The 144179-nt window shown below is 43.9% G+C and overlaps 4 protein-coding genes and 3 pseudogenes across 9 annotated transcripts; 3 read left to right on the top strand and 4 right to left on the bottom strand.

The window, feature by feature from the left end:
* Window positions 1-50195: 50195 nt before the first annotated feature.
* On the bottom strand, window positions 50196-54987 carry LOC100275351 (Basic leucine zipper 25). The gene is made up of 6 exons (NM_001149446.1): window positions 54778-54987; window positions 53208-53295; window positions 52333-52492; window positions 51837-51912; window positions 51621-51746; window positions 50196-50760 (listed from the first exon to the last, which is right to left on the bottom strand). Exons 1-6 carry the CDS (start codon window positions 54913-54915, stop codon window positions 50416-50418), a joined length of 933 nt encoding a protein of 310 aa, NP_001142918.1. The 5' UTR covers window positions 54916-54987; the 3' UTR covers window positions 50196-50415.
* A 3501-nt stretch (window positions 54988-58488) lies between these two features.
* Window positions 58489-83757, top strand: LOC103645053 (uncharacterized; annotated as a pseudogene).
* Window positions 83758-91910: 8153 nt separating this feature from the next.
* On the bottom strand, window positions 91911-93727 carry LOC100384587 (uncharacterized). 4 transcript variants are annotated; one of them, XM_008648296.4, is made up of 4 exons: window positions 93259-93727; window positions 92745-93104; window positions 92531-92593; window positions 91911-92452 (listed from the first exon to the last, which is right to left on the bottom strand). In XM_008648296.4, exons 1-3 carry the CDS (start codon window positions 93492-93494, stop codon window positions 92542-92544), a joined length of 648 nt encoding a protein of 215 aa, XP_008646518.1. In that variant the 5' UTR covers window positions 93495-93727; the 3' UTR covers window positions 91911-92452; window positions 92531-92541. The 4 variants fall into 4 exon arrangements, with proteins under 4 accessions (XP_008646518.1, XP_008646513.1, XP_008646508.1 ...); XM_008648291.4 differs by having other exon boundaries at window positions 92556-92593; window positions 93259-93725; XM_008648286.4 differs by lacking the exon at window positions 92531-92593 and having other exon boundaries at window positions 93259-93714.
* An 8094-nt stretch (window positions 93728-101821) lies between these two features.
* On the top strand, window positions 101822-103540 carry LOC103645052 (D-aminoacyl-tRNA deacylase 1-like; annotated as a pseudogene).
* An 883-nt stretch (window positions 103541-104423) lies between these two features.
* On the bottom strand, window positions 104424-106334 carry LOC103652801 (uncharacterized). Of its 2 annotated transcripts, XM_020547198.1 has the most exons (3): window positions 106279-106334; window positions 105359-105423; window positions 104424-105020 (listed from the first exon to the last, which is right to left on the bottom strand). In XM_020547198.1, exons 2-3 carry the CDS (start codon window positions 105398-105400, stop codon window positions 104424-104426), a joined length of 639 nt encoding a protein of 212 aa, XP_020402787.1. In that variant the 5' UTR covers window positions 105401-105423; window positions 106279-106334. The 2 variants fall into 2 exon arrangements, with proteins under 2 accessions (XP_020402787.1, XP_020402786.1); XM_020547197.2 differs by lacking the exon at window positions 106279-106334 and having other exon boundaries at window positions 105359-105631.
* A 2111-nt stretch (window positions 106335-108445) lies between these two features.
* Window positions 108446-110351, top strand: LOC103640573 (uncharacterized). 2 transcript variants are annotated; one of them, XM_020547196.1, is made up of 3 exons: window positions 108446-108496; window positions 109352-109416; window positions 109755-110351. In XM_020547196.1, exons 2-3 carry the CDS (start codon window positions 109375-109377, stop codon window positions 110349-110351), a joined length of 639 nt encoding a protein of 212 aa, XP_020402785.1. In that variant the 5' UTR covers window positions 108446-108496; window positions 109352-109374. The 2 variants fall into 2 exon arrangements, with proteins under 2 accessions (XP_020402785.1, XP_020402784.1); XM_020547195.2 differs by lacking the exon at window positions 108446-108496 and having other exon boundaries at window positions 109144-109416.
* A 25366-nt stretch (window positions 110352-135717) lies between these two features.
* LOC103645050 (probable serine/threonine-protein kinase PIX13) lies at window positions 135718-136417 on the bottom strand (annotated as a pseudogene).
* Between the last annotated feature and the right edge of the window lie 7762 nt (window positions 136418-144179).

Raw genomic sequence — 144179 nt, 5'->3', positions numbered from 1 at the left:
TTATAGCCACAAAAACCTGTTAAGTGTTAGCACAATAATCGCCAAGTGGCTAGAGATGAGTCTCAACAAAACACAATACCACAAAAGATCAACACAGAGAAGACACAGTGGTTTATCCCGTGGTTCGGCCAAGTACAAAACTTGCCTACTCCACGTTGTGGCGTCCCAACGGACGAGGGTTGCAATCAACCCCTCTCAAGCGGTCCAAAGACCCACTTGAATACCACGGTGTTTTGCTTGCTTTTTCTCAATCCCGTTTGCGAGGAATCTCCACAACTTGGAGCCTCTCGCCCTTACAATTGAAGTTCACAAAGAACACAGAGCAAAGGGGGAATGAGCAACGCACACAAGACTTCAAAAGATCAGAGCAACAACACGCACACAAGTCGCAACAAGAGCTCGCAACATAACTCAAAGAGTTCGCAACTCAACAAGAGCTCTAAATGCTATCACAAATGAAACGAATGCGTGAGATCGATGTCTTGGTGCTTAGGAATGTTGTAGGAATGCTTGGTGTACTCCTCCATGCGCCTAGGGGTCCCTTTTATAGCCCCAAGGCAGCTAGGAGCCGTTGAGAGCAATTCTGGAAGGCTGATCTTGCCTTCTGTCTTCGGGCGCACCGGACAGTCCGGTGCACACCGGACACTGTCCGGTGCCCGATTTCTTTCCTTAAACGGCGCAGCCGACCGTTGCAGATCTGGGAGCCGTTGGCGCACCGGACAGTCCGGTGCCCCCTTCCGACCGTTGACTCGGCCACGTGTCCTGCGCAGATCGCGCGGCCGACCGTTGGCCCGGCCGACCGTTGGCTCACCGGACAGTCCGGTGCACACCGGACAGTCCGGTGAATTTTAGCCGTACGCCGTCGACAAATTCCCGAGAGCGGCCACTTCGCCCGAGGCAACCTGGCGCACCGGACACTGTCTGGTGCACCACCGGATAGTCCGGTGCTCCAGACCGAACAGCCTTTTGGCTGTACACAGCCAACTTTCCTCTGACTCGATTTCTCCTATTTCAAGCACTTAGACACAATACATTAGTCTTCAAAACAATGTACTAAGGCTTAGAAACATACCTTTACTCTTGATTTGCACTATGTCCACCCATGGGTATAGATTCACATTTAAGCACTTGTGTTGGCACTCAATCACCAAAATACTTAGAAATGGCCCAAGGGCACATTTCCCTTTCAATCTCCCCCTTTTTGGTGATTTATGCCAACACAACATAAAGCAACTAGAACAAGTGCAATATCACTTCAAATAAAACTCAAATTTATTTTGATTCAATTTGGCATATATGGATCATTCCTTTGCCACCACTTGGTTTGTTTTTGCAAATCAACCTCAAAAACCTATCTCTAAGTCAAATCCACTTGTAGAGACATCAAGAGAGGTTTTCCAAAGAAAATTGATTCAAGATTCCAAAAACTCCCCCTATTTCTCATAATCAATACTTCTCCCTACAAGAAGTCAACTTTTGACAAGAGAGACAACAAAAGAGTTTTGAAAAAGCTCTATTCTACTATTTTCAAAGACTCTATTTTCAATATTTCTCAAGTGGTAGCTAATCCATTTATCGCTTTGGCCTTTATTTTCTCCCCCTTTGGCATCAAGCACCAAAACGGGATCAATCTTGGCCCCTTAACCCCATTGCCTCACCAAAATCTTCAACTAAGAGCAAATAGGCAATAAGAGTATAAAGATGAACGTGGAATAAGTTACCCTCTCATCGGAGTGCAGTGGAAGTCTTTCACGGTCCAAGTCCACCTTTTTCCCTTTTAATTCTCCTTGGAGACTAAAACAACCAAACTCAAGTACAGGGTTAGTCTCAAAGGGTCAAGTTGTAACACATCTCCCCCTAAACATGTGCATCACTTTGCAACGGACTTGTGAGGTCCAGGGAGTGTTTGTACAACTTGAGCACCATTACTAAGCAACAAAATGCATAAGGAATATGATCAAAGGCATAAACACATGTATGCTACAAATCAATCCAAGTTCCGCGAATCTAAGACATTTAGCTCACTACGCAACCTGCAAAAGGTCTTCTCATCTAGAGGCTTGGTAAAGATATCGACTAGCTGGTTCTCGGTGCTAACATGAAACACTTCGATATCTCCCTTTTGCTGGTGGTCTCTCAAAAAGTGATGCCGGATGTCTATGTGCTTTGTGCGGCTGTGCTCAACAGGATTTTCCGCCATGCGGATAGCACTCTCATTGTCACATAGGAGTGGGACTTTGCTCAGATTGTAGCCAAAGTCCCGGAGGGTTTGCCTCATCCAAAGTAGTTGCGCGCAACACTGTCCTGCGGCAACATACTCGGCCTCAGCGGTGGATAGGGCAACGGAGGTTTGTTTCTTAGAGTTCCACGACACCAGGGACCTTCCTAAGAATTGGCACGTCCCTGATGTACTCTTCCTATCGACCTTACATCCAGCATAGTCGGAATCTGAGTATCCAACCAAGTCAAAGGTAGACCCTTTTGGATACCAGAGCCCGAAGCAAGGCGTAGCAACCAAATATCTTAGAATTCGCTTCACCGCCACTAAGTGACACTCCTTAGGATCAGATTGAAATCTAGCACACATGCATACGCTAAGCATAATATCCGGTCTACTAGCACATAAATAAAGTAACGACCCTATCATTGACCGGTATGCTTTTTGATCAACGGACTTACCTCCTTTGTTGAGGTCGGTGTGTCCGTCGGTCCCCATCGGAGTCTTTGCGGGCTTGGCGTCCTTCATCCCAAACCGCTTTAGCAGATCTTGCGTGTACTTCGTTTGGGAGATGAAGGTGCCATCCCTGAGTTGCTTCACTTGGAACCCAAGGAAGTAGTTCAACTCGCCCATCATCGACATCTCGAATTTCTGCGTCATTACCCTGCTAAACTCTTCACAAGACTTTTGGTTAGTAGAACCAAATATTATGTCATCGACATAAATTTGGCACACAAACAAATCACCATCACATGTCTTAGTGAACAGAGTTGGATCGGCTTTCCCAACCTTGAAAGCATTAGCAAGTAAAAAGTTTCTAAGGCATTCATACCATGCTCTTGGGGCTTGCTTAAGTCCATAGAGCGCCTTAGAGAGCTTACACACGTGGTCGGGGTACCGTTCATCCTCGAAGCCAGGGGGTTGCTCCACGTACACCTCCTCCTTGATTGGCCCGTTGAGGAAAGCGCTCTTCACATCCATTTGGAACAACCTAAAAGAATGGTGAGCGGCATATGCTAGCAAGATACGAATTGATTCTAGCCTAGCCACAGGAGAAAATGTCTCCTCAAAGTCCAAACCTGCGACTTGGGCATAACCTTTTGCCACAAGTCGAGCCTTGTTCCTCGTCACCACCCCGTGCTCGTCCTGTTTGTTGCGGAACACCCACTTGGTTCCCACTACATTTTGCTTGGGACGAGGCACCAGTGTCCAAACTTCATTGCGCTTGAAGTTGTTGAGCTCCTCCTGCATGGCCAACACCCAGTCCGGATCTAGCAAGGCCTCTTCTACCCTGAAAGGCTCAATAGAAGAGACAAAGGAGTAATGCTCACAAAAATTAACTAATCGAGATCGAGTAGTTACTCCCTTGCTAATATTACCCAAAATTTGGTCGACGGGATGATCCCTTTGAATCACCGCTCGAACTTGGGTTGGAGGTGCCGGTTGCGCTTCTTCCTCCATCACATGTTCATCTTGTGCTCCCCCTTGATCACACGCCTCCTGTTGATGAACCTGTTCATCGTCTTGAGTTGGGGGATGCACCGTTGTTGAGAAAGAAGGTTGATCTCGTCCATCTTGTTCCTGTGGCCGCACTTCTCCAATCGCCATGGTTCGTATAGCGGCCGTTGGAACATCTTCTTCATCTACATCATCACAATCAACAACTTGCTCTCTTGGAGAGCCATTAGTCTCATCAAATACAACGTCGCTAGAGACTTCAACCAAACCCGATGATTTGTTGAAGACTCTATACGCCTTTGTATTTGAGTCATAACCTAACAAAACCCTTCTACAGCTTTGGGAGCAAACTTAGAATTTCTACCCTTCTTCACTAGAATGTAGCACTTGCTCCCAAATACACGAAAGTAAGATACATTGGGTTTGTTACCGGTTAGAAGCTCATACGACGTCTTCTTGAGGAGGCGATGAAGGTAGACCCTGTTGATGGCGTGGCAAGCCGTGTTCACGGCTTCCGTCCAAAAGCACTCGGGGGTCTTGAACTCTCCTAGCATCGTCCTCGCCATATCGATGAGCGTCCTGTTCTTCCTCTCTACCACACCATTTTGCTGTGGCGTGTAGGGAGCGGAGAACTCGTGCTTGATCCCTTCCTCCTCAAGGAATTCCTCTACTTGAAGGTTCTTGAACTCGGACCCGTTGTCGCTCCTAATCTTCTTCACCTTGAGCTCAAACTCATTTTGAGCTCTCCTGAGGAAGCGCTTGAGGGTCCCTTGGGTTTCAGAATTATCCTGCAAAAAGAACACCCAAGTGAAGCGGGAAAAGTCATCAACAATAACTAGACCATACTTACTCCCTCCTATGCTCAGATAGGCGACAGGTCCGAAGAGGTCCATATGCAGCAGCTCCAGAGGTCTTGAAGTGGTCATCACATTCTTGCTGTGATGCGTTCCTCCCACTTGTTTACCTGCTTGACAAGCTGCACAAGGTCTATCTTTTTCGAATTGCACGTTAGTCAAACCTATCACGTGTTCTCCCTTTAGAAGCTTGTGAAGGTTCTTCATCCCCACATGTGCTAAGCGGCGATGCCACAGCCAGCCCATGCTAGTCTTAGCTATTAAGCATGCATCTAGACCGGCCTCTTCTTTTGCAAAATAAACTGAATAAAGTTTGCCGTCTAATACACCCTTAAAAGCTAGTGAACCATCACTTCTTCTAAAGACAGACACATCTACATTTGTAAACAGACAGTTATACCCCATGTTGCATAATTGACTAACCGATAGCAAATTATATCCAAGAGACTCTACTAAAAACACATTAGAGATAGAGTGCTCATTAGAAATTGCAATTTTACCTAACCCTTTTACCTTGCCTTGATTCCCATCACCGAATATAATTGAATCTTGGGAATCCTTATTCTTGACGTAGGAGGTGAACATCTTCTTCTCCCCCGTCATATGGTTTGTGCATCCGCTGTCGATAATCCAGCTTGAACCCCCGGATGCATAAACCTGCAAGGCAAATTTAGGCTTGGGACTTAGGTACCCAACTCTTGTTGGGTCCTACTAGGTTAGTCACAATTTCCTTAGGGACCCAAATGCAAGTTTTATCACCCTTGCATTTTGCCCCTAACTTCCTAGCAATTACCTTTCTATTCTTTCTACAAATTGCAAAGGAAGCATTCAAAACATGATATATTGTAGAAGGTTCATTTAATTTCCTAGGAACATTAACAACATTTCTTCTAGGCATATTATGAACAGCATTTCTCCTACCAACATTTCTATCATGCACATAAGAAGAGCTAGAAGCAAACATGGCATGAGAATCAAAGGCATTATATGCATTACAACTCCTATAAGCATTTCTAGGTTGTCTTCTATCATAGTACATAAAGGCATGGTTCTTTTGCACACTACTAGCCATAGGGGCCTTCCCTTTCTCCTTGGCAGAGATGGGAGCCTTATGGCTTGTCAAGTTCTTGGCTTCCCTTTTGTAGCCAAGTCCATCCTTAATTGAGGGATGTCTACCAATCGTATAGGCATCCCTTGCAAATTTTAATTTATCAAATTCGCTTTTGCTAGTCTTAAGTTGGGCATTAAGACTAGCCACTTCATCATTCAATTTAGAAATTGAAACTAGGTGTTCACTACAAGCATCAACATTAAAATCTTTACACCTAGTGCAAACCATAACATGTTCTACACAAGAGTTAGATTTACTAGCCACTTCTAGTTTAGCATTTAAATCATTATTAACACCTTTTAAAGTAGCAATGGTTTCATGACAAGAAGATAATTCACTAGAAAGTACTTCATTTCTTTTAATTTCTAGAGCAAGAGAATTCTGTGCACTAACAAATTTATCATGCTCCTCATATAAAAGATCCTCTTGTTTTTCTAGTAATCTATTCTTATCATTCAAAGCATCAATCAACTCATTAATTTTATCTATCTTAGATCTATCTAAGCCCTTGAACAAGCATGAATAATCTATGTCATCATCATCACTAGACTCATTATCACTAGAAGAAGCATAAGTGGAGTCTTGAGTACTCACCTTCTTCTCCCTTGCCATAAGGCATGTGTGATGCTCGTTGGGGAAGAGGGATGACTTGTTGAAGGCAGTGGCGGCGAGTCCTTCATTGTCGGAGTCGGAGGAGGAGCAATCCGAATCCCACTCCTTGCCTAGATGTGCCTCGCCCTTTGCCTTCTTGTATGCCTTCTTCTTCTCCCTCTTGCTCCCTTGTTCCTGGTCACTTTCATTATCGGGACAGTTAGCAATAAAATGACCAAGCTTACCACATTTGAAGCATGAGCGCTTCTCCTTTGTCTTGGTCTTGCTTGGCTGTCCCTTGCGACCTTTAAGCGCTGTCTTGAAGCGCTTAATGATGAGGGCCATCTCCTCATTATTTAGCCCGGCCACCTCAACTTGCGCCACCTTGCTTGGTAGCGCCTCCTTGCTCCTTGTTGCCTTGAGAGCAATGGGTTGAGGCTCATGGATTGGACCATTCAATGCGTCGTCCACGTACCTTGCCTCCTTGATCATCATTCGCCCGCTTACAAATTTTCCAAGAACTTCTTCGGGCGACATCTTGGTGTACCTAGGATTTTCACGAATATTGTTCACCAAATGAGGATCAAGAACGGTAAAGGACCTTAGCATTAGGCGGACGACGTCGTGGTCCGTCCATCGCGTGCTTCCGTAGCTCCTTATTTTGTTGATAAGGGTCTTCAGCCTGTTGTAAGTTTGGGTTGGCTCTTCTCCCCTTATCATTGCAAATCGTCCAAGCTCGCCCTCCACCAACTCCATTTTAGTGAGCATGGTGATGTCGTTCCCCTCGTGAGAGATTTTGAGGGTGTCCCATATCTGCTTGGCGTTGTCCAAGCCGCTCACCTTATTGTACTCTTCCCTGCACAAAGATGCTAATAGAACAGTAGTAGCTTGTGCATTTCTATGGATTTGTTCATTTATAAGCATAGGGCTATCCGAGCTATCAAATTTCATTCCATTCTCTACAATCTCCCATATGCTTGGATGGAGAGAGAATAAGTGACTACGCATTTTGTGACTCCAAAATCCGTAGTCTTCCCCATCGAAGTGTGGAGGTTTGCCAAGAGGAATGGAAAGCAAATGCGAATTCGAACTATGTGGAATACGAGAATAATCAAATGAAAAGTTCGAATTGACCGTCTTCCTGTAGTCGTTGTCATCGTCCTTTTGGGAAGAAGTCGACTCATCGCTATCGTCGTAGTAGACGATCTCCTTGATGCGCCTTGTCTTCTTTTTCTTCCCATCTTTACGCTTGTGGCCCGAGCCCGAGTCAGTAGGCTTGTCATCCTTCGGCTCGTTGACGAAGGACTCCTTCTCCTTGTCGTTGATCACGATTCCCTTCCCCTTAGGATCCATCTCTTCGGGCGATTAGTCCCTTCTTGAAGAGAACGGCTTTGATACCAATTGAGAGCACCTAGAGGGGGGGTGAATAGGTGATCCTGTGAAACTTAAACTTATAGCCACAAAAACCTGTTAAGTGTTAGCACAATAATCGCCAAGTGGCTAGAGATGAGTCTCAACAAAACACAATACCACAAAAGATCAACACAGAGAAGACACAGTGGTTTATCCCGTGGTTCGGCCAAGTACAAAACTTGCCTACTCCACGTTGTGGCGTCCCAACGGACGAGGGTTGCAATCAACCCCTCTCAAGCGGTCCAAAGACCCACTTGAATACCACGGTGTTTTGCTTGCTTTTTCTCAATCCCATTTGCGAGGAATCTCCACAACTTGGAGCCTCTCGCCCTTACAATTGAAGTTCACAAAGAACATAGAGCAAAGGGGGAATGAGCAACGCACACAAGACTTCAAAAGATCAGAGCAACAACACGCACACAAGTCGCAACAAGAGCTCGCAACATAACTCAAAGAGTTCGCAACTCAACAAGAGCTCTAAATGCTATCACAAATGAAACGAATGCGTGAGATCGATGTCTTGGTGCTTAGGAATGTTGTAGGAATGCTTGGTGTACTCCTCCATGAGCCTAGGGGTCCCTTTTATAGCCCCAAGGCAGCTAGGAGCCGTTGAGAGCAATTCTGGAAGGCTGATCTTGCCTTCTGTCTTCGGGCGCACCGGACAGTCCGGTGCACACCGGACACTGTCCGGTGCCCGATTTCTTTCCTTAAACGGCGCAGCCGACCGTTGCAGATCTGGGAGCCGTTGGCGCACCGGACAGTCCGGTGCACACCGGACAGTCCGGTGCCCCCTTCCGACCGTTGACTCGGCCACGTGTCCTGCGCAGATCGCGCGGCCGACCGTTGGCCCGGCCGACCGTTGGCTCACCGGACAGTCCGGTGCACACCGGACAGTCCAGTGAATTTTAGTCGTACGCCGTCGGCAAATTCCCGAGAGCGGACACTTCGCCCGAGGCAACCTGGCGCACCGGACACTGTCCGGTGCACCACCGGACAGTCCGGTGCTCCAGACCGAACAGCCTTTTGGCTGTACACAGCCAACTTTTCTCTGACTCGATTTCTCTTGTTTCAAGCACTTAGACACAATACATTAGTCTTCAAAACAATGTACTAAGGCTTAGAAACATACCTTTACTCTTGATTTGCACTATGTCCACCCATGGGTATAGATTCACATTTAAGCACTTGTGTTGGCACTCAATCACCAAAATACTTAGAAATGGCCCAAGGGCACATTTCCCTTTCACCATGCCCTTTACATTTGCTAATAACTTTATAGTACTCTATCGGGGTCTAAATAGCCTTTTCCCCTTTAAGTCGGTTTCCTTTTCTGTTATCACGCCGAAGCTCCTCTGCGTGTAGCTTCGGCTCTGCGCCATCCTTCGTATTCTTTGTGCTTCTTCATATTGTGGTTATGACCTAAGTCCGAAGGTACCTGTTCATGTATCATACTCCAGAAACATTGTTAAATCATGTTTTTAGGACCTTCGGAAGCCGAAGGCCCCCAACAGGTAACATCCTCTCGCTCAAATCGGAATCTCATCCAGTGGTGATCAAGGTCGATCCATACAGTAGCATAGAAAACTCAAACCCATTCCTCAACATATCTACCGCTGGTAGTCAAAAGAGTGAGAAGTCCAGGCAGACAGGAGAGGTGAACCTCAGAGTCGGCACCAGCGGCTAGCAGGAAGGCAGGGAGATCCAAAAGCCGGTGCGCTCGCAGAGCAATCTGAGCTGACAACTGTGCTCTATAGAAAGACTCCTGAATCCTGGTGCTGAATGGATCTGCCGCTACATGGTCTCTCTGTGCAGGTAACCAAGACTCCACAGGTACGTATCTGAACCGACGTACCCGTGCCGCTGTAGCACGCTGAAGATCAAACAACCTGGGATCCGCAGCAAGTGGTTGCACCTTAGTCTCATCACGCTCCCGGAAGCGAGCAGGTGGGATAGGTGGAGCGGAAAGGGGAGCGGAAGGAGCAGTGGAAGCTGGAGTAGTAGAGGTGGTGGGTATGGCTGAGGTGGTGGATGGCGCAGGAGTGACGGGGGCAGGCAAAGTGGGTGGAGGAGTGGTAGCAGTGGTGGGAGTGATAGGAGCAGAGGAGCAGGGACGAGAGGCGAGGCGACGAACTCGATAGGCAATCTGATCGGAAGGAATCTGCAACTGAGCTCCTTGCTCTGCCTGCTCAGCGGCTGCTGCTGCTTCTGCTGCTCGAGCCGCTCTGTCCAGACGCCGCTTCTTGCGGCCTTTCTGCTGCTCCAAATACACGGTCTTTCCCTTGACCTGCCTGAAGAGGCGAGGAGGATCCTCGTCATCTCCTCCCCCTGGTGTCGACACATTCTTCGTGCGTGGCATCCTGACCTGACGACTGCAAATGAGAGAGAGAAGCTAAGCACAAGTCGATAACTGCCGATAGAATATCAGAAGAGTGGATGTCTACCTGGAAAGCTCACACGAGAGGTAAAAATCCAGGCAGGACAGGAGACGACTCACGGGCAGGCAAGGTCGCTGAAATGATAGAAGAGGTGAGCACGTATTAGTCACATAGTCATAAGTATATGAAATGTGAATAAATACATACACAGAGAGTTATGTCACAGAAAACGAGAGATATGGCGATCGAGAGGTCAAACGACACAAAAACGGCGTTTGAACGAGAAATATTGCCATAGGAGGTTTGAAATTCAAATTGATGTATGAAATGACGTGGAATTGAGCCGATACTTCACGAATAGGTTTATATGGGTAAATATGAGTGAAGTGTGTGCTTGGTTTAAATTTAGGCAGAGAAAATGAAATTTAGGCACTCGGCTCGGAATTGATCGCTCGAAACAGGGAATTGTGTGAAATTGAAGTCTAGAATATCAGATTGGCGTGAAATTTGGCGAATATGTTACTGGAGGTGTTGTGAAGGTGTCTGAAAAATTTGGGTTCAATCGGAGCATTTTTGGCTGGTTTGGACATTTCACCGAACACGTGGTATGCTGTGAGTTAGGGTTTTGGTGAAAAGGCTATTTGAGGATTGAAACCCTCCCAAAGGGAGCTAGAAACCTGCAGGGATACTCAAGGGACACATAGGAACACCTCCAACCACATGGATTCACAGAATTTGATAGGAATTTGAATTTGGCACTCAAGGGGTGGAATAGAAGCTCACTACACTGACAAACAGAGAGAGAAGAGAGAGGAGAGGGGTGCTAGGGCTGCTCACCAGAGGAAGAGCAGAGGCTGGAGATCGCCGCCGGCGAGAGGAAGTCGCCGGAGAGGAGACTGAATCGCTAGAGGGGGCAGAGAGCCAGAGAGCAGAGAAGCAGTGTGGCCTCTAGCTCGGGCGCGGGCTGGAGGCCTTTTTTTAAAACGCAATATGGGCGCACTGGACAGTCTACAGTGCCTGTCCGGTGCACACCGGACAATGCACATTAGCTGTCCGGTGAACCACCGGACATCGCACAGGAAAATGGGATCTGCGCGCGCGGTTGCCGGTGCACCGGACATTGCACAGTGCAGTGTCCGGTGCACACCGAACTGTCCGGTGAGCCCAGACAGAGGAAAAATTTGAAATTTTTGAATTTTTCTATCTAATTTTCAACCAAACCAAATCCCAACTTATAATCACACAAAATAACACTTGTTGGGACAGGTATTGGCACCCTCATTTATTTTCTCATAATTTTCAAAATATTTTGCCATAGGCTAGATAATTTTTAGAGAAAATAGGCAAATGACGAAATTTGCATTTTGGCCTTGCACTAGGGGTTTTCATGAGTGTTTTGAGTTTTGAATACTCCCCCTAAGTGCAGTACTTCATGCATATTTCAAGAACCAACAATTGCATAGTAAGTAAGAATTTAAGTGCTAAAAGCTTAAAAACTAAGACTTGCCAAGTTTGATCCGAGTTAAGCTTTTTCACTCGCTTTGTTGGCGGTTATCTCAACTAGGTTAGACAAGCCCTAGATGCAATAAAAGAAATTTAAATATGCAATGCAAGCTTGACAACACCATTTGACATCTTAAATAAAATTTCTGAGATCAAGTATATTTAATTCATTTCTCAACATGCAAAAGCGGGTCTTATCAAGTGGCTTAGTGAAAATATCCGCTAATTGATCTTCCGACCTCACTCCTTCTAAAAGGATGTCTCCTTGAGCAACATGATCTCTAAGGAAGTGATGACGGATATCAATGTGCTTGGTGTGAGAGTGTTGTACAGGATTATTAGCAATTTTAACAGCACTCTCATTGTCACACAACAAAGGTACCTTTTCTAGAACTACGCCATAGTCTAGAAGAGTTTGTTTCATATATAAAATTTGTGTGCAACAAGCACCCGCGGCAATGTATTCCGCTTCGGCGGTTGACAAGGCAACACTATTTTGCTTTTTGGATGTCCATGAAACTAGTGATCTCCCAAGCAAATGGCACCCCCAGAAGTACTTTTTCTATCAATTTTGCAACTGGCATAATCCGAATCGGAATAGCCAATTAAGTCAAAAGTAGCTCCTTTGGGATACCACAGACCAACATTTGGGGTGTGCTTGAGATACCTAAGAATTCTTTTAACAGCATGAAGATGAGCTTTCTTAGGATTAGATTGAAATCTAGCACACATGCAGACACTAAACATGATATCGGGCCTAGATGCGGTAAGGTACAGTAAACTACCAATCATAGAACGGTAGAGAGTTTGATTAACCGGGTTACCTCCCTCATCTAGGTCGAGATGTCCATTTGTTGGCATAGGTGTCTTGATTGGTTTGCACTTCTCTATGTTGAACCTTTTCAACAAGTCTTTGGTATACTTCTCTTGTGAGAGAAAGTAACCATCTTTCATTTCCTTGACTTGAAAGCCGAGGAAGTACGTTAGCTCACCAATCATTGACATCTCGAACTCCTTCGACATCAACTCACCAAATTCCTTGCAATGATAGTCATTTGTCGAGCCAAAGATTATGTCATCAACATATACTTGACAAATGAAAATATCACTGCTATGTTTCTTTGTGAATAGAGTTGTGTCGATGGTCCCGATTTGGAAGCCCTTTTCGATGAGGAAGTCGCGAAGACGCTCATACCAAGCCCTTGGAGCTTGCTTTAGCCCATATAGCGCCTTGGATAACCTATAAGCATGGTTAGGATATCTAGGGTCTTCAAATCCAGGTGGTTGCTCAACATATACAAGTTCATTTATGAAGCCATTTAAAAATGCACTTTTTACATCCATTTGATAAAGTTTTATATCATAGCATGATGCATATGCAAGTAGGATACGGATGGCTTCCAGTCGAGCAACTGGTGCAAAGGTCTCTCCAAAATCTAAGCCTTCAACTTGAGAGAATCCCTTTGCAACAAGTCTTGCCTTGTTCCTTACAATCACACCTTGATCATCTTGTTTGTTTCTGAACACCCACTTTGTTCCAATGATTCTTGCATCTTTTGGGGGCTTCTCTAGGGTCCAAACTTGGTTACAGGTGAAGTTGTTAAGTTCTTCATGCATGGAGTTCACCCAGTCTGGATCCTGTAGCGCCTCATCTATACACGTAGGCTCAACACAAGAAACAAAGGAGTGATGTTCAATAAAAGAAGCATGTCTATGTGATCGAGTAATAACCCCTTGTGAAGGACTCCCAATGATTTGGTTTTGAGGATGAGCTTGAAGTAGTGATGAGTTTCTCCTGTCAACCACTTGGGAAGAAGATCCTGGAGCATCAACATCTTCGGCTTGTACCCTTGCTTGTTCATGAGAGACAAATGTATCTTCATTTGCATGCCTCTCATCTTTTTCATCATCTTGTGGTACTGAAAGTCGCCTAGAGGGGGGTGAATAGGGCGAATTTGAATTTTATAAACTTAAGCACAACTACGAGCCGGGTTAGTGTTAGAAATAGAAACGAGTCCGAGAGAGAGGGCGCAAAACAAATCATGAGCGAATAAAGAGCGAGACACGATGATTTGTTTTACCGAGGTTGGGTTCTTGCAAACCTACTCCCCGTTGAGGTGGTCACGAAGACCGGGTCTCTTTCAACCCTTTCCCTCTCTCAAACGCTCACCTAAACCGAGTGAGCTTCTCTTCTTAATCAAATGGGACACAAAGTCCCCGCAAGAACCACCACACAATTGGTGTCTCTTGCCTTGGTTACAATTGAGTTTGTCACAAGAAGAATGAGAAAGAAAAGAAGCAATCCAAGCGCAAGAGCTCAAATGAACACAACAAATCTCTCTCTCTTATCACTAAAGCTTTGTGTGGAGTTGGGAGAGGATTTGATCTCTTTGGTGTGTCTTGTATTGAATGCTATAGCTCTTGTAAGGTGTAGAAGTGTAGAAACTTGGATGCCATTGAATGTAGGGTGGGTGGGGTATTTATAGCCCCAACCACCAAAAATGGCCGTTGGAAGTGTGCTGTCGCATGGCGCACCGGACAGTCCTATGCGCCACCGGACACTGTCCGGTGCGCCAGCCACGTCAGCAGACCGTTGGGGTTCGACCGTTGGAGCTCTGACTTGTGGGGCCTCTGGGCTGTCCGGTGGTGCACCGGACAGGTCCTGTAGACTGTCCGGTGCGCCAACTGCGCGTGCTCTGACTCTGGCGCGCACTATAGCGCATTGAATGCGGTTGCAGACGACCGTTGCGCGCGAAGTAGCTGTTGCTCCGCTGGCACACCGGACAGTCTGGTGTGCACCAGACACTGTCCGGTGACACACCGGACAGTCCGGTGAATTATAGCGGAGCGCCCTCTGAAATTCCCGAAGGTAGCGAGTTCAGGTTCAAGTGCCCTGGTGCACCGGACACTGTCCGGTGGCACACCGGACAGTCCGGTGCGCCAGACCAGGGTGCCTTTTGGGATGTCTTGTGCTCATTTTGTTTGAACCCTTTCTTGGTCTTTTTATTGGCTTATTGTGAACCTTTAGCACCTGTAACACTTATAGACTAGAGCAAACTAGTTAGTCCAATTATTTGTGTTGGGCAATTCAACCACCAAAATCAATTAGGAAAAAGGTGTAAGCCTAATTCCCTTTCAATCTCCCCCTTTTTGGTGATTGATGCCAACACAAACCAAAGCAAATATAGAAGTGCATAATTGAACTAGTTTGCATAATTGTAAGTGCAAAGGTTACTTGGAATTGAGTTAATATAAATTCTCATAAGATATGCATGGATTGTTTCTTTATTTTTAACATTTTGGACCACGCTTGCACCACATGTTTTGTTTTTGCAAATTCTTTTGTAAATTCTTTTCAAAGTTCTTTTGCAAATAGTCAAAGGTAAATGAATAAGATTTTGAGAAGCATTTACAAGATTTGAAATTTTCTCCCCCTGTTTCAAATGTGTTTCCTTTGACTAAACAAAACTCCCTTTCAATAAAATCCTCCTCTTAGTGTTCAAGAGGGTTTTAATATACCAATTTTGAAAATACTACTACTTTCTCCCCCTTTTGAACATAATAAGATACCAATTTGAAAAACATCATTTTTTTTGTAAAATTAGATGGTGGTGCGGTCCTTTTGCTTTGGGCTAATACTTTCTCCCCCTTTGGCATGAATCGCCAAAAACGAATACTTGAGTGAAATATAAGCCCTCGTAACTAGTCTCTCCCCCTTTGGTTAACAAAATATGAGTGAAGATTATACCAAAGTTGGAGAGTTGCTCGAAGCGACGACGAAGGATGAGTTATGGAGTGGAGTGGAAGCCTTTGTCTTCGCCGAAGACTCTAGTTCCCTTCAATACACATATGACTTGGTTTGAAATTTACTTGAAAACACATTAGTCATAGTATATAAAAGAGATATGATCAAAGGTATATTCATGAGCTATGTGTGCAAAATATCAAAAGAAATTCCTAGAATCAAGAATGTTTAGCTCATGTCTAAGTTTGTTAAAAGTTTGTTCATCTAGTGGCTTGGTAAAGATATCAGCTAATTGTTCCTTAGTGTTAATGTGTGCAATCTCGATATCTCCCTTTTGTTGGTGATCCCTAAAGAAATGATACTGAATTGCTATGTGTTTAGTGCGGCTATGGTCAACGGGATTATCCGTCATGCGGATTGCACTCTCATTATCACATAGAAGAGGAACTTTGGTTAATTTGTAACCATAGTCCCTAAGGGTTTGCCTCATCCAAAGCAATTGCGCGCAACAATGTCCTGCGGCAATATATTCGGCTTCGGTGGTAGAAAGAGCTACGGAATTTTGCTTCTTTGAAGCCCAAGACACCAAGGATCTTCCCAAGAACTGGCAAGTCCCCGATGTGCTCTTTCTATTAATTTTACACCCCGCCCAATCGGCATCCGAATAACCAGTTAAATCAAATGTGGATCCCCGAGGGTACCAAAGCCCAAACTTAGGAGTATGAACTAAATATCTCAAGATTCGTTTTACGGTCGTAAGGTGAGCTTCCTTAGGGTCGGCTTGGAATCTTGCACACATGCATACGGAAAGCATTATGCCCGGTCGATATGCACATAAATAGAGTAAAGAACCTATCATCGACCGGTATACCTTTTGATCGACGGATTTACCTCCCGTGTCGAGGTCGAGATGCCCATTGGTTCTCATGGGTGTCTTGATGGGCTTGGCATCCTTCATCCCAAACTTGTTTAGAATATCTTGAATATACTTCGTTTGGCTAATGAAGGTGCCCTCTTGGAGTTGCTTCACTTGAAATCCCAAGAAGTACTTCAACTCCCCCATCATCGACATCTCGAATTTTTGTGTCATGATCCTACTAAATTCCTCACATGTAGATTCGTTAGTAGACCCAAATATAATATCATCAACATAAATTTGGCATACAAACAAATCATTGTCAAGGGTTTTAGTGAATAGAGTAGGATCGGCCTTTCCGACTTTGAAGCCATTAGTGATAAGAAAATCTCTTAGGCATTCATACCATGCTCTTGGGGCTTGCTTGAGCCCATAAAGCGCCTTAGAGAGTTTATATACATGGTTAGGGTACTCACTATCTTCAAAGCCGGGAGGTTGCTCAACATAGACCTCCTCCTTGATTGGTCCATTGAGGAAGGCACTTTTCACGTCCATTTGGTAAAGCTTAAAGCCATGGTAAGTAGCATAGGCAAGTAATATGCGAATTGACTCAAGCCTAGCTACGGGTGCATAGGTTTCACCGAAATCCAAACCTTCGACTTGTGAGTATCCCTTGGCCACAAGTCGGGCTTTGTTCCTTGTCACCACACCATGCTCATCTTGCTTGTTGTGGAAGACCCACTTGGTTCCTACAACATTTTGATTAGGACGTGGAACTAAATGCCATACCTCGTTCCTAGTGAAGTTGTTGAGCTCCTCTTGCATCGCCACTACCCAATCCGAATATTGAAGTGCTTCCTCTACCCTGTGTGGTTCAATAGAGGAAACAAAAGAGTAATGCTCACAAAAATGTGCAACACGAGATCTAGTGGTTACCCCCTTATGAATGTCGCCGAGGATGGTGTCGACAGGGTGATCTCGTTGGATTGCTTGGTGGACTCTTGGGTGTGGCGGTCTTGTAGCTTGTTCATCTTCCTTATCTAGATAACGGGCATCTCCCCCTTGATTATTGCTCTCCTCTTGAGGTGGCTCAACTCCTTGATCGTTTCCTTCATCATTTTGAGCCTCATCCTCATCTTGAGTTGGTGGAGATGCTTGCATTGAGGAAGATGGTTGATCTTCTGCATTTGGAGGCTCTTCGGATTCCTTAGGACACACATCCCCAATGGACATGTTCCTTAGCGCGACGCATGGAGCCTCTTCATCACCTATCTCATCAAGATCAACTTGCTCTACTTGACAGCCGTTAGTCTCATCAAACACAATGTCACAAGAGACTTCAACTAATCCAGAGGACTTGTTAAAGACTCTATATGCCCTTGTGTTTGAATCATAACCTAGTAAAAAGCCTTCTACAGCCTTAGGAGCAAATTTTGATTTTCTACCTCTTTTAACAAGAATAAAGCATTTGCTACCAAAGACTCTAAAATATGAAACATTGGGCTTTTTACCGGATAGGAGTTCGTATGATGTCTTCTTGAGGATTCGGTGTAGATATAACCAGTTGATGGCGTAGCAAGCGGTGTTGACCGCCTCGGCCCAAAACCGATCTGAAGTCTTGTATTCATCAAGCATGGTTCTTGCCATGTCCAATAGAGTTTGATTCTTCCTCTCCACTACACCATTTTGCTGTGGGGTGTAGGGAGAAGAGAACTCATGCTTGATGCCCTCCTCCTCAAGGAAGCCTTCAATTTGAGAATTCTTGAACTCCGTTCCGTTGTCGCTTCTTATTTTCTTGATCCTTAAGCCAAACTCGTTTTGAGCCCTTCTCAAGAATCCCTTTAAGGTCTCTTGGGTATGAGATTTTCCTGTAAAAAAACACCCAAGTGAAGCGAGAATAGTCATCCACAATAACTAGACAGTACTTACTCCCGCTGATGCTTATGTAAGCTATCGGGCCGAATAGGTCCATGTGTAGGAGCTCGAGTGGCCTGTCAGTCGTCATGATGTTCTTGTGTGGATGATGAACACCAACTTGCTTCCCTGCCTGACATGCGCTACAAACCCTGTCTTTCTTAAAATGAACATTTGTTAGTCCCAAAATGTGTTCTCCCTTTAGAAGCTTGTGAAGATTCTTCATTCCAACATGTGCTAGTCGGCGATGCCAGAGCCAACCCATGTTAGTCTTAGCAATTAAACAAGTGTCGAGTTCAGCTCTATCAAAATCTACTAAGTATAGCTGACCCTCTAACACTCCCTTAAATGCTACTGAATCATCACTTCTTCTAAAGACAGTAACACCTATATCCGTAAAAAGACAGTTGTAGCCCATTTTACATAATTACGAAACTGAAAGCAAGTTGTAATCTAAAGAATCTACAAGAAAAACATTGGAAATGGAATGGTCAGGTGATATAGCAATTTTATCCAATCCTTTGACCAAACCTTGATTTCCATCCCCGAATGTGATAGCTCGTTGGGGATCTTGGTTTTTCTCATAGGAGGAGAACATCTTCTTCTCCCCGGTCATGTGGTTTGTGCACCCGCTATCAATGATCTAACTTGAGGCCCCGGATGCATAAACCTACAAAACAAGTTTAGTTCTTGATTTTAGGTACCCAAATGGTTTTGGGTCCTTTGACATTAGATACAAGAACTTTGGGTACCCAAACACAAGTCTTTGACCCCTTGTGCTTGCCCCCAACATACTTGGCAACTACCTTGCCGGATTTGTTAGTTAAAACATAAGATGCATCAAAAGTTTTAAATGAAATGTTATGATCATTTGATGCAGTAGGAGTTTTCTTCTTAGGCAATTTTGCATGGGTTGATTGCCTAGAACTAGATGTCTCACCCTTATACATAAAAGCATGAATAGGGCCAGAGCGAGACTTCCTAGAATGAATTCTCCTAATTTTGCTCTCGGGATAATCGGCAGGGTACAAAATGTAACCCTCGTTATCCTGAGGCATGGGAGCCTTGCCCTTAACAAAATTAGACAATCTTTTAGGAGGGGCATTAATTTTGACATTGTCCCCCTTTTGGAATCCAATGCCATCCTTGATGCCAGGGCGTCTCCCACTATAGAGCATGCTTCTAGCAAATTTAAATTTTTCATTTTCTAAGTCATGCTCACTAATCTTAGCATTAAGTTGAGCTATGTGATCATTTTGTTTCTTAATTAACGCTAGGTGATCATGGATAGCATCAACATTAATGTCTCTACATCTAGTACAAATGGAAGTATGCTCAACGGTAGATGTAGAGGGTTTGCAAGATTTTAATTCAACAACCTTAGCATGTAATATATCATTTTCACTTCTAAGATTAGAAATAGTAACATTGCAAACATCAAAGTCTTGAGCCTTAGCAATCAAATTTTCATTTTCATTTCTAAGGCTATCAAGAGAATCATTCAATTTTTCAATCTTAGCAAGCAAATTAGCATTATCATTTCTAAGATTGGAAATCGAATCATCACAAACATTAGAATCAACCTTAGCAATAAGTTTAGCATTTTCATTTCTAAGGTTGACAATAGTATCATGGCAAGTGCTTAGCTCACTAGATAATTTTTCACATTTTTCTACTTCTAGAGCATAAGTATTCTTAACCTTAACATGCTTCTTGTTTTCTTTAATAAGGAAGTCCTCTTGGGAGTCCAAGAGATCATACTTTTCATGAATAGCACTAATTAATTCATTTAATTTTTCTTTTTGTTGCATGTTTAGGTTGGCAAAAGGGAGCGCAAGTTATCCTCCTCATCACTACAATTATCCTCATCACTAGAGGTTTCATATTTAGTGGAGGATCTTGATTTTACCTTCTTCCTTTTGCCGTCCTTTGCCATGAGGCACTTGTGGCCGACGTTGGGGAAGAGGAGGCCCTTGGTGACGGCGATGTTGGCGGCGTCCTCGTCGGAGGAGGAGTCAGAGGAGCTCTCCTCGGAGTCCCACTCGCGGCACACATGGGCATCGCCGCCCCTCTTCTTGTGGTACCTCTTCTTTTCTCTCCTCTTGCCCTTCTTGTCGTCTCCCCTGTCACTATCACTAGATAACGGACATTCAGCAATGAAATGACCGGACTTACCACATTTGTAGCACACCTTCTTGGAACAGGGCTTGTAATCTTTCCCCTTCCTTTGCTTGAGGATTTGGCGGAAGCTCTTGATGATGAGCGCCATTTCCTCGTTGTCGAGCTTAGAGGCATCGATGGGTTGTCTACTTGATGTAGACTCCTCTTTTCTCTCCTCCGTCGCCTTGAATGCGACTGGTTGTGCTTCGGACGTGGAGGGGCCATCTAGCTCGACGATTTTCTTTGAGCCTTTGATCATCAACTCAAAGCTCACAAAATTCCCTATTACTTCCTCGGGAGTCATTAGTGTATATCTAGGATTACCACAAATTAATTGAACTTGAGTGGGGTTAAGGAAAACAAGTGATCTAAGAATAACCTTAACCATTTCATGGTCATCCCATTTTTTGCTCCCGAGGTTGCGCACTTGGTTCACCAAGGTTTTGAGCCGGTTGTACATGTCTTGTGGCTCCTCCCCTTGGCGAAGCCGGAAGCGACCGAGCTCCCCCTCGATCGTCTCCCGCTTGGTGATTTTGGTCACCTCGTCTCCTTCGTGCGTGGTTTTTAGCACGTCCCAAATCTCCTTTGCGCTTTTCAACCCTTGCACCTTATTATACTCCTCTCGACTTAGAGAGGCGAGGAGTATAGTTGTGGCTTGGGAGTTGAAGTGTTGGATTTGTTCGACCTCCTCGAAGTCGTAATCCTTGTCTCCCTTCTTTGGTACCTGCACTCCATACTCAACAATATCCCATATGCTTTTGCGGAGTGAGGTTAGGTGATGCCTCATTTTATCACTCCACATAGAATAATCCTCACCTTCAAACATAGGTGGTTTGTCTAATGGAACGGAGAGTAATGGAGTACGTCTAGAAATGCGAGGATAGCGAAGGGGCATCTTACTATACTTCTTGCGCTCATGGCGCTTTGAAGTAGTGGAGGCCGATTCCGAGCCGGAGGTGGAGGGTGACGAAGAGTCGGTCTCGTAGTAGACCACTTTCCTCATCTTCTTCTTCTTGTCACCCATCCGATGGGACTTGATGGAGGAAGAGGATTCCTCCTTGTGCTTGTGGGCGGACTCCCTTGAGCGTGTTCTTCCCGAGCTTGTGGACTTGTCGCCGGTCCCGAGATCCCTCTTGGCGGATGTTCCCGACATCACTTCGAGCGGTTAGGCTCTAATGAAGCACCGGGCTCCGATACCAATTGAAAGTCACCTAGAGGGGGGTGAATAGGGAGAATTTGAATTTTATAAACTTAAGCACAACTACAAGCCGGGTTAGTGTTAGAAATAGAAACGAGTCCAAGAGAGAGGGCGCAAAACAAATCGTGAGCGAATAAAGAGCGAGACACGATGATTTGTTTTACCGAGGTTCGGTTCATGCAAACCTACTCCCCGTTGAGGTGGTCACAAAGACCGGGTCTCTTTCAACCCTTTCCCTCTCTCAAACGGTCACCTAGACCGAGTGAGCTTCTCTTCTCAATCAAATGGGACACAAAGTCCCCGCAAGGACCACCACACAATTGGTGTCTCTTGTCTTGGTTACAATTGAGTTTGTCACAAGAAGAATGAGAAATAAAAGAAGCAATCCAAGCGCAAGAGCTCAAATGAACACAACAAATCTCTCTCTTATCACTAAAGCTTTGTCTGGAGTTGGGAGAGGATTTGATCTCTTTGGTGTGTCTTGTATTGAATGCTATAGCTCTTGTAAGGTGTAGAAGTGTAGAAACTTGGATGCCATTGAATGTGGGGTGGGTGGGGTATTTAAAGCCCCAACCACCAAAAATGGCCGTTGGAAGTGTGCTGTCGCATGGCGCACCGGACAGTCCTGTGCGCCACCGGACACTGTCCGGTGCACCAGCCACTGTCCAGTGCGCCAGCCACGTCAGCAGACCGTTGTGGTTCGACTGTTGGAGCTCTAACTTGTGGGGCCTCTGGGCTGTCCGATGGTGCACCGGACAGGTCCTGTAGACTGTCCGGTGCGCCAACTGCGCGTGCTCTGACTCTGGCGTGCACTGTAGCGCATTGAATGCAGTTGCAGACGACCGTTGCGCGTGAAGTAGCCGTTGCTCCGCTGGCACACCGGACAGTCCGGTGTGCACCGGACACTGTCCGGTGACTCACCGGACAGTCCGATGAATTATAGCGGAGCGCCCTCTGAAATTCCCGAAGGTAGCGAGTTCAGCTTCAAGTGCCCTGGTGCACCGGACACTGTCCGGTGGCACACCGGACAGTCCGGTGCGCCAGACCAGGGTGCCTTTTGGGATGTCTTGTGCTCATTTTGTTTGAACCCTTTCTTGGTCTTTTTATTGGCTTATTGTGAACCTTTGGCACCTGTAACACTTATAGACTAGAGCAAACTAGTTAGTCCAATTATTTGTGTTGGGCAATTCAACCACCAAAATCAATTAGGAAAAAGGTGTAAGCCTAATTCCTTTTTAGGTACATTTGATGAAGAGGGCCTGTCAATGTTTTGCACCTCTTCTTCATCTTCTTTTGGTTTGATAGCTCCAATTGGCATGTTCTTCATTGCTTCCCTAAGTGGCTCATCACCTACATCATCAAGATTTTCAAGTGCTCCTTGGGAGCCATTAGTCTCATCAAATTCCACATCATATGTTTCTTCTACCACGCCAGTGGCATGATTGAATACTCGATATGCTTTGGACTTTAATGAATAACCCAATAAAAAACCAATACCACAACGTCTTTGAAACTTCGCTAGGTGATGGAGTTTCTTGTAAATGTAGCATTTGCATCCAAACACACGGAAGAAGGAGACGTCTGGCTTTTTCCCATTTAGCAGTTCATAGGGAGTCTTCGCAAGCAACCGGTGAGGAAATAGCCTGTTTGATGCATAACATGCAGTGTTGACAGCTTCGGCCCAAAACCTCCCCGGTGTGTTATACTCATCAATCATTGTTCTTGCAAGTGTGATCAAGGTCATGTTTTTCCTTTCAACAACTCCATTTTGTTGAGGTGTATATGTTGCAGAAACTTCATGCTTGATCCCAATTTCATCACAGTACTCATGAATGTTGGTGTTGTCAAATTCTTTACCATTATCACTTCTAATCTTCTTGATCTTGCAATCAAATTCATTTTGAGCTTTCTTGGCAAACTTCTTGAATATAGATGCAACTTCAGATTTGTCATGGGGAAAGAACACCCAAGTGTATCTTGAGAAATCATCAACAATCACCAGACAGTAGAGGTTGCCACCAGCACTTACATAATTTGTAGGTCCAAATAAATCCATATGAAGTAGTTCTAGTGGCCTTGATGTTGACATGAAAGCTTTTGTAGGATGTGTATTAGCAACTTGCTTCCCAGCTTGACATGCACTACAAGGCTTGTCCTTTTCAAATACAACATCCTTCAATCCTCTAACCATGTCCTTCTTTAATACCTTCTTGAGTGTGCTCATCCCAACATGTGCAAGCCTCCTATGCCAGAGCCATCCAAGTGATGCTTTGGTGAAGAGGCAAGTTCTTAAGTCTGCATCTTCTGAGGTGAAATCCACTAAGTAGAGATTGTTATATCTAAATCCTTTGAACACCATTGATTCATCATCCATTTTTGATACAATAACCTCTTTTGGAGTGAATAAGCATTGAAGTCCAAGATCACAGAGTTGACCCACTGATAATAAATTGAAGCTCAAAGGTGCAACCAAGAGAACATTTGAAATTGATAAATCATTTGAAATTGCCACCTTGCCAAGTCCTTGCACTTTCCCTTTTGAATTGTCTCCAAATGTGATTTTGTATTGTCCATCAACATTCTCATCAAGTGAGGTGAACATCCGTGGGTTGCCTGTCATATGTTGTGTACATCCACTGTCAATAACCCAATGGCTCCCACCGGTCTTGTAGTTCACCTACATCCAAAGACAAATCAAGCTTGAGTTTTGAGGGCCCTATATTGCATAGGACCAGTGACTCTCTCAATCAAGGACTTTGCAACCCAGATTTGTCTAGGTCTACTCTTGCTTGGTGGACCTAGGAATGTAACTTTGACCTTTCCATTTGCTACTTTTCTTAGAACATAATGAGCATTGAAAGAAAATGGTCTTGAGTGCTTAGGCAAGGGAGTTGGTGGTTTGGCTTTGCAGTTGTGGGCAAAGTGACCTTCTTTTCGACGCTCAAAGCATTTGATAGGCTTATGAGTCTGCTTTGGCTTGTATTGAGTAGTTGCTTTCTTTTGCACAAAAGCATTGTATCCAATACCACTCTTGTTGTTTTTCATGACAGTGTTCATGAGCAATTTATTTTGGAGGTATTGGCCCTTGTTGAACTTTTGCACACTTGTTGCAAGATGTTCATTTTCACTCTTAAGTTTCTTGACCTCATTTTTAAGCCTTTCATTATCCACTGCCAACTCATTGTTGAAATCATTGTTATCAATATCAACCTTTCCTCTAGTAGTTGCATCAGTCAAGTATCTCTTCAATTTTTGGTTGTCTAAAGTCAAGACTTCAACTTTTTTGGTCAATTCATCATGTAGACTAGTTTGCTCTCCTTGACTCAAATCATCACATGAGGTTGCTACATCAATCTTAACAACAGGGTTAATAGCCTCATGTGTATTGCAAGATAAAAGTTCATTTTCAACAAGAAGATTATCATGATCAAATTTAATCTTAGTATAGTCTTCCTTGATTTTCACTAGTCTATCTTTCAACTCCCTATTAGCTTCATTTGACTTGTCACATTTATCCTTAGCATCTTTTAGGGAGGTTGTGAGCTCATTTACAGTGGATGACATAGTTTTGTTCTCTTCTTTCATTTCATCACTAGCTTTCATAACTATGTCATATTTGGCATTTAAAGATTCATTTTCATTTTTCAACTTATCGCATTTAGCTTTTGACTTCCTAATGATTTGAGTATATTCTTTAAGCAAGTCAGCTAGTTCATCATATGAAGGTGAAGCAAATTCCTCATCACTATCACTATCACTATCATCAGTAATATCAATATCATTTTGTACCTTCCGTTCACCTCTAGCCATGAGGCATAGGTGAGAAGTCGATGATGGTGATGGTGGTGGTGACGAGAAGTCCCCGGCGATGGCGGCAACTTTTTCATCATTCTCTTCTTCACTTGAAGAAGATCCACTTGATGACTCAATGTCAGTGAGCCAGTCACCAACAATATATGCCTTTCCATTTTTCTTTTTGTGGAACCTCTTTTGCTTCCCATCCTTCCTCTTGAAGAATCTCTTTTCCTTTTTCTCATCATCGCTGTCATCTTCTTTCTTGCCCTTGAACTTGTTCTTCTTGGGCTTGTTACATTGATGAGCAAGATGACCCAGCTCTCCACAGTTGTAGCAATCCATCTCAGAAATGGGCTTTCTTTTGCTGGAAAAGAATTTCTTCTTTCTTGAATCAAATTTGATGCCTTCTCTGTTGAGCTTATTTAACATCTTGGTGGTCTTCCTCACCATCAAGGCAATGTTAGCATCAAGGTCATCATCACTTAAGGATTCTTCCTCAATTTGTACTTTAGCTTTTCCTTTTCTTTCTTGATTTGCTTTGGGAGCCAAGTCCTTTCTCTTGGAAGATGACTCATCTTTGTCATTGATGTGCATGTACATCTCATGAGCATTGACCTTTCCCAATATCTGTGTAGGTGTGGTAACTGAAAGATTCATTTGATGTAGCACAGTGACAATGTGTCCATATTTGTCTATTGGGAGGACACTGAGAATCTTCCTCACAACATTCGGTTGTGAGATTTGAGTAAGCCCCAATCCATTTACTTCCTCTACAAGAATATTAAGACGTGAGTACATAGCATTGGCATTTTCATTAGCAAGCATTTCAAAAGAATTTAACTTTCTCATAGCAATGTGATATCTCTCCTCACGCTCACTTCTAGTTCCTTCATGTAGAGCACAAATGTCCATCCACAAATCATGAGCATTTTTATGATTTCTAACTCTATTGAACACATCTTTGCAAAGGCCTCTAAAAAGGGTGTTTTTGGCCTTAGCTTTCCATTTCTCATAATTAAACTCATCACCTACAAGATTTGTGTGATCTCTAGGTTCAGGGAATCCTTGTGTGGCGGCTTTATAGACACCAATGTCTATAGCCTCTAAATATGCTTCCATACGAATTTTCCAATATGGAAAATCGTCACCAGCAAAAACGGGAGGAGGTCCATCCCCACCGGACATCGTTACTCTAGCGGTTAAGCTAATCTAAGAGCAACAAGGCTCTGATACCAATTGAAAGGATCACGATGCCTAAGAGGGGGGTGAATTGGGCTTTTCTAAAAATCAACACTAATTAAAACCTAAGCAAGAGCTAAGTAAGAGCCCAACTTCACCCCAACAACTAGCACTAAGATAATAATACTAGAAATACAACAATGCTAAGACAATACTTCAAATACTTGCTAAACAAATACACAATGTAAAATGCTTGAATTAAGTGCGGAATGTAAAGCAAGGTTTAGAAGACTCCTCCAATTTTTCCCGAGGTATCAAAGAGTCGGCACTCTCCACTAGTCCTCGTTGGAGCACCCGTGCAAGGGTATCACTCCCCCTTGGTCCTCGCAAGAACCAAGTGCTCACTACGAGATGATCTTTTGCCACTCCGACGCGGTGGATCCCTCAAGACCGCTTACAAACTTGAGTCGGGTCACCAACAAGATCTTCACGGTGATCACCAAGCTCCCAATGCCACCAAGCCATCTAGGTGATGCCGATCACCAAGAGTAACAAGCCGTAGACTTTCGCTTGACCAAGAGAAGCCTAATGCAAGTGGTGTGTGCTCTAGGTGGCTCTCGATAGTGCTAATGAGGAACAAATGCGGGATTAAGATTCTCTAATCTCCTCACTAGGCTTTTGGTGCTTGCAATGCTCTACCAATGTGCTGGAATTAATGTGGGCAGCAAGACATTGAATATGGTGGGTGGAGGGGGTATAAATAGCCCTCACCCACCAACTAGCCGTTACCAGCATTGTTCTGCGCATGGGCGCATCGGACAGTCCGGTGCGCCAACGGTGCGCCACCGGTGCGCCTAGGGATGGCAATTGGACCCGTGGGTATGGATACCCGCGGGTTTCGTATCCGGTGGACATGGATACGGGTTAGAAAACTCACCCGTGGATCCTATCGGGTCGGGTACCCGAAATACGTCGGGTAGGGTACGGATAGTATATTTTATCCATGGATATCCACTGGATACCCGAAAGTTTAATTCACAATTTTACATGTTGTGTTTTTGGCCCATGAAGCAAAGAAAAACGCCCAAAGCAGTGAACCGGCTAAGTGGCTAACCCTAAGTTCCCAGCCGCCCACCCGCCAGCACCTTGCGCCCAGCCGGCACTCGGCAGCCGCCACCCGCCACCCTAATTCCCAAATCCCAGTTCCCAGCCGCCAGGCCGCCAGCGCCCCACCCAGCCGCCAGCCGCGCAGGCGCCTAGCTCGCTGCCCCGCTCGGCCGCTCCCACGGTCCCGCCCTGCGGCCTGCCCCGAGCTGCGCGGCTAAGCCCCCAAGCTGCGCGCCTGCGGCATCCCACGTCCCCGTCCCCGAGCCGCGGCCTACGCGCCTGCACTGTCCGCCGTCCCCGAGGCCCGAGCTGCGCCGTCCGTCGTCCCCGTCCCCGAGGCCCGAGTTGTGCCTGCGCCATCCCCGAGGCCCGAGCTGCGCGCCTGCGCCGTCCACGAACTGCGTCGTCCCCCGAACTGTGTTGCTCATCAATTTACATGCAGATTTATATTTTACAGTAGCATATCCACTGGATACCCGATACGCGACGGATACCCGGTGGGTACGGGTATGGGTCCATTTTTTTACCCGATTGACTTGGTGGGTATGGATATTTGTATAATGGTCGGGTATGATATAGGGTCGGGTATTATCATACCCGAACACAACCCGACCCGCTGCCATCCCTAGGTGCGCCAACGGTCGACTCCAACGGCTAGTTCTGACAGCTAGCCGTTGGGCAGATGGCACATCGGACAGTCCGATGCACTGTCCGGTGCACCACTAAAATTCCACTCAGGAACCTTGCGCTCTCGGGTTTCTGCGTGAGGAAACCCTTCCCCTGGGCCAGCTTGGCCCCACCTAGCAAAGGGTGTACCGGACAGTCCGGTGCACACCGGACAATCCGGTGCCCCAAGGCCAGAAACCCTATTTTCTGTTTTCAGCTAATTTTCAAATCAGTTTTCATTCTAACTTGAGTGTATGTTCTAGAGTGTCACCTAGCACTATATGTGAGTGTGAATATGCAACAACACTACACTAGAACTCTATTGGTCAAACTACTCATCGACAACCCCTCTTTATAGTACGACTAAAAACAAAATAAAAGACCTGACTAAATCACGAGTGTCCTCAACTCCTTGACACTCGGACTACGTAGACCTTCACTTTTCGATTCGTCGATTTAGCCGTCGCTTCGAGTTCTTATCTCCGGGATTGTTTTCACCGTTGTAGTACTTCTACCTGTAATGCGACCTAACTTACCATTTGTCTCTGCAAAACACACGTTAGTCACATATAACATTACGTTGTCATTAATCACTAAACCAACCAGGGGCCTAGATGCTTTCAGTCACTACATCTATCAACTACACAAAAAGATGATTTACTGCCTATAGGATTGTATCGGAATTTACTACTCATAGTAGAGGAGAATTTATTTATAGCATTAAAATAATGCTTGGGTTTGCATAAAAACCCAGTTGCTACTAGCCATGCTTTCTCACCACCTCATTGTTTCCAAGTTCATGAAAACAAATTTGTATCCATAGTAAGATGCCTTGAAGTGAAAATAATTCAACACTTCTTACCGGTGAGCAATGTATCACTCAACAAGATCCAGTCTGAGCATACTCGTGCTATGCTATGGCCATAGTCTTTTGGATCACTTGGAGCGCATATATATATTTGTTGAGATGTATGTGTCGACACTTGTAGCTTTCAAATAACACAATTCTCTAGTCGACATGAAGTCATTTTCTTATGCACCCTTATGATTTCTCGTGAAATCCCAAAACAAGAATAAAGGACTTCTGATAACCTAGCTTCATCAGTGCTGAAAGTCGCCTAGAGGGGGGTAAATAGGCGAAACCTAAAATTTACAAACTTTAAACACGCACTAAGGCCGGGGTTAGCGTTAGAATTAAATCAGAGTACGGAAGATAGTTCTCCTTGCTTAGAGTTTCTCAATCAACACGGATAACTTTTGGGAGCAAACTCAAATCAATATGAGCAAGGGAACTTTTAGAGAGAGGAAAGAGGGGAAAAATCAAGTGAAGATCAACAAGAGAACATGGTGATTTGTTTACCGAGGTTCGGTTCCAAAGAACCTAGTCCCCGTTGAGGAGGCCACAAAGATCGAGTCTATTCCAACCCTTTCGCTCTCTCAATTGGTCACACAGACCGTTCGAGGCTTCTCCTTAATCACTTTGGGTCACTAAGACCCCGCAAGGATCACCACACACTTAGGTTTCTCTTGCTAGCTTTACAAAGCACTTAGAGAATAAGAATGAGAAGGAGAAGGCAATCCAAGCAACAAGAGCAACAAAAGAACACAAAACACCTTCACTCAAGTCACTAAGCAATTGAGTTGATTTGGAGGTTTGGAGAGGATTTGATCTATTGATTGTGTCTTGGAGTGTAGTCTTTTGCTCTTGCAATGAATGTGAAGTTCAGAAAACTTGGATGACTTGAATGGAGATGGTTGGGGGTATTTATAGCCCCAACCACTATTCTAGCCATTGGCTATCGATGGCACACTGGATAGTCCAGTGGTGCACCGGACATGGCACTATTTAGTGTTCGGTGCGTGCCACGTCAGCTGCCCGTTGGGGTTTGGAGCAGTTGACTGTTGAAGTCCTTTGTTTTCTAGCTGCACTGGACAATCCGGTGTGAAGCGCCCCAGATCCTCTAGGACTCAAATGTGATACAATTACTAGTCCCAAGAGGCTAGTAAACACATTTATACATCAGATGATTACAGATCTGCTTAAACGAGACAAACCTATAAAGGTGTCGATCAACTTTAAGAGTTGGTTCACAACTCGGGACATATCATCAGAGTGGGGCTGAAGCAGCCCGATATACGCAGCGAAGCAAATCAGCGGTCCAACAGCCACAGGCAAGGTTGGGAACAGTCGTAACTCTTACCCGATCTCCTTTTTCTGAAAAAACAACAAATAAGCAAGGGTGAGTACAAACGTACTCAGCAGCCTACCTTCACCCCCGGAATGGGTAAATCAGATATAATGCATGGAATATGTGGAGCTCAGGATATTTTGCAGAAACAACAATATTTTATGCAGGGTTGTTTTGTAAAACATTTTGTATTTTTCAAAGCGCATCCTCTCCCAAAGGAGCAGGAAGTTTTTTTTTCAATATAGAACAAAATCCCCTGGACTAAACCATCCAGGTATCTCAGCAGTTTCCCACTGGTTTTCATTTTCAAAAACAGCTACTGGACTTCCCGTCCACCATAGCTCACGACTCAACCGCCGGACCTTTTAAAAACCACTTTTCTCGAACGCATCCCTTTTTTGAAAACAAAACACTAATTGCCATACCACACCAGACTCGTCCATTCCTGTGGACACAGACTATTCGAATAGGTTTGAACTCTGCACAGAGGGGTACACTTTACCCACTAGTCCGGTTTCTGCGATCTCACTGTCGTGAGACCCGAATGCCGAATCACTTTCTTTCCTCGCACGTCCTTACCTTAACGGTTATACCGGAAGGAGTCAGGCCACCGCCATGTCCAAACCGGACAAAACATTCCCCCTCCTTATCCTCTCGGTACTCCCCAGCCTTCATAACCCTGGGGTTTGGACCATACGAGTTCAGATTGAGTGACTGCCCATACAGTCTTGAGTGGTTGTACTTATCATGAGTACAGGTAGTGAAGGATGACAAACCGGTCCTTATGTGAGGGGATAATCCTTCTGCTCACACCTAAACCAGCTGAGCCATCACCTTAGGCCCTCCCCTAAACCAAGGAGTCCCTGATCATCCCCTACTCAAAGGTGATAAGGGTGAAAACCCTTCATCATACACATTTTGAAAAGCATTTTCTTTTGAAAACTCACACCTTTTCTCAAATCATTTGTAACAAATATATCAAGGATTGATTGCGGCAAGCGGCTGGGTGGCCATAATAACTTGTCTCAAAATCATATCATGCATAAAATAACAGGCTGAGGGTTGTGGTTGAAAAATCATAGGTAATTTATGCATCAAAGGGATCTAGTGAGCTTGCCGTGCTTATCCGGCAAAGGGGAAGGGGAGCTCGCAGAAGTGGCTTCTAGCTCCACTGCCTGGCGTAGACTTGCAGATTTGGCCTGCACGAGACGGCACGAACGCTCCGATAACTATGCATCATGAACAAGCAAACATACACACCAGCAAGTATATCAACAAATATTTAGTATAGTGGTCAGAATAGCGATATATGGATGGGTAGAGTCTTGAGTAGAATCTGTGTCATGTGGTGTTGAGATACTACTAGTGGTGGAGCGAAGGTGCTTACCAGTAGGGTGGACTGGAGGCGAAGCGACACTATGCGTGTAGCTGGCAGAGCGGAGTAACTAAGTGGTTGAGGGTGTTGAGTGTGTGTGGAGAGGGAGAGAGTAGCTGGGTGTATTTATAGCTGGGTGTATGTGGTGTAGCACAGTGAAGTTCACTGTTGGTGAGAATGGTGACGAATGAATCGTTTGACTTAGTATGAACAAGAGAGTTATAGATAGAATATGGGACAGGAGTATTTTGGGAGTTTTCTGGAACATGAACCATGCTTAAGGGATGACATGGTTGGATAGGGAATAATTCGATAAGAATTTAGAAACAAGAATTATTGGAATCGGAGTTTGGAAGCCTGGTTCGAAGGAATCTCAAAGTTAAGCGTGCTCAACTTGGAGAAACCAGGGATGGGTGACCAGATGGGAAGTTCCCACTGGAAGGAAAATCACAGTCACTGGAGTTCGTATGACTAGAATATTGGTCTGGCTGGTCTTAGGTGGACTGGACAACATGATGGATGAGTAGTTGAAATTTGGGGTGATCGGATAATCGATGAATAGTAATGATGAAACGATGAATAGTGACGACGAAAAAGTTACTGAAAGTCGCCTAGAGGGGGGTGAATAGGCAAATCTGAAATTTATAAAGTTTAAGCACAACTACAAGCCGGGGTTAGCGTTAGAAATATAATCGAGTCCGAAAGAGAGGGCGAAAACAAATCACAAGCAAATAGCGAGAGTGACACGATTTGTTTTACCGAGGTTCGGTTCTTGCAAACCTACTCCCCGTTGAGGTGGTCACAAAGACCAGGTCTCTTTCAACCCTTTCCCTCTCTCAAACGGTCACTTAGACCAAGTGAGCTTCTCTTCTCAATCAAATGGGACACTTAGTCCCCACAAGGACCACCACACAATTGATGTCTCTTGCTTTGATTACAACGATCTTGGGAACAAGAAATGGGGAAGAAGAAAAGCGATCCAAGCGCGAGAGCTCAAAAGAACACGGCAAAACTTTCTCTTCTAGTCACTATTGCTTTGAGTGGAATTGGGACTTAGAGAGATTTTGATTTACTTTAATTGTGTCTTGTATTGAATGCACTAGCTCTTGTATTGAATGTGTTGGCTAAAAACTTGGATGCCTTGAAGTGTGGTGGTTGGGGGGTATTTATAGCCCCAACCACCAAAGTGGCCGTTGGGGAAGGCTGCTATCGAAGGGCGCACCAGACAGTCCGGTGCACCACCGGACACAGTCCGGTGTGCCAGCCATGTCACCCAACCGTTAGGGTTCGACCGTTGGAGCTCTGACATGTGGGGCCATCGGACAGTCCGGTGGTGCACCGGACAGGTCCTGTTCAGTGCCTGGTGCGCCTTCTGGCGCCTGCTCTGACTCTACGCGCCATTAATTTTTCATTCTGGTGCACCGGACAAGATTGGAAATAACATCATTGCAAACATTTAAATCTTTAGCCTTAGCAATTAATTTTTCATTCTCAATTTTAAGGCTAGAGAGAGATGCATTCAATTTATCAATCTTAGTAATCAAACTATCATTATCATTTCTAAGACTAACAATTGAATCATCACAAACATCTAACTTCTCAACCTTATCAATTAATTTTGCATTTTCATTTTTAAGGTTTGAGATAATATCATGGCAAGTGCTTAGCTCACTAGTTAATTTTTCGCACTTCTCTACTTCCTGAGCATAAGCATTTTTAACCTTAACATGCTTCTTGTTCTCTTTAATAAGGAGGTCCTCTTGGCTATCCAAGAGTTCATCCTTCTCATGAATAGCTCCTATCAATTCATTTAACTTTTCCTTTTGTTGCATGTTTAGGTTGGGCAAGCAAATTGTCTTCATCATCACTAGAGTTTTCCTCATCACTAGATGTTGCATATTTAGTGGAGGCTCTAGATTTTACCTTATTTTTGCCATCCCTTGCCATGAGGCACTTGTGGCCGACGTTGGGGAAGAGAAGACCCTTGTTGACGGCGATGTTGGCAGCGTCCTCGTTGGAGGAGGAGTCGGTGGAGCTCTCATCAGAGTCCCACTCCCGACAAACATGGGCATCACCGCCCTTCTTCTTGTAATACTTCTTCTTCTCCTTCCTTCTTCCCTTCTTGTCGTCACCCCTGTCACTATCACTTGATAATGGACATTTAGCAATGAAATGACCGGGCTTACCACACCTGTGGCAAACCTTCTTGGAATGGGGTTTGTAGTCTCATCCCTTCCATTGCTTGAGGATTTGACGAAAGCTCTTGATGATGAGCGCCATCTCCTTATTATCGAGCTTGGAGGCGTCGATGGGAAGCCTACTCGACGTAGACTCTTCCTTCTTCTCCTTCGTCGCTTTGAAGGCGATGGGTTGCACCTCGGGTGTGGAGGTGGCGTCTCGCTCAATGATTTGTTTGGAGCCTTTGATCATCAACTCAAAGCTCACAAACTTTCCTATCAGTTCCTTGGGAGACATTAGTTTATATCTAGGATCATCACGAATTAATTGAACTTGAGTAGGGTTAAGAAAAACAAGTGATCAAAGAATAACCTTGACATTTCATGGTCATCCTATTTGGTGCTCCCGAGGTTGCGCACTTGGTTTACCAAGATCTTGAGCTGGTTGTACATGGCTTGTCGCTCCTCTCCTTGGTTGAGCATAAATCGACCGAGATCCCCCTCGATCATTTCCCGCTTGGTGATCTTGGTCACCTCATCTCCTTCGTGTGCGGTCTTGAGCACGTCCCAAATCTCTTTGGCACTCTTCAATCCTTGCACCTTATTATACTCCTCTCGACTTAGAGAGGCGAGGAGTATAGTAGTGGCTTGGGAGTTGAAGTGCCGGATTTGGGCTACCTCGTCCGAGTCATAGCCTTCATCCCCCACGGATGGTTCCTGCGCTCCAAATTCAACAATGTCCCAAATGCTAGCGTGGAGTGAGGTTAGATGGTGCCTCATTTTATCACTCCACATACAATAATCTTCACCATTAAAAACCGGTGGTTTTCCTAGTGGGACGGAAAGTAAAGGAGCGTGTTTGGAAATGCGAGGATAGCGTAAGGGGATCTTACTAAACTTCTTGCGCTCATGGCGCTTAGAAGTGACGGACGGCGTGTCGGAGCCGGAGGTGGAAGGCGACGAAGAATCGGTCTCATAGTAGACTACTTTCTTCATTTTCTTCTTCTTGTCGCCACTCCGGTGCGACTTGACGCGGGGAGGTGATTCCTCCCTCTTCTTGTTGCCGGACTCCCCCGATGGAGCTTTCCCGTGGCTTGTGGCGGGCTTCTCGCCGGTCACCATCTCCTTCTTGGCGTGAGCTCCCGACATCACTTCGAGCGGTTAGGCTCTAATGAAGTACCGGGCTCTGATACCAATTGAAAGTCGCCTAAAAGGGGGGGTGAATAGGCAAATCTGAAATTTATAAAGTTCAAGCACAACTACAAGCCAGGGTTAGCGTTAGAAATATAATCGAGTCTAAAAGAGAGGGCAAAAAACAAATCACAAGCAAATAGCGAGAGTGACATGATGATTTATTTTACCGAGGTTCGGTTCTTACAAACCTACTCCCCGTTGAGGTGGTCACAAAGACCGGGTCTCTTTCAACCCTTTCCCTCTCTCAAATGGTCACTTAGACCGAGTGAGCTTCTCTTCTCAATCAAATGGGACACTTAGTCCCCACAAGGACCACCACACAATTGGTGTCTCTTGCTTTGATTACAACGATCTTGGGAACAAGAAATGGGGAAGAAGAAAAGCGATCCAAGCGCAAGAGCTCAAAAGAACATGGCAAAACTCTCTCTTCTAGTCACTATTGCTTTGAGTGGAATTGAGACTTGGAGAGATTTTGATTTACTCTAATTGTGTCTTGTATTGAATGCACTAGCTCTTGTATTGAATGTGTTGGCTGAAAACTTAGATGCCTTGAAGTGTGGTGGTTGGGGGGTATTTACAGCCCCAACCACCAAAGTGGCCGTTAGGGAAGGCTGCTGTCGAAGGGCGCATCGGACAGTCCGGTGCGCCACCGGACACTGTCCGGTGCACCAGCCACGTCACCCAACCGTTAGGGTTCGACCGTTGGAGCTCTGACATGTGGGGCCACCGGACAGGTCCTGTTCAGTGTCCGGTGCGCCTTCTGACGCCTGCTCTGACTCTGCATGCGCAGTCGCGCACTTTTCACTGTTCCTGTAGCTTTTGCAGACGACCGTTGGCGCAGGTAGCCGTTGCTCCGCATGGCACACCGGACAGTCCAGTGCTACACCGGACAGTCCGGTGAATTATAGCGGAGGGCATTTCCAGAAACCCGAAGGTGGCAAGTTCGGAGTTGATCTCTCTGGTGCACCGGACACTGTCCGGTGGTGCTCCGGATACTGTCCGGGGGCACACCGGACAGTCCGGTGCGCCAGACCAGGGCTGCCTTCGGTTTCTTTTGCTCCTTTGATTTGAACCCTTTCTTTTATCTTTGTATTGGTTTGTTGTGAACCTTTGGCACCTGTGGAACTTATAATCTAGAGCAAACTAGTTAGTCCAATTATTTGTGTTGGGCAATTCAACCACCAAAATCATTTAGAAAAAGGTTTTAGCCTGTTTCCCTTTCAATCTCCCCCTTTTTGGTGATTGATGCCAACACAAACCAAAGCAAATATATAAGTGCAGAATTGAACTAGTTTGCATAAGGTAAGTGCAAAGGTTACTTGGAATTAAACCAATTTACATTTCATAAGATATGCATGGATGCTTTCTTCTATTTTAACATTTTGGACCATGCTTGCACCACTTGTTTTGTTTTTGCAAATATTTTTGGAAATTATTTTCAAAGTCTTTTTGCAAATAGTCAAAGGTATACAAATAAGATTTTGAGAAGCATTTTCAAGATTTGAAATTTTCTCCCCCTGTTTCAAATGCTTTTCCTTTGACTAAACAAAAACTCCCCCTATATGGAATTCTCCTCTTAGTGTTCAAGAGGGTTTTAGATATTAATTTTGAAAGGGGTCATACCAATTTGAAATTATATAAAAAATAAGATATCAATTGAAAAAAATCTTTAATACAGATTGAAAGACTACATTTTTGAAATTGGTGGTGGTGCGGTCCTTTTGCTTTGGGCTAATACTTTCTCCCCCTTTGGCATGAATCGCCAAAAACGGATACTTGTGAGTGAAATATGAGCCCTTATTAAGTTCTTTCCCTCTTTGGCAAACAATATATGAGTGAAGGATTATACCAAAGTGAAGAGCGATGCGGAGTGACGGCGAAGGGTAAACAACTTGATGGAGTGGAGTGGAAGCCTTGTTTTCGCCAAAGACTCCATTTCCCTTTCAATCTATGACTTAGCATGAAATATACTTGACAAACATATTAGTCATAGCAAGTGAAAGAGATATGATCAAAGGTATATAAATGAGCTATGTGTGCAAAATATCAATCAAAATTCCTAGAATCAAGAATGTTTAGCTCATGCCTAAGTTTGGTAAAAGTTTTCTCATCTAATGGATTGGCAAAGATATCGGCTAATTGTTCTTTGGTGCTAACATAAGCAATCTCGATATCCCCCCCTTTGTTGGTGATCCCTCAAAAAGTGATACCGAATGGCTATGTGCTTAGTGCGGCTGTGCTCAACGGGATTATCCACCATGCGGATTGCACTCTCATTATCACATAGGAGAGGAACTTTGGTTAATTTGTAACCATAGTCCCTAAGGGTTTGTCTCATCCAAAGCAATTGCGCGCAACAATGGCCTGCGGCAATGTACTCGGCTTCGGTGGTAGAAAGAGCTACAGAATTTTGTTTCTTTGAAGCCCAAGACACCAGGGATCTTCCCAAGAACTGACAAGTCCCTGATGTGCTCTTTCTATCAATTTTACACCCTGCCCAATCAGCATCTGAGTAACCTATTAAATCAAAAGTAGATCCCTTGGGGTACCAAAGGCCAAACTTAGGTGTATGAACTAAATATCTCAAGATTCTTTTCACGGCCCTAAGGTGAACTTCCTAGGATCGGCTTGGAATCTTGCACATATGCATACGGAAAGCATAATATCCGGTCGAGATGCACATAAATAAAGTAGAGATCCTATCATCGACCGGTATACCTTTTGATCTACGGATTTACCTCCCGTGTCGAGGTCAAGATGCCCATTAGTTCCCATGGGTGTCTTGATGGGCTTGGCATCCTTCATCCCAAATTTGGTGAGTATGTCTTGAGTGTACTTCGTTTGGCTAATGAAGGTGCCCTCTTGGAGTTGCTTCACTTGAAATCCTAGAAAATACTTCAACTCCCCCATCATAGACATCTCGAATTTTTGAACCATTATCCTACTAAACTCTTCACAAGTAGATTTGTTAGTAGACCCAAATATGATATCATCAACATAAATTTGGCATACAAACAAATCATTTGCAATAGTTTTAGTAAAGAGAGTAGGATCGGCTTTTCCGACTTTGAAGCCATTAGCGATAAGAAAATCTCTTAGGCATTCATACCATGCTCTTGGGGCTTGCTTGAGCCCATAAAGCGCCTTAGAGAGTTTATACACATGGTTAGGATACTCACTATCTTCAAAGCCGGGAGGTTGCTCAACATAAACCTCCTCCTTGATTGGTCCATTGAGGAAGGCACTTTTCACGTCCATTTGATAAAGCTTAAAGCCATGGTAAGTAGCATAGGCAAGTAAAATGTAAATTGACTCAAGCCTAGCTACGGGTGCATAGGTTTCACCGAAATCCAAACCTTCGGCTTGTGAATAACCCTTGGCCACAAGTCGGGCTTTGTTCCTTGTCACCACACCATGCTCATCTTGCTTGTTGCGGAAGACCCACTTGGTTCCTACAACATTTTGATTAGGACGTGGAACAAGATGTCATACCTCATTCCTCGTGAAATTGTTGAGTTCCTCTTGCATTGCCAACACCCAATCTGAATCCTTTAATGTGTCTTCCACCCTGTATGGCTCAATAGAAGACACAAAAGAGTAATGTTCACAAAAATGAGCGACACGAGATCAAGTGGTTACCCCCTTATGAATATCGCCGAGGATGGAGTTCACGGGGTGATCTCTTTGTATCGCTTGGTGGACTCTTAGGTGAGGCGGTCTTGGACCCTCATCATCTTCCTTGTCTTGATCATTGGCATCTCCCCCTTGATCATTGTCCTCCTTTTGAGGTGGCTCTTCTTGATCTTCATTTTCATCATCTTGAGCTTGATCCTCATCTTGGGTTGGTGGAGATGCTTGATTTGAAGATGATGGTTGATCTTGTGCTTGTGGAGGCTCTTCGGATTCCTTAGGACACACATCCCCAATGGACATGTTCCTTAGCGCGACGCACGGAGCCTCTTCATCATCTAGCTCATCAAGATCAACTTACTCTACTTGAGAGCCGTTAGTCTCATCAAACACAATGTCACAAGAAACTTCAACTAGTCCAGTGGACTTGTTAAAGACTCTATATGCCCTTGTGTTTGAATCATAACCAAGTAAAAAGCCTTCTACAGCCTTAGGAGCAAATTTAGATTTTCTACCTCTTTTAACAAGAATAAAGCATTTGCTACCAAAGACTCTAAAATATGAAACATTGGGCTTTTTACCGTTGAGGAGTTCATACGATCTCTTCTTGAGGATTCGGTGAAGGTAGAGACGGTTGATGGCGTAGCAGGCGGTGTTGACTGCTTCCGCCCAAAACCGGTCCAAAGTCTTGTACTCATCAAGCATGGTCCTCGCCATGTCAAGTACAGTTCTATTCTTCCTCTCCACTACACCATTTTGTTGTGGTGTGTAGGGAGAAGAGAACTCATGCTTGACGCCCTCAACCTCAAGTAAGCCTTCTATTTGTGAGTTCTTGAACTCTGTCCCATTATCGCTTCTAATCTTTTTGATCCTTAAGCCGAACTCATTTTGAGCCCATCTCAAGAATCCCTTTAAGGTCTCTTGGGTTTGAGATTTATCCTGCAAAAAGAACACCCAAGTGAAGCGAGAATAATCATCCACAATAACTAGACAATACTTACTCCTGCTGATGCTTATGTAAGCGATCGAGTCGAATAGATCCATGTGGAGTAGCTCAAGCGGCCTGTCAGTCGTCATGATGTTCTTGTGTGGATGATGAACACCAACTTGCTTTCCTACTTGACATGCGCTACAAATCTTGTCTTTCTCAAAATAAACATTTGTTAGTCCCAAAATGTGCTCTCCCTTTAGAAGCTTATGAAGATTCTTCATCCCAACGTGGGCTAGTCGGTGATGCCAGAGCCAACCCATGTTAGTCTTAGCAATTAAGCAAGTGTCGAGTTCAGCTTTATTAAAATCAACTAAGTATAGCTGACCCTCTAACACTCTCTTAAATGCTACTGAATCATCACTTCTTCTAAAGACAGTAACACCTATATCCGTAAAGAGACAATTGTAGCCCATTTTACATAATTGAGAAACTAAAAGCAAGTTATAGTCTAAAGAATCTACAAGAAAAACATTGGAAATAGAATGGTCAGGAGATATAGCAATTTTACCAAGTCCTTTGACCAAACCTTGATTTCCATCCCCGAATGTGATAGCTCTTTGGGGATCATGGTTTTCCTCGTAGGAGGAGAACATCCTTTTCTCCCCAGTTATATGGTTTGTGCACCCGCTATCAATTATCCAACTTGAGCCCCTAGATGCATAAACCTACAAAACAAATTTAGGCCTTGTTCTTAGGTACCCAAACGGTCTTGGGTCCTTTGACATTAGAAACAAGCACCTTGGGTACCCAAACACAAGTCTTTGACCCCTTGTGTTTGCCCGCAACATATTTGGCAACTACTTTGCCTGATTTGTTAGTTAAAACATATGATGCATCAAAAGTCTTAAATGAAATGTTATGATCATTTGATGCAATAGGAGATTTCTTTTTAGGCATTTTAACATGTGTAGAACGCCTAGAGCTAGAAGCCTCATTCTTATAAATAAAAGCATGGTGAGAAACCGAATGTGTCTTCTTAGCATGAATTCTCCTAATTTTATCCTCAGAATAACTAGTAGGATATAAAATATAGCCCTCGTTATCCTGAGGCATGAGAGCCTTGCCCTTAACAAAACTTGACAATCTTTTAGGGGCATTAAGCTTGACATTGTCTCCCTGTTGGAAGCCAATGCCATCCTTGATGTCAGGGCGTCTCCCATTATAAAGCATACTACGAGCAAATTTAAATTTTTCATTCTCTAATTCATGCTCGGCAATTTTAGCATCTAATTTTGCTACATGATCATTTTGTTGTTTAATCATAGCAATGTGATCATGGATAGCATCAACATTAACATCTCTACATCTAGTGCAAATAGAGACATGACTAACGGTAGATGTAGAGGGTTTGCAAACATTTAATTCATCAATCTTAGCATATAACATGGCATTTTCATTTCTAAGATTGGAAATAACATCATTGCAAACATTTAAATCTCTAGCCTTAGCAATTAATTTTTCATTCTCAATTTTAAGGCTAGAGAGAGATGCATTCAATTTGTCAATCTTAGTAATAAAACTATCATTATTATTTCTAAGACTAACAATTGAATCATCACAAATATCTAACTTCTCAACCTTAGCAATTAATTTTGCATTTTCATTTTTAAGGTTTGAGATAATATCATGGCAAGTGCTTAGCTCACTAGTTAATTTTTCACACTTCTCTACTTCCTGAGCATAAGCATTTTTAACCTTAACATGCTTCTTGTTCTCTTTAATAAGGAAGTCCTCTTGGCTATCCAAGAGTTCATCCTTCTCATGAATAGCTCCTATCAATTCATTTAACTTTTCCTTTTGTTGCATGTTTAGGTTGGCAAAAAGGGCAAGCAAATTGTCTTCCTCATCACTAGATGTTGCATATTTAGTGGAGGCTCTAGATTTTACCTTCTTTTTGTCGTCCCTTGCCATGAGGCACTTGTGGCCGACGTTGGGGAAGAGAAGACCCTTGTTGACGGCGATGTTGGTGGCGTCCTCGTCGGAGGAGTCGGTGGAGCTCTCATTGGAGTCCCACTCCCGACAAACATGGGCATTGCCGCCCTTCTTCTTGTAATACTTCTTCTTCTCCTTCCTTCTTCCCTTCTTGTCGTCACCCCTATCACTATCACTTGATAATGGACATTTAGCAATGAAATGACCGGGCTTACCACACTTGTAGCAAACCTTCTTGGAACGGGGTTTGTAGTCTCTCCCCTTCCGTTGCTTGAGGATTTGACGGAAGCTCTTGATGATGAGCGCCATCTCCTCATTATCGAGCTTGGAGGCGTCGATGGGAAGCCTACTCGATGTAGACTCTTCCTTCTTCTCCTCCGTTGCTTTGAAGGCGATGGGTTGCACCTCGGGTGTGGAGGTGGCGCCTCGCTCGATGATTTGTTTGGAGCCTTTGATCATCAACTCAAAGCTCACAAACTTTCCTATCACTTCCTCGGGAGACATTAGTTTATATATATGATCACCACGAATTAATTGAACTTGAGTAGGGTTAAGAAAAACGAGTGATCTAAGAATAACCTTGACCATTTCATGGTCATCCCATTTGGTGCTCCCGAGGTTGCGCACTTGGTTTACCAAGGTCTTGAACCAGTTGTACATGGCTTGTGGCTCCTCTCCTTGGTTGAGCATAAATCGACCGAGCTCCCCCTCGATCGTTTCCCGCTTGGTGATCTTGGTCACCTCATCTCCTTCGTACGCGGTCTTGAGAATGTCCCAAATCTCTTTGGCACTCTTCAACCCTTGCACCTTATTATACTCCTCTCGACTTAGAGAGGCGAGGAGTATAGTAGTGGCTTGGGAGTTGAAGTGCCGGATTTGGGCTACCTCGTCCGAGTCATAGCCTTCATCCCCCACGGATGGTTCATGCGCTCCAAATTCAACAATGTCCCAAATGCTAGCGTGGAGTGAGGTTAGATGGTGCCTCATCTTATCACTCCACATACAATAATCTTCACCGTTAAAAACCAGTGGTTTGCCTAGTGGGACGGAAAGTAAAGGAGCGTGTTTGGAAATGCGAGGATAGCGTAAGGGGATCTTACTAAACTTCTTGCGCTCATGGCGCTTAGAAGTGACAGACGGCGTGTCGGAGCCGGAGGTGGAAGGCGACGAAGAATCGGTGTCGTAGTAGACCACTTTCTTCATTTTCTTCTTCTTGTCGCCACTCCGGTGCGACTTGACGAGGGGAGGTGATTCCTCTCTCTTCTTGTTGCCGGACTCCCCCGATGGAGCTTTCCCGTGGCTTGTGGCGGGCTTCTCGCCGGTCACCATCTCCTTCTTGGCGTGAGCTCCCGACATCACTTCGAGCGGTTAGGCTCTAATGAAGTACCGGGCTCTGATACCAATTGAAAGTCACCTAGAGGGGGGGTGAATAGGCAAATCTGAAATTTATAAAGTTTAAGCACAACTACAAGCCGGGGTTAGCGTTAGAAATATAATTGAGTCCGAAAGAGAGGGCGAAAAACAAATCACAAGCAAATAGCGAGAGAGACACGATGATTTGTTTTACCGAGGTTTGGTTCTTGCAAACCTAGTCCCCGTTGAGGTGGTCACAAAGACCGGGTCTCTTTCAACCCTTTCCCTCTCTCAAACGGACACTTAGACCGAGTGAGCTTCTCTTCTCAATCAAATGGGACACTTAGTCCCCACAAGGACCACCACACAATTGGTGTCTCTTGCTTTGATTTCAACGATCTTGAGAACAAGAAATGGGGAAGAAGAAAAGCGATCCAAGTGCAAGAGCTCAAAAGAACACGACAAAACTCTCTCTTCTAGTCACTATTGCTTTGAGTGGAATTGGGACTTGGAGAGATTTTGATTTACTCTAATTGTGTCTTGTATTGAATGCACTAGCTCTTGTATTGAATGTGTTGGCTGAAAACTTGGATGCCTTGAAGTGTGGTGGTTGGGGGTATTTATAGCCCCAACCACCAAAGTGGCCGTTGGGGAAGGCTGCTGTCGAAGGGCGCACCGGACAGTCCGGTGCGCCAGCCACGTCACCCAACCGTTAGGGTTCGACCGTTGGAGCTCTGACATGTGGGTCCACCGGATAGTCCGGTGGTGCACCGGACAAGTCCTGTTCAGTGTTCGGTGCGCCTTCTGGTGCCTGCTCTGACTCTGCGCGCGCAGTCATGCACTGTTCACTGTTCCTGTAGCTTTTGCAGACGACCATTGGTGCAGGTAGCCGTTGCTCCGCATGGCACACCAGACAGTCCGGTGCTACACCGGACAGTTCGGTGAATTATAGCGGAGGGCATTTCCAGAAACCCAAAGGTGGCAAGTTCGGATGATCTCCCTGGTGCATCGGACACTGTCCGGTGGTGCACCAGACACTGTCCAGTGGCACACCGGACAGTCCGGTGCGCCAGACCAGCGCTGCCTTCGATTTTTTTGCTCCTTTGATTTGAACCCTTTCTTTTATCTTTGTATTGGTTTGTTGTGAACCTTTGGCACCTGTGGAACTTATAATCTAGAGCAAACTAATTAGTCCAATTATTTGTGTTGTTCAATTCAACCACCAAAATCATTTAGGAAAAGGTTTTAGCCTATTTCCCTTTCAGTTACCATAGATACCGTCGATGAATAGTAACGATGATGAATAGTGTTGGTGAATAGTAACGATGGTGAAATAGTGACGATGAATAGTAATGCCGGTAACTAGTAATGGTGAATAGTAACGATAAATAGTAATGTTGGATAGTCGTATGAACAAACGATGAATAGTGACGATGAACGAACGATGAATGATGAATAGGAACTATGAACGAACGGATGAACGATCGAATTATCGGACGAACGAACGATCAGAATTTCGGCAGCATAACGGCAGGACAAGGATTTTCTGGATGAACGATGAATAGGGACTATGAACGAACGATGAACGATGAATAGGAACTATGAACGAATGATGAACGATGAATAGGAACTATGAACAAACGATGAACGATCGAATGATTGAACGAACGAACGATCGGAATTTCGGCAGCATAACGGCAGGAAAAAGATTATCTGGATGAACGATGAATAGGGACTATGAACGAACGATGAATAGGAACTATGAATGAACGATGAATGATCGAATGATCGAACGAACAAACGATCGGAATTTCGGCAGCATAACGGCAGGAAAAAGATTATTTGGACGAACGAACGGACGAACGATCGGACGAACGGATGAACGAACCATGAACGATCGGACGAACGATCGGACGAATGAACGAACAAACTAAGAACAGGGGACGAACGATCGAAGAACGACCGAACGATCCTTGTGCTAGTGTGTGCTTGTGTGGGAGATGGAGTGGGCGTGTGTGTGCGGGGGAAGAGTTGCCATGAAATGGCTTGGGGTGGGATGAGAGGAGGCCCTTGCCCCTCTATTTATAGCCATGGTGGGGGATTAGGGGGGGGATGAGAGGATTAGTGGAAGGATGAGAGGATTAGTGGGAGATTAGCATAGATTTGTCTTATATGAGTGTAATTAGCTTGTAGAGCTCAACGTATGACACCGGAGGCATAAGTATACATATACGTATGAGCATGAGGAAAGTTATGAAGAAAATATTTGTAGGGACTTGAAAAATGATTCTGAAGGTATTTCTAGGAAGAAAATACTTGTAGATATATCGGTGGAATATTTGGACAATATTTCTGGAAAGAACTTGAAGGGGATTACTGGGGAAATATCTGGGTGGTATTTCTGGAAAGAATTTGAGGGGATCACTGGAGAAATATTTGTAGGATATTTGAGTAGGATTTTGGAGAGAATATAGACCACTATATTTTATTTGTTGATATCAACTCACAAACAAACATTTTGAAATGAAATTTGAAATTCATTTTGAATTTAGAGCGAGTTTGAGAAAATTTCAAGATTTGAATTTTTGGGATGCTACACGGTGGCACACCAGACATATCCGGTGCGTCCTGACATCGCTGCTCTGGCTTCTGACTGCGCACTGTTCACTTTTGCAGTCGACCGTTGCGCGCAGGTGACCGTTGCTTCGTTGGCTCACTGGACACTATCATGTGCACATCGGATAGTCCAGTGAATTATAGCGGAGCGCGTCTCAGAAAACCCGAGAGTGGCCAGTTCGTTGGTGCCTTGACATGGGCACTGGACAGTGTCCGGTGCGCCACTAGCAGCACCAATGCTAGTCTTTGCTCCAATCTTGGTTGAGTCCCCAACTTAATTTCTTTCTTGGTTTATGTTGAACCTTATGCACATAAGATACATGACATCTAGGCAAACTAGTTAGTCCACGTGGTTTGTAATGGACGTCAAACACCAAAATCGATTATAGGAAATGTTTTAAGGCCATTTCCCTTTCAAGTGCGCACTGAACTAGGTTGTGAATGTCTTCCATTCACAGGATAATTCATATCCTCTAGGTGTCCACCAACACTAAGTTGGTTACCAATGAATAGATGGTTTGCATTTACTATCTCAGAAGGTCTAGCCTTCAGTAGCTTGCAAGCTTCTTAATCCCAATTGTAACCATACTTCTCCCCCTCTTATTCACAATATCGTTGCAATAGGGAGTTTAGTGGTGTTCCATTTAACCACTCTTTCTGGCACTTCCACATATGATTAATTTGAGTGACACCTCATAGTAAATGCACATGGTAGTCAATTTTCAACTTCTTGCAAATCATTTGAACCTAATGGTTCAGTTTTAGTACGTGATCCTGAGCCTGAATGCTTAGTGTATTCATTATAATTTACTGGCGTTCTTTTTGGTACTTGAAATCTCCCCCTAATGCCTGGAAAAGCTCATGATTCAAGCTAGCGTACGGGCCGTAAATAGATTCTCGTGAAAAGATTCTAAAACTTAATGATCGACGGAGAATGAATTCTCACATAGATCTCCAACTTTCTATGTGCCCATGCATGTACGCTGTGGTGGTGAGATTGGGAACATACCCAATGTACGCATGGGAAATCTTTCATGGATCCCACATACTAAAACCATGGGGGAACTTGTACATATAGTACATGTAGTTAATCACAAGTCAAGAGCGTGCAAAAACTTCTTAACACCAACCATAACTAGTTGGAAGTGACAATTCATTATTAATGGTCATTAACGATCTAAATTTTCCGAATCTACACAGACTCATGATATCCATTATGGATATCATTTTAAATACCAAGACAAACAATCATCATTGTAAGCACATTTGGTAAATTCAGTAGTGTGGAGACTAATGTGCTCAAGCTTGAGACATTATTACTTAATGGTCATGTGTTGTCCGAAGGACGCACTTCAGGTCATCGTATAGATGTACCAAAAAACCATATAAAGTCTTCAATATCCATACCATCTCTATAATGGACCACACTCGTTCTTTTGAAACAATTCAAAGAACTTAACCAATTCAGATCAGATTTTAAGATAAAAGGGACTTAAAATCCCATTCCCGATGATACTCATTAAGTATCCATCTTATGGGGAAAATATGGCCAATAAAATTGTCCATAACTTTTCATTTCATCCCAATAATGGAATTATCAATTTCTTACCCAGCATGGTAAGCACCATCACATGAAAAGTTATAACAAATGCAACACGTTGTATGGGAGGATGTATGTAGCATACTATCCATAAGAAATGTTTCCGAGAAACACATGCAATATCCATCACTATCACCTTGTGTTTGCCCATGGTAAAAATTATATGGATATCTCTATAATTTGGTAAAATAAAATTAGGATATATCAACACATCCTTGATACTTCCATTACCAAAGGGGACTTGATATTAACATATCATGATATCGCACGGAGCAATTGTTACAATATTATTTCCTCTTTCTAAAGGAATATGAGAATATTTTGTTTCCCCATATATAGAGTTTGTGGTTCAATTCTCCACATTGCATGTTCTTCCTCAATTGGGAATCCCCGTACAAGTTTGCACAACTCAAATCAATGAGTCTTCAACTCCCTTGATGAGTTTGTTCAACTCTAATTGATGAGCTTGTTCAACTCAAATCACATGAGTGATCAACTCCAATCGACGAGTTTGTTTAACTCAAATTCATATGAGTTTGTTCAACACAAATCACATGAGTTTGAAAATATTACAATATCAATAAATATGATATCAATAATAATGAGATTATATCAAATATCATGCATCATTTGAATAGTACTCAAAAGCAAATCATCTAACAGAGTGGTCTTCTCACAAAAGGAGAAGTGGTGTTACGTAATTCAGTATGAATCACAATTTAAACAACCAACCACTGGTATCATGTTAGAATGAAGATTGAAGTACACTTCATATCTTAGCTTTCATGAGTAGTTTGCATCTATTAGGGATTTAATATAAAAGATTATATGCTTGGACATACCAAACTACATCATGTATAGTGTAATGACAAACGAGTTTGTCATACTCATTGCCCTTCTCTTTCAAATATGCTTGTATATTTTCTTATTGTATTTGCATTGATAAGCCGGGTTCATAGATTGATAATAGTGTCAATCCAGCGAACATCATGTTTTTCTCAACATTATTCTAAACACTATGAACCTCACAAGAGAGGTGCCATAAAAACATTGGCATTAATGATGAGCCTTCAAAAGAAGTTCATCATATTATTCATTATATGTTTGGAATAAATGGAGAATAACACTGATAGTACGCAAAAATTCAACTTCAAGCAAAATATATGAATACAAAGTTTTAGTCTACAACATAATGTAGACACTTACTCATAAGTCCACATCTCTTATGTGCACATAAGTTCTTTTCATAAGAACCGCAAGATAAAGAGAGCATCACACTTACTCCAAAGTGAAGAAGTGAATCCCCATATTATGCAAAAATGATCTTGATATCCAATGAACATTGAGGATAATTAAGCCCATTAGGCGAGTTCATCAAACTTTATTAAATAATTATCCTTGAAATAACATAACCATTTTCGTGTGCTGTTGCAACATCGCCGCAAAATATATCATATCTTATTCCATATATCACATAAAGTGTATCAAAAGATTTTTGAAAATTGGTGTACACAACGTAGATAATCTCCATGTAATGAAACAATAGAGTAGATCTCCAATAGTGGGCAAAACTTTTGCTGCCTAAAAGCACGGTCTTAGGGCTGATATATTCATAGAATATATCACAACCAATGCTTAGGACTCCATTACCCTGTGTATAACCAAAATTTCAAAAATAAAATGGTAATCACCATAAAGGTGAATAACCAACATCATATCTCCTACATATCTACTTGAAGGACACATAGGTAATCATCATGATCATATGATGTAGACCTCTTACTGATGGACAAATAACATGTTGTTGTCTAAAAGCTTGGTTAGGGCAAATAAATTTCAAGAGCTTATTGCAGCCAAAGCCTAGATCTCCATCATGTGTTAAATAATCCTAAGTTGAATATATGCATCATATTTTGCAAGAATTCATCATTTAATTAAGTAGAACTTAATTAAAAGAATTCTTTGAGTTGCTAGCGTGACCGCGGCGTCCTATGTGGCTCACATAGCCAGCGACGCTTGCGTGGTCCGTGGCGAAGTCGGACGGCTTGCAAGGACCGCGACCGATAGCGATTTGAGACACACGATGCAGCCGGGCTACCTGCGAAGCCCACGACTGGCATGCGACTTGACGACCCGTGGTGCAGCCGGTAGCCTGTGAGGCTCGCTACCGGCATTCCAAAGGGGATGAGGCGCAATCAGCCGCTCACACTCAGTGGCGCAACCCATACAGATCATGAAGAAAATGTATGTTTAAATTATGCATGAACACAAATAGAAAAACATACATATGAGTCTGCTGAAATATAGGAGTAAATTACTCTACTATATTAAAAACTTTAAGATCAGACTCATGACAAATTCCAGCGAGGAATTATGATGAACCACGAGGGTTCAATCCCCAAAATGCTGAAATTAAATTTCTAAAAAGAAATTTAAAGATAACAATCCCAAAAATTTAGAGTAGATTAAGTATCACAACCATTATTTTTAGATGGACACATGTAGATAATCACTATGTAGTTGGTACATAGTGTAGATCTCTTAGTGATAGGCGAAATTAATCGCTGCATTAGGCACGGTCTCTAGGCAGGATTATCCAGAAGAACAAAACGCAGTCAATGCCTATGACTATCACCTCGTGTTCGATCCCAAATAATATCAAGATATGCAATAGATATTTTGTATGGAATCTATCATCAATTAAGTAATACTACCTCTATTTTTTTTACTTGACGCTAGCTAGTGCAATTTTACACTAAATAACGTCAACTATAAAAAAAATGGAGGGAGTACTTAGTTACGATAATTCTTTTAATTTGCCAAATGGACTACGAGTACCGTCTTGGCAGCCAGGCGAATCTGATCGTCATCCTTGTTCCATATCAACTGCATATGCATCTTTTTGGGGACCGCGGCCGTTTTGAGCGTTGATGTCTGGCCGGTTGATCACCGTGTGCCGGTTGTGGTGAGACGTGAGACAGAGCGAGACACACATGAAGAGTGAAAACTCTATTCTCTTTATTAATGGAATACTTTACTTATATAGGTACAAAGGGATGAGATCATTTCTCAACAATTATTATTAACCTTCAAAATAGTGTACAAATCACTGTGTAGACCCCACCCAGGCGCATGGGTGCTACAACTTCCATTACCAGAAGCACTTAGGCCGCTAGAGCATCACACGGCTGTTCATCACAGGACAGGAGCAACCTTTACCTATCGGCAAGAGCTTCAGGATCTGAGAATGTCGTTGACGCGGTCTCGGAATACATTGCATCCCCGACGATCCTCTTCTGCAGGTTCTCCAGGCTAGCAACACGGTGCAGAGAAGCTGGCTTGGTCTGAAAAACTGCTGCGTTTGGGATGATCCCACTGTTTTCAAGTGGCGCCTGGAGGAAATGCTTCACGCTGTCTTCAATGGCGGCAGAAGCAGAAGCAGAAGCTGCATCAGATGGACATGATGACAGGGGCGCGCTGCTCGTGGGCTTCTCAAAAGCGGTCGGTAGCATGAGGGTGATCCCAGTTAGCCTCCTGACAGCTTCCTCGGCTATGTTCACCTGGAATTAAAACAGTACTGTGTTCCTGAAGACATGTCCCTTTTCATAAAGTCAAGGTGTGCAGGTCTGTTAAATGCCAAGATTCTTGTGAATACCTTCTTTAGGTAAAAAACTGATTGGAACAGTCATAGTTTAAGCAAATTTTTTTCATAAAAACTTAACATGATTATGTTAGAACCCTTCAGCATGGATATTTAAAAAAACACAGTTTTACTAATGATACAAGAGTACAGAGTTGTGCATATACTCACACACAAGCATTAAGAAATGTTTGTATGGTAGTATTCTGTTTGGACTCCTCTCGGTATCATTTGAGATAGAGCAGCCCATCCACAAGGCAAGGCAAGGGCAACACCCCACAGGCTTAATGGGACACACACTTGGCGCATTGCGGCATGGTATGTGCGCTTTTAATGTTTTGTTTCGTTTTACAACTCCTCACACCTGTAAGAGAACACTGTTATTCTTTAAATATATATATATATATAATACAAGGAAATAAAATTTCTGAAATGATACTGCAAGAAAACAAAACCAAGGAACTAAATTATTCCTATCACACTTGTAGAAGGTATGCAGAATTTCAGAAAATCAAATGAAAATGCTGCCATACCTTTTGTGTGCAGTTAAAAACCATTAGAAACTAAAACTGAACTTGCAGGTTCTAAAATAAGAACTATGAACAATCATATTACTTTCACTGCCCTTTGCAGCCATCTAGAGAGATGTAAACGTTGATTACGGTGAGTATACACAGAGCCCAGTAAAAATGTTATGATCGATAAATGGATGCAGTTAAGAGTTCTCGTACAACAAAAAAAAGAAGAAAAAGGTCTGTGATGCATTCAAGACGAACGAACCTTTCTCCTCATAGTCTCAACATCAACTGTTAGATTTTTATTGTCAACGGAAGCGTCCTTGTATTTCTGAGTCATATCAGCCAGTCGCTTCAGCAAAGATGCATTCTCAGACGTTAACCTGGAAACCTGGAGAGTTGTGCGGTAATTAGCACGAGTATATTCATTTTAGTTGGATATTAACTTGAGCACTCATCTATATTCTAACACAATTGAAACCTGTGATTCAAGATCGGTCAAGTGTGCTTGCTTCCTCTTTCTTGATCGCCTAGCCGATTCCCGGTTTGACACCATTCTGATCACAACACCGAAATTTAACTGAGCAGTTCATCACAGAAATGGACGGTTAAGCTTCTGACGTCACATACCATGTTTCATGTAAATTCAAGGTAAAGGTGACAGATCTATAGAAAAAGGAAACTAATGGCAAAAGGTATATGTGGTTTCTATTCCCGCAACTTCAGACGGAATTACCAATTTTTCTAGGAATGTAACAGTTTTTGAAAGTTTTTAAGGGCATGGATAATTGGATAAAGCTTTATGTGATTGGATTCTTTCTGCCTTTAAAGGCAGTGAATGGTAGGAGTGAACGGTAAAACTGAATATGATGCCTTCTAACAAGATAAATCTATCTTTCACTCGCAACAAAATCAAGTAATGGTTTCTATTTAGCAGTCATATTTCTCGTCAAGAAAATGTTGTGATGCTATGTTACCTCCTCATCTTCTTGGCGTTAGCGGGGTCAGTATTCTCTTCAAGGTCACCATCATCGTCTGACAGTTCCTTTGATGTGCCACTGTTGGTTGGCTTGCCTTGAAAATCATCATCTTCTATGACATTAGAGTTTGTAACTAGGCTTGCCCCATCTATGTCACCTGTGTGTAGAATGGAAGAAACCAAAACAGTACAGTAAAATAAGTCCAACGGTTCAAATGTCACAAAAAAGGCCTATATATTTTCTGAACCACACATGCATCATATCTTCACACTGCCAGAGTGCAAAACTGGTGCCAGAGTTGCATGCCCAGTGCAGCTCACCAACAGAGTTGACATGACTGTTCAGTATAACTGAAGCAGTATCAGACTTCATTTTTCATCCTTATATCTGATCTCACCAACATTGCTCATAGTTTAGATCATTCCTCCAGAATTATCAATGAGCCGGCACATCAACCTCAACCACACCACAAAGGTAATCCGGAATTGATATTTCTACTCACCTGGATTCCTTGAGCATCAGCTAACCTATCCTACTGAAACTGCTGGTGAGATCGGATCTTGTGCACGTAATTATCATGGAAGACTAACCTGTAGACTCTAGTGAATGGTTCACACTTCACACTCACAGTACTCAAACCAAGGCTGGTAATCAAGTGTACTAGGATAAGTGAGGTTTGCATCTAATGCCCTATTGGAATGATCAGCGGGGAGATGGTGAACTGAATAGGATTTGGCATCTAACATGCTTTTAAACCAGACCACATCCTGCCATCCTAAGGCACTACTTCCTTCGAAATCTTCCTGCCTGCATGTTTACCCCAAGTTGGTTGATAGACTGACATGCACTCAGTTATGAGAGGTCATAAATACCATCAAAGGAAGCTTGAGAAATCAATTGCGAAGCATCTGAAGCTTGTGAGTTGGGGTAGCCCAACGAATGTTCTTGTGATTTAGCTTCCTGAAATGGACTTACGTAAACATCACTGCAACAAAGGGGCAAAGGGCTGGGTGCAGCCAGTACGCGAGGTTTATGTCACTGTTAAGCTCTGGAAAGCCACTAGTACTGCACATCCTTACCCTCATAATTTATATAAATAATACACACATAGCTCGAAGTTTTGTGGAATCATTGGATGCAATGGTCAATATCATGGTTGTGCCAAGGCCAGCCTCTAAATATTTAAGAAAATTGGAAGTAAGTGTGTTATTTATAGGGTGACTGAGAGCCACCATGCATAATGTTTTTACAGCATCTACTTATGGAAAAAGTAACTGCTAAACTAACTTGTGGTGCTAATTAACTTAGAAAATCAACGTGCAAATTCATTTTCACATAACAATCTTTGGACATGCCACCTGTGAAAACCTAGATATTCTTAACCTTGCTAGTTCAAACAACTGCGGAAGAGTATTGAAAAATAGCCACAGTAAAACTGCTAGCATTCAGTGAAGTATGGTATTTTTACTTCTGAGAAAGGGAAATGTGCAAATCGCAAACTGTGAACATGTTCATCAATTCAATAGAACATCTGATACTATCGGATAAATAGCTAAATACAGTGAATTTGCAGTTCTATTTATTCAAATCCACATCTTGTTTTGTTTCCTGTCGCTTTCAGCCAGGAAAAAAACAAAGAAACAAAAAGGAGAAAATCCTATTGGCTCGACCACCGACACATCATACTCATTCAAATCATTTGTGGTCCATAACATTCCATCAGAATATCCCACCGGCCACCACAGTGTATGTAGTGTGTGGAAGTGAGCCTGCCTCCTAGCAACATGGCACATATACCAAATCTATTATCCCACATGTCAGTTTCACCACTCCAGGACTCCACTACACTTGCATCAGATCAGAAAGCAATATCTGCTACGGTACCCATGTAAAGTTGGAACATTTGGATTTCGCCGCTGCACAGTACTACGATGACAATGGCACAGCTCTGATCTTGATCATACTGTTCATCACAAGCCATAAGAGAAATGGGTGCCGGTGTGTGCACAGTGCTGTGTTTTCTAATGTTTGTCAAAGGCTGGGAAACTTTTTTTTCTTTCTTTCTATCTGTTGGTGCTTGGTGGGTGCTAAAATCTACTGTGAGTTTTTATGTAGCCCTGGCTTAAGAATGGCAGCGTAGGATTACACGACAAGCATACCGACCAATCAATTCAACATTTTCCAGAGTCCTCAAATAAAGCAACCGACTTTTTCTTCTGCTGCTTGTGATTTCCAAAAACTAGAAATTGCAGTAAAACTCCCCTCCCCAAAATGAAGGGGGGAAATAACTGAAAAACATGCAATTCCTACCATTGTGACTCGAAATTAAGCTAGAGATGAAACTGAAACATCGAAGCACACAAGGCACAATCACACAACCAATACTCAAATAGGCCTAGAAAAGTCTAATCTTTGGAGGGGTAGGAGGAGGAGGAACCACACCATGGATTTGGCGACGGCGGCGCAGTACAGGTCGAGCTTCCTCTTGAGCACCGCGGCGTATGCGCCGGGGTCGCCGCCGCCTCTGCCGCCGCAGCTCACCACCACCACGTCGTCGTCGCCGGCGCCGCCACCCGCCATTCTTAGAGGAAAGCCGCTCTCTTTCTAGTACTTCGTACTCCGGGAGGGGGAGGATGGGAGTTGGGAGCAGCCTGAGCAATGTTGGCCTTGGTGGAGGCCGGAGGGGGGCTGCGTTTATACCGGCGGTCGTGTTGATGGAGCGCTCTGTGGCGAGTGGCGACACTGTTGGTCTTTTCCGGGAAACACCCTTGCTTTTGTTTCTCATTTCATTATCCTGTATTATAGTGTGTTTGGTTTCTATGGGGCTAAATTTATTTTATTCTATTTTAGTCATAAATTCATAAATATAAAAACTAAAATAGAATTACAGTTTCTATATTTAGTAATTTAGGTACTAAAATAAAATAAAATGATGGAACTAAAAATTAGTCCCTATAAATCAAACACCCCTTAATGTTAAAAGTATAGATATGTATGCTTATATAATAGAGATAATCCTAAGGTTCTCTACTTTAACTAAATTTAGATTCTAAATATATTAAACTTTTCTAGTTATTTTGTACGAGTAGAATTATAAGTTTCATAGGTGGACAAATGATACAGAAGAGACGGGTGCTATGTAATTTTCCTATGTCATGACTTTAGTAAAATACACACCCTATAATTATGGATTGCATCGATATGGAAGCCATAAGAAAAGGTATATCTAACAATTTTCATTTCATTCTCCCTATTTATAAAAAATCAGGACCTTAACTTGAAGGCCAAGTGGAAATCCATAAGTTCACCCTAACACATCTATCAACTTTTGTAAGTTCATATTGAATGCAACTTGTACATAGAATATATGATTGTGAGTGCCATAGTACTAACATATGGTCTCAAAAAATAGAAATAAAATTGTTGTGATCCACACTCGGAGGAAGTTAACATCGTGCGCTTGTTGATTCTTTTTGCGGCGACTCGATGTTAAGAATCTAGAGCTATATAGATATATATAAGACTAATTGTTAGCTAGCTATTTTTACTAGCTCAACCAAGCACGGTATAATAGGTGGATTTAATTTTTAGTCATTTATTTAACTAATTGTTAGCCAACTCTAACTAAATTTTAGGTCTAACTAATGCAGACAAAACTCATGTTCATTTTGTCCTATAATTTATCTAGGACACCGATAATAACTAGAACTACCATGTCCCTTTAAATCTTGTGTACATAGTTTAGCTTAGTATGATTTAAAATGGAGGAAAAGTAAGTGTGTCTTCAACGAAAGACTATGCTCATGTATCCCAAATATAGAGAAGTTTCTCTTCTATATAGCCTTTAACGAGAGAATATTCATTCATCCTCTATACCGTGTATGTATAGATACTTCCCCTTTTCTTCTCTACTAAACAAAACTAGAATATGCATAAGATATTTGAGGGCATGATAAATAGAGGAGAACTTTTTATAGAAGTTTATAAAAACAGATATCGAAAAGAAATATAGAGACGGTCTAAGAACTAAGTGCCTATTTGGGATGCCTCTCAAACCGGCTATGGCTCCGGTTTCTAGAGGAGCCCTCTCAAACGGTTTAAAAAAGAGCTCGCGACAAATAGTACTGATGAGTCGGAGCCATTTATATAGAGATAACCGGAGCAAAAAAGGCTCTTATCGCCTCCTCTCCTCACTCCCCTATCTTGTCGTTCTCTCATCGCCAAAAAAATCGTTTTGTCAAACGATTTGTTAAAAAAGCACTAGCTCCTATAGAGGAACTACTCTTGAAAAGAATCCAAAGCTAAAGTTATTTTTAAAGAAGCTTGAGCCATGACACAGAGACGCTAAGAAGATCTCATAGTTCAGCTTGACAAGTCAAGCACAAGGTGTCGCTGTCAGTTTGTCCATTCCATTTTCTCCCTGTTCACATCGCGAAAATATCAGGGCGGACCCCCAAGTTGCAGGTCAAGTGGGCGGGCTAATCGCACCTACTGGGCCGCCGCTGGGCCCGGTGGGGGCGTTTAGGTCCACGAAATGTGGATTTTTTCGGCAGGGGCCCACCGTACCTTTGCCCTGGCTGGGAGGCCTACCAGGTCAGCAGACAGCAGCAGGCGCCAGATATTTTGTGATGGACGGGAACGGGACGGACACGGACACGTCGTCCGCCGTAATCCGCTATCTATCACACACGCTGGGCCGGGCCGGTGCATGCATCTGGCCTCCTGGCTGCTGCCGAGCCACCACATGTCTCTGTCCTTTACTTGGAATTCCAGTGACGGTGGTGTGCGTTGCGTGCATTTGGTGCTCAGGCTTATCAGGAATCTTAGATTCTCAAGCATCATAGTGGCTTTGCCACCAAATGGCTTATTCGATAGATGCATCAAGAGCACTGAAATGTTTCAAGATTTCCTGCTGTCGGTTGCTTGCTTGCTTATAGGCCAATGAGTTTCCGATTTTTGTGTGTGTGGCCAGAATTGATAGCCAAGCTTCTATAGTGAAAATCTCTACTACTATTAAGAGTCTAACGTAGACTGTCCCCGCCGAACCGCCCTCCCGCCCACCGAACCGCTCGCACGCCGTAATCCCACAAATCTCGCTGCGGCCGCCGCGAACCGCCCTCCCGCCCGCCTGACGCATGCCGCACGCAGTCGCTCCCGAACCAGCCCGACCGCACGCCCGCAGCCGCCCGTGAACCAGCCCGAAGCGAGACCGGAGGGGCACGAGCGCCACCGCCTTGATCCCGCCTGCTCCTCCTCGGATCTCCTCGCCATTGCCGCCGCCATGCACAGATCCGATCGACGGGTGCGGCGCGCTGTCCACACTCTCCCACCCGCCGTGCGTGCGTTCAACTCCCCCGGTCCCAGGTGGATCACACGCCCGTCCCTGGGAGCTGTAAGTCCCTCGTCAACTCCAGATTACACCTCAGTAGCTAAGCACTCAGACAGCAGGATTTGGGGGATAGCGAGCACCGCTCCCGGTGCTCTCCTCCTCTCACGAAGATCCAAAATTAACATTTTGGATCTTCGTGAGAGGAGGAGAGCACCGGGAGCGGTGCTCGCTATCCCCCAAATCCTGCTGTCTGAGTGCTTAGCTACTGAGGTGTAATCTGGAGTTGACGAGGGACTTACAAATTGGTATCGGAGCCCACATTGCCGCTGCTGCCTGGGAGAGCTTTGGGCCTCTTAGGGGGGTGGGATGTGAGAGACCGGTATGCACGCCCTGGGTTAGTACCACCTCGTCTAGCCAAGGGGGCCGTGTTGCACTTATAAGGGCGGGCCTCCCTCCTCTCTCGGCCTAGGTTTTGAGAGCGAGGTGCCCGCCTAAATAGGCTGCGCACGAGCGCATGAACGTCCGACGCTGACGATGGTGGGCTTTCGGCGGACTAACCCAGTGGGTGCGTTACAGGAGCGCCGCGGTGTTCGGCCACGTGGGCACGGCGGCGCGAGGCGCGCAGCTACTGGAGCACCTCGTCGGCCCCACGGAATTCGATGCGGCCGTAGGGCTCACCGCGCTGGCCACGAGGGAGAAGGCGGAGGCTGCCCTCGAGAAGGGAAACGCGGACGAAGCGGTCCGCGGAAGCCCTTCTCACCGATGTTATTGGGTTCAATGCTTGTGGTGGTCTGCGGGTTGACCTTCGTAAAATCCATCACCCGAACAATGGATCGTAAATTCCCCGGCAGGGGAATCGCCTGCATCCGCCCTTCCCAAACCCTAGCATCTCGAATCCGCCGGTCGCCATGGCACCGTTACGGCGCTGGGCAGACCTGCCGGCAGATCTCCTCTGCCGCATCGGAGACCGGCTCGACCTCAAGTGGTACGCCAGCGCGCGGGGCGTCTGCACGGCGTGGCGATACGCTCCCGCCGCCGTCGCCCGCGCTCCTCGTGGTCGCTGACGACGCTCGCTGTTGCCCCTACGCTGCCTCCCTCCCCACGCGGAGGTCATTCGAGCTCACCGCCATCGTCTTGGGAAGCCGCTGCATTGGCTCCAGCAACGGCTGGATCGCGCTCTCCGTCGTCCTCTTCAACGGCAAGACCGTCTTCGTGCTCCTCAACCCCATCGCCGCTGTGGAGATCCTCCTCCCGCCGCTGATCTATGAGAGCCGCTGGGTTTCCAAGGTCGTCTTCACCCCGAGCCCCGCCAAGGATGACTTCGCCGCCGCGGCAATCTGCGATATCGACAGGATCGCGTACGTCACCGCCGGTGCCAGGAGGTGGGCCGTCATGGACCCCGTCCGCCTCACCTGCGGGGACCAGCTCATCGACGTCGTATACACCGACAAAGGTAAGGTCTATTGCCTCACCAAGTGCGGGGACGTGCATGTGCTCCGTCTTCCTGAGCGCCGGCGCCGGAAGCCTGCCAACGCTGATGAAGCAGGATCCTCGGAGCCAGAGTTCTCTGTTCTCTAGTTACCACAACCTAATGAGCGCACAATTACATTCCGCCCACTGCGTTGGCAACATCAGCGCAATTTTCGGATGATGCGCAATGAACAGGCCCGGCCAAGAGACCAGGATCTAACTATTCCACTGAGGGTGACCTTCTGTGCAGAGACACTCATCCCATATAAGAAAGTTCCACCTGAATCGCAAGGACCACACCTAAATGCGCCGGCCACTGTTGAGCCCCTGTTGTCTGAGGCCAACCTCCCGTTCAACCCTGCCACTGTCTTTGCTCCACCTTATGACTCTGGTGGTGCAACAGATTTCCCAGAGACATACAATTCTACAGCTAATTTTGCCAGAGAGCGAAAGCTAACATGGCTTCTTGATTTTTTTAATGTGCTAGCTCCGTCCATATATTATTCTCCAATTTTTCATGAGGAAGTTCTCTTGTGTGTGTGTGTGTTTTTTTGTTACTTGAGGTCGGAGCGCCGCCAGAGATTGTCAGCCGGCTTTCCACCCTCGCTGTTGACGTCGAAATGAATTCAGACGACAGACAAGAACATCGACGAGCAGCAGACCCAGAGCTCGACCGGTTCATGGTATTACAACATATATATCTATATATATCAGTACGTGATGAGTAACTGATTCATTTCTGGGTTTTCAGATCGTGTATATATCTGGCTGAGACAATAGATCTACATGTCGTGTGTGACTGTGCGCGCGCAGGAGATCTACTGTCACATGTTGGTGAGGTACAGACAGGAGCTCACAAGGCCAATCCAGGAAGCCGACGAATTCTTCAGGAGCATGGAGGCCCAGATCGACGCATTCTTGTTATTAGGTGATTTTGACTCACTTTGGATTTCATTTTCCTTGATTGCAGGTTTGACTCTTGGCTCAGGTGTCACTCTGCCAGCGCGATCAATATTAGTAGTTCCTCTGCATCTCGTGCAAATGGATGCTTCTGTTTGGGGTGATGATGCTGACCAGTTTAATCCTCATCGGTTCCTTAAAAGGGACATTGATCTTGGAGGTCTGCTCACTGCTCTCACTCCCAATATTGAGGTGCCGGTCTATGTCAAAGGTAAAGGTTGGTGTTTTCGGCTTGTTGACCCAGCTTCCACAGTTATACTCAAATTTCACATGGGGACAGTTTTAAGGACCAGTCAATGTGTAATAAATTTGTTTCAGGAAATATATTAACACTCAGTTTTAATTGTGTATTGCTGCATTGTGAGAAGTAGATAACATGGTTTTCAAGATATCACATGTTTTATTCTGTTCTCTGTACGCGTGTAGCATATTCATGTCCAATAACAAGTAAATGCTATAACTAATGTCCAATTAAAGAGACAAATGCTAATATGACCATATCTATTACTTCATCCTGTACTGCTGGTACATAGTTGGAAATTGCTTCATATTCTACTAGAAAATGAACATAGCATGAAGCAGATATTCCAGTTTTATTTCCTTTTTGGAGTGGAATTACCAATTCACCTTGAAATTATCGTTATTTATATATTCCATTTTTGTTTTCAGCTTGGAGTGGAATAACCAGTTTGCCTTAAAGTTGCTGTTATTTATGTGGTGTTATCATCTGTGCTTTCACTTTCTTTATGCCCTCTATCCCAGTGTGCTCCATTTTCTATCAAACCAAAATGACTGTATTATTTTATATCCCTTGCAACGATCCAATAACTATGTGATGATCTTGCTCATTTTTTTGTCTGCGTTTTGTAATTGTCCATTCCAGCTTTATCGAAAACAGCAACATCAATAATTGAATGTGTCCTAAGGAGGGATCCCCATGAAGCTGAATATATACAGTCGATCCAGGAGGTGGTTCATTCCTTAGAACCTGTTTTGGTGAAGAATACTCAGTAATTCTTCAAATTTCCCTTCATGCCTTATCAAGAATATGCTAATTAATTTGTGTTTATGTTCTTGGTGCAGATCCCTATTTCTTATATATCTTATCTCTACTATTCCATTCACCTCTCTCTCCTCTCCCACGTTTAAACGGTAAAAAATCTAAAATTATGCAAAAATAAAGATTAATAATTTGTGAGTCGTGGCAACGCACGAGCACCTGACTGTTTGGTTAATGCATGTCTGATTTCTGTTGACGAGTGTTTCAAACAACAGCTGTAGGTTTGGGGCAGTCAACTTGTGTAGGCATTGGTGGTGACCCGTTCAACATCACAGATACACATTTTGAGATTAAGGCCTCATATTTTAAGCAAGAGCCTTCCTTATTTAAATCTATTATGAAATATCTCGTCATGGATTTTGTACTTTGCTCTGTGACATTAATCCCTTGTCTGGCATTATCTGGTACTTGAATACTTAAAGTGCATTTTTTTATTCCAAATGCTACATACATATGTTTTTCAGTCAACACAACTCCATCTCATTTTGTATTTTTCTTAGTGTTCAATACTATTTGGATTATATTAAGTTAGAAATAGCAAAAATAACATAGAAAGGTGGACTTCCAAATGCAGAAGTAGTTGGAAAAATTGTACATCTTATGCAACTTGATCGAACTGTTATATTTTAGATCTTTTGTTTAGCATTTTTAATCCACATGTATTTCTCTATCATATAAAACTCTATATTGACTCTTTTGTTTATGCTTCCTTATTATCTATATCGGGTCTATAGATGAACTAGAGTTTTTAAGTGTTCGATAAATGGGTGACATCACATTACTATTTCTAGGTACAATGTTTCACCATTTTAGTCCTTAGATAAGCTCAACATTGTTTCTTTGTAAAACTTTCAGGTTAATACGTACTTAACAATTATGGACATTTGTCGTTTTCTCTCTTGTTGCTGTCCAATTTGTTTTGTCGGCTATTGCTATTGTAGCAACAACAGTCACAACAAGAAGCCAAGAGAGATAGAGATTGTTTTGCGATGCTACAACTGCAAGAGAAAGATGTTTACTCCGTAGCAACGCACGGGCATTCATCTAGTAGTTTATTTAAGTTTCAAGATACTTTTTTTGTTATTGTTGTTGATGTTGCGAGATACCTAATTTTAATTAGGGATGAAAACGGAACGGATACAGCCGGATACATGGTCATCTCGTATCCTACCCTAATGTATTTCTCTCGGATACGAGATCGGATACGGATAGTTAAGATTTGGGACGGATACAGGACGTGACCGGGTAATAATCCGGACGGGTAAGAAACGGATAACGGATACTACTCGGGTAAGTACCGGATAGTTGTCGGGTAGATCGTCCCGATGATATTAATTATCCAACCATCCAACAAACACATAAATTAAGCAATACATAATCATGTATAAGATAGACCAAATGTAGGAAAAGAAACCGATAAAATTGACATCATGCAGTTCAAAGTTACTAATCACAAGGACATTGTAGAACTAACACAACAATATTAAAAAAATCATAAAATATTCTAGTTTCAATAAAAATTGCAAATAAGTTACAAAAACTAATAAAATTTTATACGAAGATAACTCAAGTCCTCATATGAAAATGATAAAGTAAAGTATTAATTATGTTGAAACTTTGATACTTACAGTGATTTCACATGTAACTCATACAAATAAGTGAGAGTGAAATGAAAGAAACGTGGGCATCTTATAGATCTTATGATCTAGATATTTTTTATGGTCATATATGGACATATGTTGTGCCTCCATAAAATTTCATGATTTTTAGTCTATTTATGTATTATTAATTTCTTGTCGTAGAAAATCATCAAAATACAGTTAAATCCATAAAATATTGTACGACCGACAAAAAAATGCAAATAAGTTATCAATACTAATAAATAGTCTATAAAAAATAATCTTAAGTTCCCACAGGGAGATAACCTTAAGCCCCCCATATAAAAATGATAAAGTCTATTAATTTGATATAAATTTGGACATTATTTCAATAATTTTGGACTAAAGATATGTTTAAACAAAAATTGATGTACTATAAAGTTATAGATCTCTTCGAGCTCTACAAGTTTCATATAAATTTTATCTTCATCCGATTTTATATGTAAAAGTTATGATTTTGTAACTATATTATGCATAAAAAGGAAAAACGGGTATCCGATTTCCGGGTACCCGTATCCGACCCGAATATAGTGAGAGTGCCTAGAGGGGGGTGAATAGGTGATCCTATAAAAACTGAAACTTAATGCCACAAAACTTGATTAGGAGTTAGCACAATAAAGCCAAGTGGCTAGAGAGGAGTTCTTGCAAGACACGATAACCACAAGAAGATCAACACAAATAGGCACAGTGGTTTATCCCGTGGTTCGGCCAAGTCTAACACTTGCCTACTCCATGTTGTGGCGTCCCAACGGACGAGGGTTGCAATCAACCCCTCTCAAGCGGTCCAAAGACCCTCTTGAATACCACGGTGTTTTGCTTTGTTTACTATATCCCGCTTGCGAGGAATCTCCACAACTTGGAGCCTCTCGCCCTTACAATTTGATGTTCACAAAGAAGCACGGAAGTAAGGATGGGATGAGCAACGCACACAAGACACAAAATCAGAGCATAGTACGCACACAAGTCACAACTCGAGCTCACAACACAACCCAAAGAGTTTTCTACTCAAATGGAGCTCTAGTTGCTATCTCAAAGGATCGAATGCGCGGAATTGGAGTCTTGGTGCTTAAAAATGCTTAGAGAATGCTTGGTGTCCTCCTCCATGCGCCTAGGGGACCCTTTTATAGCCCCAAGGCAGCTAGGAGCCGTTGAGAGCATTCCAGGAAGGCAATTCTTGCCTTCTGTCGCCTGGCGCACCGGACAGTCCGGTGCGGATTTCTTTCCTTCTTTGACGAAGCCGACCGTTGGAAATTCAGAGCCGTTGGCGCACCGGACACTGTCCGGAGCACACCGGACAGTCCGGTGCCCCCTTCTGACCGTTGGCTCTGCCACGCGTCGCGCGCGGATTACACGGCCGACCGTTGGCCCGGCCTACTGTTGGCTCACCGGACAGTCCGGTGCACCACCGGACAGTCCGGTGATTTATAGCCGTACGCCGCCGATGAAACCCGAGAGCAGCTAGTTCGCTAGAGCCAGTCTGGCGCACCGTACACTGTCTGGTGCACCACCGGACAGTCCGGTGCACCCAGACTGCGCAGAGTCTTGGCTGCTCAGCCAAGTCTTTTCCAAATTGGTCTTTTCCTGTTTCTAGCACTTAGACACAATACATTAGTCTCCAAAACAATGTACTAAGTCTTAGAAACATACCTTTACTCTTGATTTGCACTTTGAAAGGGAATTAGGCTTACACCTAGTTCCTAATTAATTTTGGTGGTTGAATTGCCCAACACAAATAATTGGACTAACTAGTTTGCTCTAGTGTATAAGTTATACAGGTGCCAAAGGTTCACACTTAGCCAATAAAAAGACCAAGAATTGGGTTCAACAAAGAGAGCAAGGGATAACCGAAGTGTGCCCTGGTCTGGCGCACCGGACTGTCCGGTGTGCCACCGGACAGTGTCTGGTGCACCAGGGGACTTCACGCTGAACTCCTCACCTTCGGGAAAATCTAGAGGCGCTCTGCTATAATTCACCGGACTGTCCGGTGTACACCGGACAGTGTCCGGTGCCCCAGAGGAGAGCGACTCTGGAACTCGCCAGCTTCGGGAATCCGCTCCGCTATAATTCACCGGACATGTCCAGTGTACACCGGACTGTCCGGTGAGCCAACGGAGCAACGACTACTTCGCGCCAACGGTCACCTGCAACAGCAATTAATGTGCGCCAGAGCGCGCAGAAGGCAGGCACGCGCGGAGTGGCGCACCGGACACTCTACAGTACATGTCCGGTGTGCCACCGGACATCCAGGCGGGCCCAGCAGTCAGAGCTCCAACGGTCGGAACCCAACGGCCTGGTGACGTGGCTGGCGCACCGGACACTGTCCGGTGTGCACCGGACTGTCCGGTGCACCATGCGACAAACAACCTCCACCAAACGGCTAGTTTGGTGGTTAGGGTTATAAATACCCCCAACCACCCCACATTCAAGTCATCCAAGTTTTCCACCTGTAAGGAAAATGGACCCCGGGCCATTTGGCTAATTGAGTTTTGGTGTTTGATGATTAACACAATTTGTGGACTAATATGTTTGCTAGTGTTTATAATTATAGTTCATAGGATGCGAAGAGAATTGGACCAAGGCAATGAGGATGCAACACCTCAAAAGAAGACATAAAAAGATGCATAGGAGTCCAATACTCAAGAACAAAAGAAGCCCGAAGAAATTAGCGAAGACCTAGAAGATGGGCTGTCAGCTGGCGCACCGGTGGCACACAGTTGGCTCACCGGTGGCACACAGTTGGCGCACCGGTGGCACACAGTTGGCTCACCGGCGGCGCACAGTTGGCGCACCGGTGGCACACAGTTGGCTCACCGGTGGCACACAGTTGGCGCACAGGACAGCCAACAGAGTTTTCTGAGAGGAGGCACCGGACTGTCCGGTGTGCACCGGACATGCACTATTCACTGTCCGGTGCACGTAACGGCTAGCTCAGAACTAGCCGTTGGCTGCACACCGGTGGCACACAGTTGGCTCACCGGTGGCACACAGTTGGCTCACCGGTGGCACACAGTTGGCTCACTGTTGGCACACAGTTGGTGCACCGGACTGTCCGGTGTGTCAGAACTAGCCGTTGGCTGCACAACGTTGGCGCACTGTTGGCGCACCGTTGGCTCACCGTTGGCGCACTGTTGGCACACAGTTGGCGCACCGTTGGCTGACAGGACTGTCCGGTGTGTCAGAACTAGCCGTTGGGTGCACAGCGTTGGCACACTGTTGGCGCACCGTTGGCGCACCGTTGGCTCACCGTTGGCGCACTGTTGGCACACAGTTGGCGCACCGTTGGCTGACAGGACTGTCCGGTGTGCCACCTTGCAGCAGCCTGCTTTTCAACGGCTAGTTGTGTTGGGGCCTATATATACTTCATCCAATCAACCATTTGAAGGTGTGGGAGCCCAAGCAACATACCAAGACACATAGTGCATATTTCCAAGAGCTCAAACACCCAAGTGCTTAATAGAATCACTCGGTGATTAGCGTAGGTGCTTTGCGAAGTGCTTAGGTTAGTTAGACCGCTTTAGCGCTTGCTCTAGGTGAACCCTAGTTAGTTGAGTGAGTTTTGTAAAACCACACAACCCCTCGGCTCTTGTGTGAGTCGTTGTAATTGTACCGAGTGGGGCGAGAGTCTTGCGAGACCGTGACAACCGCGTTTGTGTCACGGCCGCCACCGTGTACCGGAGGGAACGAGGCCCGCGGCGTTTCGGCCGGAAGCTCGATAGTGGAGACGGCGGGGAGCGTCCGAGAGGAGCCGGAAGCGGAGCACCACTTGCGCGTGGAGAAGGCCCGTGGCTCTCTACGGAGTTACTCGACCGTGGTGCTTGGCCCTCGCATGGGCTTCCCTTTGCGTAGGGGCACCAACGAGGATTAGTCGGAACCTTGCGTAGTTCCGGATACCTCGGTAAAAATACCAGCGTCATCCACGAGAGTTTGCTTCTCTACTTAGCTCTTTACATTCCGCATTTATATTAAGCATTTAAGTTTCAATCTTATTGTCATACTTATTTAGTGTAGATTGAAACTTAGCCTTTGCGGTAGAGATAGCAACACTTAGACAAAACTGAGTTTGCACATTCTAGTTTTGATTATTTGCATAGGTTTTGCTCTAGGGATTTAATTGTGGCCTAGTTTAGTAAAAGTTTTAGAAGTCCTAATTCACCCCCCCCTCTTAGGCGTCACCCGTTTCCTACAAGTGGTATCAGAGCCCGGTTTGGCTCATTTGAAACGCTTTAGCTTCACCGCTAAAAGAGCCGACGCTTTTTGGAGGAAGGGATGGATACCCATAGGCCACCACACTTCGACGGCACTAACTTCCCATATTATAGTGCTAGAATGGCTTGTTACCTAGAGGCTGTTGATCTAGGTGTTTGGAGAGTCACTCGTGATGGGATGAAACCCCTCAAGAATCCCGAGAAACCCACCACGAGTGAGGAAAAAGAAATTCATTTAAATGCTAGAGCCAAAAATTGCTTGTATGAATCTCTTAGCATGGATATTTTTAATCAAGTATTTACCTTAAAAACTGCTAATGAGATTTGGCTAAAATTGCATGAGCTCCATGACGGCACATCCAATGTCCGTGAGCAAAAACATTGCCTTGTCTTAAATGATTATAATTCTTTTGCTATGAAAGATGATGAACTTGTTAGAGACATGTATTCTCGTTTGAATCTAATTATCAATGAGCTCAATTCGATTGGCATTAATAAGCTAGGTGATGCGGACATTGTGAGGAAGATTATTTCCCTGCTACCACAACAAAGATATGGGAGCATCATCACCATCCTTCACAACATGGAGGACTTGAGCAACATGACCCCGACCATTGTGATTGGGAAAATTGCGGCTTTTGAGATGTCACGAAAAATGAGTCGGGGAGAGGAGCCAACATCCTCAAGACCATATGCTTTTGCATGTGATGAAAGGAAGGGCAAAAAGAAGGCTCCCACTCCAAGTTCCTCAAGCGAAGAAGAGGAAGAAGAAGAAAGTGACGATGATGAAGATAATCAGCCATGCACATCATCCTCCGAGGACGAAGAAACAATCCAACGCGTCGGAAAGGTAATGAGGATGATCCGCAAGATTAATCTAATGGGTGTGCCCCTGCAGGTCGAGGATCTTCTCTTTAACATTGACAGGAAAAAGCAAAGGAAGAGAGGATGCTTCGCATGTGGGGAGAAGGGCCACTTCAGGGACAACTGTCCAAATATGGCCAAACCCAAAAAGGAGAGGAGCAAAGGCAAGGCGCTAACAAGTGTTAGAACTTGGAATGATTCTTCAAGTGAAGATGAACCTCCAAGGACGCGTAGCCACCGGTCCTCATCACGCTCATCACGGTCATCACACAAATGCCTTATGGCAAGAGGTAACAAAAGCATTCCATCCTCTAGTGATGAAAGTAGTAGTGATGATGAAGGTGAGGGAAAGCCCTCTGTAGATGAGCTTGCGGAAGCCGTAGAATTTTTCCAGGATGTTTGCACTAAGCAAAGAGCTCAACTTAAAACTTTGAAAAATAAGTTGATTAGCTCCCAAAATGATTATAAAGGTTTGCTAGAAAAATTTGAAACTTTTGCAAACTTAAATAGTGAGCTGTCAACTAAAATTGAGCTATTAGAATCTAGTGCTCCATCCACTGCTACCGATGATAGCCTTATTAAAAAGAATGAAAAACTTAAGGTTAAGTTAGCTAGCTCCCAAGAAGCTATTGAAAATTTGCTAGAGAAAATGGAAATTCTTAGCATACACAATAATGAGCTAACTACTAAGCTAGAAAACATTGGTAGCACCCCAGCAGCATCTTTAGTTGAAATACCTGAAATAATTAAGAAAGATGCTTCTACTTCCTGCTTTGATTTAATTGATGATTCTAACTCCTGCAACCAAGTCGTTGTTGAGAATATTGTTGTAGAGAAATGTTCGGATGAGGTTGCAAAGGAAAATGAACAATTAAAGCAAGAAGTGGCTCGCCTTGGCAAGGCTTTGTATGACAAGAAAGGCAAAGCCAAACAAATCCAACCTCCACAGGATAACACCACTGCGGGAGTGAACAAGCCTATGGAGGGAGAAACTGTGATTTGTAGGCTATGCCACAAGGAAGGCCACAAGTCTTTCCAATGCAAGGCGATGACCGGGGATAAACAAAGACAAAAGCTCAAGCAAAAGCCATCAAGCAAAATCTCAAACACCTACATCAAAAAGGTGAACAAAAAGGACGCTACACCATATTTGATCAAGAAGAAAAATAACGAAAAGGTGATAGCAATCAAGGCCAACAAGCAAGCCAACAAAGGAAAGGGGGCCAAACGCATCTGGGTGCCAAAGGAGATAATTTCAACCATGAAAAGCATCAAGAAGGTTTGGATCCCGAAAGGGAAGTGAGTGGACCGAAGGTCCTCGGGAAATTTGGAGACTTGGCTAAATTGGGATGTATATCATGGGATACATCATATTGGATCAAGTTTATTGCCAAGTGGGTTAGTGAAAATTTTGGACCCAAATTTCCCACCCATGACTAAGGTAACTAGTTTTATTGTATTTCTCGTTTTTAGATATGCGTATCTATTTATCTTTTATCTAGTTTACCTTTCTTGCCTAGTATTACATTTTTATGTACTTTTGTTCAAAATCATGCATACTAGGTAAATCATATGGCAGGATTGCTAGTTTTTAAATTCATATACTTAAGCAAACCTACATGGCTTAAAATGTTTAGTTAAAGCACAGCACATAGCTTTTATATCACTCCATAGTAAATGATGCATCAATTGAAAATTTTGATTTCTACAAAGTGTATCATTTAACTTATATGTGCCAAAGTTTGGATTATGGATAATTTGCCCCTCTTGATATCAAATCAAAGTGCATGTCTCCTACAAGTATTCAAAACTTATATGCACACCTTTAGGGGGAGGTTACTCTATAATCTAACACTTTGAGACTAACACCTTTTCAAGTCTATTTCATGTGATAGTCTCATTGTAAGGAAAATGAAGTCCCCGGAGAAAGACAACAATCTTCCACTGCGAAATCTCCAAGAACTCTCATGTCTCTCAAGCTCGCCATTGATCTTCAATTGGTATATTTTGAGACTACATTCAGTATCATTTACATGTCTTCTCCAATATTTGATTAGACTATATTTCATATCATATGCTTCCATGTTGCTAAAAATGCATAAGTAGTTAACTCATATTCTGTTACCTATGCATAAGGGAAGTTAGTCTTTTCAAACCAGGTCTTGCACCTCTAATTTTTCACATGCTTTTTCCTAAGTAGAGGATCTCTGTCAGGGGGAGTATTTCTTCATCTCTAAAAAAGGGGGAGAAACTTCTTTCTAAAGAGAACACTCATTTAGGTGGAGTTCCTTTCAACTGGTATCATTCATATGGTTTATTTTAATATCCTTCTAGTGATATCATTTGATACAATTCTTGTTGAGGGCAAGCTTTTATTTACTTCCTACATGCTTTTAATGTCTTCCTTTTCGGTGGTTGATGCCAAAGGGGGAGAAGTTTAGGGACCAAAGCAATGAAAACTTTATCAAACACCAAACACCACCAATTTAAAATTTTATATCTACAAATGGCTTTTCAAGTGGTTTTGGTTATTTGGTCCAAAAATAGGAAGTAAGTGAATTATGGAGTTAGGGGGAGGCTTAAGTCCATAATATCACATTGTGGGGACAATCATGCATCTTAGCAAGTAGATTGCACATTTTAATTCAAATACTTGTATTATTTGCTTGCTTTGGTTGTGTTGTCATCAATCACCAAAAAGGGGGAGATTGTAAGGAAAATGGACCCCGGGCCATTTGGCTAATTGAGTTTTGGTGTTTGATGATTAACACAATTTGTGGACTAATATGTTTGCTAGTGTTTATAATTATAGTTCATAGGATGCGAAGAGAATTGGACCAAGGCAATGAGGATGCAACACCTCAAAAGAAGACATAAAAAGATGCATAGGAGTCCAATACTCAAGAACAAAAGAAGCCCGAAGAAATTAGCGAAGACCTAGAAGATGGGCTGTCAGCTGGCGCACCGGTGGCACACAGTTGGCTCACCGGTGGCACACAGTTGGCGCACCGGTGGCACACAGTTGGCTCACCGGCGGCGCACAGTTGGCGCACCGGTGGCACACAGTTGGCTCACCGGTGGCACACAGTTGGCGCACAGGACAGCCAACAGAGTTTTCTGAGAGGAGGCACCGGACTGTCCGGTGTGCACCGGACATGCACTATTCACTGTCCGGTGCACGTAACGGCTAGCTCAGAACTAGCCGTTGGCTGCACACCGGTGGCACACAGTTGGCTCACCGGTGGCACACAGTTGGCTCACCGGTGGCACACAGTTGGCTCACCGTTGGCACACAGTTGGTGCACCGGACTGTCCGGTGTGTCAGAACTAGCCGTTGGCTGCACAACGTTGGCGCACTGTTGGCGCACCGTTGGCTCACCGTTGGCGCACTGTTGGCACACAGTTGGCGCACCGTTGGCTGACAGGACTGTCCGGTGTGTCAGAACTAGCCGTTGGGTGCACAGCGTTGGCACACTGTTGGCGCACCGTTGGCGCACCGTTGGCTCACCGTTGGCGCACTGTTGGCACACAGTTGGCGCACCGTTGGCTGACAGGACTGTCCGGTGTGCCACCTTGCAGCAGCCTGCTTTTCAACGGCTAGTTGTGTTGGGGCCTATATATACTTCATCCAATCAACCATTTGAAGGTGTGGGAGCCCAAGCAACATACCAAGACACATAGTGCATATTTCCAAGAGCTCAAACACCCAAGTGCTTAATAGAATCACTCGGTGATTAGCGTAGGTGCTTTGCGAAGTGCTTAGGTTAGTTAGACCGCTTTGGCGCTTGCTCTAGGTGAACCCTAGTTAGTTGAGTGAGTTTTGTAAAACCACACAACCCCTCGGCTCTTGTGTGAGTCGTTGTAATTGTACCGAGTGGGGCGAGAGTCTTGCGAGACCGTGACAACCGCGTTTGTGTCACGGCCGCCACCGTGTACCGGAGGGAACGAGGCCCGCGGCGTTTCGGCCGGAAGCTCGATAGTGGAGACGGCGGGGAGCGTCCGAGAGGAGCCGGAAGCGGAGCACCACTTGCGCGTGGAGAAGGCCCGTGGCTCTCTACGGAGTTACTCGACCGTGGTGCTTGGCCCTCGCATGGGCTTCCCTTTGCGTAGGGGCACCAACGAGGATTAGTCGGAACCTTGCGTAGTTCCGGATACCTCGGTAAAAATACCAGCGTCATCCACGAGAGTTTGCTTCTCTACTTAGCTCTTTACATTCCGCATTTATATTAAGCATTTAAGTTTCAATCTTATTGTCATACTTATTTAGTGTAGATTGAAACTTAGCCTTTGCGGTAGAGATAGCAACACTTAGACAAAACCGAGTTTGCACATTCTAGTTTTGATTATTTGCATAGGTTTTGCTCTAGGGATTTAATTGTGGCCTAGTTTAGTAAAAGTTTTAGAAGTCCTAATTCACCCCCCCCCCCCTCTTAGGCGTCACCCGTTTCCTACACCACCTTCCAACTACTTACAAGAGCTAGGCATTCAATACAAGACACACCCAAGTGATCAAATCCTCTCCCAAATTCCACAAAAGCTTTAGTGTTAAGTGAGAGTGATTTGTTGTGTTCTTTTGAGCTCTTGCGCTTGGATTCCTTTCTTCTTTCTCATTCTTTCTTGAGATCAATACTCACTTGTAACCGAGGCAAGAGACACCAATTGTGTGGTGGTCCTTGCGGGGAAGTTTTGTTCCCGGTTGATTTGAGAAGAGAAAGCTCACTCGGTCCGAGGGACCGTTTGAGAGAGGGAAGGGGTTGAAAAAGACCTGGCCTTTGTGGTCTCCTCAACGGGGAGTAGGTTTGCGAGAACCGAACCTCGGTAAAACAAATCCGCGTGTCACACTTCTTATTTGCTTGCGATTTGTTTTCCACCCTCTCTCGCGGACTCGATTATATTTCTAACGCTAACCCGGCTTGTAGTTGTGATTAACTTTGTAAATTTCAGTTTCGCCCTATTCACCCCCCTCTAGGCGACTTTCAATTGGTATCAGAGCCTGGTGCTTCATTAGAGCCTAACCGCTCGAAGTGATGTCGGGAGATCACGCCAAGAAGGAGATGGAGACCGGCGACAAGCCCGCTACAAGCCACGGGAAAGATTCATCGGGAGAATCCCGCAACAAAGGGAAGGGGAAGGAGAAGAAACCCTCTTCCCACAAGTCGCATCGGAGTGGGGACAAGAAAAAGAAGATGAGGAAGGTGGTCTACTACGAGACCGACACCTCATCACCATCTACCTCCGGCTCCGACGCGCCATCCGTCACTTCTAAGCGCCATGAGCGCAAGAAGTTTAGTAAGATCCCCTTACACTACCCTCGCACTTCTAGACATACTCCATTACTTTCTGTTCCATTAGGCAAACCGCCAACCTTTGACGGTGAAGATTATGCTAGGTGGAGTGATTTAATGAAATTTCATCTAACCTCACTCCACAAAAGTACATGGAATGTTGTTGAGTTTGGAGCACAGGTACCATCCGTAGGGGATGAGGATTATGACGAGGACGAAGTGGCCCAAATCGAGCACTTCAACTCCCAAGCCACAACCATACTCCTCGCCTCTCTAAGTAGAGAGGAGTACAACAAGGTGCAAGGATTAAAGAGCGCCAATGAAGTTTGGGACGTGCTCAAGACCACGCACGAGGGTGATGATCTAACCAAGATCACCAAGCGGGAAACGATCGAGGGGGAGCTCGGTCGCTTCCGTCTTCGCCAAGGGGAGGAGCCACAAGACATGTACAACCGGCTCAAAACCTTGGTGAATCAAGTGCGCAACCTCGGGAGCAAGAAATGGGATGACCACGAGGTGGTTAAGGTTATTCTAAGATCATTTATTTTCCTTAACCCTACTCAAGTACAATTAATTCGTAGTAATCCAAGATATACACTAATGACTCCCGAGGAAGTAATCGGGAATTTTGTGAGCTTTGAGTTTATGATCAAGGGCTCACGGAAGATCAACGAGCTTGACGGTCCCTCCACGTCCGAAGCACAACCGGTCGCATTTAAGGCGACGGAGGAGAAGAAGGAGGAGTCTACACCAAGAAGAACACCCATCGACGCCTCCAAGCTCGACAACGAGGAAATGGCGCTTGTCATCAAAAGCTTCCGCCAAATCCTCAAACAAAGGAGGGGAAAGGACTACAAACCCCGCTCCAAGAAAGTGTGCTACAAATGTGGTAAGCCCGGTCATTTTATTGCAAAATGTCCACTATCTAGTGACAGTGACAGGGGCGACGACAAGAAGGGGAGAAGAAAGGAGAAGAAAAGGTACTACAAGAAGAAGGGCGGCGATGCCCATGTTTGTCGCGAGTGGGACTCCGACGAAAGCTCTAGCGACTCCTCCTCCGATGAGGACGCCGCCAACATCGCCGTCACCAAGGGACTTCTCTTCCCCAACGTCGGCCACAAGTGCCTCATGGCAAAGGACGGCAAAAAGAAAAAGGTTAAATCTAAATCCTCCACTAGATATGAATCCTCTAGCGATGATAATGCTAGTGATGAGGAAGATAATTTGCGTACTCTTTTTGCCAACTTAAACATGCAACAAAAAGAGAAATTAAATGAATTAATTAGTGCCATCCATGAGAAGGATGATCTCTTGGACTCCCAAGAGGACTTCCTAATCAAGGAAAACAAAAAGCATGTTAAAGTTAAAAATGCTTATGCTCTAGAAGTTGAAAAATGTGAAAAATTATCTAGTGAGCTAAGCACTTGCCATGAGACTATAGACAACCTTAGAAATGAGAATGCTAATTTGTTAGCTAAGGTTGATTCTATTGCTTGTAATGTTTCAATTCCCAATCTTAGAAATGATAATGATGATTTGCTTGCTAAGATTGAAGAATTGAACATTTCTCTTGCTAGCCTTAGAGATGAAAATGAAAAATTGCTTGCTAAGGCTAAAGATTTTGATGTTTGCAATGCTACCATTTCCGACCTTAGAAGTAAAAATGATATATTGCAAGCTAAGGTTGTAGAATTAAAATCTTGCAAACCCTCTACATCTACCGTTGAGCACACTTCTATTTGTACTAGATGTAGAGATGTTGATATTGATGCTATTCATGATCACATGGCTTTAATTAAACAACAAAATGATCATATAGCAAAGTTAGATGCTAAAATTGCCGAGCATGACTTAGAAAACGAAAAGTTTAAATTTGCTAGAAGCATGCTTTATAGAGGGAGACACCCTGGCATTAAGGATGGCATTGGCTTCCAACAGGGAGGCAATGTCAAACTTAATGCCCCTCCTAAGAAATTGTCCAACTTTGTTAAGGGCAAGGCTCCCATGCCTCAAGATAACGAGGGTTACATTTTGTACCCTGTCGATTATCCTGAGAGCAAAATTAGGAGAATTCATTCTAGGAAGTCTCACTCTGGCCCTAATCATGCTTTTATGTATAAGAGTGAGACATCTAGTTCTAGGCAACCAACCCGTGCTAAGTTGCCTAAGAAGAAAACTCCTAGTGCATCAAATGATCATGACATTTCATTTAAAACTTTTGATGCATCATATGTGTTAACTAACAAATCCGTCAAGATAGTTGCCAAATATGTTGGGGGCAAGCACAAGGGATCAAAGACTTGTGTTTGGGTACCCAAAGTTCTTGTATCTAATGCCAAAGGACCCAAAACCATTTGGGTACCTAAAGTCAAGAACTAAACATGTTTTGTAGGTTTATGCATCCGGGGGCTCAAGTTGGATCATCGACAGCGGGTGCACAAACCACATGACTGGGGAGAAGAAGATGTTCTCCTCCTACGAGAAAAACCAGGATCCCCAACGAGCTATCACATTCGGGGATGGAAACCAAGGTTTGGTCAAAGGATTGGGTAAAATTGCTATATCACCTGACCATTCCATTTCAAATGTTTTTCTTGTAGATTCTTTAGATTACAATTTGCTTTCCGTTTCTCAATTATGTCAAATGGGCTACAACTGTCTATTTACTGATGTAGGTGTCACTGTCTTTAGAAGAAGTGATGATTCAGTAGCATTCAAGGGAGTGTTAGAGGGTCAGCTATACTTAGTAGATTTTGATAGAGTTGAACTCGACACTTGCTTAATTGCTAAGACTAACATGGGTTGGCTCTGGCACCGCCGACTAGCCCATGTCGGGATGAAGAATCTTCATAAGCTTCTAAAGGGAGAACACATTTTAGGATTAACAAATGTTCATTTTGAGAAAGACAAGATTTGTAGCGCATGCCAAGCAGGGAAGCAAGTTGGTGCTCATCATCCACACAAGAACATCATGACGACTGACAGGCCACTGGAGCTCCTACACATGGATCTATTTGGCCCGATAGCTTACATAAGCATCGGCGGGAGTAAGTACTGTCTAGTTATTGTGGATAATTATTCTCGCTTCACTTGGGTATTCTTTTTGCAGGAAAAATCTCATACCCAAGAGACATTAAAAGGATTCTTGAGACGGGCTCAAAACGAGTTCAGCTTAAGGATCAAGAAAATAAGAAGCGACAACGGGACGGAGTTCAAGAACTCACAAATAGAAGGTTTCCTTGAGGAAGAGGGCATCAAGCATGAGTTCTCTTCTCCATACACGCCACAACAAAATGGTGTAGTGGAGAGGAAGAATCGAACTCTATTGGACATGACAAGAACCATGCTTGATGAGTACAAGACTTCGGATCGGTTTTGGGCCGAGGCGGTCAACACCGCCTGCTACGCCATCAACCGGTTGTATCTACACTGAATCCTCAAGAAGACATCATACGAACTCCTAACCGGTAAAAAGCCCAATATTTCATATTTTAGAGTCTTTGGTAGCAAATGCTTTATTCTTGTCAAAAGAGGTAGAAAATCTAAATTTGCTCCTAAGACTGTAGAAGGCTTTTTACTAGGATATGATTCAAACACAAGGGCATATAGAGTCTTTAACAAGTCCTCTGGACAAGTTGAAGTTTCTTGTGACGTTGTGTTTGATGAGACTAACGGCTCCCAAGTAGAGCAAGTTGATCTTGATGAGATAGGTGAGGAAGAGGCTCCGTGCATCGCGCTAAGGAACATGTCCATTGGGGATGTGTGTCCTAAGGAATCCAAAGAGCCTCCAAATGCACAAGATCAACCATCCTCCTCCACGCAAGCATCTCCACCAACTCAAAATGAGGATGAGGCTCAAGTTGATGAAGGGCAAGATCAAGAAAATGAGCCACCTCAAGATGACGACATTGATCAAGGGGGAGATGCAAATGATCAAGACAAGGAGGATGAAGAACCAAGGCCGCCACACCCAAGAGTCCACCAAGCAATTCAACGAGATCATCCCGTCGACACCATCCTCGACGACATTCATAAGGGGGTAACCACTAGATCTCGTGTTGCACATTTTTGTGAACATTACTCTTTTGTTTCCTCTATTGAGCCACACAGGGTAGAGGAAGCACTACAAGATTCAGATTGGGTGGTGGCGATGCAAGAGGAGCTCAACAACTTCACGAGGAATGAGGTATGGTATTTGGTTCCACGTCCTAATCAAAATGTTGTAGGAACCAAATGGGTGTTCCACAACAAGCAAGACGAGCATGGTGTGGTGACAAGGAACAAAGCTTGACTTGTGGCCAAAGGATACTCCCAAGTCGAAGGTTTGGATTTCGGTGAAACCTATGCACCCGTAGCTAGGCTTGAGTCAATTCGTATATTATTGGCCTATGCTACTTACCATGGCTTCAAGCTTTACCAAATGGACGTGAAGAGTGCCTTCCTCAATGGACCAATCAAGGAAGAGGTCTATGTTGAGCAACCTCCCGGCTTTGAAGATAGTGAGTACCCTAACCATGTTTATAAACTCTCTAAGGCGCTTTATGGGCTCAAGCAAGCCCCAAGAGCATGGTATGAATGCCTTAGAGATTTCCTTATCACTAATGGATTCAAAGTCGGAAAGGCCGATCCTACTTTATTCACTAAAACTCTTGAAAATGACTTGTTCGTATGCCAAATTTATGTTGATGATATTATATTTGGGTCTACTAACGAGTCTACATGTGAAGAGTTTAGTAGGATCATGACACAAAAATTCGAGATGTCTATGATGGGGGAGTTGAAGTATTTCTTAGGATTTCAAGTGAAGCAACTCCAAGAGGGCACCTTCCTAAGCCAAACGAAGTATACTCAAGATATTCTAAACAAGTTTGGGATGAAGGATGCCAAGCCCATCAAGACACCCATGGGAACCAATGGGCATCTCGACCTCGACACGGAAGGTAAATCCGTGGATCAAAAGGTATACCGGTCGATGATTGGGTCTTTACTCTATTTATGTGCATCTCGACCGGATATTATGCTTTTCGTATGCATGTGTGCAAGATTCCAAGCCGACCCTAAGGAAGCTCACCTTACGGCCGTAAAACGAATCTTGAGATATTTAGTTTATACTCCTAAGTTTGGGCTTTGGTATCCTAGGGGATCCACATTTGATTTAATTGGTTATTCCGATGTCGATTGGGCGGGGTGTAAAATCAATAGAAAGAGCACATCGGGGACTTGCCAGTTCTTGGGAAGATCCTTGGTGTCTTGGGCTTCAAAGAAGCAAAATTCCGTAGCTCTTTCTACCGTCGAGGCCGAGTATATTGCCGCAGGCCATTGTTGCGCACAATTGCTTTGGATGAGGCAAACCCTTAGGGACTATGGTTACAAATTAACCAAAGTTCCTCTTCTATGTGATAATGAGAGTGCAATCCGCATGGCGGATAATCCCGTTGAGCATAGCCGCACTAAACACATAGTCATTCGGTATCATTTTCTAAGGGATCACCAACAAAAGGGAGATATCGAGATTTCATATATTAACACTAAAGATCAATTAGCCGATATCTTTACCAAGCCACTTGATGAACAAACTTTTAACAAACTTAGGCATGAGCTAAATATTCTTGATTCTAGGAACTTCTTTTGTTGATTTGCACACATAGCTCATTTATATACCTTTGATCATGTCTCTTTCATATGCTATGACTAATGTCTTTTCAAGTCTATTTCACACCAAGTCATAGGTATATTGAAAGGGAATTGGAGTCTTCGGCAAAGACAAAGGCTTCCACTCTGTAACTCATCCTTCGTCGTCGCTCCGAGCAACTCTCCATCTTTGGGGGAGAGAGCCTGAGTCCAAAGCAAAAGGACTCCGTCTTTGGTATAATCTCCACTCATACTTTATTTACCAAAGGGGAGAAAGTAGTTAAAAGGGCTCTAATGATTCCGTTTTTGGCGATTTATGCCAAAGGTGGAGAGAGCATGAGCCCAAAGCAAAAGGACCGCACCACCACCTATTTTTTTAAAAAAAGCTAAGGAAAATTTCAAATTGGTATCTTACTTATAATATAATTTCAAATTGGTATACCCTCTTAAAAATTAATATCAAAACTCTCTTGAACACTAAGAGGAGGATTTCATTTAGGGGGAGTTTTGTTTAGTCAAAGGAAAAGCATTTGAAATAGGGGGAGAAAATTTCAAATCTTGAAAATGCTTCGCAAAATCTTATTCATTTACCTTTGACTATTTGCAAAAGAACTTTAAAAAGGATTTACAAAAGAATTTGCAAAAACAAAACATGTGGTGCAAGCGTGGTCCAAAATGTCAAAAATTAAAGAAACAATCCGTGCATATCTTATAAGTATTTATATTGGCTCAACTCCAAGTAACCTTTGCACTTACATTATGTAAACTAGTTCAATTATGCACTTCTATATTTGCTTTGGTTTGTGTTGGCATCAATCACAAAAAGGGGGAGATTGAAAGGGAATTAGGCTTACACCTAGTTCCTAATTAATTTTGGTGGTTGAATTGCCCAACACAAATAATTGGACTAACTAGTTTGCTCTATTGTATAAGTTATACAGGTGCCAAAGGTTCACACTTAGCCAATAAAAAGACCAAGAATTGGGTTCAACAAAGAGAGCAAGGGATAACCGAAGTGTGCCCTGGTCTGGCGCACCGGACTGTCCGGTGCACCAGGGGACTTCACGCTGAACTCCTCACCTTCGGGAAAATCTAGAGGCGCTCCGCTATAATTCACCGGACTGTCCGGTGTACATTGGACAGTGTCCGGTGCCCCAGAGGAGAGCGACTCTGGAACTCGCCAGCTTCGGGAATCCGCTCCGCTATAATTCACCGGACATGTCCGGTGAGCCAATGGAGCAACGGCTACTTCGCGCTAACGGTCACCTGCAGCAGCAATTAATGCGTGCCAGAGCGCGCAGAAGTCAGGCACGCATGGAGTGGCGCACCGGACACTCTACAGTACATGTCTGGTGTGCCACCGGACATCCAGGCGGGCCCAGCAGTCAGAGCTCCAACGGTCGGAACCCAACGACCTGGTGACGTGGCTGGCGCACCGGACACTGTCCGATGTGCACCGGACTGTCTGGTGCACCATGCGACAGACAGCCTCCACCAAACGGCTAGTTTGGTGGTTGGGGTTATAAATACCCCCAACCACCCCACATTCAAGTCATCCAAGTTTTCCATCTTCCAACTACTTACAAGAGCTAGGCATTCAATACAAGACACACCCAAGTGATCAAATCCTCTCCCAAATTCCACAAAAGCTTTAGTGTTAAGTGAGAGTGATTTGTTGTGTTCTTTTGAGCTCTTGCGCTTGGATTGCTTTCTTCTTTCTCATTCTTTCTTGAGATCAATACTCACTTGTAACCGAGGCAAGAGACACCAATTTTGTGGTGGTCCTTGCAGGGAAGTTTTGTTCCCGGTTGATTTGAGAAGAGAAAGCTCACTCGGTCCGAGGGACCGTTTGAGAGAGGGAAGGGGTTGAAAAAGACCCGGCCTTTGTGGCCTCCTCAACGGGGAGTAGGTTTGCGAGAACCGAACCTCGGTAAAACAAATCCGCGTGTCACACTTCTTATTTGCTTGCGATTTGTTTTCCACCCTCTCTCGCGGACTCGATTATATTTCTAACGCTAACCCGACTTGTAGTTGTGATTAACTTTATAAATTTCAGTTTCGCCCTATTCACCCCCCTCTAGGCGACTTTCACACTTCTTAAGTCTTTGGCACAAATATTACTCAAAGCATTTGTGTGGAGCACTTAATCACCAAAATCTTATAGAAATGTCCCAAGGGTACATTTCCCTTTCATATACGGGTACCCGTATCCGACCCGAATTTCATGGTATTTAACGGGTAGTCCTCGCTCCGTATCCGACCAGAATTCGACGTTGTAATATCCGGGTATTACCCGTATCTGTCCCAAATATAAAAATACCCGAATCCGTATAAAAAAACTAGTATTTGCACTATCCGTATCCGGTACCTGACGGGTATATCCGACCCATTTCACCCGTGATTTCAATATACCTACGTTAATACCTAATTACCAAAACCAAACTAGGACCACACTAAAGGACCTTAAGTCTCTCCAACAAGGAAGGCTAAAGTGTTCTGAACTCTACATTTAGTGTTTCTCCAACAACTTTATTGCTCCAACAACTAATAGAAGAGGTTCTCAGGGTCCGCTAAGTCTAGCAAACTTCTTTGGTCCGCTATCGTTGCCCGTGAATGCTGCCAGCAGCGGACGACCACCAGTGGACGACAGCAGACGACCACCAGCAAGCTACTATTGAACTACATGGCGTCGACTACTAGAAAAGGAGCAAGCCACTGGTCGGCCAGCACTTGAAAAAGCAAAACAAAGGAAGAAAGAGAATGAGATCTTCTATGGCATGGATAAGAGAATGATTTGTGAATTTATTTGGTATTTATAGTTCTTAAAAATATTCATCAATGCATAATTAAAAAATGATTTGCAATATGTAAACGACACAATATTTTATTAAACATTACAGTTGTAAAAACTTATATCAATATTAATATAATTGTGAAAACGTAGAAGATGTGATATACAGGATGAAATTTAGGAGGATGTTGATGGAGGAGGCTGAGAAGATGTAGAGAATATAATTTTTTAGAGTGTGATGTAAAGGAAATGAAAGGATGAAATTTAGGGGACACTGAGACAGCCTAAGGCTTTTGCAAGTAATCACGGATATAATACATGTATCATCAGCAAAACCGACAGTGAGGCTTCATTCACCTGAAAAAAAAATATAGGGCATCGTCTAACTTGAAGGATCCCACCTAGACTCACGAGTTCCTCTAGTGGTAATATTAAAATGTCACTGTAGCAACAAAGTTTGACCGTCTAGAGTGTTCATAAATATAAACCAAATGAAACAGCTTTCTGTAGCAGAGACTTTCTTCATGCAGGCACATACAGGCCAGGACGCAAAAGGCCGGTTTACTTACTGGTTTATCAGGCTTCAGCATGCCCTGACCAAAACTCGAGGCCCGGCCCACCTTTATGCAGATCGCCAGCGACAGACAAGGAAAAGCCTCTCGCATCCACCAGCGACAGTTTGCGTGTTCTTGCACACACTGACTGACACACAGCACAGCATCAGTAGGCACACACGCTAGCCTAGCCCTGCCCACAATGGATGAATTCAATGCAATGGTTACACACACCTAGCTCTGGTTGGACTTGGACCTAACGCAAGGCAAGACTGACCCAGAGACCAGACCCAATCATGCATGCAGTTCATGGGGAATGCAGTGCACGCACCGTACCGCAATTAAGCGAAATGGAGAAGATCTGCAGCGGAGCAGGCAGGCAGGGGACCCTCCTGTCCTGTGTGTGCAGGGTGCAGCTGCACTGGATCACCGTTGGTTTCGCCGCCGATGCTGCTCTGCTGCTGCCACCGCCTGGGCCCTAGCTGCTACCTGGAGCTACCTGACTAGCTCCAGGCTCTACGTACGCTCTCCGGTTCCGGCGGCCCGACTGACCGCCGGCCAGGCACGGCGTGGAGGGATGCGAGCCTCGCCTCGCCTCGGATGCCCTCTCGTCTCGTTCGCCGTCCGTCCAGGGTCTTCAGTCTTTGACTGAAAGTGAAACCATGTCATGTGCGCCACCACATGTCCGTCGCCGCGGCGACGACGACGAACAGCCGCACGTCACCTTATCCTTACCACTGCCAAGGCAAGGATATCTGGAAATGGATGGGCGCTCTGCGCAAGTGTGCAAGCACCAGCACGGCGCAGCACCCACATTCAGCTCTCTCTCCCTCTCGCTAGACGGCTAGAGATAGGTAATAATTGTTGAGAAACCCTAAAAGAGATTTAATGGACTAATACCGAAACTGCCCTTAGAGATACACAGGTTATATATATGTATCCATACCCCTCATACTAAAGAGAGATAGAAAGAGCTTTCATCCACTGTGTCTCTTGTTCCTCTCTGTGTTGGGTTACTAGGAAGGGATCGAGCTTCTACAACTTCTCACGTCCCTATTGCTGTTGGGAGGGTTCGGGTCCGGATCGGAGATTTGCGACAACTACGTTATTCAACACGTCATCAGCACTGCTCTACCTCGACTCGTAGATCCGATCGGCAACGACTCTCCACCACACCGGCAGGTCCTCCGGCCTTGCCGAACTGTCCTACGCGACTGGCTTCGTTCCCATTCGTCGAATCAGGAATCACAGTATAAAATCTTGAGTGGATCTACAATTTCCTATTCACCGTCGTCCCACGAGCACCGAGCAGCACCACGCGCTATTAATCCAGCCCGCATGCAAGTCGGCGTGGCGCTCGGTCTCAGCAGCACTGGTCCCGTACATGCACCACTGAAAAATACCTGATTGACATATATCAGGAATGGAAGAAACACCAGAACTCAGAGGCTCACTTATCCAGGCGCTTGTAGACGCCACAACTGGAGAGCACCTTGAGTTGCCTCAGCCTGCTGCACAGTTTGAGCATGCTGCCATAAATGTTGATGCCACAACTAAGAACGATGCTCCATTAGGCAAAGTCGACTTCGATTTCGATACTGATGATCTCCTGTAGTCGATCACGTTATCAGCCATTAGCTCCACATTCATTTCCATAACAATTTTATTTCTCGAAGAACATTTATTTGATTATGCTGTAATAAATGCTTCTGCTGAGCGCATACTATTTAGTTGATTGAGATTAATTGCTTTGCAATTTTATTTATTCCTCATTTATGGTTTAATTGTTCTTGCTCTATTATATGTTGTCATCATGAATGATGAACTGAATCAATATTATATATTATTTATATAGAACAAGACTCACTTCCCATGATGGAGGAAAACGATGAACCATGTCTGATTGATAGCGCAGCCACAAATTCGATTCTTAGAGAGACGAAATATTTTCAGACACTCCTAAAGAGGACTGAGAATATCACTACAATTGTCGGCAACAATGGCCGCATTGTAGGCTCCGGTCGAGCCATTGTTGTTCTCCCTAACGGTACTAGGATCTTCATTGAAGAAGCATTCCTATACCCAGGAGCAACTCGTACTCTCCTCACGTTCAAATATATCCGTCGTAGCGGCTATCACGTTACAACTGCATGTGTGGGTGGTGCTGAATACCTCCATATCACATCAACAAACGAATGTGAAACAAAAGTGGTAGAGAAAGCGCAAGGCACCTCCTCTGGGTTGTATTACTCAAGAATTAAACCACCCCCAGAATTTGTTGCGATGTCTACTATATTTAAAAATTCTGAGTCTTTTCGAGTATGACATGAAAGACTAGGACACCCTGGATTAAGGATGATGCGGAACATCATAACTAGCTCTATTGGCCATGGCATGAAAACCACACAAATTCCTAAAGACTTCCTATGCGTCTTTGTGCTAAAGGAAAACTGATAACTAAGCCCTCTTGAAAGGAAAATGTGCTCTTGGGCCATTTCTAAGTATTTTGGTGATTTAGTGTCCAACACAGGTGCCTAAGTGTTAAATGGTGGACAAAGTACAAACCAAGGATAAAGGTATGTTTCTCAGACTTAGTACATTGTTTTAGAGACTAATGTATTGTGTCTAAGTGCTGGAAACAGGAAAATCAAGTTGGAATTAAAAGATGGCTTTGTTCAGCCAAAGTCAGCTCTGTCTGGGTGCACCGGACTGTCCGGTGGTGCACCGGACAGTGTCCGGTGCGCCAGGCTGGCTCAGGCGAACTTGCTGCTCTCGGGAAGTGATTAACGACATACGGCTAAAATTCACCGGACTGTCCGGTGAGCCAACGGTCGGCCGCGCGATCCGCGCGGGACACGTGGCCGAGCCAACGGTCGGGAGGGGAGCACCGGACTGTCCGGTGTGCACCGGACAGTGTCCGGTGCACCAACGGCTCCAAAGCGCCAACGGTCGGCTTCGCCAGATAAGGAAGGAGATCCGCACCGGACAGTGTCCGGTGCGCCAGACAACAGAAGGCAAGAATTGCCTTCCCAGATTGCTCTCAACGGCTCCTAGCTGCCTTGGGGCTATAAAAGGGACCCCTAGGCGCATGGAGGAGAGCACCAAGCATCCCTTGAGCATTGTTGATCACTCACACTCCATTCTTGCGCACTTGTTCGACATTCTTAATGATTTGAGCTCCGTTCTAGTGTGAAACTTATGATAGTCTCTTGAGCTCAAGTCTGGGTCTTGTGTGTGCGTATTTGCTGTGATCTTTGTGTCTTGTGTGCGTTGCTCATCCCTCCCTTACTTCGTGCTTCTTTGTGAACATCAATTGTAAGGGCAAGAGGCTCCAAGTTGTGGAGATTCCTCGCAAACGGGATATAGTCAAGAAAGCAAAACACCGTGGTATTCAAGTGGGTCTTTGGACCACTTGAGAGGGGTTGATTGCAACCCTCGTCCGTTGGGACGCCACAACGTGGAGTAGGCAAGTTTTGTACTTGGCCGAACCACGGGATAAACCACTGTGCCATCTCTGTATTGATCTCTTTGTGGTTATCGTGTTGTGCAAGATCTCTTCTCTAGCCACTTGGCTTAACCGTGCTAACTCCTAATCAAGTGTTGTGGATTAAGTTTTAAGTTTTTATAGGATCACCTATTCACCCCCCCTCTAGGTGCTCTCACCTCTTACCTGAAAGTAAAGGCTGAGTCCCCGAGTTTCCTGCAGAGACTTCATGGTGATATCTATGGTCCAATCAACCCCCTATCAGGGCCCTTCAGATATTTTATGGTTCTTATAGATGCTTCTACTAAGTGGAGCCACGTGTGCCTGTTGTTCACGCGGAACCACGCATTTGCAAAATTTATTGCCCAAATTATCCGTTTGCGTGCGAGCTTCCCGGAGAACCGCATTCAGTCAATCAGGATGGATAATGCCGGAGAGTTTACCTCAAAGGCCTTTAATGACTATTGTCTTGCTTTGGGCATAAATGTAGAGCATTCTGTACAGCATGTCCATACACAGAATAGACCTGCTGAGTCCTTAATTAAAAGAATAAAATTCATAGCCAGGCCACTTCTATAAGATAGCAAACTCCCGACCAGTTGTTGGGGACACGCAGTTTTGCACGCTGCGGCCTTAATCCAATATAGACCATCTGCTTACCACTCTACTTCTCCCCACCAGTTAACATGTGGTCAACAACCAGTGGTTTCCCATATGCGAAAATTCGGCTGTGCTGTATACGTGTCGATATCACCACCCCAGCGTACATCTATGGGACCTCACCGGAAGTTGGGGATCTATGTTGGTTATGAATCTATGTCCATAATCAAATATTTAGAGCCTAGAGCCGGGGATCTGTTCATGGCTCGGTACGCTGATAGCATCTTCGATGAAGAGCATTTCTCGGCATTAGGGGGAGGATTATACCTTAATAACAAAGAATGCCAAGAAATAGAATGGAGTGCTAGTAGCATCCAATCGCTTGACCCACGCACTAGAGAAACCGAACTTGAAGTTCAACGAATAATACACCTGCAAAACTTAGCAAATAATCTGCCAGATGCCTTTACTAATATAAGAGGAGTGTCGAAGTCGCATATTCCTGCGGCAAATGCACCGGAGAGAGTGGAGATACCTCTGCAGGGTATGGACTCTACTCGTACTCCCCATCCTAGGAAAAGGGGGAGAAAACCGGATGATTCAGTATCAGCTAAGCGGGGACGCCTGCACCGGCAAGTTACTGAAGAGAATGCAACGTGCTCCCTTTCAGATGTTCCAGCAGTGACACACCTTGAAGGTGAATGTCCTAGTGCAAATATGCGCACAAATAAAAGCACAAGGATTTCGGAACAACCGGTTTCAAATAACTTGGGAAATCACAAAGAACCGGATGATTCAGTTGAAGAAATTGCCATAAACTATGTTGAGACGAGAGAGTTATATAACCGAAAGACTACAGTTGTCGACACTGATTTCGTCTCTATGATCGTTGTTGTGATTGCTGAGGATCCTGAACCAAAGTCCATGGCAGAGTGCCAGAAGCGCTCAGATTGGTCAGATGGAAAGAAGCAATAGAGACGGAATTGCTCTCGCTTTCAAAGAGGCAAGTATTTGGGCCTGTCACCCGCACGCCCCCAATGTTACCCTAGTCAGGTTCAAATGGGTGTTCGTCCGAAAGAGGGACGCGAACAACGTGGTGGTGAGATACAAAGCGAGACTTGTAGCACAAGGGTTCACGCAGAGACCCAACATCGATTACGATGAAACTTACTCCCCGGTAATGAGTGGCACAACGTTCTGATATTTGATATCACTGGCAGTAGGTTTACACTTAAAATGCAGATGATGGATGTAGTGACCGCATACTTGTATGGGTCACTGGATTCGGAAATCTATATGAAGGTCCCGGATGGGCTGAGAGTTCCGGATGCCAAGTCAAATTGCAACGTGTACAACGTTAAGTTGCAGAGGGCGCTGTATGGGCTTAAACAATCTGTGCGGATGTGGTACAATTGGCTCAGCGAATTCCCCCTGAAGAAGGGATACGTAAATAATCCAGATTCTCCTTATGTATTCATTAGAAAATCCCAGAAGGGTTTTTGCATAGTTTCGGTCTATGTTGATGACTTGAATATCATTGGATATGCTGAGGATATTGAGGAGGTCGGCGCCTACCTCAAGACAGAGTTTGAAATGAAAGACTTGGGAGAAACCAAGTTTTGCTTGGGCCTACAAATGAAGCATCTCCTAGAAGGAATATTTGTACACCAGTCGACCTATTGTAAAAAGGTCCTTGAGAGATTTAATATGATTAAAGCTCACCCTTTAAAGACCCCGATGGTCGTGAGATCCCTCGAAATGGATACTGACCCATTTAGGCCAAAGAGCGATGACGAGAAATCGTTGGGACCTGAAGTTCCTTACCTTAGCGCTATTGGAGCACTGATGTACCTTGCGAACTGCACCAGACCTGATATTGCATTCGCGGTAAATCTACTAGCTAGATACAGTGCAGACCCAAGCAGAAGACATTTGGTAGGTGTTACGACTATACTTAGATACCTCAAAGGCACTCAAGATCTTGGCCTGTTTTTTCCGAAGAATCAGGACCAGACTATGGTGGGCTATGCTGATGCTGGATATCAGTCAGATCCCCATAATGGTATATCTCAGACTGACTTTGTATTTCTATGTGGTGGTACTGCTGTATCCTGGAGATCGTGCAAACAGACATTAGTAACAACATCTACTAACCACTCAGAAATAATCTCGCTATATGAAGCCGCACGAGAATGTGCTTGGCTACGACGGATGACTAACTACATCCAGAAGTCATGTGGTTATAACACCGCAAATACCCCCACCATTATCTATGAAGATAATGTTGCATGCGTTGCACAAATGGAAACGGGCTATATTAAGAGCAATATGACTAAGCATATCTGTCCTAAGTATTTTTATCCTCATGAACTCCAGAACGAGGGTGAGGTAAAAATCCTGCAAGTCAAGTCTTGTGATAATCTGGCTGATTTATTCACTAAATCCTTACCTGCAGTCACATTCAGAAAATGTGTACGAGGTATAGGGATGAGGCATTTGAGAGACCTGCAGGGTTCAGGGGGAGATCACCTCTGAACTTCAGCCCTTACAATTCGACCTGAAGATCGTATATTATACACCTTGAAGGTTATAGTTGTCCTGAAGACACCCGTTGTACTTTTTTTCCCATTGTGAGTTTTCCTGAAGTTTCTCACAAATGGTTTTTAACGAGGCAACAAGTGCAATACATCGAGTGGCACTATGCTCTCTTTCTCCATTTTTTCCCACTGGGTTTTTCGGAGTTTTTGATGAGACATAAGTCGTCACGGTATTCGTCTAAGGGGGAGTGTTGAGAAACCCTAAAAGGGGTTTAATGGGCTAATTAATACCGAAACTGCCCTTAGGGGGTACACAGATTATATATATATGTATCCATACCCCTCATAATAAAGAGAGATAGAAAGAGCTTCCATCTATTGTGTCTCTTGTTCCTCTCTGTGTTGGGTTACTGGGAAGGGAGTGGGCTTCTACAACTTCTCACGCCCCTACTGCTGTTGGGAGGGTTCGGGTCCGGATCGGAGATCTGCGACAACTACGTTATTCAACAATAACTAGCTGGATGCCCGTGCGTTGCAACGGGAATATATAATACCAGTATACTACGATAACTTATATACAAAATCTGTGTTATATTGTTATGAGAAAATGTTTCATAATTAATTTGTGATCCTAGCCATACATAAATTTTGTTATTTTAATCTAGTTATTTCACCACTACATTGCAACCATCAGTATCATGCAGACTTCGATATATGCCACGATTTGTATGGTCTCATCATTGGAGAGCACGAGCACGTTCCACACATGCCGAAAAAATTCCCTCGTACATCGTTAGTCATCATACACGCATCACCATATGCTCTTGCTTAAACAAAAAGGTAAGTGTGTATGTGTTTGCGAAGAGAATTAAAGGCAGGCCGACACAAAAGCTACCCTGACGGTGGCGAGGATGACGAACTGGTCACTGTTGTCGATCCTCCTCTGTGTCACCTCCTGCGCCAAGTTGACGCCACAATCCTCGATATAGTAGTCGTCGAACGCACGCGACATGACGAGTACCGATGACTCTTGGTTGGGCTGCCAAACGAAGTGCACCCTGGGCTCATCAGCGAGGTAGTACCCCTGGCCGTTGCACCACCGAATGCGCTATTCCACTACATACATCATGTTCGAGGACACTCACACAACGTCAGCAACGTCCATCATCCCAGCGCACAAGAATTCATGTCCGGTCAGTAGCGACTTACGTGGCAGGTTGGGCTTCAGGTGGACGATGAGCTGGATGGCGTGATGGCGTCGTCGTCGGATGCGGTGTCCAGAACAACCCGAGAGTCGTCGACGTTGGCGACAACCATGAGGCCCCCCTGCTTAACAATGGACAACGCGGTGCAGCTGCTCTGGACCGCGTCCAAGCGGCGGCTTCGCGGGAGCTTGTCGTACACAGCGGCGCATGCGACCGCGTAAGACTGCTTTTAGAGGTCGAACTGACAGTCGCCAAGCTTCTTCTCGTCATCTATGAGCGACGACAACGTGAATGCCTCCTGCTCATGGAGTTTGTTCGGGGTTTGAAGTAGGAAACATGGATTCATGCTTGGCGTTGGTTTATGAAAATGACTCACAAGTCTGATCCATGGAAAAAATATTACGAAGAAAAAATTTCACACATGCAAAAAAGGGAATTTAAGTATAATGCATTATTCAAACAAAAGAAATAGCACGCAAAGCTCTTCTTTAAATAATATTACCTCCATCCAAAAATATAATTCAAGAATATCGGTGATACTTATCTACTACTACGCATTGTGCAATGGTAGCAAGTGAGCTTGGAGAGAGATGTAGTAGATGTGTTTCCTGTCATAGATGTAGACATAAACACATATAGGTGGGTGCCCGTGCGTTGCAACGGAAACATTTAATATCATGATAACTTATGAACAAATGTGTGTTATACTGTTATGTGAAAATGTTTCGTACTTAATTTGTGATCCTAGCCATACATAAATTTTGTTATTTCAATCTAACTATTTCATCACTACATTGCAACCAACAGTACCGTGCAGACTTTTATACATGATAGCTGAATGCCCGTGCGTTGCAACGGGAATATATAATACCGGTATACTATGATAACTTATATACAAAATATGTGTTATACCGTTATGAGAAAATGTTTCATAATCAATTTGTGATTCTGGCCATACATAAATTTTGTTATTTATATTCTATCTGTTTCACCACTACATTGCAACCATCAGTATCATGCAGACTTTGATATATATCACGATTTGTATGGTCTCATTATTGGAGAGCACGTTACACACATACCGGAAGAAATTCTCTCGTACATTGTTAGTCATTGGACACGTACCACCATACACTTTTGCTTAAACAAAAAGGTAAGTGTGTGTTTGCAAGACTAATGGTCAAACATCGTATAACCACAAAGTTAGAATACTATATTAATATATTAAATAAATTAATCCAATAGACATAGATTAACCCAATTAACATAGGATAAATAAATATCTAATTATAAAAGTATGAAACATGGTATAATCAATGTTGTTACTGCGTAGTAAATATTCATACGAGACTAACACAACTCGAACGATTCAATTTGGAATTAAAATGGGGAAGTTACGAATTTCCAAAGTTTCTATGTATTTGATATAGGATTAATTAGGAAATCAATTTTATTGTTGTTTTCATGACAAAACAGAGGTATTATGTGATAAAAATAATATTATAGAATTATTGAAATTGGAATGAACTCATTTGGATTTAATATGAAATTTCCATGAATTAAATGGGTTTCTGCAATTATTTTTAAACTAAAAATCAATTTCTAAACTCTTTTTCCCTAATTTCTTTATTTCCTGGACCGCGTCCCAAATTTCAGAAAGATCAGGGGCCAAGCTATAAATGTTTTTCTAGACTCAGTGAGCATATAGAGTGGACGGTGGGTTAAACACAAAAAACGTTTTAGTTGAAGTTGTACACAATTCAACATGAGTCATGTTGGCTAGAGGGTGGAAGGCTAGGCATTCTGCTCAAATAGATCCAAGGTTTGATCCCTAGGCAGCCATGGTTTGATTTTTTTTTCTGCGCGCGGAAAACTGGTGTGCGGGATTGGACGGCTGAGATTGTAGAACGGTAGAATGGACGGCTGAGATCGCAGAATGACAGAACACAAAAAGGCAGGCTACTATTGCTAACTTAATAAGTAATAGAGATATGTAACTTAAGACAGGGAAAGAAGAGTGATCTTTAGCTTTTGTACAGACACGCGTGCATGGAGATTCAACTCCACTCCTTTTGTGTTGCTAACACCCCCTACTAGTACCACAAAATAAAAAAAAAACAAAAGAACAAAGCGACCACACATCATTCCACTCCACTCCACTTGGTTGGATGCACAAATTAAAGCTTTTCTATCTCTCTCCATCTCCGTCCCCTCGTTCCAATCCAAGCAAGCAGCTTCATCTTCTCATTGATGGCAGACGAGGAGGGGATGGTACAACACAAGCCCATACTACCCCATGCCTCGGACGCACAACAATCCCCCGCTCACGCGTGCACAAGCCGCCGTGTGCGTGGATCTCGGTCGGGTCTGCACAATGGTCGTCGTCTCCCTCTCCCTCAGTCGTTGTTCTTGGCTGACCCGAGGCCTAGTCTGGCCTCAGACCCCTTCATGATCCTCAGCCGCTTGCAGGTGCCGATGAACATGCTGCGGAGAAAAAAAAAGGAACAATTGGATCTATACCATTAAAAGATCCAAATTTTAGATATATACCATGGACCCCACATGTCATTGACTCATGTGAACCCACATGTAAGTGAGATAGTAATGGTATGAATCCAAAGTGGTCTTTTAATGGTATGGATCCAAATTTCCCAAAAAAAAAAAAAACGAACGCGGGATTGAAGCGAGCAGCAGACGAGCCACATCAGACACGCGGTCCGAACATTCCCCGGATCCAATCCAACACGGATCAGCAGCGAGAGAGCTAGAGCCTCACCTGAAGGGCACGTCGCCGACGAGCATGAGGTCGCCGTCCTTGTCCTCGTAGGTGACGGCGAAGTCGGAGGGGCTGCCGCCGCCGCCGCCGCCGGACGCGTCGCCCGAGCCCGGCCCGGAGAAGCAGAGGAACATGGCTTCCAGCGCCTCCCGCAGCTGGCGGTAGCCCCCGCACGTGCCGAGGTCCACCTTCCTGAGGTAGGGCGCGCCGTCCATGCTCACCTTCACGAACACCCCGCCGCCCGCCGGACCCGGAGCACCCTCATCCGCCGCCGCTGGCTTGCCCTTGGCGCCCGCCTGCTGCTGCTGGAAGCAGCTCTTCCTGTACGACCTCACCGGCGGCCACCCCACCACCTGAGCCCTGCAACAAGCGTGGATGCGTGAGCGAATGCTTGCTTGCTTTGCTTGCTGAAGATCTGATGCGCGCGCGCGGGCGCGGTGACCGTGAACAACCGAGCACTCCATTCGCTCGGTAGTTACTAGTTAGTGGACAGAGAGCGGACTCTGGGACTCACTTGGCGGCCGGCGGCGCGGCGTCGATCCCGCCGCTGACGCCGTCGCGCTTCTTGCCCCTGGGCGTGGACGGCGGCGGCGCCGCCACCTTCTGGGCCTGCCGGGCCTCCTCCTCCTCCTCCGCCGCCTCCGTGCCCGGCAGGCCGAGCCTGAGCTCCGTGGCCCTGAGGTTGTCGACGTCGTCGTCGGCCGCCTCCAAGCCGTAGTAGCTGTAGCTCGCTGCTGCGGCCACCTCCATTGCTCGTCCTTAGCTAGCTAGGTTAGGTAGCCTTCTCCCTCTTGCTTGGTTTTTCCTTTGCGCCTCAAAGAACGGGAAAAAGGAAGCCCGACGAGTTGAGTTGCGCTTCTCTGCCGTCGGCACGTCGTGGTCCTTGCTATGCTAGCTGTAGCTGGTGATGCCGCTGTGCGTGTGGTCCGGTCCGGCGTGGTGTTTTATAGATAGGAGGAGATAGAGGGGCAGCACGCGCACGTACGTGCCAGAGCGGAGCCCAGAGGCGAGAAGGAAAAGGAAGGCGGGGACATGCGCCGATGCCGACGGCCGATGGGCCATGGGCGTGCGTGCGGTGCCGGTGCGCGTACAGACACACACAGACAGCTGGGGGTGGTTGCGGGGCAGGGTGCAGGTGCAGCCGTGCGCGGCCAGGCCGACCCGGGACAGCCCGGCCCCGCCTCTCGCACTCCGCCAGTGCGGCAGTGCCCGTCGGGTCGATCGGGTCACGGGTTAGGCGGCCCATCGCATCGCATGTGTACTGCCGTACTGCCATGCCAACTGCCGGTCGGGTCCTGCACGCACACTGCAGGGTCCGTCCGACGACTCCGATCCACTAGCTCAGGTTCTTCGTTTTTCGTTTCATTCCAAGAGCAGTGGCAGTGAAGGAGGAAGAGCGAACCCGACAACCCGGTCCATGCCGGGCTCCAGTCAAGTGCGGGACGGGACAGCATACTAGGAGGATGCCCGTGACAGTTATTTTCAACGATCAACAGACAGGCAGGCAGCCACCAATAAACTAAAAATCAGACTAAGGCCATGATCTCCTCTGATTTGCACAAACAACACGACACAACACACATTAATGAATAATGATGGATCTCCGTCTCCCGTCTTTCTCTCGCCACTACGCCCTGCTCCTCCGTTTTCTCGAGCCTTGCTGCTTTTGGTTGGCGGCGGTGGGGCCTAGGCCAGTAGGCAGTAGCAGCCCTAGTTGGGCTGGGTGGGTGGGTGTTAATTTAAGCCCAAAACCCGCCTCGCGAAAGAACACGGTTAACGATGCTCTTTTTTTTCCCCTGATACCGCATGGATCGGAAAGGATAGTTATGCCGTTGCTTTAGCTAACCACCAAATAAAGCTCCTATCTTTCTTTCTTTTTTTTGGTGGGGGGGGGGGGGGGGGGGGGGGGGTGGGAGCTACCAACATGCATGCATGGTTGATGGTCTCCATGATTACAAAAAAATTCCAATAAAGATTAGTTTAGGAAGGGTTTTTTCATTATCTCATGGGTAATTAGTTAATTTTCACTTGCGAAAATAGAAATCTCTTGGTAAATTAAGGTTCCCAAACTAGCCTTAGTAGAAGAAAAACAAGTTACCAAGAGATTAATTTGTAAAGTTTGATAAGTTTTTGTAGACCTTCATGTGGTGTATGTATAAACTATACTACTTACTGCGGTGCTGTGGTCCGGAAGCAGAAACCTCTCAAAAAAAATATTTGTCTGTTTTGCGTTAGTTTATTGTTCACCTTTGCTTTATTTGGATGGCTTGCTAGATATAGACCAAGCTAGCTTATCTCGTCGTTACAATTGGACACTTCAAAAAATTAATGTTCAGAACATATAGTTTACATCTGCATGCATATGTACGCTTGTATTATATATAATAAAAAACGTACCTAAATGATGGAAAAGTTATGGAGATAAAGCGAGTGTGTGTAAGCGCGAGGATGTACGCTTATCCTGAGCGCAATCTGGAATCAGAACGAAGATAGTTTAGAGATATTATTCAAACCGACAGGTCTCTTCTAATAGATTCTTGTAGGAGTTTTAGCCTAATGGCCACTATTACCTTCCTGCTTGGTGTTCGTCCTTACAAATTTGTCGTGTCATGTATAGCAGGTAAAAATAAATACACTCATATAATAAAGTTAGTTATAAGGTTGGCTCTTCGCTTATTCCTTTGTCTCAATATTTTTTTTAACTTTTTTGTCTTGGAGCCCGTAGAGCACCTGACTCTTTAAGAGCCACTCCATTTATGTTCCTGCAACCTCCTACAACACAACACAACACAACACAACGCAGAGATACCTTATGTTCCTGCAACCTCCTACACGTACTGAGGACGACGACGGAGCTGGAAACAATGCTCCAACAAAAGAATCTTTTGGACCGAATTCCACGGCTCGCGGCCCACTGATCGACGATCGTACGTCATGAAGTTTCTTGGATTCCAGATCGAGTAGACAGAGACAGACACCAAGACACAGACAGGAGTGAGAGTACTTTCAAATGCTTGTCGATTAATTAACAGGTAATTAAGTACAGCATGCTAGGGTTCAAAATAGGCAGGATCCTTCTTTTTTTTTTGGCATTGATCAGTTTGAGGCGGGGAATTTGGGCGGTGCAGCGTGCTTAACTGCTCTGCCGCTGCGTGCTTGCTTGCTTGCTTGACCTGATACACTGCTAGTACACTACGCATATGCATGCACGCGTTATATTGCACACGATGGACTGCATGCTGCACCGATGTTGGTGCATCACAGCATCAACACCGATTTATATTAACAAGTACTTTTATAAAAAATTATAAATGTATTAAGATTTTATTTGCATTTTAACAAAAAAAAAATATTGATCAAAATTATATTTTGGAGACCGTGTCGCTGTCTTAAACAACAACTAAGGGCTAGTTTAGGAACCCCATTTTCTCAAAGGAATTTTGTTTTTCCAAAAGAATTAGTTTATTTTTACTTGAAAAAATAAAAATCTCTTGAGAAAATGGTGTTCTCCCAAACTTGCCCTAATAGTAAAGCGAGGGAGCAGTGTGACCACTATTTTCTTTATCTCTCTCTCCCGTTTTTAGTGTTTTTTGGTGGTTTGTTCTAATTTGGGCGGAGATCGAGAGATATGCTTTGTGGTGTACTAACAACCACCCACACAGCCGGCCGGAGCATGGATTATTGTTATCTAGTGTCGCATCTGCTGCTCTTAATAAACTTACGTATATATATAGGAGTAGCAAAAACTGAATTCGTAATTAGTAGACGATAGATGACAGTGTATCGGCCTTTTTAGCATTACACAGAAGTGTGACCATATATCATCCCAATTAGCTACTGTACCCATATGATCTGATGTAGGTGCGGCAACTGTTAATCTATTCATCATTATCTATCCCAATTTTGTCTAGACATTGCATATATACATGTTCGTTTGTTCATGCACTAATATATGATTGTGGTTTTAAGATTTATCAATTATTAGGAGGAACAACGCAGAAAAAAGTCCATATAATTAATTCCAACAGGAGTGACGTCGCAGTCTGTCTGCACGCGCGGACAATGACACGTACTCCGTACGTACGTGGGCTCAGTGGTTTGGGCGGTCGACCAAACCATGCATGCGCACGCACACGCACACGCACGCTAGATCCCTCCCTCTCTCTAAATCATGTAGGCTGCCAAGGAGCTAGCTACTGGTTTCAATTGGTTAGCAGCAGTAGTTAACTGTGATGCTTACGTGCGATCGTGCGCATTGACACTGACACCACGCGTACCATGGGAATCCGACTTTTTGTCCGATGCTCAACGCTTTGTTTAGTGTATTTTGTCAAACACCCGATAAATAAGTCATTACTCAGTTTACCGAAATTTTTGTATTGAGTATTACCTTCAGTAAAGAGTTTGTCGAATGTTTTTAGCGTCCGACTGAGTATGCCGAATGTTTTTGAATGTCCGGCAGTGAGATGATGCATAACGATAAAGTATACACTCAAAATTGAGTATTACAAATCTGATTAGACCCTCTAGTATGGTGTCTGGGTATCAGTGCTGCAATGACACTCAACACACTCAAAACTTTTAAATAGTATACAGTCTGAGTGTGTCACTCAGTGGCACATACTCAACACATCCATTATTGCTCACGAATGAGAAAGGCTTGGTAGAGGGCAACATTTATAGAGGAGACCTCCCTAACAAAGAACCGGTACTAAATGCTTAACTTTTAGTGCCGGTTTTATAAAAGAATTGGTGCTAAACTTATTTTAGCAGGAATTCTAATTGTGCTGGCGGGAAAGAAAAATACCTTTCAGTATCAGTTCTTATAAAAAAACAGTACTATAGGTGTCTATGGTTTTTGAGCCAGCTGCGGGATCTTTAGTATCAGTTGGTGTTTCTAACTGGTACTATATATTTACATTTTAGATATGGTTTTTTATATAGAACCGATGCTTAGGGTATTGATACCGGTTCTTGTATTGGTACTTAATATTGGTACTAATGTCTTTTTCATGGACCCCTAGATTAAAAACTAGCACTGAAGCTAGTATCAATACAGGTTGGGTTTTGAATCAACCGGGAATAAAAGTGGTTGAACGGAAGGCTCATTCTCCGGTGGTGAAGTGATCGACATGATTAGACATATATGTGTTTAGACCAACTGATGATATGTGGATGTGATAGAGATATGTGCATATGATTTGTTATTGTTTTAAATATGATAGATCTTGTGTATATTGGTATGGATATTCATGTTTTGAAATCATATTTGTAACCTTAAATATGTTCTGGATCTTTTGAGCTCTTAAAGCGAAATAGTGTCTGTGCTGGTATAGCCGTCACTGCTAAGTGGAAGTGCTATTTATATAATGCTATCAAGGTAGATATATGATTAGGCATAACTGTCTGGGTCTGGGCGCGTTCTTGTATTATATTATTGTAACAATTCAAAGCGGTTTGTGATGTTCATTCAGTACCTGCTCGATCGGTGCTTTTTGTATATATGCGTGGTTACGGTTGTGTTGAGAGAGATGAGAGAGACCAGGGTGCAGTGTATATCTGTATATGGTCTCTCACCGGCCGGCCTCTTGCCGGGGCGCAGGGTAACACAGGTTTCAGACGCCAGCTAATAAACAAATTGAAAGACCGCCGGTCCAAGTGATCATGCTCATGCATGGATCACGATCGATGTATGTGCGCAACGCAGCTCGTTCCACGTACGTTGACAACTCCGTGATCGAGTAACATAAACTCATCTCATACAGGCAGGCACCATGCAGGTTCATCGCACTTGTCCAGAGAACTCCAGACACATCACATGCAGTGTCACAGGCAGGTGTGTTATCTGTATTTATGGTTATATCGTTGAATCCAATATAAGTCTGTCTCCAGTTACGTTTGCTAAATTTCATCATCTAAAGAAAATATTTTTCATTTTATGTATCTTCACTATCTTCAGCAGCGTTCTCTAAATTTAGTGTGCATATATATTCGTTTTGATCGATTCGGTTTCGCTGCCTGCCGACGGCTAGTGATGTCCAGACGGGTCGGGCCAGTCAGACGGCCCAGAGCCCGGCACGGATATGGCCCGACATGCACTCGGCCTGGCACAGTGACTAACGAGCTCGTGGTGGCCCGGCACACCAGCCGTGTCGTGCTTGGGCCGCATGTGTGGCACGGCGTGCTAGGCGCAAGCACGACCCGTTATAGCCACTGGCCCGTTCACGGCTCGCACGAGAGGGAGAGGAAATATCTGGGTCCTCGGATGCCCCTCGGCCTCACCATCACACGCCCTCCTAGCCTCTGGCACCCTCACTCTCTCTGGCTCACGCGAAGGCGAACGCTCAAGAACTCTCGCTCGTCCCTCTCCTCTTGCTCCGGTGTTCCCTCGATCGAACGGCTCCGGCTCCAACTCCGGTGATCTTCCCTCTTGCTCTGGCGTTCTTGTCGGTTGTGTCGCCACCGAAACTGTAAGTCGGATCTGTCTTAACTCTTAACCCTAAACTAGTGGCCGTCGACGACGACTTTTTTGGTGCTCCTGATCCAGCTGGTCTCGTGAAGTTTGATTCAGTTATTCCCCTAGATCTACCTTCACTCTAAAACCCTAACCTACTTTGTTCCCCTCTGTCTGGGACAAGATCCATATTCTGCTCCTCTTGTCCTCCCTCAAGCTCAAGCCACATCCCCTCTGGTGGCCCCTCGCCGGCGATTCCGGTGCTCCGGTCGGTCAGGTGAACTCCTATTCCCCTAGATCTACCATTTCTATTCGCCATATGTTTTTATTTTCATTTGTTCTTTCTTTTCTATGTTTTGAAGGCTGCTGAGGAGCTGGTGACGCCATGGAGGAGCCAATCAAAATCCCTAGATGGATCTTGATCCGGCCACCGAGGTGGCGGAGCATGCACTTGAGGATCACAATGAGCAGATGGATGAGATGGCGTTGTTTGGACATAATGTGGATGCTGTTGTCGACTTCGACGCGGTGGAGCCGACACCGACCATAGCCGCCCTCGTAAGTTTGGTGTTGACATGGATGTTAGATGGAACTCTACTTATTTGATGCTTAAGCATGTTATTCCATACAGAAGCACATTTTCTATCTTTATCCAAAGTAATCATCTATTGAGTTCAGATGGTTCTCCTTTGTTAACAGATGATCATTGGTACATTGTTGATAAGGTGTTATCTTTTCTTGAACTATTTTATGATTCAACTGTTGCATTGTCTGGTGTTTACTACCCACATCTCCATTAATGTTGCATCATATACTAAAAATTGGTAGACATCTAAATGCTTTTGAGAGTGATCATCTGCTTAGGGAAGCCATTATTCCTATGAAAACCAAGTTTCTAAAATATTGTAGAAAAATGCCCATTCTTTATGCATTTGCTTTCATTTTGGATCCAAGAGCAAAGATGAGGGGTTTCATAAACTTCTTCTACGGTTGTCTAGTCTAACGGGTACTGATTACTATATATTTCCACAATCTATTTGTACTAAGTTAACAAAGACATTTCAGTTGTATGAATGCAAGTATGGTGACACACTCTTGCGTGGACAACATGTACTAGCAAGTGGAGGTGAGTCTAAGGCAAAAGAGGCATGGGATGATATTTAAGAGGATGATGATATTGTGGTTGGACAACATGTACTAGCAAGTAGTTCCACTCCTATTTCATCTACTACAACATCCATCTCTGAATTGTCTTGATACCTAGACAGTGATAATGTCACCCAATTTGGTGTAGACTTCAACATTCTTAATTGGTGGAAGAGGCATAAGCTTACTTATCCTATTCTTGCTCTTCTAGCTAAAGATGTTTTGGTTGTTCCTGCTTCTACCATATCTTCAGAATCTACCTTTAGTCTTGCTGGCAGGGTGCTCGAGGAGCGACGACGACAACTAACAACAGATATGGTTGAGGTCTTATCTTGTATTCAGGATTGGGAGCTAGAAGACAAGCATATGCATAATACTGTCGAAAACGATACGAAGGAACTGGAAGCAACCTATGAGAACATGTACCTTGATGTTGAAGATAGAGACAAGGACAAAGATGGAGAATCAAGACCTGGAAGAGGTTGAGTTAGTAGGTGTCTGCCTGGTTGTACCTTTTTATTGTGGTTGTTTACTTATCTATTGATGTAATGAACTGCTATGAACACTTGAACATTTAGGAGCTGGATGTACACTTTTCCTTTCTAGGGTTTTCTCACGAGGTGTGAGTTTTTACCTAGGAAGGTTTTTAATGAGGCAGCATTGCACTAACAGCTCCAACAATATTTCACTTAACTTTCTATTTGAGTTGGTATGTGCATGTGTGTAATTGTGAATTGTTGTATATATTATTAGCTCATGTGTGTAATTGTGAATTATTGTCCACATTATGTGTGTAATTGTTCTCCGAATTATATGTATAAGTTTTTCCAGATTTTACTTGTTTTCTGGTTTCTATGAAACTGGGTTCATGGGCGGCCCGGCCCGGCTAGCCCACTGGGCCGTAAGCCTGGCACGGCCCATTTAAAGCTTGTCGTGCCGTGCTTGGGCCCTGACCGGAGCCCGTAGGCGGGCACGACACGGCCCGTCTTAGTACATATGCCGGGTTAGCCCGGCACGCCCATTTAGACATGTATACCGACGACCCTATGCTGGTTCTGATGATCGACCAGCGTGTCGTCGGCTCATTGCAGACACGCATGGCGGTTGCCGGGTGCTCCCTCCTTGCGACAAAGACGATTGTTGGTTCCCCACCGTCTGATAACGCCTTGTGATTCGTGTCGGACGCCCTCACTCGATCCGAGACGCCGGTAATAACAAACTGGCCTTATATATTTTTGTTCTCACACAAAAAAAACACCTGTATAATCCACTGGCATAAGGGTGGTTGTTTTCTCGGGTGTGTAGAAATGGCAAAGTCTGTCACCTTTTTGTTTTCTTATATGTTGTTGACTTACCATCCTTTTTATGAGTTTTTGTTTATGCTGAAATGTTAATTTAATAGGTCCTGCAGACTGTTGTTATAGCTCTAATTTATATGCTATACTAACCCTAGATAGCTGTCGGACTCGATCGGAAGGTCCTGAACATGAGGCTGTTTTCAAATGGGTTTGGAAAGCATGGGATCAAAGTGTAATCCCTAGATCCATCTTGGCCCAAAAGAATAAAGTTGGCCTACTTGAGAATGTTAATTATTTCCTGCACTTCGTTTGAGCTTTGAAGTCCAACATAAATAAGCTTTTTCTTCCCTGCAGGTTATGCAGCGTAACTTTGAAGTACTATTGGGTAATATGATGATGCAGCCTTTCCCCACATGTAAAATATAAATAGCCTTCATTAAATATGTTATTAACTACTATATTTGTGATCTGATGTCTTTTTCAACCAGTCGATTCACCTTATACGGCATCCTGAAGGGTAATAAGGCAGATTTTTATGTGGTTATGTCACCCTCAAAAGCGAAACCGTTCTATGCTTCTCTTGTTGAGAAATTTCAAAGGTCATACTTGGCTAATTCACTGAAAGGTGACAAATATGTATTTTATAATTTATTGCATTTTACACAGTTTGCCAACCCAAATTCTTGAATATCAAATCAATGTTCTTTTTCCTTTTGTTAACATGGATCTGCCTATATTTGGGATTTGCCTACCATTATTGATGCATTCGTTGTAACTTTACCATGTTGTCCATGGTCCTGCGTTGAACATTCTTTTCTGCTCGATGTGCATTTCATCTTCACGATAGTCACTTCCTGTTATGTTTTGCCCATGTTCTGCTCACTTGTTTACTTCGCGGAACTATTGCCATAGTATGTCGATGCTCCCCATACTCATAATACAAGATCTTCTTGCACTTGTTATTGCTCTGCTGCTACTATTGCTTTTGCACTACGTTCCATCTACATCTAAAGATTTCTGTCATAAGTCTTGCAGGTTTCTTTGGTGAATGATGGCCCCATGACAATGCAAATCAACCCACCCTCACTGCAAGATGCTGCTCAATCAAGGTGATTTTGTCCAAATTGTCATATTGAATCATATACTTGCTAGCTAGAATAGCATGCATAGTTATATAGACTTGTCTGATTTCTTTGTTTTTATGCACTTGACCAGCAATGGTGATGATGATTTGGTTGTGTATGGTGAATCAAGAGTACCTGAAGAGACGTTTTAAAAATTCTGGGTCTCCTACTGACCTAGGTGTGATGGGGCCTTGGTGAATATAAGTTCCCTATCACATCTTTCTCATTCAGTTTTTTTGGTGCAGGTATTCCACCGTGCATTTACTTTGCCTTTTCTTTTGTCAACACCCAGGATACATAGGATGCCTAAGGAGGAGCCAGCGACCGCGCTGCCCACCGTGCTCACCATTGGTTGTGTCGCTGCTGCCCCACTTCTGATCAGCAGTAAGTTAATGCAGCTTATTTTTTTAACCTTACTCGTGTATATGCTTCTGCTACTCAGATCATGACATGGGGAGATAAAGAGATCTCAAGTCCCCTGTGATTTAATTTTGTTTCCCTTCTACGGTTGGTGTGTGAGTGTGTGTGATTATCGCCCAACCAATGGAACGATTAATTAATGGATCTGGTTGATGATGGAATCTATTTAGGGCTTGTTCGGCACCTTGGGAAATTTTCCTGGGCTGGATTTTTTCCACATATGGATTGGGTGAATCCAAGCCTTTCACCCAATCCCTTGTGGGATTAAATCCCTAAACCCAATCAACCTATATTTGTTCGTTTATTCCATATGGTTTATATCCTAAAATCCAATCAGTTTCCACCATCCCGTGACCTCCCACCTCTCACACTTGCTAGAGTAGTGAAAACAAAGAACACTGAAACTGAAACTGCACAGCGACATGAAACTGAAACAACAGCCTTTCAGTTTTCTATTCAGAGGACGCACACCAACATGAAACTGAAACAACAACTTTTCAGTTTTCTATTCAGAGGACGCACACCAACATGAAACTGAAACAACAGCCTTTCGGTTTTCTATTCAGACAATGCACACCAACATGAAACTGCAAACCAAGAGCTCAACGTGACAACCAGAAAAAGGGACATGACAACCAGAAAAGGGACAAAATAACAGGAGGCGACATCTACACAGCTGCTTGGATGAACGACTGTGGACTGTGGTGGACCTTCTATTCCGTGTAGGCATCTAGTGCTAGCTTTCAACTGAACTGAGAAAAGAACCGGTGCAAGAATCAAATGGATGGTCTCGAACGAAGTCAGAGCCTGTCCGTGTTCCACCAGACCTGCCTGCCAGTACCAAACCAAAAGAATGTGAGTTGATAACACAACAATAGATGGATGCATGAAATAAACAGCATGATAATCATTTGATCATGATGACATAAACAACATGATGATATAATCAGCTACCAAACTGATATGAAACTGATGACACTCTGTTCATGATAATAATTTGAGGTGTTCTTAAGGGCACAGCATGATCAACATAATCAGCTACTAAACTGAACAAAGTACTATGAAACTGACCAAAACTGATTTTGCAGCTAAATTGATCAAAACAGAGTACCAAACTGAACAGCATGATCAACATGACCAGAACAGAGTACAATGCTGAATAGAGAAAATTTTGCAGCCACAGTGGCAGCCATCACTCGAAACAGATAGCCAATCGGAGATATTGGGAATCTTACCTTTAGAGTTTATCCATCTTCCCTCTTAGCCAAAGGAGAGCGACTTCTGGCTCATCATCATTGAAACAAATAAATGTTTCCCTGTAATTTGGTATGTTGAACACCTCAGCTGCTTTGACCTTCTCATCTCTTGTCATATCCATAGTCTTAAGAACAGAAATACACCTCTTGATAGAAAAATCATTATCTTGAGCAACATCCTTTACTTTTGCTGATTGTGCAGCCTCATCTGCAACTTGCTTCGTTTTCACATCAAGGTACCTCCCTATCAGCCCTTCTAGTGCATCTTTCCTCACTCTTTTTGTCTCCTTCTCTTGATTGACAGTTGGTGCACCTGACCTTTTAGGTAACCTCTGTTCAACCCTTTCAACAATTACTATATCTTCATCTTGTTCTATTCTTGCATCTTCTTCTGGTTCATTAGTATCTTCATCTTCCACTTCTATGGTTTTTAGTTGCTCTCCATCATTAGAATTTTGTACTGGTTGAGTAGAGGTAATGTTCCAAGTCCCTTGTGCGATGTGACCATCATATAATTCACCCAAGGCATCAAAGAGAGGAAAAGACTTCTTGCGGAACTTCTTAGCTCTAGGAAATGTCTGCAATGTGAACACAAGACCATTTCATAAAACTAGCAGATACTCTTTAGCATGTCTGCAATGAAACTGAAATTGTTCTTTTGAAACAATAAGAACATGCTGCTAAATTCTGGGCTACTAGAAAATTGAAACAACAGTGGTAATTTACTCAGGCACCAAACTGTACTAGTAGCAGCATACTCTTTAGCAGCAGCAGCATGCTGCAAAATATTATGCATCTTTTTCAATACAGTGATAATTTACTGAAATTAAAAGAACTTCTGATATGATTTAAAATCAGTTATTTTAAGAACCTTGCATGACCAACTTCGCTACAAGGTAAAGCATATGCTTCTTACAGTGATAATGTTGTCCCATATCGTTGGTTCAGCAATGATCATGCATCTTTTTTCATTCCAAGAAACTCCACTTTGTTTTCTTGCCTCCTTCAATATCTTGTATTCCCTTTTCAATTCCCTCTCCTTTTCCTGAATTTGGATCTTGTTGAATGTAACATATTCATGCTTCTTGTGGAATTCAGAAACTATTTTATTCCAAGCATCTGGACTCCACCCATTTTGAGCCCTATATGGAGGCATGTTGTGTTCAAACAACAAGTCAACAAGACTCTTCTCCAATTCAACATTCCATGCAGCTCTCTCAACACCACCTAAAATTAAAAATTGAGGCACATATAATCATATAAATGTCAACCATGAACAAATCATGTAAAAGCTTTTATCAAATAAATTTGACATTATTACCGCCACATTTCTTTGTTGTTGCAGCTTTAGGAGAAGCCTTCTTTTGAGCAGCTTTAGATAAAGCTACTATCTTAGGAGAACCTCTGAACATCTTATCTACAATATAGAAATAACACATTTATTTAACATAGAAATATTCACTAATTTCTGCGCTGTTGGTAGTCAGACCACATATGATATGCTATTGTATCTCTTAAGTTATTCCCTTCCAAATTTCCCTCATCATTTCCTTGGTCTCCATCAGGTAGGTTCACAAAAGTTTGTGGATTGATATTTCCTTGATCATTATCTAGCCACCTCTCATCACCATTTAGTGACCGAATCAAGTTATGAAAGACTGCAGTAGCTAAAGGTATTTTTGCTTGGTTTTCCATTTTGTGAAAGGTAGCAACTTTGAGGATTGGAAATCTCTTCTTTATGACACCCAAAGCCCTCTCTACATGATTTCTTAAAACAGCATGGCGATGATTATATAACTCCTTATGATTTTGAGGTCTTCGGTGGCCACGACCAAACTCTTTCAAGTGGTACCTAACCCCACGATAAGGCGCAAGAAAGGAAGTTGTATTGGCATAACCACCATCTACTAGGTAGAACTTCCCGGAAGGTACTTGAAACTTTCCTATAGAATTGGTCATTGCAGATCTGAGAACCATTGAATCTGTTGCTGATCCTTCCCATCCAGCTGACACATAAGTTATGTTAAGGTCAAAATCACACACAACCATCACGTTTTGGCTAAGAGTCCCTTTTCTATTCCTGAATGGTGCGGCTTGATCAGGTGACATTGATACTGGAACATGGGTTCCATCTATTGAACCTATGCAATTCTGCAAAAAAGAAAAAAAGAAACGATCTTCTAAGATCTAATATTGAGGATGTTCTAAGATGGACACATAAGAGTTAAAAGAAGTCACCTTGAAGTATGGATAAAATCGGTTGTCTCCATGAATTTTTGGATGAACTTGATTGGAAGGAGGCTTTAGGAACCGCATGCTAAGGCCAGGGATAACAATGTCGAAGAAATGTTTGATGACACGGTGAAATGTATCATTGCTATGACCAAAAAAGACTTGGAGATCTTCAAATGTCGCATTGTGGCTAATCATGAATAAGAAGAACCCAAGTTTTTCCTCAACTTTGATTTTTGTATCTTTAACCAATCCTTCCATTCTAAGATAGTTGGCCAACGAAAATAACCATATAGTTTCAGGGCCCAAGCACGGCACGACAAGCTTTAAATGGGCCGTGCCAGGCTTACGGCCCAGTGGGCTAGCCGGGCCGGGCCGCCCATGAACCCAGTTTCATAGAAACCATAGTTTTTTTCGTTGCATTTCAAACAGCCCTGCTTGTTATTTTATCCTCTAGGACCATAGTTTGATTCTATAGTTTCATACGATGAAAAAGACAGATGGTTCATGTATCTCTCCACATGATGATTATCTAATATGATTAGTACCTCTCCATACGATGATTGCTTAATATGTTTCTCTCTTATTCTTTTGCAAAAAAAGAGATATTATGACTATATGGTTATATATATATGGGGGTTAAATATTAGAGTATTAATGGCATCTCCTTTTTATTTTCTAGGTACAATAATCCGTTCTTACTGATGTTTATATGAACCAATAATTTATTTATTTTCAGGTTCTCCCTGCTCCAGTAAGAGTAGGCGAGGACGAGCCTCCCCCATCCTGGGTGTTGGTGCCTGACCCATTTTCTCAAGGTACTAGCCAAAACCTAAAGAATTTGAATTATATGAACAACATAACTAGCTTTAGTAATTAGTTTTCCTTATGTCTCTTGATGCTACTTTTAGTTTTGCTATGGACATGAGCAATAGAGATCACATTAGGAGGAGGGAGGAGGATGATGATGACCTCTTCCTTTTGATTCTCCCTTCCCTACATCTCTTGGGCTATCTTGGACGTAGTAAAAAGAAACTGAGGCATACATCAGCGCTGACCGGGGAGGAAAAGGTTCGAGAGCTACTTGAAGGCCATATCAAGAACTGCAGGGTATCATTTAGAATGGAACCTTTCATTTTCAAATCCTTGGCCAACTATCTTAGAATGGAAGGATTGGTTAAAGATACAAAAATCAAAGTTGAGGAAAAACTTGGGTTCTTCTTATTCATGATTAGCCACAATGCGACATTTGAAGATCTCCAAGTCTTTTTTGGTCATAGCAATGATACATTTCACCGTGTCATCAAACATTTCTTCGACATTGTTATCCCTGGCCTTAGCATGCGGTTCCTAAAGCCTCCTTCCAATCAAGTTCATCCAAAAATTCATGGAGACAACCGATTTTATCCATACTTCAAGGTGACTTCTTTTAACTCTTATGTGTCCATCTTAGAACATCCTCAATATTAGATCTTAGAAGATCGTTTCTTTTTTTTCTTTTTTGCAGAATTGCATAGGTTCAATAGATGGAACCCATGTTCCAGTATCAATGTCACCTGATCAAGCCGCACCATTCAGGAATAGAAAAGGGACTCTTAGCCAAAACGTGATGGTTGTGTGTGATTTTGACCTTAACATAACTTATGTGTCAGCTGGATGGGAAGGATCAGCAACAGATTCAATGGTTCTCAGATCTGCAATGACCAATTCTATAGGAAAGTTTCAAGTACCTTCCGGGAAGTTCTACCTAGTAGATGGTGGTTATGCCAATACAACTTCCTTTCTTGCGCCTTATCGTGGGGTTAGGTACCACTTGAAAGAGTTTGGTCGTGGCCACCGAAGACCTCAAAATCATAAGGAGTTATATAATCATCGCCATGCTGTTTTAAGAAATCATGTAGAGAGGGCTTTGGGTGTCATAAAGAAGAGATTTCCAATCCTCAAAGTTGCTACCTTTCACAAAATGGAAAACCAAGCAAAAATACCTTTAGCTACTGCAGTCTTTCATAACTTGATTCGGTCACTAAATGGTGATGAGAGGTGGCTAGATAATGATCAAGGAAATATCAATCCACAAACTTTTGTGAACCTACCTGATGGAGACCAAGGAAATGATGAGGGAAATTTGGAAGGGAATAACTTAAGAGATACAATAGCATATCATATGTGGTCTGACTACCAACAGCGCAGAAATTAGTGAATATTTCTATGTTAAATAAATGTGTTATTTCTATATTGTAGATAAGATGTTCAGAGGTTCTCCTAAGATAGTAGCTTTATCTAAAGCTGCTCAAAAGAAGGCTTCTCCTAAAGCTGCAACAACAAAGAAATGTGGCGGTAATAATGTCAAATTTATTTGATAAAAGCTTTTACATGATTTGTTCATGGTTGACATTTATATGATTATATGTGCCTCAATTTTTAATTTTAGGTGGTGTTGAGAGAGCTGCATGGAATGTTGAATTGGAGAAGAGTCTTGTTGACTTGTTGTTTGAACACAACATGCCTCCATATAGGGCTCAAAATGGGTGGAGTCCAGATGCTTGGAATAAAATAGTTTCTGAATTCCACAAGAAGCATGAATATGTTACATTCAACAAGATCCAAATTCAGGAAAAGGAGAGGGAATTGAAAAGGGAATACAAGATATTGAAGGAGGCAAGAAAACAAAGTGGAGTTTCTTGGAATGAAAAAAGATGCATGATCATTGCTGAACCAACGATATGGGACAACATTATCACTGTAAGAAGCATATGCTTTACCTTGTAGCGAAGTTGGTCATGCAAGGTTCTTAAAATAACTGATTTTAAATCATATCAGAAGTTCTTTTAATTTCAGTAAATTATCACTGTATTGAAAAAGATGCATAATATTTTGCAGCATGCTGCTGCTGCTAAAGAGTATGCTGCTACTAGTACAGTTTGGTGCCTGAGTAAATTACCACTGTTGTTTCAATTTTCTGGTAGCCCAGAATTTAGCAGCATGTTCTTATTGTTTCAAAAGAACAATTTCAGTTTCATTGCAGACATGCTAAAGAGTATCTGCTAGTTTTATGAAATGGTCTTGTGTTCACATTGCAGACATTTCCTAGAGCTAAGAAGTTCCGCAAGAAGTCTTTTCCTCTCTTTGATGCCTTGGGTGAATTATATGATGGTCACATCGCACAAGGGACTTGGAACATTACCTCTACTCAACCAGTACAAAATTCTAATGATGGAGAGCAACTAAAAACCATAGAAGTGGAAGATGAAGATACTAATGAACCAGAAGAAGATGCAAGAATAGAACAAGATGAAGATATAGTAATTGTTGAAAGGGTTGAACAGAGGTTACCTAAAAGGTCAGGTGCACCAACTGTCAATCAAGAGAAGGAGACAAAAAGAGTGAGGAAAGATGCACTAGAAGGGCTGATAGGGAGGTACCTTGATGTGAAAACGAAGCAAGTTGCAGATGAGGCTGCACAATCAGCAAAAGTAAAGGATGTTGCTCAAGATAATGATTTTTCTATCAAGAGGTGTATTTCTGTTCTTAAGACTATGGATATGACAAGAGATGAGAAGGTCAAAGCAGCTGAGGTGTTCAACATACCAAATTACAGGGAAACATTTATTTGTTTCAATGATGATGAGCCAGAAGTCGCTCTCCTTTGGCTAAGAGGGAAGATGGATAAACTCTAAAGGTAAGATTCCCAATATCTCCGATTGGCTATCTGTTTCGAGTGATGGCTGCCACTGTGGCTGCAAAATTTTCTCTATTCAGCATTGTACTCTGTTCTGGTCATGTTGATCATGCTGTTCAGTTTGGTACTCTGTTTTGATCAATTTAGCTGCAAAATCAGTTTTGGTCAGTTTCATAGTACTTTGTTCAGTTTAGTAGCTGATTATGTTGATCATGCTGTGCCCTTAAGAACACCTCAAATTATTATCATGAACAGAGTGTCATCAGTTTCATATCAGTTTGGTAGCTGATTATATCATCATGCTGTTTATGTCATCATGATCAAATGATTATCATGCTGTTTATTTCATGCATCCATCTATTGTTGTGTTATCAACTCACATTCTTTTGGTTTGGTACTGGCAGGCAGGTCTGGTGGAACACGGACAGGCTCTGACTTCGTTCGAGACCATCCATTTGATTCTTGCACCGGTTCTTTTCTCAGTTCAGTTGAAAGCTAGCACTAGATGCCTACACGGAATAGAAGGTCCACCACAGTCCACAGTCGTTCATCCAAGCAGCTGTGTAGATGTCGCCTCCTGTTATTTTGTCCCTTTTCTGGTTGTCATGTCCCTTTTTCTGGTTGTCACGTTGAGCTCTTGGTTTGCAGTTTCATGTTGGTGTGCATTGTCTGAATAGAAAACCGAAAGGCTGTTGTTTCAGTTTCATGTTGGTGTGCGTCCTCTGAATAGAAAACTGAAAGGCTGTTGTTTCAGTTTCATGTCGCTGTGCAGTTTCAGTTTCAGTGTTCTTTGTTTTCACTACTCTAGCAAGTGTGAGAGGTGGGAGGTCACGGGATGGTGGAAACTGATTGGATTTTAGGATATAAACCATATGGAATAAACGAACAAATATAGGTTGATTGGGTTTAGGGATTTAATCCCACAAGGGATTGGGTGAAAGGCTTGGATTCACCCAATCCATATGTGGAAAAAATCCAGCCCAGGAAAATTTCCCAAGGTGCCGAACAAGCCCTTATTTGGTGTATCAGCCAACCTGAACAAGTGACTGCGGCTATGATTGATTTCTATTGCGGGGAAAATGTTGTACTCTGCCTACATTAGATTTCAGGGGCCATCGGTGCACACGTAGCTCTTCAGGAACCACACTGTAAGTATAATGATTTGTTTTAGTTTAGTTCTATATTGGTTGTTGTCAAAAAATATTGAGATACTGAGGTTAATATAAGATAAGTGTTGTTTGTTTTCATGTAATCGTTGTGCACTAACATTTTATTAATAATTTGTAATCCGTCGCAACGTACGAATACCTTACTAGTACTTCACCCACCACAGCGTGTAAAAAATAGTACAGATCAAACACTCGAACCCACACATTGCTTTAAAAATTTGAGGTTAACCATTAGACTACACATATCTTAGTATTTAGAAATATACAATAGTTATATTTGATTATATAACAACCATAGTAAAGTACGAGCAACTTGCTAGGCAACTTGCTAAGTAGATATTAGAAGTTTTATATGTAAGGTCACCACGTTATCAAACTATCTTTTTTTTTTTCTTTGCTACTATTGAAAGGGAATTAGGCTTACACCTATTTCCTAAATGATTTTTGGTGGTTGAATTGTCCAACACAAATAAATGGACTAACTAGTTTGCTCTAGTGTATAAGTTATACAAGTGCCAAAGGTTCACACTTAGCCAATAAAAAGACCAAGAATTGGGTTCAACAAAAAGAGCAAAGGGATAACCGAAGGCAACCCTAGTCTGGCGCACCGAACTGTCCGGCGTGCCATCGGACTGTCCGGCGTGCCATCGGACAGTGTCCGGTGCACCAGGGGACTTCAAGTCAAACTCTTCACCTTCGGAAAAAATCAGAGGCGCTCCGCTATAATTCACCGGACTGTCTGGTATACACCGGACAGTGTCCGGTGCTCCAGGGGAGAGCGTCTCTGGAACTCGCCAGCTTCGGGAATTCGCTCCGCTATAATTCACCGGACATGTCCGGTGTGCACCGGACTGTCCGGTGAGCCAGTGGAGCAACGGCTACTTCGCGCCAACGGTCACCTGCAGCAGCAATTAATGTGCGCCAGAGCGCGCAGAAGTCAGGCACGCGCGAAGTGGCGCACCGGACACTCTACAGTCCATGTCCGGTGTGCCACCGGACATCCAGGAGGGCCCAGCAGTCAGAGCTCCAACGGTCGGAACCCAACGGCCTGGTGACGTAGCTGGCGCATTGGACACTGTCCGGTGTGCACCGGACTGTCCGGTGCACCATGCGACAGACAGCCTCCACCAAACGGCTAGTTTGGTGGTTGGGGTTATAAATACCCCCAACCACCCCACATTCAAGTTATCCAAGTTTTCCAACTTCCAACCACTTACAAGAGCTAGGCATTCAATACAAGACACACCCAAGTGATCAAATCCTCTCCCAATTCCACAAAAGCTTTAGTGACTAGTGAGAGTGATTTGTCGTGTTCTTTTGAGCTCTTGCGCTTGGATTGCTTTCTTCTTTCTCATTCTTTGCTTGTGATCAAAACTCAATTGTAACCAAGGCAAGAGACACCAATTGTGTGGTGGTCCTTGCGGGGAAGTTTTGTTCCCGGTTGATTTGAGAAGAGAAAGCTCACTCGGTCCGGGGGACCGTTTGAGAGAGGGAAAGGGTTGAAAGAGACCAGGTCTTTGTGACCACCTCAACGGGGAGTAGGTTTGCGAGAACTGAACCTCGGTAAAACAAATCCGCGTGTCACACTCTTTGTTCGCTTGCGAGTTGTTTTGCACCCTCTCTCACGACTCGATTATATTTCTAACGCTAACCCGGCTTGTAGTTGTGATTAACTTTGTAAATTTCAGTTTCGCCCTATTCACCCCCCCTATAGGCGACTTTCAATTGGTATCAGATCCCAGTGCTTCATTAGAGCCTAACCGCTCGAAGTGATGTCGGGAGATCACGCCAAGAAGGAGATGGAGACCGGCGACAAGCCCGCTACAAGTCACGGGAAGGCTTCATCGGAAGAGTCCCGCAACAAAAAGAAAGGGAAGGAGAAGAAATCCTCCTCCCACAAGTCGCATCGGAGTGGCGACAAGAAAAAGAAGATGAGGAAGGTGGTCTACTACGAGACTGACACTTCATCACATTCCACCTCCGGCTCCGACGCGCCCTCCGTAACTTCTAAGCGCCATGAGCGCAAGAAGTTTAGTAAGATCCCCTTGCACTACCCTCGCACTTCTAGACATACTCCATTACTTTCCGTTCCATTAGGCAAACCTCCAAACTTTGACGGAGAAGATTATGCTAGGTGGAGTGATTTAATGAAATTTCATCTAACCTCACTCCACAAAAGTACATGGAATGTTGTTGAGTTTGGAGCACAGGTACCATCCGTAGGGGATGAGGACTATGATGAGGACGAGGTGGCCCAAATCGAGCACTTCAACTCACAAGCCACAACCATACTCCTCGCCTCTCTAAGTAGGGAGGAGTACAACAAGGTGCAAGGATTAAAAAGCGCCAAGGAAGTTTGGGACGTGCTCAAGACCGCGCACGAGGGTGATGAACTAACCAAGATCACCAAGCGGGAAACGATCGAGGGGGAGCTCGGTCGCTTCCGTCTTCGCCAAGGGGAGGAACCTCAAGACATGTATAACCGACTCAAAACCTTGGTGAATCAAATGCGCAACCTCGGGAGCAAGAAATGGGATGACCACGAGGTGGTTAAGGTTATTCTAAGATCACTTATTTTCCTTAACCCTACTCAAGTACAATTAATTTGTGGTAATCCTAGATATACACTAATGACTCCCGAGGAAGTAATCGGGAATTTTGTGAGCTTTGAGTTTATGATCAAGGGCTCACGGAAGATCAACGAGCTTGACGGTCCCTCCACGTCCGAAGCACAACCGGTCGCATTCAAGGCGACGGAGGAGAAGAAGGAGGAGTCTACACCAAGTAGAACACCCATCGACGCCTCCAAGCTCGACAACGAGGAAATGGCGCTTGTCATCAAAAGCTTCCGCCAAATACTCAAGCAAAGGAGGGGGAAAGATTACAAGCCCCGCTCCAAGAAGGTTTGCTACAAATGTGGTAAGCCCGATCATTTTATTGCAAAATGTCTTATATCTAGTGACAGTGACAGGGGCGACGACAAGAAGGGGAGAAGAAAGGAGAAGAAGAGGTACTACAAGAAGAAGGGTGGCGATGCCCATGTTTGTCGCGAGTGGGACTCCGACGAAAGCTCTAGCGACTCCTCTGACGACGAGGACGCCACCAACATCGCCGTCACCAAGGGACTTCTCTTCCCCAACGTCGGCCACAAGTGCCTCATGGCAAAGGACGGCAAAAAGAAGAAGGTTAAATCCAAATCCTCCACTAGATATGAGTCTTCTAGCGATGATAATGCTAGTGATGAGGAAGATAATTTATGTACTCTTTTTGCCAACTTAAACATGCAACAAAAAGAGAAATTAAATGAATTAATTAGTGCCATCCATGAGAAGGATGATCTCTTGGACTCCCAAGAGGACTTCCTAATCAAGGAAAACAAAAAGCATGTTAAAGTTAAAAATGCTTATGCTCTAGAAGTTGAAAAATGTGAAAAATTATCTAGTGAACTAAGCACTTGCCATGAGACTATAGACAACCTTAGAAATGAGAAATGCTAATTTGTTAGCTAAGGTTGATTCTATTGCTTGTAATGTTTCAATTCCCAATCTTAGAAATGATAATGATGATTTGCTTGCTAAGATTGAAGAATTGAACATTTCTCTTGCTAGCCTTAGAAATGAAAATGAAAAATTGCTTGCTAAGGCTAAAGATTTTGATGTTTGCAATGCTACCATTTCCGACCTTAGAAGTAAAAATGACATATTGCATGCTAAGGTTGTAGAATTAAAATCTTGCAAACCTCTACATCTACCGTTGAACACACTACTATTTGCACTAGATGTAGATATGTTGATATTAATGCTATTCATGATCACATGGCTTTAATTAAACAACAAAATGATCATATAGCAAAATTAGATGCTAAAATTACCGAGCATGAACTTGAAAATGAAAAATTTAAATTTGCTCGTAGTATGCTTTATAGTGGGAGACGCCCTGACATTAAGGATGGCATTGGCTTCTAAAAGGGGGACAATGTCAAACTTAATGCCCCTCCTAAGAAATTGTCTAATTTTGTTAAGGGCAAGGCTCCCATGCCTCAAGATAACGAGGGTTACATTTTGTACCCTGCCGGTTATCCTGAGAGCAAAATTAGGAGAATTCATTCTAGGAAGTCTCACTCTGGCCCTAACCATGCATTTATGTATAAGGGTGAGACATCTAGTTCTAGGCAACCAACCCGTGTTAAGTTGCCTAAGAAGAAAACTCCTAGGGCATCAAATGATCATGACATTTTATTTAAAACTTTTGATGCATCATATGTCTTAACTAACAAATCCGGCAAGGTAGTTGCCAAATATGTTGGGGGCAAGCACAAGGGGTCAAAGACTTGTGTTTGGGTACCCAAAGTTCTTGTATCTAATGCCAAAGGACCCAAAACCATTTGGGTACCTGAAGTCAAGAACTAAACATGTTTTGTAGGTTTATGCATCTGGGGGCTCAAGTTGGATAATCGACAGCGGGTGCACAAACCACATGACAGGGGAGAAGAAGATGTTCTCCTCCTACTAGAAAAACCAAGATCCCCAACGAGCTATCACATTCGGGGATGGAAACCAAGGTTTGGTCAAAGGATTGGGTAAAATTGCTATATCTCCTGACCATTCTATTTCCAATGTTTTTCTTGTAGATTCTTTAGATTACAATTTGCTTTCTGTTTCTCAATTATGTCAAATGGGCTACAACTGTCTATTTACTGATGTAGGTGTCACTGTCTTTCGGAGAAGTGATGATTCAATAGCATTTAAGGGTGTGTTAGAGGGTCAGCTATACTTAGTAGATTTTGATAGAGCTGAACTCGACACATGCTTAATTGCTAAGACTAACATGGGCTGGCTCTGGCATCGCCGACTAGCACATGTTGGGATGAAGAATCTTCACAAGCTTCTAAAGGGAGAGCACATTTTAGGATTAACAAATGTTCATTTTGAGAAAGACAGGATTTGTAGCGCATGCCAAGCAGGGAAGCAAGTTGGTGCCCATCATCCACACAAGAACATCATGACGATCGACATGCCACTGGAGCTCCTACACATGGACCTATTCGGCCCGATTGCTTACATAAGCATCGGCGGGAGTAAGTACTGTCTAGTTATTGTGGATGATTATTCTCGCTTCATTTGGGTATTCTTTTTGCAGGAAAATCCCATACCCAAGAGACCTTAAAAGGATTCTTGAGACGAGCTCAAAACGAGTTCGGCTTAAGGATCAAAAAGATTAGAAGCGACAACGGGACGGAGTTCAAGAACTCTCAAATTGAAGGCTTCCTTGAGGAGGAGGGCATCAAGCATGAGTTCTCTTCTCCCTACACGCCACAACAAAATGGTGTAGTGGAGAGGAAGAATAGAACTCTATTGGACATGGCAAGAACCATGCTTGATGAGTACAAGACTTCGGATCGGTTTTGGGCCGAGGTGGTCAACACCGCCTGCTACGCCATCAACCGGTTGTATCTACACCGAATCCTCAAGAAGACATCATACGAACTCCTAACCGGTAAAAGGCCAAACATTTCATATTTTAGAGTCTTTGGTAGCAAATGTTTTATTCTTGTTAAAAGAGGTAGAAAATCTAAATTTGCTCCTAAGACTGTAGAAGGCTTTTTACTAGGATATGATTCAAACACAAGGGCATATAGAGTCTTTAACAAGTCTTCTGGACAAGTTGAAGTTTCTTGTGATGTTGTGTTTGATGAGAATAACGGCTCTCAAGTAGAGCAAGTTGACCTTGATGAGATAGGTGATGAAGAGGCTCCATGCATCGCGCTAAGGAACATGTTCATTGGGGATGTGTGTCCTAAGGAATCCGAAGAGCCTCCAAGTGCACAAGATCAACCATCCTCCTCCACGCAAGCATCTCCACCAACTCAAAATGAGGATGAGGCTCAAGTTGATGAAGGAGAAAATCAAGCAAATGAGTCACCTCAAGATGACGGCAATGATCAAGGGGGAGATGTAAATGATCAAGACAAGGAGGATGATGAACCAAGGCCACCACACCCAAGAGTCCACCAAGCAATCCAACGAGATCACCCCGTCGACACCATTCTTGGCGACATTCATAAGGGGGTAACTACTAGATCTCGTGTTGCACATTTTTGTGAGCATTACTCTTTTGTTTCCTCTATTGAGCCACACAAGGTAGAGGAAGCACTTCAAAATTCGGATTGGGTGGTGGCGATGCAAGAGGAGCTCAACAACTTCACTAGGAATGAGGTATGGCATTTGGTTCCACGTCCTAATCAAAATGTTGTAGGAACCAAATGGGTGTTCCGCAACAAGCAAGACGAGCATAGTGTGGTGACAAGGAACAAAGCCCGACTTGTGGCCAAGGGATACTCCCAAGTCGAAGGTTTGGATTTCGGTGAAACCTATGCACCTGTAGCTAGGCTTGAGTCAATTCGTATATTATTGGCCTATGCTACTTACCATGGCTTCAAGCTCTACCAAATGGACGTGAAGAGTGCCTTCCTCAATGGACCAATCAAGGAAGATGTCTATGTTGAGCAACCTCCCGGCTTTGAAGATAGTGAGTATCCTAACCATGTTTATAAACTCTCTAAGGCGCTTTATGGGCTCAAGCAAGCCCCAAGAGCATGGTATGAATGCCTTAGAGATTTCCTTATCACTAATGGATTCAAAGTCGGAAAAGCCGATCCTACACTCTTCACTAAAACTCTTGAAAATGACTTGTTTGTATGCCAAATTTATGTTGATGATATTATATTTGGATCTACTAACGAGTCTACATGTGAAGAATTTAGTAGGATCATGACACAAAAATTCGAGATGTCGATGATGGGGGAGTTGAAGTACTTCTTAGGATTTCAAGTGAAGCAACTCCAAGAGGGCACCTTCATTAGCCAAACGAAGTATACTCAAGACATTCTAAACAAGTTTGGAATGAAGGATGCCAAACCCATCAAGACACCCATGGGAACCAATGGGCATCTCGACCTCGACACGGAAGGTAAGTCCGTGGATCAAAAGGTATATCGGTCGATGATAGGTTCTTTACTCTATTTATGTGCATCTCGACCGGATATTATGCTTTCCGTATGCATGTGTGCAAGATTCCAAGCCGACCCTAAGGAAGCTCACCTTACGGCCGTAAAACGAATCTTGAGATATTTAGTTTATACTCCTAGGTTTGGGCTTTGGTATCCTAGGGGATCCACTTTTGATTTGATTGGTTATTCAGATGCCGATTGGGCGGGGTGTAAAATTAATAGAAAGTGCACATCGGGGACTTGCCAGTTCTTGGGAAGATCCTTGGTGTCTTGGGCTTCAAAGAAGCAAAATTCCGTAGCTCTTTCTACCGCCGAGGCCGAGTACATTGCCGCAGGCCATTGTTGCGCGCAACTACTTTGGATGAGGAAAACCCTTAGGGACTACGGTTACAAACTAACCAAAGTTCCTCTTCTATGTGATAATGAGAGTGCAATCCGCATGGCGGATAATCCCGTTGGGCATAACCGCACTAAACACATAGCCATTCGATATCACTTTTTAAGGGATCACCAACAAAAGGGAGATATTGAGATTTCGTACATTAATACTAAAGATCAATTAGCTGATATCTTTACCAAGCCACTTGATGAACAAACCTTTAACAAACTTAGGCATGAGCTAAATATTCTCGATTCTAGGAACTTCTTTTGTTAATTTGCACACATAGCTCATTCATATACCTTTGATCATGTCTCTTTCATATGCTATGACCAATGTGTTTTCAAGACTATTTCAAACCAAGTCATAGGTGTATTGAAAGGGAATTGGAGTCTTCGGCGAAGACAAAGGCTTCCACTTCGTAACTCATCCTTCGTCGTCGCTCCAGGCAACTCTCCATCTTAGGGGGAGAGAGCCTAAGTACAAAAGGACTCCGTCGTTGGTACAATCTTCACTCATGTTTTATTTGCCAAAGGGAGAAAGTAGTTAGGCAAGGGCTCTAATGACTCCGTTTTTGGCGATTCATGCCAAAGGGGGAGAGAGTGTTAGCCCAAAGCAAAAGGACCGCACCACCACCCTAATTTTAAAGATTTTCAATTGGCAATTTCAAATTGGTATCTTATTATGTTCTAAAGGGGGAGAAAGTAGTATTTCAAAATTGATATATCAAAACCCTCTTGAACACTAAGAGGAGAATTTCATCGAGGGAGAGTTTTTTTTTAAGTCAAAGGAAAAGCATTTGAAACAGGGGGAGAAAATTTCAAATCTTAAAAATGCTTCGCAAAATCTTTTTCATTTACCTTTGACTATTTGCAAAAGAACTTTGAAAAGCATTTACAAAAGAACTTGCAAAAACAAAACATGTGGTGCAAGCGTGGTCCAAAATGTTAAAAATAGAAGAAACAATCCATGCATAGCTTATAAGTATTCATATTGGCTCAATTCCAAGCAACCTTTGCACTTACATTATGCAAACTAGTTCAATTATGCACTTCTATATTTGCTTTGGTTTGTGTTGGCATCAATCACCAAAAAGGGGGAGATTGAAAGGGAATTAGGCTTACACCTATTTCCTAAATGATTTTGGTGGTTGAATTGCCCAACACAAATAAATGGACTAACTAGTTTGCTCTAGTGTATAAGTTATATAGGTGCCAAAGGTTCACACTTAGCCAATAAAAAGACCAAGAATTGGGTTCAACAAAGAGAGCAAAGGGATAACCGAAGGCAGCCCTAGTCTGGCGCACCGGACACTGTCCGGTGCACCAGGGGACTTCAAGCCAAACTCTTCACCTTCGGGAAAAATCAGAGGCGCTCCGCTATAATTCACCGGACTGTCCGGTATACACCGGACTGTCCGGTATACACCGGACAGTGTCCGGTGCTCCAGGGGAGAGCGTCCCTAGAACTCGCCAGCTTCGGGAATTCGCTCCGCTATAATTCACCGGACATGTCCGGTGTGCACCGGACTGTCCGGTGAGCCAGCGGAGCAACGACTACTTCGCGCCAACTCACCTGCAGCAGCAATTAATGGGCGCCAGAGCGCGTAGAAGTCAAGCACGCGCGAAGTGGCGCACCGGACACTCTACGGTCCATGTCCGGTGTGCCACCGAACATCCAGGCGGGCCCAGCAGTCAGAGCTCCAACGGTCGGAACCCAACGGCCTGGTGACGTGGCTGGCGCACCGGACACTGTCCGGTGCACCATGCGACAGACAGCCTCCACCAAACGGCTAGTTTGGTGGTTGGGGTTATAAATACCCCCAACCACCCCACATTCAAGTTATCCAAGTTTTCCAACTTTCAACCACTTACAAGAGCTAGGCATTAAATACAAGACACACCCAAGTGATCAAATCCTCTCCCAATTCCACAAAAGCTTTAGTGACTAGTGAGAGTGATTTGTCGTGTTCTTTTGAGCTCTTGCGCTTGGATTGCTTTCTTCTTTCTCATTCTTTGCTTGTGATCAAAACTCAATTGTAACCAAGGCAAGAGACACTGTAACACTGCAAATCTCAGTTTTGGAATTTAGTAGAATTCCTCGAAGGTTTTTAAGTAAGAGATATATATATATATTATTCTCTTACCCTTGAAATTAATCTTCCAAAAATAAAGAAATGATAAACATGAAATCTTGAAAAAAAGTATTGTCTTGCAGTAAATAAGAGCACTATTAATTTGATCCACTCTATGGTTGAATCTTTACACTAGAATTCAAATTCGAAATTCAAAATTCAAAATAAAATAAAGGTTTCAATTTGTTTAATTATATGTGTTGTTTTTTATGCACACAAGCATTTATCTAAATAGATAAATAATTAGTATACAATTATACATGCATCGTGTTGGTTCTTTGATTAGTGTATTCTGCTTATTCTTAAAATTTCAAGTCTACATTTAAATTCGAAATTTGGAAACAGAAATGAAAGGTAGAAAAGAAAAGGGAGGAAGTGTTACCTGGGCCAAAACAGATGTGTGTCCTAGCTCCCCAACTCCACCGCACAGCCTCCACTAGCTCATCTCTGCGCCCAACTTTCCTCCTGCCACATGCGTGCGCGCACTACCAGGGCGGGGCCCACATGTCGCACCACACCACCTCGTGTGGACAGCTTGTGGGTGATCGCTCCTGCGCCACTGCTGGTGGGCCCGCACCGATCACGTTTTGCCTCACGCTCTTGCCGCTGCCAGGTGGGTCCCTATCACTGGTCGTCTTCCCCACGGACTCCTTCCCTCATCCGCCGCTGATCTTCCCTGGGATTATGGTAACAGACCGGGATCTTCGCCAACGGATTGACTTCGTTCCCAACCTATAAATGCGACTGCAGGACCTCCTTTCATCCAACCTCGAGGGAGCCAATGATGTAGCTGATGGCTACCTCGCCGGAGAGAGAGAATCGGGCATGGAGCACCTCCATCGAGCGGAGCGGTGAGGGAGAGAGATTATGAAACGCCCTGTGCGGATATTTCTCGCGCGCGAAGTAGATGGACTCAATTCTTTGCTTGCCGGGGGGACTTCACCGTGGAGCTCGAACGGGTGGGGAGCGTCCGGGCCCCCGGAATTGGTGGCCGGAAATTGTCGTCGCGGTCCGCTCTGCGCCGTGAACGGGATCTTCAGAGCATTCTTCCCTCCGGTATGAACCCACTCCCAGTTTCACAATAACCACTGTAACATTCGTTGCCAGTTTACTCCGAGTTTTGGGCTCGGGATCATAGAATTGGGCGGCTCTGCAATGGCGACACCGCGCCAGACAGCGCACCGCCGTTCGGACACCGGAGGAAGGAGAAGACAAGTTTGTGCCGTGCGATTCAATTCGTGTGGCTCAGATTTGGGGACGTGCTAACCGCTAGATCTCGAGTGGACCGCTGTGATTGAACGGCGGGTGTATCCCTCGTTGTCGGTTGTGCGCCGTCCGATCTGGATCGAACGCATTAAAACCCATCCAAGCCTTTAAAATCCGGAGCACTGATCTTGAATCCGAGGGTTGTCTGTTGGCGTCCGTTAGGTCTAATCTGGATCACCCAATGGAGATACAACGACCAGGATCTCTGTGTACACAGTTGGCCAACACATTTTCTAAAGAGCCCATGCTCTTTTTCGTAATTAACCCTCCGTCCACTGCGGGATTAGCAGGAGTCTAGGAACAATTTACACGCGACACCCTGCGCTTCTCAGGAATTATGTGCCTAGTCCAGGATCTTTAGGAAATCAGAAATTAATAAAGAAAATGAACTTTTGGTCTAAAAATAAATCTAGGAACTTGCCTAATTCATATTAAATTCATTTTAACTCTAAATTGACCCGTTCCAGTTTCTATAATTTGGTATTAATATTGTTTATCACCTAGTACCTTTGTTTAACCATGAAACTTGAATTAAAATTGTTCAATTGAATTAATCTATTCTAGGTGCTAAATAATTTCAGAAATTCATAACTCAATAACCGTAACTCCATTTTGATCCGTTCTAGTTGCATTAGTCTCACAATAATATTTATTATCATCTGGTAACTTTATTTTGTCATGAGATATAGGTTAAAATGTTGCACTTAATCTATTATATACTTAACCACATGGATCTTCGGAAAATCATAACTTAATAATCGTAGCTCCGAATTTAGTGGTTCTTGTTTCTACGATCTCATTACGACACGTAGAATATTCTTATGCAGTTTGTTCTTATGTTTGGTGTGATGTTAATTTTGCCTATACATTGTTTGTTTGTATTGCTACGATTAGCAGTGAGGACACGTGTCATCTAAAGAGGAAGTTGGTACCTGGAATCTCAAGTGTCAGGCAAGTTGTGCCCTTGATCACTTCTTTTTACCCATTCATGTTCTAATTAATCATAATGATCTGCATAGGTTATTTTTGATGGGACCCAATAGGTTACCCTAGTTTGACTATCTTTATACCTTGTGCACCACTGAATTCCTGGGTAGTACCTGCTATTGCTTTATGTGGTTTTGGGTATAGAGATACACATTTATTCATGATTATACTTTTGTTATCAGTTGTTATTTATTGTTCATGTTAAGATCATTATGTTAATTGGAACATGGAGAACCACCCGAGAAAACAGTGCTACCACAAGGGTTTATGGACGCCCTTGGCTGATTAACTAGGAAAGCTAGTGGATGACTACCTTACCCGAAAGGGGCAAGGGCAGTAGGGGAGTGGTCAGTGTAGGGAGGCCCTTGGGATGATTTTGCTGCGATGGCGGTCATGCAAGGGATTCCTGCATTGGAGCTTCCTATAAACTGTAGCGGGTTTTCTGAAGCTAGTGGAACTTTGTAAAGGCCTTGTAGTGTTACCCTGCCTCGCCTCCTCGGTAGAGGTGTATGGGATTGGCCGTCTCTTAGCAGATGGGTAACATGACTTGTGGGTAAAGATGTGCAACCTCTTGTGATACCCGGTTTGCAAAGAAGAGAAGTTGGGGGGTTGTTCTTTTTGTTTTTTTCCCTCATCCAGTTGTTGTTTTGGGGATTTGGAATTTTGTGTTCAACATTCGCAACTAGGGCAGTAGAATTTATTTAGTTTGACGTTTGCGTTGCGGTCGGGAGCTGTCGCGTGGGATAGTTGGGCCGCAATTGGTGTTTCGGCCCATTAGCCCTCCCAAACCCTAGCCGCCACCCTCCTAACTACCCCCCCCCATGTGCAGCCGCCCCCCCCCCCACTCCTCCTTTCCCCTTGGCCGCCGCCCCCCGCTGCCCACCTCCTCCTCTCTCCATTGTTGCAGCCACCAAAACCCTAGCCCCCCCCCCCCAATCCCCTCCTCCCTAGGTGCTACTCCGTGCCGCTCGGATCATCGTCTCTTGGTGCGAATCTCCAATCGTTTTGGTGGAGGGAAGAAGGGAGGAAGGAAAAGGGGAGAACCCAAGGTGATTTTTCTTTTGTGTTCATCCCTTGTTCATTTGCGCTGCGATTCAATTGATTAGATGTTGCGTTTGCGATTAGATAGAGGGGGGCTGTCCAGAATTTTACGTGGTGGATGAACAGCGGTAGTTCCAGCAGTTTTTAGGTTTTTTTCGTGAAGATTTAATGGGGATCAATTTGGGAATCTTGTAGAACTTTGTTTTATCTTTCCAACGAGTATTTATGCGCTCAATTTAGAGTTATAAATTAAAAGTTATCATCGTTTGAATCCGGGTATGTGGCTGTCCAGAAAACAGATTTTTCAGAGTGATGAACAGCAGCAGTGTTAGCAGTTTCTGGGGATTTTTCGGGAGCAATTAGTGTTAATCAGTATGAGAATCTTGTAGAACTTTGTTTTATCTTTCCAACGAGTATTTATGCGCCCAATTTGGAGTTATAAATTAAAAGTTATCATCGTTTGAATCCGGGTATGTGGCTGTCCAGAAAACAGATTTTTCAGAGTGATGAACAGCAGCAGTGTTAGCAGTTTCTGGGGATGTTTCGGGAGTAATTAGTGTTAATCAGTATGAGAATCATGTAGGGCTTTTTCTTATCTTTCCAACAAGTACTTATGCGCTCAAATCGGAATTATATTTTAAAAGTTATCGCTGTTTGAATCCGCGTATGTCGCTGCTCAAATCAGAAAAAAAAAACAGATTGCAGGGTTTATTTTGAGGGCCGTTTAGAGGTAAGTAGATGTTAGAATTCAATCATGAGTTGTATACAAAACTTGTGGGGAATTTTATGTAGTTGTCTCTGAAGTTTTTGTTTATCATCACTTCTGTCCTAAATTTTAAGTTATGGAATTGTTAAGCAGCGCCGCTGCAGTTTGGTTAGTGAGGGGAGAATTGTTACCACGGCGGGGTTTGAGATTGCGCGTAGGTGCGGTGTTGTCTTTGAGTTTTTTTTATGAGAATTTGGTGCACTAAGTTGGGTGTCAAAAACAGGTGGTGGACTTCCGGATCGTTCTTAGAAATTTTGCCCGAACTTCGGTAAAGGCAAGTAAAACAGTGATGGTTATTTCGTCTTTTGGATTGAAGAGTCTTATACTTGATTATGTTTGTGCTATTTGTGTTCGTATCCATATTCCTAATTGGGTACCATCGTTTGAAATTATTCATGTTTTATTGATTATACATGTGGAGGGTGTGGTTTGATCATGTTACCCATGTGGTTATTGATGTGAAATGGGTGGAAGTATATGTCTAGCACATTTTATTTGGGAAGAACTCATGTTGTTGACATGCATAATGCATTCATCATCCATTGCATTGAAGTTTCGTCGCGATCTTATGGTCCGACCGTACCGGTACAATGAGCATCATATGTTTCCCGAGAAGGGGTATGATGCAGCTTCATATCCTTAGAGGTATGAAGGCAGAAGTCATATTGCATCTGTAGCCATGTGCGTTCATGGGTGAAGTGTGGAACCTATTTTGGTGATGTGGATAAGGTGGATCTTTACTTTGTAATTCATCTTGGCATTGAGTAATTGATTACTTGCTTACTTGCTGCAAATTAATATTTAAGAAAGAAGTTGGGAACCATGTGGTTGCTTATGCACGGTTGGCTTGCATTGTCCAACTGTTGTTTGTTTTTTTTTACTTGCTGAGATGTGTCATCTCACTCTTGCATTGTCTGATGCAGGCACCTGATCTTTGCTTTGAGAAACAAGGGATGTAGCAGCACTGCCACCACACTTTTAAATAAAGGAATAACTGATTAATAATGATGTTAAACAGGAAGGGTCAAGTCTAGGGAATTATTACATTCTAATCTTTCATGGTAGTTGAACTGTGTAGTTTGGTGGGCTGAGTTGTCTATCTTTTGTCTGGTCATGAATGTTCATTTCTACCGCTGCATTTTGATTATACTATGTCAATTATCTTTCTTTTATATCCTGTATAAACTATATGCTTCCCTTGTTATGCTACTTTCAAGGGAGGTGTTGCCGGATTTTGCAATACTTTCTTTCTCTATGTGTTGCATAAGTTTTGTAGAAAGGTTTTTTTTGGTATCATCCATTGTGTGGGATCAGTGGGGTGTTACAGTTGGTATCAAAGGTATAGGCTGTAGGTCCTAGCAAGTGGAGTAGTAATAAATTGACACACTGCACATGTAGGATGGGTTTTCGGTCTTGCTATTGATATGATTATGTTATTCTCTGTGCTAGTTTTGACATTATCTAGAGAGATGCTATGCTTATCTCATATACTTATTATTCTCATCCCTGTGGCTACAACTATGCCGCCTCGTAGAGCTCGGGGTAGTCCGCAAGCTCCTAGTGGGGACTCGATGAGTCCGGCGGCAATGTTAGCCGCGATGCAGGCCATGCAGCAGGAGTTGGCCCTTCTGAGGCAAGCCATTCCTGTCGCCCCTGCAGCTGCTGCTCAGGGTGCTGGAGGTGGAGAAGTGTCCGGGGGCGCTGTCCCTGCGGGTGCTGTTCCTGGTGGTGGGGCCGAGGTGCCTCTTCCAGTCAGTGGTCTCTCTCTGATGCAGTGGATGGGCATGAAGTTGGATTCTTTTGATGGCAGTGGTACTCCGGTCGAGGCGGCAGATTGGCTGACTTATGTGGAGGATAAGATGAATGTCTTCGAGATTACTTATGGAGATCGGGTTCGCTTTGGCACTCAGCTGCTGAAGGGTGAGGCGCAGATTTGGTGGAGAGGCGTGCAGGCAGCGCACTCCTCCTCACCAGGAGTCCTATCATGGGATGTTTTCATCAGGCAGTTCGAAAGGAGATTCTACCCGGTCACCTTTCTGGAGAAAATGAAGATTGACTTGCAGTCCTACAAGCAGGAGAAGAAGTCTGTCACAGAGTATGAGGTGGGCTTCAACAAAATGGTCCGCTTTGTCCCTCATGTGGCTTATAATGAGATGGAGAAGGCGAGCCAATTCCGTCAGGGTCTGAAGCCTTCTATCAGGCATGCTCTGGGGGCCTTTCCGTTGGTGGACTTCCGTACCACAGTGGAGCAGGCGCTAGGTGTGGAGATGCAACACCAGTACACCATGGAGTCGCAGAAGTCTTCGGGTGTTGATCAACCTCGTAGCCAGGACACGAGGAGGGGCAGCACTGGAGGTCCAGCTCACAAGAGGGGCAAGTCTCAGCATCAGCGCCACCATCCTTACCGTGGCAAATCTTCTGACTCAGGTACTTCAGGAGGAAGTACTCAGAGGTTTCGGGCCGTTCCTAAGCCCGGGTTGGGGCTGGTGTGTTTCCGCTGTGGAGATGCGCATCGCCGTGCAGAGTGCCAGTGGAGTGGCAGGTGTTCTATCTGCAGTCAGGACCACAAGGATGTGGTGTGTAGGAGGAATCCCAATGGGAAGCTCAGATGGGAGCCGATAGCTTCCTCCTCTTCTCAGGGCACTATCAATATGATGTCAAGTGCTGAGCAGCAGTTTTCAGTTCCTCTTCCTCCACAGCAGCTTTATGTGCCTGGGACTTCTCAGTTCGTGCCGATGCAAGGTTTTCCGCAGTATCAGGTTGTGCCTACTCCTGCGTCGTCTACCCCTGTGCTGTCTCAGTTTGGAGCTCCGCGCCAGCCTCCTCCGGTGGCTCAGTGGGGTTCTTCTGTTAATTTCACTCCGAGAGCTACCTCTTCTGCGGGTATTTCTGGAGCTTATGTGCTACCCGCTGCGGATGGCAGGGAGCAAGGAGACGTGGTGACAGGTACGATTTCAGTTGATTCATTTGCAGCCCATGCTCTTTTTGACTCTGGCGCTAGCTATTCGTTTGTTTCGGAGGATTTTGTGTCGCGGGCTGGTCTTTCGGTGCAGAGGTTGGGTCACCCAATTTTGGTCAGTTCTGCTAATGGCTCCATTAGTAGCTGTTCAGTTTGTCAGGGGCGTTCCGTCATTCTTGCTGATGAGTTTTTTTCGGCTAATCTGGTGGTGATTTCCTTGGGGGGCATTCGATGTTATCTTGGGTATGGATTGGTTATCCCAGTATCGCGCGGTTATATCCTGCTTCTGGAAGACAGTGTTATTGCAGGCGCCGTCGGGTAAGGAGGTGGTATTCTTGGGAAGTTCTCCGAAGTTCACATTATCCTTGTTGGCGCAATTGCTTCCTGATCGCTGGTCAAGGAAGTCAGGGATTTTTTTCTCTATGGTGGTGGAGGGCGAGGCTGCCTTGCGGGTGCAGGACATCCGGGTGGTGTGTGACTTTGCTGACGTGTTTCCAGCAGAGCTTCCAGGCATTCCTCCGGAGCGCGATGCAGCTTTTGAGATTAAGCTGATCCCGGGTACGCAGCCTATTCATAGGGCCCCGTATCGAATGGCTCCAAAGGAGCAGATTGAATTAAAGCGGCAATTGGATGATCTGCTGGCTAAGGGCTTCATTAGGCCTAGCAGGTCTCCATGGGCTTCCCCAGTATTGTTTGTTGAGAAGAAGGATAAAAGCAAGCGGCTGTGTGTGGATTATCGCGCTTTGAATCAAGTGACAATCAAGAATAAATATCCACTTCCTCGAATTGAGGTCCTCTTTGAGCAGTTGAGGGGTGCCCAGGTGTTCTCCAAAATTGATTTGAACTCTGGTTATCATCAATTGAGGATTCGTGAGGAGGATATTGAGAAGACTGCCTTCTGCACCAGGTATGGGCATTATGAGTTCATAGTCATGTCCTTTGGCTTAACTAATGCCCCTGCTGCGTTTATGGAAGCAATGAATAGGATGCTGCATGAATTCTTGGACGATTTTGTGGTCGTATTCCTGGATGATATTTTGATTTATTCAAAGACCGAGGCCGAGCATGATCAGCATCTCCGTCTCGTTCTGGGTGCCCTAAGGAAGAATCAATTCTATGGCAAGTTGAAGAAGTGCGCCTTTTGGCTATCTGAAGTGGCTTTCCTGGGGCACGTTATTAATCAGCAGGGTATTGCGGTTGACCCCAAGAATGTTGCGGCTGTAGTGGAGTGGAAGAGACCTTCTAGTGTCTCTGAAATCCGAAGTTTCTTGGGGCTTGCTGGGTATTATCGGCGTTTCGTACCAAATTTTTCCAGCATTGCTAAGCCTTTGACTAGGCTCTTGGGGAAGGGTGTTCCCTTCGTCTGGTCCGGCGAGTGTGAGATCAGTTATCAGTCATTGAAGAGCAAGTTGGTGGACGCCCCTATCCTAGCTTTGCCTGAGAGCGGTAAGCGTTTCACAGTTTATACGGATGCTTCGCGTATTGGTCTTGGCTGTGTGCTGATGCAGGAAGGCAGGGTGATTGCTTATGGCTCAAGGCAGTTGAGGAAGCATGAGGGGAATTATCCAACTCATGATCTGGAATTGGCTGCGGTGGTTTTTGCTCTAAAGTCGTGGAGGCATTACCTTTATGGCGAGGCTTGTGACATTTTCACTGATCACAAAAGTCTCAAGTATATTTTTACTTAGAAGGAGCTGAATTTGAGGCAGCGTCGGTGGCTAGAATTGATTAAAGATTATGATTTGTCCATTCATTATCACCTAGGGAAGGCTAATGTGGTGGTGGATGCCCTTAGCAGGTCTGGGGTTCCAAAGGTGGCCTTGCCGTTGATCACTGATCTGGACCGTTTGGGGATCGCTTTGTGTTATGTCGGCACCGCTAGCGAGGAGACTCAGATGCTTATTCAATCCTCTCTTATGGAGAGAGTGCGTGCGGCTCAGCAGCAGGATCGTCTTTTGCAGGAAGCCCGAAGGAGGGTTGGTGATGGTAAACCGCGGGAGTTCACCATTGATGAGAATGATTTGGTTCGTTTCAGGGGCCGTCTTTGTGTGCCTCAGAAATCAGAGGTGAAGCTGGATATCCCGCGAGAAGCTCATAAAACGCCTTACACCGTCCATCCTGGCGAAACCAAAATGTACCGAGATTTGAAGCAACACTTCTGGTGGAAGCGGATGAAGGTTGACATTTCTAAGTATGTGGCCGCCTGTGAAGTATGTCAGCGCGTGAAGGCCGAACATAAGCGGCCTGCAGGTTTGCTGAAGCCATTGGAAATTCCAGAGTGGAAATGGGAGCATATCACCATGGATTTTGTGGTGGGTCTACCTCGTTCCCCTCGTGGCAGGGATGCTATTTGGGTGGTAGTGGATCGCTTGACTAAGTCTGCACATTTTATTCCCATGAAGACCACGAATTCAGCTTCAGATTTGGTTCCCTTGTATATGAAGGAAGTAGTCAGGCTTCACGGGGTACCTAAGTCTATTGTTTCTGATCGAGACTCCAAATTTGTATCCAAATTCTGGGAGAGTCTCCACAGTGCATTGGGCACCAAGCTTTCGCTTAGTGTCGCTTTTCACCCTCAGACGGATGGTCAGTCAGAGCGAACAATCCAAACCTTGGAGGATATGTTGCGTGCTTGTGTTCTGTCATGGAAGGGTAGCTGGGAGGATCATCTTGCTCTGGCAGAGTTTGCGTATAACAACAGCTACCAAGCTAGCATCAAGATGGCACCATTTGAGGCTTTGTATGGCAGGCGGTGTATCTCTCCTCTGTGCTGGGAGACTTTGGGAGAGAGATCCCTGGTTGGTCCTGATTGGGTTCAGCAAACTTCTGAAAAGGTTCGGGAAATTCGTCAGAATATTTTGGCAGCTCAGAGTCGTCAGAAGAGTTATGCTGATGTGAGGAGGCGGGATCTGGAATTTGCTGTGGGTGACCAAGTCCTTCTCAGGGTATCACCCACTAAGGGAGTTGTTCGGTTCGGTGTCTCTGGGAAGCTCAGCCCAAGATACATTGGACCGTTCACTATCTTGGCCCGAGTGGGCAGCCTGGCTTATCGCTTGCTGCTGCCGGATTCCATGGCAGGGGTACACCCGGTTTTTCATGTCTCTATGTTGAGGAAGTTCTTGCGGGATCCGGACCATCAGATTGAGATGGAACCAATTGCGGTGCAGCAGGATCTGACTCTGGAGTGCCGTCCGGTGCGTATATTGGAATTCTCGGAGCGTGTGTTGAGGAAGAGATCAATTAAGTATGTCAAGGTCTTATGGTCTAATCAGTCAGAGCGCGAGGCTACGTGGGAACTTGAGGAGTTGATGCGGCAGAAGTACCCGGAACTTTTCGTTGTGGGTAAGTGTTGTTGATTCGCTAATCTTTTCTTGTGTCATTCCGATAGAAGCGTCAGAATTCGAGGTCGAATTCTTTTTAAGAGGGGTAGAATGTGATACCCGGTTTGCAAAGAAGAGAAGTTGGGGGTTGTTCTTTTTGTTTTTTTCCCTCATCCAGTTGTTGTTTTGGGGATTTGGAATTTTGTGTTCAACATTCGCAACTAGGGCAGTAGAATTTATTTGGTTTGACGTTTGCGTTGCGGTCGGGAGCTGTCGCGTGGGATAGTTGGGCCGCAATTGGTGTTTCGGCCCATTAGCCCTCCCAAACCCTAGCCGCCACCCTCCTAACTACCCCCCCCCCATGTGCAGCCCCCCCCACTCCTCCTTTCCCCTTGGCCGCCGCCCCCCCCCCCCTGCCCACCTCCTCCTCTCTCCATTGTTGCAGCCACCAAAACCCTAGCCCCCCCCCCCAATCCCCTCCTCCCTAGGTGCTACTCCGTGCCGCTCGGATCATCGTCTCTTGGTGCGAATCTCCAATCGTTTTGGTGGAGGTAAGAAGGGAGGAAGGAAAAGGGGAGAACCCAAGGTGATTTTTCTTTTGTGTTCATCCCTTGTTCATTTGCGCTGCGATTCAATTGATTAGATGTTGCGTTTGCGATTAGATAGAGGGGGCTGTCCAGAATTTTGCGTGGTGGATGAACAGCGGTAGTTCCAGCAGTTTTTAGGTTTTTTTCGTGAAGATTTAATGGGGATCAATTTGGGAATATTGTAGAACTTTGTTTTATCTTTCCAACGAGTATTTATGCGCTCAATTTAGAGTTATAAATTAAAAGTTATCATCGTTTGAATCCGGGTATGTGGCTGTCCAGAAAACAGATTTTTCAGAGTGATGAACAGCAGCAGTGTTAGCAGTTTCTGGGGATTTTTCGGGAGCAATTAGTGTTAATCAGTATGAGAATCTTGTAGAACTTTGTTTTATCTTTCCAACGAGTATTTATGCGCCCAATTTGGAGTTATAAATTAAAAGTTATCATCGTTTGAATCCGGGTATGTGGCTGTCCAGAAAACAGATTTTTCAGAGTGATGAACAGCAGCAGTGTTAGCAGTTTCTGGGGATGTTTCGGGAGTAATTAGTGTTAATCAGTATGAGAATCATGTAGGGCTTTTTCTTATCTTTCCAACAAGTACTTATGCGCTCAAATCGGAATTATATTTTAAAAGTTATCGCTGTTTGAATCCGCGTATGTCGCTGCTCAAATCAGAAAAAAAACAGATTGCAGGGTTTATTTTGAGGGCCGTTTAGAGGTAAGTAGATGTTAGAATTCAATCATGAGTTGTATACAAAACTTGTGGGGAATTTTATGTAGTTGTCTCTGAAGTTTTTGTTTATCATCACTTCTGTCCTAAATTTTAAGTTATGGAATTGTTAAGCAGCGCCGCTGCAGTTTGGTTAGTGAGGGGAGAATTGTTACCACGGCGGGGTTTGAGATTGCGCGTAGGTGCGGTGTTGTCTTTGAGTTTTTTTATGAGAATTTGGTGCACTAAGTTGGGTGTCAAAAACAGGTGGTGGACTTCCGGATCGTTCTTAGGGATTTTGCCCGAACTTCGGTAAAGGCAAGTAAAACAGTGATGGTTATTTCGTCTTTTGGATTGAAGAGTCTTATACTTGATTATGTTTGTGCTATTTGTGTTCGTATCCATATTCCTAATTGGGTACCATCGTTTGAAATTATTCATGTTTTATTGATTATACATGTGGAGGGTGTGGTTTGATCATGTTACCCATGTGGTTATTGATGTGAAATGGGTGGAAGTATATGTCTAGCACATTTTATTTGGGAAGAACTCATGTTGTTGACATGCATAATGCATTCATCATCCATTGCATTGAAGTTTCGTCGCGATCTTATGGTCCGATCGTATCGGTACAATGAGCATCATATGTTTCCCGAGAAGGGGTATGATGCAGCTTCATATCCTTAGAGGTATGAAGGCAGAAGTCATATTGCATCTGTAGCCATGTGCATTCATGGGTGAAGTGTGGAACCTATTTTGGTGATGTGGATAAGGTGGATCTTTACTTTGTAATTCATCTTGGCATTGAGTAATTGGTTACTTTCTTACTTGCTGCAAATTAATATTTAAGAAAGAAGTTGGGAACCATGTGGTTGCTTATGCACGATTGGCTTGCATTGTCCAACTGTTGTTTGTTTTTTTTTTTACTTGCTGAGATGTGTCATCTCACTCTTGCATTGTCTGATGCAGGCACCTGATTTTTGCTTTGGGAAAGAAGGGATGTAGCAGCACGGCCACCACACTTTTAAATAAAGGAATAACTGATTAATAATGATGTTAAACAGGAAGGGTCAAGTCTAGGGAATTATTACATTCTAATCTTTCATGGTAGTTGAACTGTGTAGTTTGGTGGGCTGAGTTGTCTATCTTTTGTCTGGTCATGAATGTTCATTTCTACCGCTGCATTTTGATTATACTATGTCAATTATCTTTCTTTTATATCCTGTATAAACTATATGCTTCCCTTGTTATGCTACTTTCAAGGGAGGTGCTGCCGGATTTTGCAATACTTTCTTTCTCTATGTGTTGCATAAGTTTTGTAGAAAGGTTTTTTTGGTATCATCCATTGTGTGGGATCAGTGGGGTGTTACACCTCTGCAGAGTGTAAAACTGGTATACTAGCCGTGCTCACGGTCATGAGCAGCTCGGACACTCACATGATTAATTTATGGAACTAAATTCAATTTGTCATACGCATTGCATCGCAGGTGATGTTATTACTTTTCTTAATTGGGTTGGTATTTACTTATACTTAGTAACTGCTAATAAAATTTTGACCAATTTTAAAAGCAATGCTCAGCTCTAACCATCCTCTTTGGTAAGCCTTACACTTCACGTGAGCTCCCACCTTTGGTGAGTTCATGCATATTATTCCCCACAACTTGTTGAGCGATGAACGTATGTGAGCTCACTCTTGCTGTCTCACACCCCCACAGGTCAAGAACAGGTACCACAGGATGAGGCGCATGAAGGATGTTGTGACGAGTCCGTGAGAGGTCTAGGTCGTCGTCTCCCAGTCAACTTTGGGTTGCTGGACTGTTGTCTCCTTATAATGTAATTATTTATTTTGTATAGAACTCCTGTTATATAGTAAAGATGTGACATTCGATCCTGTGCCATGATTCATCATATGTGTGAGACTTGGTCCCAGCACACCTGGTGATTATGTTCGCGCTCAGGTCTTGGTGCCCCGAAATCCGGGTGTGACAGACACCAATTGTGTGGTGGTCCTTGCGGGGAAGTTTTGTTCCCGGTTGATTTGAGAAGAGAAAGCTCACTAGGTCCGGGGGACCGTTTGAGAGAGGGAAAGGGTTGAAAGAGACCCGGTCTTTGTGACCACCTCAACGGGGAGTAGGTTTGCGAGAACTGAACCTCGGTAAAACAAATCCGCGTGTCACACTCTTTATTTGCTTGCGAGTTGTTTTGCACCCTCTCTCACGACTCGATTATATTTCTAACGCTAACCCGGCTTGTAGTTGTGATTAACTTTGTAAATTTCAGTTTCGCCCTATTCACCCCCCCTCTAGGTGACTTTCAACTATATCTATACTAATCCTTAAGGCAATAGTGTAGACTAGGCACAACCATGCCCCCGCCTCCATATCGACCGTCCAATTGCCGGATCAACCCCGCCTCCATCCCAACCGTCCAATTGGTTCTGCCCCCTCTCCTTCGCGATCCTCCCCAGCGCAGATCCTGTCTCCACGACGGACGCCTCCACCCCACCCTCCTCCCCACGCCATCTGCGCCGCCATCAAGGGATCTCCTACCAACAACGAACGCCTCCCTCTCCTCTGCGATCCTTCCAGCGCGCAGATCCCGTCTCCGCGACGCCATCCCACTACCGTCCAGCCTGAGCCTCCCGCCCCAGCCCACCATGAATCGTGCACGCCCCAGCCCTCATCCGCGACGGAGCCGCCATTCACGCTGGCACACTCGTGCTACACCACCGCGGCTGCTGATGGCACCCCTCATCCGACCACATCAGCAACCTGTGCTTCGCCCCCACGACCAGCAGGTCCGCCCGCATTAGCAACCCGTGCTCCGCCCCCACGACCAGCAGGCCAAGAACGGATCTCGCCCTCACGCCCGGCTATGGCGCCCGTGCTCCTCCCCCACGCCCAGCGGTTCCGTGAAGTCCACCCCCACCTTCCCTGCTCTCTGGTTCCGCGAAGTCCACCCCGCACCGTTTTTGGAAGGTCCACCCCCAGGAAAAAAACACCATTTACATGAAGAATCGTCACCACCCTGTTGAAGCGTCATCGCGCGGACCTGGTGTTGTGGCCGTTGGCGGCGGGCCTGGACGCGGCACGGGCGCCGCCACCGACGCGCTGCGACCGCTGGTGCGCCGCAGACACCGGCGCGGCTAGACTCGGACCCGCCGCTGCGCGCCCGGCTCTTCGTTGCCTCCACCTGCTCCTGTGTCTCCACCACCTCCTTCATCGAGAGCCGGCTGCGGGGCTCGCCGGCCAGGCAGCCGAGCGTCAGCTGCGCGAACCCTTGCCTGGAGTTGTACTGGCCCTTGAACCGCGGGTCCATGAGCCACGCCAGCCTCCGGCGGTCTGCCAGGTACGGCTTCGCCCAGTCGTCCAGGCTCAGCTGCCCGCTCGGCTGGTTCGAGTCCAGCGCTCGCTGCCCCGATAGCATCTCCAACATCACCACGCCAAAGCCGTACACGTCGCTCTTCACGTACAGATGCCCTGTTGGCCAATGGACATGGCGGTTTCTTTCGCGGTCAGTCAGCAAACATCAGCATCTATTTCTAGGAATTCAGAATTCCAGATAGGAAGAATGTGCTTCAACTATATAGGAGTGTATATATATATAACCGGTTGCCCATTTTCTCTTGGAAAGTGACATTCCAAGGCACACTCCTGGAATGGCCGTTCATGATTCTTGTGCGATATTTATCCACTTGGCCGCAGCAACTGCTGGTGCATGATCATTGTCACGGAGGCAGGCATGTGCTCAAGACTTGTGTAGACTATTTGTTCACTTGTTTGAGTAGTAGTATCATGTCAGATCATTGTCACGGAGGCAGGTATGTGCTCAAGACTAGAAATACATTTAAATACATTCATGAACTTAGATTCTCTGGTTTAGAAATTGGTATGAATCTAGAGTAGTGTATGCACGTAGTTTGATAGATTACTAAAAAATTCTTCAAAATTTCGCCAAACAATGTTATACTCTTTTAGGAAATATGGGTCTGATAGATAACTGCACACAACCAGCAGTTTCCCAAATTTTGATGGTGGTATTTTAATTCGTTTAGGCTGATGCCTGTAGGGAGCTTTACAATTAGCTGCATGTAACTAGGTTCTTAGATAACTGTTGGATGTCGACCACATACCCTGTAATGTTCCTTTTAGTGCATACCAAGGCCATAAAGGATTTTTGTTCTCTTTAGTCACTTAGTGACACAAAAAGTGGTACCATAAAATTTATCTCATAGTATTAAAATCCTCGCTGCAAGGTTTTCAATTTTTTAGCCCTCAGTGTTCTTTCTATGCTATTTTATGTCTCACAACTAAAAATTTATTTTGGAACCTTGCTGTTAGTGCCTTTTCTTATCTTGTCAATGTGTCCTTCCATCTTGTATTAGTTTGCTTTCGTTTTTACATTAACTAGAACACATGCTCTGGTTCTGGTTTCCTCTTTTTATGCTACAGGTTTGGTTAGCTACCATATCACTCGCTATCTACAAGGTTAGTTTGCCGCATCGAGAAATATTATGTGACATTGATTGTCGAGTTCTTTTTTCTGTTTCAAAAAATTTAGTACTTGTAATCATAGTAACATATGATGCATTAATGTATACATTTTTATTTTCATATATAGGCTTTTGATCATCTTGGCATGTTAAAGAAGAAGAAATGCTTCTAGCTGTAAAGAAAAGGAAGGCAAATGTAATGCTAATGATAGCGATTTAGTAATTTACGAGATACTGAGCTGATATTGATGTCAACTGTAACATTGTGTTGTTCGTTTTCATAGATCATCTTATGCAATTATTTGTGTGCTGTCGGCGGCGCGCTATGGCTACCGGCGAAGAACTACCTGATCCCCATGGACGGAGCTGGAACCTAATGCCTGGCAAGCACGCTGATAAACACAGTCATGTTAATCATTGGGAACGTGCAGCAGCAGGGCACCCGTGTCAGCTTTGACACCGCCAAGGGCGCCATCGTCTTCACCACCAACAAGTGTTAGCCTGCCTCTTGGTTAGCGAGCCACTATTGATGGATTTAGTAGCTGTAGTGTAATGATTTGTGCCATATCATTCTTTGTTTAATCATTTTTTTGTGTTCGATGTGATATACATGGCCCTTGGTTAGGCAATGGTAGTGCAACCCCCACACACATACATAATTTGTTACAATTAAAAGAAGTAAACAGAAATATTCATTTTTCTCTCTTGAGATTCCTCTGTATGCATGCAATAATTCCTAAATGCAGCATCCTTCATTTTTGCTAAATCACATCATCAAATCTCGTTCACTCTATTTGAATTTTTGTAATGTAACCTTCTAATAGGCTGCATATGTTCTATATTTACATGTGTTTTGTTATTGCAAAAGCATCTAAAAGAGCATGGTTGTTCATGATCAACTATTTTTTAGTTTTTCATATTGCAGGGGAGTAGCTGACTATTACCCTCTATTGCACTACGCAACATGAAGAACTGATATTCAAATTACTCTCTTACACTCTACTACACTGATGAACATAAATAACTAATGCTTACATGACCTGCCAACAAGAGACTCATGCGTTCCTTTAACTTCATCAACTGGACCAAAAGCTACTCATGGATCAGCCAGCACACCTATGTCAGTGATATGTGATGATGGACTGCCAGCTACGTGAGACAACAATAGAAATATTTATGTTGATAAGGTCAGATAACTTTCACAAGCAGCATCAATGAATTAAAATACTTACTATTCTGTAAAATTTACTATTGACTCAAACATATGCTCAAAATCACAGGCACCGATTCAAGCAAGCAAAAGGAACCTTACAAGTGAGTTGGTCCCTCCTGCATATTCACGAGCTGTAATAAATTATTCAATGCTTCAAACCCACCAAAGTGCTACAAAGAAAAGGTTAGATCAACAAGTGCTTCATTTCTTCAGTTATTTCTATTTCATATCACTTTTTTGTTCTATGTGCATTCTTATGTTTTATGCAACTGACATACCAAGCAATGTCGAGAGCTAGACGCAACAATAATACCATTCCTCAAAGTAGATCTTTACTATTATGCCATGATATATTCAAATCATCTTCTCAAGAAAGGTAGGGGCTTGATTATATATTCGACCGAGATAGACACACAAACATGCAATGGCGTTGTTTTGAACATTCTATGTTCTTAACCATGTCATTCACTTTGTGATTACTGTGCTATAACTGAAACTGGTGCCTTCCCATGTTTTCAGATTGTGCTAAACACTTTAAAGGGGTCAAGAGTCACGCATCCGGTGAAGAGATAGAAAAGAGTTTCACAAAGCTGCTTGTAGAAGAACTAAAACAGAGAGAAGAGGAGGCAACACAGCTCAACAAGAGGCTGATGTTAAGTTGCTCGAGGCCAAAAAGTTAGCTTCACAGTATCAGAAGGAGGCTGACAAATGCAGCTCAAGCATGGATAACCTATGAAGAAGCTAGGGAGAACTCAGCGGAAGCATTGGTCCAACAAAAGAAACTGACTTTTTTGTGGGAGCAAAGGGCTTGGGAGCTTGGATGGAGACCCGAGAATGTCAAGGCACTTCTAAAGTAGTAAAACCAGTGGAAGGTGTTGGATACTATGTGTAGCAATAGATCTTATTGCAAATACAGTCCCACTAAGAGCTCGAGACGATGAGGAAACAAATGTGTTTCTGGTTGAGCGGACTCGACTCACTTGACATGCCAAGGGGCCTCCTTGTCCATAGTAAATTTATATTCAATTTGTAGTATAATTCCATTATTGTTTGTGAACACTGTTGTGTGTTGGGATGGTCATAGGATTACATTGTTCATTTTTCCTGGGTGTTCTAAAAGGAGAAAAGTTTGTCTAGGGGTGGTGACAATAAAGAAATTATCTGCAGTTCTTAAGTTCTTTCTTCTTGCTAGCATTAGCCTTTTCGTAGATAATTGTCATCTCTATTCACATGGTTTCATTGTCCTCTTATTAATAATGTGGTTGGGGTTTAGTTGTGATTTGAACTGTGTTGTTTTGTGAGGTATGGGTGTGAGATAGTCTGCTACTCTGATCTTAGGTCCCATTATACCAGACTAGATTGTGTGATACATGTTTTATACTAATTTTTAACTTCCGTGGCAGTGCACAGGTACATTCCTAGTATATATATATATATATATATATATATATATATATATATATATATATATATATATATATATATAGGGCAGGTATAACGGGAGCCCTGGGCTTCGGATATTAAAGGAAGCCCATGTCGGTTCCCGAGGTCTGGTCGATGGAACAGGCGCGCCTGTGTTTTAACGTCGGGCTGAGAGGCGGCATGCAGGAGAGACGGCGTCGTGACGCGGTTGTTTGAATGGTAAGGGAATTGCGCGGAATTAAAGGGAATAGATGCCACATGCAAACGTGATTACTATGATACGTGGGCGCGTAAATTACGGATCTTGCATGGTAAGTAATGTGCGGAAGGTTAAAAAAATGAAGCATAAGATGGTGAAAGATATGGCATAAAACCGAAACAGCATAATAGATGCATAAACAGTATATACCGATTGGCGTAAAACGTTGTGTCATTGTGCGTAAATTTTATATTATGAATTTTAGTTTGACAAAGACGTCGCCATAATTTAGGGACGGTTTCGGAAATAATGGGGAAACCCTGTAAACGTGGATGCGGTTACTTTTATAGTATCCGAGATTTACTTTCATTCAAAAAAAAGACCACTAAGCCTGCATAACTAATCGGAGTTGGAGATGGCCGGCTCTGGAGGGTCGCCGGCGATGGAAGGAGATGGCGTTCATCTTGATCCAGAGACAAAGAGAGGAGTTGGTGGTAACTCACTGGTGACACCACCTCCTGCTCTAATGGGTCCTGAGATCTCCGAGATGAGCATAGGGGAAGAAGGAGAACAAAGGGTTCGACCTCCTATGTCCAATATTAGCTCCAGGGAGATGGATACGCCACAGATACTGCGTTCACATGTAAGTCCAATCGCTGTATTTGATTATTGATTGATTATATTGTTGTGAACATATTCCATGGTACAAACAACAATGACAATGAAATAGCAGGCAACAAACATTGATCCAACTATAGTGCCAACGGTAGGGATGACTTTCAAGGATGTTGATGATGCATATAAATTCTATAAAAGGTATGCATATGAAGTGGGATTTCCACTGAAGAAATACAGAGAGAAAACATTCAGTAAGTGGATAAATTGTTCACGTGAAGGTAAAAGTGCAGCAAAATCAAATGATACACCTAGGATGAGGAATAGATCATCGGGGCGTACGCAATGCAAAGCTGGAATAAAATTAAAAAAAATATATGATGATGAAAACAAAATGGTTGTAGCTACAAAAATTGAACTGGTAAACTTGGAGCATAACCATGAGTTCATAACTGACGAAGCAGAGAAACAACATTTACGTTGCAACAAAATTAGGGATGCTGAGTTCATAAATTTTGTGGATGCAATGCATGATAGCCGAGTGCCGCAGCATTGCATAGTTGATTTTATATCAGAAATGCATGATGGGCCGGAGAACGTACTGGTAACTACTCAAGATCTGAAAAACATGTAAGCAATACTTTTTTGTTACATGTGTATATATCAATAGCCATGAATATTACTATAGTAAATGTGTGTGTAATTATATTTTTGTGCAAACAAATGTAGGAGGGCAGCGAGGAAAAGAGAAAATTGCTCAAATGATGTAGCCAAACTTTTGGCTTTCTTTAGAGAATGCAAGAAACAGAATCCACAATTTTTTTGTGATTTCCAGCTAGACAATGATGGGAAAATAGTTAGTATTTTTTTGGTCACACGCAAGTATGCAGGGGGAATACGCAGATTATGGTGATGTTGTGACATTTTATACAACACACAAGACAAATATATATGATAAACCACTGGGCATGTTTGTTGGAGCTAACAGCCATCTGCAGTGTACAGTGTTTGGATTTGTTTTGTTGGGAGATGAAATTGTACATAATTTTGAATGGGCTTTCAATTCATTCAAAACATGTATGGGATGCGAGGGTCCAAGAGTTATGCTTACAGGTATGTGATATATAAATTTGTTATGCAAAACAGTAAATCAATTTATTGTGAAAATAACTGAATAATCTGTGAGCAATTGCAGATCAAGATCTTGCAATGCCAATTGCTCTGAGAACTGTATTTCCAAAAACAGTTCACAGACTGTGCTTATGGCATGTACAGAACAGATTTATGCCATTCCTAAATGAGATATATGCCAGGTTTGCTGTTAAGGATTTTAAAACAACATTCCAGTCTATTATACATCATCCATTAACTCCTCATGAGTTTGAATGTGCCTGGGAAATGATGCTAGAGGAGTTCAATCTTCATGAAGATATGACTCTACGCAAATTATATGAAATAAGAAAAGAATGGATACCTGCATTTTTTAAAAATGACTTCTGTGGGGTAATGGTATCTACACAACGAAGTGAGAGCATGAACAGATTAGTGAAGCAATCACATGTAGATGCGAACACCCCACTGCATGAGTTCGCTAAACAAATGATGAAAATGTTGCACAGCAGGAAAATGAAAGAATCAAAGGAGGCATTGGTGAGCAAGGTATGTCGTGTTTGTTAGCAATAACGGTTTGCATACATTTATGTAAATAATTTGTTTAATTATGATAGTAATGTGTTATAGGCACCAAGGACAACAGATACATTATATAGGTTCGAAGTGAGAGTCTCTAGAGCATACACCAGAGCTGTTATGAATAGATTTGAGGAATCAATGAAATATGCCACTGCATACAAAATATTAAAGGACCCAGACGGATGTGATAATGAATGGATCGTACAGCATACAAAACGGTCTAATAAAATTGTGTGGGGACAACATCAATTCAAGATAACAGCAGACATAGAAGCTGGGGAGTATACATGCGAGTGCAAACAGTGGGAACATACAGGTTTGTACGTATTATGTTGGTTAGCATAAAAAATTTGCATACTAGAGAATTTTATAATTGTAGTACAAATTAATGTATATTTTTGAAATAATGGTTCGTTTTCATGTTTTCAGGTCTATTGTGTGTTCATCTTTTAAGAGCCTTCATGCATCTTTAAGTTGAAAAGATACCTTCAAAGTATATATTGCAAAGGTACACTGTCTCATCAAGAAAAGATGTTCCGTTTGAAAGAATTGATAAGAGCTTCAGGGGGAAGGATGGAGTTACTAAATCATACAGACAGAAAATGTTGTTAACGAAAACAATGAAAGTAGTTCGCCAGGCGTGTATGTCAAAAGCAGGGTATGATAAGGCGATGGATGTGTTGGATGAGCTCGATGTCGTTCTAAGCCGATTGGAGCCAGATATTGGATGTAATGAGTCAACAGACGTTAGTGATAATGAGGAAGACAAGGTAATAATATTGCAGATGTTTTAGTGTTATACTATTTGTAACATAAATTATGCATAGTAACATGTTATTTTGTACCAGGAAGAAGAGTTGAATAAAAATAATGCTGGCGATGGGATGGAAGATGACAATACAATTACATGTAATAATAAGGTATGTAAAAGATATATATATATATATATAAGCTTGCATGAAGTATTGTACATAATGAATATATAATATCAATGTAATAAGCAAATAATATTTTGTAGGATTCGCATAACACCAGGACTGGATGTGAACATGCGTTAACAATAATAACAATTGGTAACCAGGTACATATTAAAATAATATTGTTTATTTGTCTAAAATGAAAAAATATATTTATGCTGCATGTAAATGTTGATGTATTTGTGTTGGGCTCTAAAGGAGGACAACATGAGAATTTCACATGAGGTTGGTGATACAAGTTCTCCGTGTCACGTAGCACATGAACAAATGGAACATATTGTTGCATCCTCAGAAGCTAAAAAGGTGAGCATTGATAAATGATTTTACTGATTGGTATAAATAGATGTAAATATGCGTATACTAAATAGTAACGTCTATTATTATGCAGAGGTTGAATTTTAATGTGGATGTTATAAATCTGAATATGCCGGATCGTGCAAGACCAAAGGGTCGGACAATCAAAAATTCAGAAGATAGGATTATGAGACTAGGTGCGAAAGGAGAGAAAAAGAAGAATAGGAGATGCCATTTGTGTGGAATAGCAGATGGGCATAACAGCAGAACATGTCTGTCTGTGGAAGAGAACAGGGCAAGGCTAGCAAAACTGTCTAATCGAAAGAGAGGATGGCCAGCGGATCAAGACTAAACAATAAAACAACTGCTCCACAGTGGAATGAAACATCGACTGCAAAAAAACATCGTATTGATGAAGAAGTGGAAAATGAAGAAGCCGATGAGCATATGGATTTGGGAGAATAATTTGAAGTGTGACTAAAGAGGGGTCGATTTAGTAGAAACTTGTAATATCACAATGACTTATGCTTTATTTTGTTGGAAATTCAATAGTTTGCATGAAAGGGTTATATAATGCGTAGATATAAAACTATAAA

This window comes from Zea mays, chromosome 1 (assembly GCF_902167145.1).
Source record: "Zea mays cultivar B73 chromosome 1, Zm-B73-REFERENCE-NAM-5.0, whole genome shotgun sequence".
In the NCBI taxonomy this organism is placed as follows: domain Eukaryota; kingdom Viridiplantae; phylum Streptophyta; class Magnoliopsida; order Poales; family Poaceae; genus Zea; species Zea mays.
The sequence above is the reverse complement of the archived record's forward strand: the minus strand, read 5'-3'. Positions and strand labels throughout refer to the sequence as shown.

Coding starts and splice junctions, on each gene's coding strand:
- LOC100275351 (NM_001149446.1), bottom strand. CDS start 54,915: ATGGCGGGTGGCGGCGCCGGCGACGACGACGTGGTGGTGGTGAGCTGC. Junction 51,913..52,332: donor AACGCCAAGAAGATGAGGAG/GTAACATAGCAT, acceptor TGTTGTGATCAG/AATGGTGTCAAACCGGGAAT. Junction 50,761..51,620: donor TTGAGACTATGAGGAGAAAG/GTTCGTTCGTCT, acceptor TTTTAATTCCAG/GTGAACATAGCCGAGGAAGC.
- LOC100384587 (XM_008648286.4), bottom strand. CDS start 93,494: ATGGAGGTGGCCGCAGCAGCGAGCTACAGCTACTACGGCTTGGAGGCG. Junction 93,105..93,258: donor GCCGCGCCGCCGGCCGCCAA/GTGAGTCCCAGA, acceptor CGCTTGTTGCAG/GGCTCAGGTGGTGGGGTGGC. Junction 92,453..92,744: donor GTCGGCGACGTGCCCTTCAG/GTGAGGCTCTAG, acceptor TTTTCTCCGCAG/CATGTTCATCGGCACCTGCA.
- LOC103652801 (XM_020547197.2), bottom strand. CDS start 105,598: ATGCCTCCATATAGGGCTCAAAATGGGTGGAGTCCAGATGCTTGGAAT. Junction 105,021..105,358: donor TATGGGACAACATTATCACT/GTAAGAAGCATA, acceptor TTCACATTGCAG/ACATTTCCTAGAGCTAAGAA.
- LOC103640573 (XM_020547195.2), top strand. CDS start 109,177: ATGCCTCCATATAGGGCTCAAAATGGGTGGAGTCCAGATGCTTGGAAT. Junction 109,417..109,754: donor TATGGGACAACATTATCACT/GTAAGAAGCATA, acceptor TTCACATTGCAG/ACATTTCCTAGAGCTAAGAA.